At 40.7% G+C, this 144,179-nt stretch overlaps 2 long non-coding RNA genes across 3 annotated transcripts; one reads left to right on the top strand and one right to left on the bottom strand.

Moving 5' to 3' along the window:
* The first annotated feature begins 50,500 nt into the window (after window positions 1-50,500).
* Window positions 50,501-129,583, top strand: LOC138763325 (uncharacterized). Of its 2 annotated transcripts, none has more exons than XR_011357491.1 (4): window positions 50,501-50,550; window positions 94,436-94,554; window positions 107,007-107,976; window positions 128,448-129,583. It is a non-coding gene; the product is annotated as an uncharacterized lncRNA (long non-coding RNA). The 2 variants fall into 2 exon arrangements; XR_011357492.1 differs by lacking the exon at window positions 128,448-129,583 and adding an exon at window positions 111,446-111,544.
* LOC138763326 (uncharacterized) lies at window positions 94,457-106,780 on the bottom strand. The gene is made up of 2 exons (XR_011357493.1): window positions 106,611-106,780; window positions 94,457-94,608 (listed from the first exon to the last, which is right to left on the bottom strand). It is a non-coding gene; the product is annotated as an uncharacterized lncRNA (long non-coding RNA).
* Window positions 129,584-144,179: the final 14,596 nt, after the last annotated feature.

Genomic DNA, 144,179 nt, shown 5'->3' with positions numbered 1-144,179 from the left:
TTTCCTTTTCCATTGGACCCGTAACCGGTTAATTACCTGTTAAATCCTGGGACCACTTGTCAGTGGAAAAGGGGCTGTCGGTTGCAAAATTTGCACATAACACAGAATATAAATGTTACTCTCATATTTTCAATTTCTTTAATTGTAAATAAAAGATATCTTAAAATTATACTTGGTACATTGTTTGATTTAACTGTCTGCAACTCCAGCAAAAATAGAAGACCAAGGTATAAAAATTTGTGCACATTTATGAGGTAAACATGCAAAGTGCAAGCAAGATTTACATTAAATACTTTGAGAAGCAGAGTTCAACACTCTCATTACATACTAAATATTGACAGAAAAGATTACATTTGATCCATTCAATGTCATGTGGTTTAGTTTATTAGGATGAATTTGCATCCCCAGAGATACTCTGGTCTGAAAGTTATTTTGAGTATTTTCTGTCACAAGAGTGTAATTGCATTTTAATCAGTCACTCTGTCAGAGGCAGGGAAAAAATATGAACATATGTGAGAAACATACTTTCTGAAAAATGAGGTGAGGAAACTATCTAGTATTTAGCAATAAGGTTAACTATGCAAAACAAGCCCCATTCTGCACTCCATTTAATCACATAATGGGCCTGCATGCCTTTTTGATTTTTCTATTTGGCCAAAGCTTTTATTGTTTGGAGTTCAGCTTGGGAGAGTCTGCAAGGGAAAAGCATAACCAGCATGCATGCATTTTCCCATTGATTATTTTAGTATGAATGAATAGTTTAAACACAGTCATGGGATGGCAGCAGCAGGCTGCAGTGGCAGACTTGGACCAGGGCCCAGTTTCATTATATAGGAGTTAAATTAGTGGGAACATTCACAGGAAGTATGCTCTGGTAAAAGATGAGTTTTACAGGAACTGGGTCAAACTGGTTTTAACTGCAGGATTTCAATGCTCATGCAAGATGAAAAGTAGGAAGGAAGCTCAACTAATTCTTTCTCTAAATGAATAACTGCAGGACTCTTAAATATACGGGTAAAGGTATTTCCAAATACAATGCAAACTTAAGATACCAGAATGCTAATAATTACTTCAAACTTTAGATGCTATTCATACAAAAATAGAACCATGAAACATAATGGTGGCTATATGGGAATATTCTGGATGCTAACATGCTTAAAAAAAAAACTTTGCAAGATAAAAAGATGAAGAGAACATTGCAAGTTTATTTAGAGACCACGTGGTGCAGAATGGTGTATGTTACCACAGATTCGTTCTAAATTAGCAGCATTCACCAAAAGTCCTTGTTTGAACTTTTGATTTTTCATAATGAAATCATGGGAGAAAAGACACAAAAGAGGCAGATACATTTCAAATCTGAAATATTCTTTTGTGCCCAAGTCCAGTCGAGGCAGTAAGTAAGGATCTGGAAATAGTCCGATTAAGTCCAGGATTTCACCTGTTTTATTTTGGAGGACCATGCTAACACTGATTTGGACATAGGATCAAGATCTCATTATCTTTATTTAGGTACTTTATCTTTTCATAAACATCAGCACTGAACAATGGAATAGTTACAACATTTCATTCTGCATTGGCTGGCTGTTCAGTAAGAGCACTCTAGCTACTTCCCATTCTCATGTTCTTCATCTACATCCCTGCATTTTATTCCTTCCAGATACTCATACAACCCTCCTTTGAAACCCACCCTTGAGTCTACCTCCACTACTGACTCAGTAATATATTTCTGATACTAACCACTTTCTGTGGGAAAAACATTTTCCTCCTGTCACTTTTGATTCTTTTGTCAGTCTCCTTCATTTTGATTCTTGAACCCTTCAAAAAGGCATTTCTCACAACTCAGTCTCTATCTTTAAACACAGATCTAAGACTTTTTGCAACTCTGGCTCAATGGTTCTCAACCTTTTTTCTTTCCACTCACATACCACTTTAAGTAATCCCTATGCCAGAAATGCTCAGTGGATTAGTAAATGTGGATTAGTAAGGGATTGCTGAAGGTGGGATGCGAGTGGGAAGGGAAGGTTGAGAACCACTGCTCTAGAACTAATTGTGACTGAAATATTTTGCTTGAGAAAAATTGTCATTGGCCCATTTCCTTTTGGAGTGATGAAACCGTGCACATAACGAGTCCATTAGGGACGATTAAAACCGTGGTTTTCAAACTTTTTCTTTCCACCCACATACCACCTTAAGCAATCCCTTACTCAAAAGGTTGACAACCACTGGCTTTCCCCATATGTTTTACAGTCCTAGGAATTATTTTGATAAATCTGTTGGATCTGACATTCTTCAAACCCCCGGAGAACGTGGCCCTTTTCTCCTTCATCTTTCCTCATAGGACAAACCCAGAATTCCTCTAATCACTCTAGTGAATCTTCTTTGCATTTTGTCGAAAGCAAATGTAGTCTCTTATAGGTAAGGAGACAAAATTGTACACAATACTCTATATGCTGTCTCACCAAGGCTCTATATAATTTCAGTAAGACATCAATACTCCTGTATTCAAATCAACTTATAATAAAGTCCAGCAGGCTGTTGGCCTCCCTAGTTTCTTGCCACATCTGCATGCTGGCTTTTAATGATTTGTGTGCAAGGACATCAGTTTATGTTAATAATCAAAGGGACCCCAATCTTCCTCCATTTAAAAAAAAAACACTTTTCTGTTTAGCGCATGAAAGTGAATAACTTCCACATTTTTACACATTAAATTGCTCCTATCCAGTTCTAGCCCATTTACTCCAATTTTAACTGAGAAATATGGCATTTTCACCCCTCATCCTGATTATTGGGCTCCCAAACACTGACCCCAATTTACAGCCAGCAAACCTGAATAATATACAGGTGTGTGTCGCTTAATGACTGATTGGGCAACATCTGACCACATATACATCTGTTGTCTGATAGGGTTATAATGGAGTTCAGTCAGAAATCCCGATCGGAGAATGCGAGAACGGGGCACAGCGGATATAACCGGAAATGAAGAAGAGGCAAGGGGAAAGGAAACTGCAGAAAGAGGAGAAGAATACGTACAGAAGAGGTTCACTGTTAAGGGGTTAGCCAAATTCTTTGCAGACCTTAACAGCTTGGTGGAGAGATGGACCCAAGCACTGAATGCTGTTCACTGATAGAGAGGAAAGCTCATGCAGAGTTTTCTGCATATAAAGAAATTTATGAAGAAAAGAAAAAGAAAACTAGGCGAACAATATTCCTGAAGAACTCAACACCTCCCCAAGAAGAGCCTCAGCCAGGTCCTTCAGAGTGACAGTTCATCAATGGAGGTTCTTGGACCTGAAACTCTTCCAGTGGATCACTATGAGGAGGTTGAGAATAGAGATGTGGATGATTCTAATCCTCTTTATTAAATTGTGTGTGATTATAGACTAATAAAGTGTTTACATAAAAGTTTAAAAAGTGAAAAAAATTACACCATTTAATTTATCGTAAGTTTAGAATCCCATATATTTTTGCTAAGTGTATAAAGTAATATGGTGTTCACACATTGTCTACATCGCATAACGCCCAGTTTCACAGAATGTAATGTGGGCGTTAAGTGGAGCATACATAAACACACATACACCACTGTGAGAGTTTTAAATTTTTAAAATATTTTATTTAAGATTTAAGAAAATACAAAATATAGGACTCAATTAATAAAATAACAATAATATATTGAATAACATTCATAAGGTGCAAAAAAAAAGGAATGGAGAGTCCCTTTTCTCCCAGTGCTCCCTCCCCAGATCCAAAAGAAAAGGGGACAGACAGAAGGGGATAAAAAGAAATAAAATAGAAAAGAAAAAACAACATCTTAGAGTCACATCATTTAAAAAGTATTAAATTTCTAATAAAGAGTATACTAATTGACAAATATCAAAATAAATTATACAATCTGGGGATTTAAGTAATTAAGGTTGCCAAATTTCGACAAACATACTATATCTATTCCTAAGATCATAAGTAATCTTCTCAAAGGGAATATAACTTTGCTTTTCCATGTTCCAGTGATCAATGTGAAGTAGGGAAGTGGATTTCCATGTTACCACTATACATTTTCTGGCTATTGACAATGCAATTTTAATAAAGTTAGATTTACTTCTGGAGAAGTTAACTTCTATAGCTGCCAGATTCCCCAGAAGAAACAATTCTGGGTCTAGAGGGAAATTCACCCCCACAATTTTTGTCAACACTTCCCTCAATTCTATCTAAAAGGATCTTAACTTCATGCATAATCTGGTGGAATGTAAAAAGGTACCAACATCTATACCACATCTAAAACACCTTTCATAAAATTCTGGTACATTTTTAAGTCATATTTAATATTGTTGACCAGCCTTCTGAGTAAGACATTTTCAAAAGGCTCTGTGAAAATCAAGTCGTTTTTGTCATCTGACTAGCAATTTCAACCTGACGAAACAATATTCTCTGGTCCTTGCTGCAAAACATGCAGACACACAAAAGGACATAGCACACATATAGACAGTTAATACATATGCAGGGCAAGTATTTCATCTATACAAATAAGTATATAAGTATTACTTTGTACATATGAGAGTCGTGGATGGTTAGTGTGAACAGTTCCTTTGGTTGTTCAGCATTCTCACAGCCTGTGGGAAGAATCTGTTCCTCAGCCTGGTGGTGCTGGGTCTGATACTCTTTTCTCTTTTCCCAAAAAGGAGCAGCTGAAATATACTGTATGCAGGATGGAAGGGGTCCTCCATGATTTTGCACACCCTTTTCAGAAAACGATCCTGGTAGATCACATGGAAGGGGAAGAGAGAGACTTCAGTGATTCTATCTGCCACTCTTATGCTCCTATGAATTGACCTCCAATCCATTCTTCTGCAGCAACTGTACCATACTGCTATACCTCTTATAGAAAGTTAGCATAATGGTGGTTGGTAGCCTTGCTAGCTTTAGTTTCTCAGGAAATGCAGTTGTGGTTGCACCTTCCTGACAAGTGAGGAGATGACGTGTTCATGAAAGGTCATTAGTTAAGTGACTTGGTGCTCTCCACTCTCTCTATGACAGAGTTGTTGATTTTTAGTGGTGCATAATTGTTCCTAGTCCTCCTGAGGTCCACGATCATCTCCTCCATCTTGTTCATGTTGAGATTCAGATTGCTACTCCAGCACCAATTCACCAGATTTTCCACCTCTTCTCTGTAGTGCGACTCATCATTGTTGCTGATGAGACCAACTACTGTCATGCCATCTGCAAACTTGATGACTCTGTTGGAACTGGATCTGGTGATGCACACTTGGATCAGTAGCATGAACATCAGCAGGCTGAGTTCACAACCTTGAGAATCAGCGTGACGGTGCTCAATGTTCTGCTACCGACCTGGAGTGACTGGGCTTTCCATTAGGAAAATCCAAATACATGACATTTTTTCATTTATATACTTCATTGTCTACTCCAACATTTCCCCATAACTGATCTTAAGCCAATAGGTTGGCAATTCCTTGTTTTCTCTACTTCATTTTAAAATAGTGAGATCACATTCTCTTTCCTCTAATTCACAGAATTCTGGAACATAATAATCATAGCATTCACAATCTTTATACCCACCTCTTTCAAGACCCTAGGTTGCAGATCATTAATCCTTGAGATTTATCATCTTTTACTCTCATTGATCTTTCTGGTATTTTTTTTTCTGTTGCAGCTATATAATGCTTTGGTTGGGCTGCACTTGGAATATTATGTGCAATTCCGGTTGCCCCATTACGTGAAGGATGTCAAGGCTTTGGCAAGGGTACAGGAGAGGTTTACAAGGGTATCCATTATGGGGAGACAATAAACTTGGGTTGCTTTCCACGGAGCAAAGGAAGCTGAGGGGCTATATGATGGAGGTGTATCAAATCATGAAAGGGCACTGATAGGCTGGACAGTCAAAATCTTCTCAAAGCAAAAGCATAGAGGACAGATGTGCATGGAAGAGGGGGTCAGGAAGCTCCAGTGTGATTTGGATAAATTGAGGGACTGGGCAGATACATGGCAAATGCACTACAATGTGGATAAATGTGAGGTTATCCATTTTGGTAATACAAACCGGAGGGCAGATTACTATTTGAATGGCAATAGATTAAGAGATGGGGAAGTACAGAGAGACCTAGGGGTACATGTACACCAGTCTCTGAAGGCGAGCATGCAGGTACAGCAGGCGGTTAAAAAGGCAAATGGTATGTTGGCCTTCATATCAAGAGGGTTTGAGTATAGGAACAAGGATACCTTACTGCAGCTGTACAGGGCCTTGGTGAGACCCCACCTGGAGTATTGTGTGCAGTTTTGGTCACCTTATCTAAGGAAGGATATTCTTGCAATGGAGGGAGTGCAGAGGCGATTCACCAGGCTGATACCTGGAATGGCAGGAATGACTTATGAGGAAAGATTGCGCAAATTGGGATTGTACTCGCTGAAGTTTAGAAGATTGAGAGGGGATCTCATAGAGACATATAAAATTCTGGCAGGACTGGACAGAATAGATGCAGATGGGATGTTTCCAATGATGGGAAAATCCAGAACCCGAGGCCATGGTTTGAGGATAATAGGCAAACCATTTAGGACCGAGATGAGGAGGAATTTCTATACCCAAAGGGTGGTGAATCTGTGGAATTCATTGCCACAGAGGGCAGTAGAGGTAGGTTCATTAAATATATTTAAGAGGGAATTAGATATATTTCTTCAGTATAAGGGTATTAAAGGTTACGGAGAGAAGGCGGGGACGGGGTACTGAACTTTAAGATCAGCCATGATCTCGTTGAATGGCGGAGCAGGCTCGAAGGGTCGAATGACCTACTCCTGCTCCTATCTTCTATGTTTCTATGTTTCTATGTGAAGGAGAGGAAGTTTAAGGGAGATGTGCAGGATAAATATTTTACACAGAAAGTGGTAGGTGCCTGGAATGGGCTCCCAGGAGAATTTGGTGGAAGCTGATACAACAGTTATATTTAAGAGGCTTCTGAATAGACACAACATGAAGGGTAGAGCGATACCCCTCAGGTGCAAATAGGAGATTTTTAGTTTGAATTGGGCATCATGATTGGCACAGATATGTGGGCTGATACTTATCCTTTCCTATTCTTGCTGGACCTGTTAATATCCCTGAGGTCTATTATTATCTTCCTTACTATTCACTATATTTCCAAATTTTATATCATCTGTAAATTTGTGAATTCTGCCTTCCACTGCCAATTAGAAATGTCACCTCTTCAAATTTGTAAGACTTGGCCTGTCTTGCAGAAAACCATGCTCATTGTCCCAAACAAGCCCATAGTTTTCCAAATACATGCGGGGGTACAATGCTGGCAGAGCTCATCAGAACGCTGCTTCGGCACCTCATGAGGCGGCCACTCTGGGCCGGCAGGCAGGTGAGTAGGCTTTCCTCCCCCTCCCCCTGCTGAGCACTACTCTAGACATACTAGGAACCTATTTCTTCCATGATCGGTCGCCCTCCTTCCTCGTCCTACAGTCCGCTCGCAATTATACAATGCCAAATACAATATGGCGGCCACCAAGGCCAGTTCTCGCAAGACCTCCTTGTCGCCGTTTTTGGTGAGCTCTGGCACCTAAAAAATTAGCATGGTATCCTTGAATACAAGTCAATCCTATCCTGAAGAATAACTCTCCAATTGCTTCCCTACCACTGATATGAGACTCATTAAGACTCAAGGATTATCACTATTGCAAGCTAGAGAGGAAACCGATCTCCGTTAATGGCCCAAAATTCTCTTCTCTTGCCTCTCTCAATAACCTGGGGTGCCATTGAACTGTCCGTGGATTCATTGGTAATGCTTGTGATATGCCATTGGTTAATACAGTAGTATAGTAGGAACTATAGTATAGTATAGTATAGTAGTATAGTAGGAAGATAAGCGTATACAGAGCCGTTGTCATACCCACACTCCTGTTCGGCTCCGAATCATGGGTCCTCTACCGGCACCACCTACGGCTCCTAGAACGCTTCCACCAGCGTTGTCTCCGCTCCATCCTCAACATCCATTGGAGCGCTCACACCCCTAACGTCGAGGTACTCGAGATGGCAGAGGTCGACAGCATCGAGTCCACGCTGCTGAAGATCCAGCTGCGCTGGATGGGTCACGTCTCCAGAATGGAGGACCATCGCCTTCCCAAGATCGTATTATATGGCGAGCTCTCCACTGGCCACCGTGACAGAGGTGCACCAAAGAAAAGGTACAAGGACTGCCTAAAGAAATCTCTTGGTGCCTGCCACATTGACCACCGCCAGTGGGCTGATAACGCCTCAAACCGTGCATCTTGGCGCCTCACAGTTTGGCGGGCAGCAGCCTCCTTTGAAGAAGACCGCAGAGCCCACCTCACTGACAAAAGGCAAAGGAGGAAAAACCCAACACCCAACCCCAACCAACCAATTTTCCCTTGCAACCGCTGCAATCGTGTCTGCCTGTCCCGCATCGGACTGGTCAGCCACAAACGAGCCTGCAGCTGACGTGGACTTTTTACCCCCTCCATAAATCTTCGTCCGCGAAGCCAAGCCAAAGAAAAAAAAATAGTAGGAACTGAGAATAATTGGTTAGTTTAATGTTTACAGTAAACTCTACTTCTGTGTTCATTTTATAGGTGCACTTTTAACTTGGCTATTGTATGTTTGTTCTTGACGTAAATCTACTTTGTTTATATGAATACAATTCTGTTATTTTTACACACAAGATAAAATTCTCTTGTGTTGCATAAAGCCACTTTCTAACATGGATACATTCCAATAAAAACTACTTGGTCTCAAGGTTCAACTTTAAACAAATTATTTTCAAAATGCTAAAGATAAAATCTGTAGATTTTTATTATTTCTTGTTGATCCACGCAAAAAGTATCAGGAGATACAGTACGTATTGATAAAATTTAGATTGATAAACATGGTTTGCTAACGAACCCGAAAGAGAAAGCCACATTGTTGCTCTTAGCATTGCAATAAGGAAATCCGTTTATTTTAAACAAAACTTGTGTGGTTGGCATTTGTGGTTTTACAATGAATACAGGTTTTTCCTTTCACCTGCTATCTATGATGTTTATTTTACCATTAGCAGGTTGATCTCATCTCTCTTGCCACCTCTGTGGTTTGAGTGATCTTTTTAATCCGAAACAAGCAGTGTGCTTTACTTTTCAAGGAAGGGTGTCTGACAAAAGTAGGCTGGAGGCCTCAATGAGATTATAATCTATAGCCCTTTTTCCACTTGGCCGTGCAGTGTCCGGGGATAGGAAGCCATTTCCACTGCGCCACCTTTAACCAGGACACTGACTGCTTTTCCACTGAACACAACTCATTCCCTGGGATCAGAGAGTCTACCTTTGAATGGAATGGAATGGATAGAAGTTGTCCTTTCTCCATTGGTTTAATCAGCACGCCAGCATCAGCTGACACCAGGGATCTGAGTAAGGGTAGAGGCTGTCAATCCCCGGTGTGATTTGACGCCAGCATGCTGATTGTTTTCCTCTTCCACTGGACCCTTAATCGGTTAATTCTCTGTTAATTTCTGGGACAAGGTGTCAGTGGAAAAGAGGCTATTGTTGCACATGAACAGTGAACATAAAAGAGAGAAAATACTATGTCTCAGTGAGCATCACCAGTGGTTGCACAATTTGCCTTTTTCTGTTTTTGTGATGTTGAATTTCACTCTTGATGGATAATGATTAAGCTGCTATCAGTAAAAAAAATTTGAAATGGCTATGTAAAACTTTCAATGGACTACACCCTCAGATAAATTTCAGTTGCTTGGTCAGTAAACTTAGTTGGAGTTATTGGCCTAGATATTAATGCAAAGGAGAAAAATCATAATTAAAACATCACAGTCTGTTTAACATGCAATTTTGAAGGCACTTCGATGTTGGGTTTTTCCTCCTTTGTCTTTTGTCAGTGAGGTGGGCTCTGCGGTCTTCTTCAAAGGAGGTTGCTGCCCGCCGAACTGTGAGGCACCAAGATGCACGGTTTGAGGTGATATCAGCCCACTGGCGGTGGTCAATGTGGCAGGCACCGAGATTTCTTTAGGCAGTCCTTGTACCTCTTCTTGGGTACACCTCTGTCTTGGTGGCCAGTGGAGAGCTCGCCATATAACACGATCTTGGGAAGGCGATGGTCCTCCATTCTGGAGACGTGACCTACCCAGCGCAGTTGGATCTTCAGCAGCGTGGATTCGATGCTGTACCAATTTTCCCTTGCAACCGCTGCAACCGTGTCTGCCTGTCCCGCATCGGACTTGTCAGCCACAAACGAGCCTGCAGCTGACGTGGACATTACCCCTCCATAAATCTTCGTCCGCGAAGCCAGACCAAAGAAAAAAGAAGAAATGAAAGCACTGTTTCCAATGCAAAGTTCAATTGGTAGTAGTGTGTTTGAAATACAACCTAAAACTTTGCATTGCAAATAACATCATGAAACAGTATTACCAATCCATACCTCTAGGCTGCTGGACCAGGAGCCAAACAGAACGGGCTGCAGAACTTTAGAGTATCACTAAACAGATCCTGAAAAAAAATAGGTGGCTTGTTAATACAATGCCCTAAAGAAAGCCAAAATCAGGGAGCTTCTTGGAGAGAGATGTGGAAGACACAGTATAAACAATAGAAAAACAGAGGATTCAGTTTTTGTGTCAGGACAGAGCCCCCCAAACGTCCATGCATTCAGAAAATAAATAGTGACAGAAATGATTTGGAGGAGCCCGAAGGTTTTTTTTTGTATGCTTTGGGGTTTTCATCATAGAGAAGCCCTCTAACAATGATCTTGCTGGGAATAATGAATGACTGTGGCTAAAGTGACCAAAGAGCAAAACAAGATGTTCTAAGATCTATAAATTTTGAATTAAAATGGCTAAAAATTGAAAGTGATGGAGTCAAGCCTGCAGAAATTTCCAATAAATTAATCGATATAAGTGTCAAACTCAATGAGAACGTGCAGGAGGAGTAATGTTGTGGCTGATGTTTTGTCACCTGTTGGTCCATACTTGTTTGCTTCCTCCAAGACAATATTCCTCATGAACAGCATTTGATCACCAAACATTCCTTACAACAGTAAAAGCCCCATCAAGCAACCGGCAGCCTCGAGCAACCAGCAAAAAAAAAAAATCATGAAAAATAAATAGGTTAAAAAAAATGAAAGTTTAAAATTGGCTCCCCCAGCAGTTAGTCTGTCAATCCATGCAGCATGCAACCAGCAAATTCACTTATCCAGCAAGTTCCAATCCCCATAGATGCCAGATACTGGCAGTTTTACTGTATTGGTGTTTCATAATGTACTCTTATTATTAAAGTCCAATTAAATCAAGCACCATTCATTCATTCATGCAATTATGACTGAATTTTCAGTTTAAACTGATAAAAACAAATAGATCTCCCCTGAAGTTTAAGACAGTAATATGCTGGAGAAACTCAGCAGGTCATGCAGTGTCTTTATGTAGCCAGATACATACCCTTTGATCAAAGTATGAGCAAAAAGCAGCCATCTGAATAAAATGGTGGGGGAGTGGAAGGGGTGGAGCACAGGAAAGAGAAAAAAAGTGATAGGGCAGGAATTGTTACACTTTCATCCACACTTCCTCACTCACGACCATTGGGGGCCACATTCAATCCTTCCAAGTGATGCAACACTTCACTTATGAATGTACAGGTGCATCTACTGCAGCCAGTACTCCCATTGTGGCCTCCTCTACATCAGAGGGACTGGACACGTTGGGAGATCGATCATTGATCACCTTCGCTCTATCCTTTGCAATAGCAGGGGCCTCCCAGTAGCCAACCATTTTAATTCCTCACCTTACTTCCATGCCACCATGTCTGTCCATGGCCTCATGCACTGCCAAACCAATGCCACCTGTAAATTGGAGGAAAAACCCTGATATTCTGTCTGGGCACTCTCCAGCCAGATAACATTAACACTGAATTCTCCAGGTTTCCGTAAGGCACTTTCCCTATCTCTCTTTCTTTCCCTATCATTGTCTCCTTTCCTCTAGCTCCCCATTCTTCTCCATTCAGAGCCATCTCACCTCCCCCTATCACTTCTAAACTGCCCTCCCAATATATTCACCTTTAACCTCTTGCCTGTGTTCCTCCACCTGCCCCTTCCTTCCACCATTTTGTTCCAGTCTCTGCCTGCTTTTTTGCTCATACTTTGACAAAGTAGCATAGACCTAAAATGTTGGTCATGTAGCAAAGAATTCTATACTGAGCTACTATAGACGTCAGTGTACATATTGTGGAATCGCTGTACATGTTGTCAAGTTGATGTATACACAGGGAAGTAAATGTACACCCTGTGGAGTCTAGTGCAAATCTGATACCTCCAGGCTTGTATGCTGGGCTTATATAATGTGGTGATACAACCACTGGACTGTCTGCCTACTGCAGGGGGAAACCCTCTGTACCTGCAAGGAGGTAACCTGGGAGGCTGGCTCCACCTACTCCCTGCCAATCACCAGCCCTTGGGTAGGAATAGAGCATATGGAGCCAGAAGGGATATTGAACTTTTGTGCAAGTTTTAAGCTAATTAAAGTCTGTAGTACTGCCTTCTTAGTTTGAGCTTGTTTGTTCACATTGCAGCACATCACAATTTAATTAGCTTAAATTTTAAAAGAACCATGGAGAAGTTTCTCAGCATAGAAAAGCTGGATATCGACCCACATCGCCTGGAAACTCCAGACCACTTCAAGGTCTGGAAACATGCGATCGGGGCAATCATCCACACTCAGACCGAGGTCATCAATTCAGATCAAAAGAGATTCATGGTACTGCGCACAAAACTGGGCCCGTTCCCATTCCAGGTGATCTGTGACTGCATAGTGTACAAACTGGCAATGGCCATCCTGGGAAATATCTACCAGCCTCCAGAGAACTTACTCTACTCCAGGTAGATGCTTAGTACCAGGTTACAACAACCAGGTGAGACAGTAGAGGCTTACCTTGGGGAACTGCATGAACTTTCACGCCCATGCATAACAGAGACCAGGGTGACCACTGGGGAAGTGGAGCGACTCATCTGGAACGTGTGTGTGTGTGTGTGTGAGGGCAACCCGCCACTGCTGGAAGAAAGCAATGCTTCCCTCGCTAGGGTTGTTGATGTGGTCCCTTTTCTGGAAGCTGCAGCCCAGCCTGGCCAATGCAGACAACTGTTGCTGCTGAGGGGCCCTACTGTGGAGAAGCAATTGCCACCGCCATTGCATCCCACTACTGTAAGCACCGCAGGACCTGGTGTGGGTCTGACAGACACTCCCAAAAGAACTGCCCTGTGAGAAACTTGCATTGCTCCCGCTGAGGTAAGGAAGGCTATTTTGCCAAAGTGTGCTTCTCCAAACCCGCCAGAGCATTGCACGACCAGTTAGAAGTCCCCATCAACCCTTTGGGCAACTCCACGTGCAATTATTGGGCAGTGCCATTGCTCTGCCCGCCTCTTCCGCCTGCACTGGGGACGTCACTTGCAACTCAGTCCTTCGAGTGACTCAGCATTGACTTTAAGGGGCCATTGCCTTCCACAAACAAGAACATTTATTTCCTCTCGGTTATAGATGAATATTCCCATTTCCTGTTCACCATTTCTTGCCCCAATACCTCCATTATCAAGGCACTTGTGGAGATTTATACCATGTTCGGATACCTGGCATTCCTCCAGTGATCGGGGTCTAACTTCATTGAGGAGCTGCACCAGTACCTAGCGATACAGGGGATTCTGTGTAGTCGCATGCCTAGCTATAACCCCAGGGCAACAGGCAGGCAGAACAGGAGAATGGGGTAATCTGGAAGGCAGTCCTCTTGGCCTTTGGGTCAAAAGGATGGTCCACAAACTACTAGCAGGAGGCCCTTCCAAAGGCACTCCCAGGTGGTCACTCTTACATGCAGCTACCAACCAGACACCTCACAAATGCCTCTCTTTCCTTCCCCAGGATATTGCCAGTGGAAGTCTCACTACCAGCATGGCTGGTCTCTGGGACCAGTCCTCATCCGTAGGCATGAGAGGACTCTCAAATCCGACCCTCTGGTCGAGCAGGTGCGCCTCCTCCACACCAACCCACATTATCCTTACGTGGCATACCCCAATGGACACGAGGACAGAGTTTCGATTCAGGACCTGGCACCAGTGGGAGCCCATCTCAGGCACTCCTGGCATCTCCAGAGCCCTCCTGGAGCTGACATCCCCCCTCCCACCCACTAACAATCACAGAACCCTGCTGCCTGCAGACCCATCCCAGATCTACTCCCTTTCACTGCCATGTACCACCCCACCTGCACCTCTGACCCACCCAACCTCCAGGCAGCCCTGTATCCACTGACCAGTATTCTGTCCTACAACGGTCCCAAAGGCAATGGTGACCATCAGATTACCTGAATTTTTAAATCTGTAAATATGTTTTTCTCTACCAACTACTCTATATCTAGCAGACACTCAACATAAAGACAGTGGTGGACACTATTTTCCTCTCTCCCCACCCCCCCCCCCCAGACTTATTTTAAGGGGGTGAATGTAGTGATACAGCCACTGGACTGCTTATGCCTGTCTGCATTCCTGCCTGCCTACTGCAGGGAGGTTACCTGCAATCACTGGCCCAATACAAGAGGCCCTTGAGAGGGAGTAGAGCACATGGAGCCAGAAGGGATACTGAACATGTATGCATGTTTTAAACTAATTAAAGCCTTTAGTACAGCTTTCTTATTTTGAGCTTATTTGTTCTCACTGCAGCACATTACATATACATCATTGCTTCTGTCACATGGACAGGAAGTGACATCATCCATGTTGTTATCTGCCCAGATAATAAACCTGCTTTGGATGCAGGCCAATTTCCCACATTTTCCAGAGCATGTCTGCCATTTTGGGAGCTGGTTTGCTAGCTGGTAAGTGAGTCACTACAGTCATGCATCTTTGCTACTTAAAGATGCTGCATGACCCGAGTTTCTCCAGCACCTTTGAGTATTAAATTACAATCACTGCATCTGCAGACTTTCTTGTTGAACTCTTTTGAAGGTTGGAAAATGCTCTAAAGGCACAAAGATTTGTTGTCTTTGCCAATTGTTTATCCATTTTCCAGGGTGGCTGCAGCAAAAATGTTCATAAAATAAAGGATAGAGATAAATACAGTTTGTTTTGTCCATTTATTACATGAATGAAATTATAAAGAAATAAATGAACATGATGCCCAAATTAAATTAAAACTCTACTGCTTGCAAACCACACATGATTCTATCTGAACTGGTCTGTTCTTTATTATCATTCTCAATTTTGATTCAATTCCACTTCACAGAGACCAAAAATGATGGGTTTTGATAAATTATTGTTAAATAACTTCAAAGATTGAATTATGCCAAATTTTAATAAAAAACTAACAAATTCCCCAAAATGAAACAAAGAATTTAAAAAAAATCAAACTAATTGAAACAGGCATTTTTCACTCTCCAGAAAAATCTAAGCAACAAATTCAACAAAAGAGAACTGATTACAAAAATTAATCATGATCTTGTAGGAAATAAGAAAGCTTAGATTTCAAGTTCAAGTTTGTTGTCACCTGATTGCACAAGTACAACCCAACGAAACAGCATTCTCCAGTCCTCGGTGCAAAATATGCAAACAAATTTGACATAACTCACATACAAACAATACATATGCAGTACATTTATACATACATAAAATTGTTTAATAAATAGTAGAGTCTCGTAAGGTTTGTGCAAGCAGTTCATTCAGCTGTCTTACTGCCCATGGGAAGAAACTTTTTCTCTGCCTGGTGGTTCTGGCACTGATACTCCTGTGTCTCTTTCATGAGAGGAGTAGCTGAAAGAAACTGTGTGCAGGGTCCAAGGGGTCCTCAACATTTTTACGATCCCTCTTCAAGCAATGATCCCTCTTCAAGCAACGATCCCTCTTCAAGCAACGATCCCTCTTCAAGCAACGATCCCTCTTCAAGCAACGATCCCTCTTCAAGCAACGATCCCTCTTCAAGCAACGATCCCTCTTCAAGCAACGATCCCTCTTCAAGCAACGATCCCTCTTCAAGCAACGATCCCTCTTCAAGCAACGATCCCTCTTCAAGCAACGATCCCTCTTTAAGCAACGATCCCTCTTCAAGCAACGATCCCAGTAGATCACGTCAGTGGGGTAGAGGGAGATCCCACTGATCCTCTGTCGCTCTTAAGGTCCTGTGGATTGACCTGCGATCCATTGCTCTACTGCAACCGTAACACACTGCGATGCAGCTGGCTAGTGGAGGGTGGTCATCCCTGGTCTCCTGATGTCCACAATCATCTCCCTAGTCTTGCCTATGTTGAGGCTCAGGTTGTTTTTCATGCACATATCATGAGATATTTCACCTTTTCTAGGTCGTGTGACTCAATCGTGTTGCTGTGATGCCAACTACTGTTGTGCCATCTGCAAACTTGATGACACTGTTGGAGCTGGATCTTGTGTTGCAATCTTGGGTCAATAGAATGAACAGGAGCAGGCTGAGCACACATCCCTGAATTACACCAGTCTCAGCGTGATGGTGTTCGATATCCTGGAAGAGACATGAATATAATAATGTGCACACAAAGAGATTTAAATACACCCTACTGAATATGGGAATCAAAAAGAATGGCATGTAAGGCTCCAAATATTGAAGCTGTTGATAGCAAATACTTTTTTTGGCCTTTTTCTTCAGGAGGTTTGCAAGATAAAATATTTTAATCCATCATTCCAGGGGTAACTTGTATGCAAACAATCTGCTGTCAAAATTTCAGAACCCCAATGATCAAATTAAAAACCTTCGCTGTACAACCAGTGTGATTGATCACAATTCGGAGTATAGAGGGGATGAGTGACTTGGTGCCAGGACAACTACCTCTCCTTCAGAGGCAACAGGCCCAAGGAGCTGATTTTATATTACTAGAAGCACACTCCCTAGTCCACACTCATGGTGATGATGTAGAGATAGTAGACAGATTCAAGTTCCTAGGAGTAAACAGCTTCAGTGATTTTTCCTAGCCCAGCCATATTGATGTAACGACTAGAATGTACACCATTGCCTTGTCTTCACAGCACAATTCAATCCACCACTCATACCCCTCTTTCCCACCTCCATTGACTCCATCTGCATCTCGTATACATTTATACATACATTGTAAAAGACTCATCCCACCCAGGCAACAACTATCTGCACCCTCCTCCTTTTGGATCGCACATCACTGAGTCCAAGGAATATCTTTTCTGATGGCATCATATTTCTGAATGAACCTCACAACTCTAAATCTATGTTGCCTTTGCTCCATACCAACTAATATCCCTAACTCTGTACTGCATCTTACTTGCTGTACTATGTATGAGACAAGCCTGGCTGGTTTGTTTGCAGAACAAACTCTATCACTGCATTTTGGTACATGTGGCAATAAACTTAAACATTGAAGTTCTTGGCTGAAGTGGAACCAATGAGCCAGATTCTTTGTGCTTGATGTAGAACACTACTGTCCAGTTTCATGGCTTAGGCAGACCCTTGAGCAAAACAGTGAGGAAGTTCCATCCCTGCAATACCCCTGATGGGTTGAACTACCTCTTTTCACAGTGATCAACACCTCCAGCTAAAGTCAATGTGATCCAGGGGACTGCAGATACTGAATCTGGAGCCAAACAATTTTGATAAAAGTTCCTGGCCCGAAATATTGACCAATCTTTCTCTCCCACTGATGTTGGGTGACCTGCTGAGTTGCTCCAGCAGATTGTGTTTTGCTCGATGTGATTCTGCCTCATTTGGCACACTGCACCTCTGAAAGGCCATAAAAATATATCTTATTACTTTATCTCATTCTTATCACAACAGATATCCTCATTGATAATTTGTCATGCTGAGATTCAAGTATTTCAAAGACAGTGTCTGATCTAACAATGCCCTATAGATTTTCAATTATCTTGATAAACCAATAAGCTATAAAAAAATTATGTTCTATGTTAATTTGGAAGTTAAAATTTAAAGCCGATGTTAGAAGGTTAACTCCGACCTCCAAAAGAAGAATATAGTGATATATAGCTTATGACCCAGGATCAAATAACCCAAGAACACTGGGCTTGTAAGTCTCTAACCTATATTTACAGTGCTTAAGCATGTACATCATAGAATTGTGTTCTGTGGTCATTGCAATTTGTCAAGCTACATTGCACCATGTCAGGTGATGCAAGATTTTAGCTTACTGTTAAAGATGATGAATGAGGAAGGAAAGAGATTACATACACCTTAATTAAGTCATGCCACAGAAGGTGAAGTCAATACATTGCATAGAAAAACAAAGGCTCTTTAACATAGTGGTTGAACTGCTGCCTGGTCAATTAGTAAATTTTGTCCAAGACTCATAACGGAAGAGATCAAGTAGGACTAGTCACTTCCCCACAAACGGTAAAGGCTGTTTATTTTCCCAAGCACATACTGCAGCCTCGAAGCTATACATTGTTAATATTATGTTAACTTTAATTAAAGCTGTGATGTAATTCTGAATTGTGATATGCAAATGAAACACAATTAATGTCCATTGTAAAATAATTCTGAAGTTGTTCTGATTGTTGAGTAACTTTGCAATCATTTTATTTTCTAAGCAGATCTAAAATATTTGCTACAGAATTCACTCAGTCCTTGATATGTTTGGAAGTGACAACATTTGAACAAGTCCTTTCAATTGAACCAATGTAGGCCACAATTGTAGACCCTAATTTAAATCTTTATCCAATACATTTTAGTAATTTAATATCAATGAATGCATTCTCATATGCTTTTACATTGATGCCCAGATTCGACACAATACGACTAGCTGATAATTTTCTGAAGAAGTACACTTAAAAATAAGCTAACAGTGTTAAAATCTGTTTCATGTATTATTGAAGTTGGTTGGTAACTGACAAGTTAGACGTACGTTATTTCATTAATCTAGAGTATTTTGTGGGCTTTAAAACATGAACAGGAAATAATCCACATGCTTAAAATGTAATTTGACAAGTTTTTTTTAATGTTACAAATGTCTCCCATTCCAGCTGACTCCAGCTCTTTTGTGAAGCCCAGTCCTATTTCCTATTATTCGTGCTGTTTTCACAGCAGCACTCAGGTAAAGATGGTCTCAACTGCTTCCAGAAATTGGCTCAGATTTCCCCTTTTGGCCTATCTTACATAAGGTACAAGACATGAGGTAGAATGAAGAACAATGAGCTTCCACATCTCTCCCTCTTTCTCCACTGTTGGAGTCCTGTGAGCATTCAGAATTTGTATTCTTATGTTAAATCCTTTATTCCATGTGCCATTTTCTTCAGTGATCTGCAGACATTGTATTGCATTTACATATCTCAGTTACAGAATCCTTACATCAGTGGTGTCAACCATTTTCTTTCCACTCACATACCACTTTATATAGTCCCCATGCCATAGGTGCTGTCATTAGTAAGGGGTTGCTCAAGGTGGTGTGTGGGTGAAAACAAAAAGTTTGAAAACCACTGTTTTAATTGTACCTAATTGACTCATTATGTGCATGGTTTCATAACTCCAAAGGAGCAAAATATTTCAGTAACAGTTGGATCTAGAGCAGTGATTCTCAACCTTCCCTTCCTACTCGCATACCACCTTCAGCAATCCCTTATTAATCAGAGCACCAATGGCATAGGGAATTCTTCAGGTGGTATGTGAGTGGAAAGGAAAAGGTTGAGAACCACTGCCTTATATTGAACATTGCATAGAGCATGTGCTGATAGCCCCTTCTTATTCCTATGTTCATATCTGTTCTTGTATTTCACATTTGAATCTGCCATTTCTGGTCTTGGCCTTCAATTCGGAGAAAGATATTGAGCTAGAAATTAAATCACATGGCACCTATCTGTCAGCTCTGAAGTAGTAAAATAATTTCTGAAGTGGATCACCTATCAGATTAGAGATGGCTTTAAACAAGAAACTGCAGCTGCAAAACAAAGGAGCATGAATATGCTATTCAGCCCATCAAATCAATCCCACCATTCAATCATGCACTGATCCATTTTCCCCACTCAGCCCCACTGCCAAGCTTTTTCCCCATAACCTTTGATGGCCTGGCTAATCAAGAGCCTATCAGTCTCTGCCTGAAATACAGTCAACACCTTGAAAATGACAATGATAACACTCTGCTGGTGCACAGAGCACTCCCTTTCAGGTTATACTGATTACTCCAACTATCAACAGCTCCATTTAGGCTTTAAATGGCCTGTTGAAGGAGCCAATGGTGTTTTACTATAAATTCCTGCAACCATGGGGTCGGAGCTCAAGATGGTGGTGCCTGTGCTGACTGCTGCAGACTCCAGGGAAGCAGAGGACTAATGCAGGGCATCATAAAATGAGAACAACCTCTTTTAAGAGAGGGAAGCAAAGGAGATGACCCTATGGGTTGGTGACCACAGCAATGGACCTGAGAGGGGCTTTGCAGCTGAGGAACACACTGGTGGTGGGCTGCTGTTGACTGAAGGAGAAGAATTCACACAGGTTCCAGGCTGCTGGAGACTTGCCATCAAAAGTCTCAGAGCAAGTTACAGACTGCTGGAGACTGGCTCAAGGGGTACCAGATATTGGAACCAGAGTGCCGAGGGTGGGAGGGACCCCTGAGGGGCATCAGGCACTGAAGGCTTCATGATTGTGTTGGAGGTTTGGATCTGGACCTCACGCTGCTGATGGTTTGGAATGAAGACTGTGGCTGCAGAAACTATGGGATTGCTAGAAGCGAATCAGAGACTCAGTGATTCTTTCTGACTATAATTGCCAGGCAATTTCTGCTGATGGCAAATCCTTGTCTGCTTATGGCAGATTAAATACAATTTCATGTAATATTTTATCTTTTTTATTATCTTGACTTGGCTTCCACAATCACCTGTGGCAACAAATTCCACAGATTTACCACTGCTGGTTAAAGTAATTCATCCACATCTGTTATAAGTGGACACCCTTTATTCCTGAAGTTGTACCCACTTGTCCTAGAGGACCTAGACTCTCTCGCCAAGGGAAACAACCTTTCCAACATCCATGCCTTTCTACATTCAAAATATTTCAACTAGATTTCCCTTCATTTCACTAAATTCTAACAAGTACAGTCCAAGAGGTGTTAAACACTCCTCATATAACACTTTCATTCCTGGAATCGTCCTTGTGAATCTCCTCGGAACCCTCTCCAATGTCAGCATATCCTTTCTTAAGTGAAGAGCCCAAAACTGCTCATAATGCTCAATGAGGTCTCACCAGTGCTTTAAGGCCTCAACATCACATTCCTGGTCTTGTATTCTATCCCTCTTGAAATGAATGCCAGCATTGTATTTGCCATCTTCACCACTGACTTAATGTGCAAGTTTTACTTTCAGGCAGACTCCCAGGTCCCTTTGCATCTGGGTATTTTCAATTTTCTCCTCATTTAATAAAATTCTGCCCATTTATTTTTTTCTACCAAATTGAATGAAATTTTATTTGCCTCTTTTTTGTCTGTTTTCCTAATCTGTTTAAGTTCTTCTGCAGCTGCTCGGCTCAACACTACCTGCTCCTCCACCCATCTTGTATCATCTGCAAAATCATTAATGCACAACACAAAAAGAAATGACCCCAACACTGACTCCTGTGGAACACCACAAGCAACAGGCAGCCAACCAGAATTGATCCTTATAATCCAAATCTGCTTCCTGCTAATCAGCCAATGTTTGACCCCATGCTGATATATTTCCTGTTATACCATGGACTCTTATCTCATTAAGTGACCTCATGTGCAGTACAAATGTGCTGGAGAAACTCAGGTCAGGCAGCATCCATAATGAAGGAGAAGCAATGTTTCAGATCTGGACCCTTAGTCAAAGTATGGAGATGGTTTTTTTTGCTTTCTGTTCACGAGAGGGCCCTCTGATTGTTGTGACACTTTTGTGAACTTGTTTTGCTCCCCTATCTGACTCTACTAGGGGTAAAACTACCCAGCAAAATAATTGTACCAACAGACACTGGGCACTAGTAAAGAACCCAATGCTTGTAGCTCTTTGTTTGCTTGGTTACTTTTGAGTATCTTTGCATTTTACATCAAAACTCTCAGGCAATAAGACATCCTCCATGATGCTAGACTTGGATTATGGCCATAATTATTTTATTGATTTAATGGGACAGATATACTTGCTGGAGTCAATGGGAAGCTGAGAAACAGGCAGGTGAGAGCATGAGATGCTGGAAGAAAAAAAGCCCTGATAATACCCAACTACACATGTTGAGTTTTAATTAGATCAGGTATACTAGACATTGGACTGGATCAGGACTTTATGCTGGTCAGAATTATTTTCTTAGTATTATCTCACAGGAATAGAATATTTATTCCACATGTTATATTTATGCTGATAGCAAGGCCAGCTTGACATGGATCTGATTAGCCAAAAATCAGTTTGGGGTTAAACTTTACACTCAAGTAGACTCCTGCTTGCCTACCATTTCCCTCAATAGAAAAATACTCCATGTCTTTAATGATAAGATCAGAACATGCAGGAGATATTCAATACATCAGGCAGCATCAGTGGAAAGGGAAATTCAGAGATAATTCAGCTCTTTCATCTAGTCTTTCATATGTCCAGTTTGTGGATATTGCTGGAGGACCATATGGGTCTATTCTCGGATTCTTCTAAACAATAGTGATTCCTATAATAATCTGGCTAAACTTTTATTCTATCTTCAGTTCCTTCCTCACTCCCAAGCAGGGTGAGGAAGTCAGGATTGTCATCTCAATCCAGACTGAACATAATCCGGAGTGAAAATTTAGCAATTTACCCAATAGATAATGAGGCTGACTTTAGTAACCATCAGAAAGAAACTTTCAGCTTGGTACATCCCTGGTCCATCTATCTTTATCAACTGCATGAACAGGGTATGTTCAAGGTATCAATAAATTAGAATTCACAGGTTGGAAACCAGAAATGTAGAACAAAGTTTTACCATCCCAAATAGTAACTTTTTCTTACTTTTTATACAAACAACCTGGTTGTGCAGAAAAACACGTGGCTTTTGGAGATTTAGTTAACATTATGCATGTCTTTTTTTTGTAGTTTTCTTTTGGCACCATTGGATTTTCCTGACATGGACACTTACTGACTGATTAGCAGAACAGTTGTTTGGCCAGACCAAAACCAATCTTACTGGGTTGATTTAACTGGTTTCCTGAACAATCGTTCTGTACAGAGCTATTCAATAGCTGTAAAAAAATTCTGTTTTATGCAACATCCTGTCTCACATCCTCTGAGTCTCCTTGCAAACATCCTGTTGATGCTTTTATATTTGAATGTTGTAACCGAGCACAGTGGCCTGACAGACTAACACCAGAGTCATTGGAACTAGTTTCTGTTTGTTATCAATGTACAAAACTTCATATTTGTTACTCTTCAGGCACCACACTTCAAGAGGTCTCATTCTGTTACCAATGCAAAACGATCTGCGCAACAGAATCAAAACAGGAAAACACATCCCTTCCTCCTGGAGATTAGCCAGCAATTTACTTGCAGCAGAGTCTGCAGAAAGTGACCCCAGGCTATTTATGGCCCTTCAGCCTCTTGACTAGAGAGTAAATCCTGACCAGATGGGAAGATGACTGGGACAGACATTGAGAAGTGCTTCACACACATTGAAGGATATTTGAAGTACTCAGATTTATTGTCAGAGTACATACATGACATCACATACAACCCTGAGATTCTTTTGCAGGCAGGCGGAATTACCACTTATTAGGAGTGCAAAAAGAAAATTGTACTTAATGTACATATGTAAACAAGTAAAGAAATGTGAACAAATTGATTGTGCAATACAGAGTGAAAAAAAGTGTAAAAGTAGGAGTCCTTAAATGAGTCCCTGATAGAGTTTGTCGTTGAGGAGTCAGATGGTGGAGGGGTAGCAGCTGTTCCTGAACCTGGTGGTGCGAGGCTTATGGCACCTAGACCTTGTTACTGGTAGTAGCAGCGAGAAGAGCATGTGCTGGGTGGTGTGGATCCTTGATTGCTTCTACTTTCTGAGACCAGTGTTCCCTGTAGATGTTTTCGATGGTGAGGAGGGTAGGGTTTTGCCTATGATGTCCTGGGCTGTGTCCACTACCTTTTCCAGGGCTTTACTCTGAGGTTTTACCCCCTCCATAAATCTTCGTCCGCAAAGCCAAGCCAAAGAAAGAAAGACTCTGAGGTATTGGTGTCCCCATATCAGAATGTGTGCCAGACAGCACACTTTCCACCATTGGGAAATACGGAATGAACCAGGCCAAGCTGGCTTTGTGACCCTCATTGAATATATCCTTTGATCAAGTATCAGCAGACAATGCGAGGCAAGAAGTTGAATTGGGTGGGGAATAAAATATATCCACAACACATTCACCTTCCTCTACAAACAACCTCCTCTCTTATTGCTTTATACTTTAAAACTTCAATCAAGAACAATGTATCAAGCGAAACTATTTACAGTAGAAGTCCAAAAATTTGGATGCCAGAAATCTGAACCACATGAGAATCCGGACTTTGAAACTTTCAAAGTTTTTAAAATTTGGCAGACTTTTGTGTGTCCATGCATAAATGCCACAAATATAGTGGCATGATGCTTAACACTGGTAATCTTTCTTTTTATTAAGATTTCATTATATTCACAGAATAGAAACAACAGAATTAAAATGGTCTGTCCAAGTCTACATAGTACAAGTATAATATACAAATTCCAAAGAGTGAAAATGTGACATTAGAAATAATTCTCCTAAGAAAATAGAGATAAAGAAATATTTATATTATATAAAAAACCCAAACTATCTACTAAAAAAGTATATAGAATTGAAAAACAAAAAACAACCGAGTGCCCTATCCTGAGAATCTGTCTAATAGTGGTATCCTTATTACAAAAATTCATTTGTATGCTGTATTTTTTTTACAAAATGTTCATTAACATCAACTTTAGTTTCTATTAAACCCCCTCCCCGAGTCTCTTTCCCCATCCCTCTGTCTCATTTCCTCCAGCTCCCACCCCTTCTCTTCCCTCACCATTCAGCCAGCTATCTGTTGCCCATCACTTTGCAGCTTTTTCTCTCTCTTACATTTCCACTCATGTTCACCTATGACCTCTTATCTATTAGTCTATACTCCTCCCACCACCCCAGTCCCTTCCTTCCTCCTCTTCTCTTCTCCCCCCCCCCCACCTTTTTTCTTCAAGCACCTGCCTGGTTTTTGTTTATACCTTGACGAAGAGCTCAGGTCCAAAATATTGGTTACCTTTTACTTCCTATTGATCCTGCGTGACCTGCTGTATTTCTCAAGCACTTTTGTGTGTTTCTCAAATTATTAATGTAGATTAGTGTAGTCCTGCAGAAACTCAGATGCAAAATGATAAGAAACATTGATGATACAATGAAGAGGCATAGCTATCTCCATATTCATGGTTTACCACTGCTGAGTCCCTTGTTAACATCTTGGAGCACACCATGGACTAACCACATACATACCATTACTTTGTGATCTGGTCAGGAGCTGGGTGACCTGCCTCTTGGTTCCCTTGACACACCAATGCCTTTCTGCCTTTCCAAGCCAGAGATTGTGCATTGGAATACTCTCCACTTTGTTTAATGCAGCCACACTCATGAAGCTCCCCAACATTCACCACCTTAAAATGTTTGCTCCCTCCACTGCAGTCCCACTGGGGCTGCAACATGGACTCTCCAAAAAAAGGCCCTGCAATTGTGTGCTAGCCCTTGGTCAGTGTACCCTCCAAGCCTGCAGCTTCCACCTCCAAGAGGGATAAAGGCAGCAGATGAATGAAAAAACCTCCATGACATTCCCTCCTGACTTGGAAATCTTCCTTCATCATCATGTTAATATTTTCATCAGTAGAATGCATTAGTTTCAGAAGAGGACTCACCACCTTCTTTCAAGGACAATAGTGATGCTCATGACCCATAAAAAATAATTAGAAATTAACTGACCCTGTGAAGGTGGAATGATATTGTTTATAAGGCATTGATATTATGATTTATGGTTTATTCCAAGCATGAACTCTATCATTGGGCTTCGGCAAGCAAAGATGAATCTGCGCCACCTAGTAACCCAGTGGTCAGCAGCGCTGGCTTCCAGTTTACAAGGGAGAAGTGGCAAGTTCCACTTCATTGCTTCTCGGCTGCAGGAAAACACCAAGTTGAGAGGTTGATGGTGTAAAACAAGAGGTCAGCAAATTGTTCTCATCAAGCCTTCACGGTTAGTGTAGTGGTTTGCACAACACTTACAGCGGCCGCTACCCCAGCTGTCTGTAAGGAGTTTGTATGTTCTCCCTGTGTGTCTGCATGGGTTTCTTCTGGGTGCTACAGTTTCCTCCCACCCTCCAAAAACGTACATGGTTTGAAGGTGACCAGTAATTGCTGTATTTGGGAAGCAAGTGCTTGTGTATCTCTAAATTTAAATATTTAAAAAGTGAGGTTCTCAAATTCATACACACCAACATTTCAACAAGAAGCACATGTACAATTATAACTTGAGGATGAATTATTTAGATCAATTATGCTAGCACAGCATGCAATGAGTGATTATTTTCCACAGTTTACACAAGAGAGGCTGAAAAGTTAATGTCTCTGAAAATACTGCACTTTTAACTTTGTAGATTCATGCAGTTTGCTTCTTATGTAAGATTTCTAACATTTTCAGCTTTCTTTGATTCAGAATTAAAATATCTTAAGGTGGTTTCACACTGCCCCTGAAAGCAGTATTTAGATTTCAGATAGATTGTCAGGGTACATACATGACATCACATACAACCCTGAAAATAGAATTAGGTACAGTCAAGATTACTAGAGAGATAGTGCTTAGTAAGTTCAATGGACTAAAGATACACAAGTCTCCCAGACCAGATGAGGTGCACCCACAGGTTCTGAAGAAGGTTGCTTTGGAGATTGTGGAGACATTAGAAATGATTTTCCAGAAATCAATAAACTCTGGCATAGTTCTGGAGGATTGGAAGGTCACAAATGTAGTTCCACTGTTTAGAAAAGAAAGGAGGCAGAACAAAGGAAATTCTAGGCCTATTGGTCCGACGTCAGTAGTTGGAAAGTTGTTGGAGTCGATCCTCAAGGATGAGGTTATGAAATACCTCAAGATGCATGACACAACAGATCCAATCCAGCATGGTTTCATGAAGAGAAGATCAACCTAATGGAATTTTCTGAGGAAATCTCAAGTAGGATGGACAAGGGAGCAGCTGTAGATGTTATGTATTTGGATTTTCAAAAGGCCTTCGGCATGATGCCACTTAAGAGGCTGCTTAATGAGAGCCCATGGAATTACAGGAAATAGATTACTTTCTGCCCATCAGCCAATGCTACACCCAAAGGGTGCAAATAATGGTTGGTTGCCGGTTACCTGTGGTATTCCGTGGGGATTGGTGTTGGGGCCACATCTTTTTATAATGTATATTGATGATTCAGATCATGATTGAATGGTTTTGTGGCTACGTTTGCAGATGACAGGAAGATAGGTGGAGGAGCAGGAATGTTGAAGAAATCAAAAAGTTGGAGAGACTTGGACAGTTTAGGAGAGTGGGCAAAGAAATGGCAGATGAGATACAATGTTGAGAAATGTAGTTATACATTTTGGAAGAGGAAATAAACAGGCAGATTATTATTTGGATGGGAGAAAATTCAGAAGTGCAAAGGGACTTGGGGACCTCGTGCAGGATAACCTAAAGGTTAACCACCAGGTTGGTTCGGCAGTAAAGAAAGCAAATGCTATGTTGGCATTCATTTCAAGAGGAATAGCATAAGAGTAAAGAGGTGTCGATGAGGCTCTATGGGGCACTACTGAGATCTCATTTGGAATACTGTGTGCAGTTTTTTTATCCCTCATCTTAGAAGGCAGCACTGATGCTGGAGAGAGGTCAGAGAAGATTTACCAGGATGATTCCTGGAATGCAAGGGCTAACAAATAAGGAATATTTAGTGGCTCTTGGACTGTATTCATTGGAGTAAAGAAGAATGAGAGGGGATCTCAGAAACATTTTGAATCCTGAAAGGATTGGACAGAGCAGATGTGAATAAGAGGTTTCCCTTGGTGGGTGAATCCAGGACAAGAGGGCACATTCTTAGAATTAGAAGGCATCTATTTAAAAAGAGATGAAGATATTTCTTTAGCCAGAGGGTTGTGGATTTGTGAAATTCATTGCCACATATAACTGTGGAGGCCTGATCACTGGGGAAATTTAAGGAGGAAATTGATAGGTATCTAATTAGTCAGGATATCAAGGGATATGGGGAGAAGGCCAGAAATTGGAATGAGAAGTTAGAATGGTTTAGCTCAGGGTGGAGTTGTGGGAAACCCCAATAGGATGAATGGCCTACATCTCTTTTAACTTGTGATCTTTTGCCTGCAGAATTACCACTAATTGGTAATGAATGTAAACAAACTGATTGTGCAATACAGAGAGAACAAAGAAAATCAAGAAAGTGCACAAGTCAGAGTCCTTAAATGAGTCTTTGGTTGAGTTTGTTGTTGAGGAGTCTGATGGTGGAGGGGTAGCAGATGTTCCTGAACCTGGTGGTGTGAGTCTTATGGCAGCGAGACCTCAATAGACAATAGGAGCTGGAGTAGGCCCTTCGGCCCGTCAAGCCAGCACCGCCATTTTACAGATCATGGCTGATCACTACTATCAGTACCCCTTTCCAGCCTTATCCCCATAACCCTTAACTCCTTTGCCCACTAGAGTCTTATCTAATTCTCTTCTGAACATAATCAGCGAATCTGCCTCTACCACCCTCTGTGGCAGAGCATTCCACAGATTCACACTTCTCTGGGTAAAAAAATGTTTTCTCATCTCCGTCCTAAAGGGCCTACCCTGTATTCTTAAACTATGCCCTCTAGTCCTCGTCTCCCCCATCATTGGGAACAAGTAATCCGACTTCACCCTGTCTATCCCCCTGATAATTCTGTATACCTCAATCATGTCCCCCCCTCATCCTTCTAAACTCCATCGGATATAAGTCCAGTTTTTCTAGCCTTTCAGCATATGTCAACCCTGCCATCCCTGGAACTAACCTTGTAAATCTGCGCTGCACACCCTCTATAGCTAGTATGTCCTTCCTCAAGTTTGGAGACCAGAATTGGACGCAATACTCCAGGTGGGGTCTCACCAGGGCCCTGTACAACTGCAGAAGGGCGTCTCTGTTCCTATACTCCAATCCCCTCTTTATGAAAGCCAACATGCCATTTGCCTTCTTCACAGCTTTCTGAACCTGCATGTTAGCCTTCAGTGAACAAGTACACCCAGATCCATTTGCACCTCCCCACTCTATAGCTTGTCTCCATTTAAATAATACTCAGCTTTCCTATTATTGCCCCCAAAATGGATAACCTCACATTTGCTCACATTGAACGTCCTGATGGCAGCAGAGAACAGAGTGTGTGCTGGGTGGTGTGGGTCTTTGATGATTGCCACTGTCCTCCGATGGCAGTATTCCCTCTAGATGTGCTCAATAGTGGGCAGGGTTTTGCCGATGATGTCCTGGGCTGTATCTTTCGGAGGGGTCAGGGTTTCTGGTGTCATACCAAACCTCTGCAAACTCCTGAGGAAGTTGAGGTGCTGAGATGTTTTCTTCACAATGCGATTGCTGTGTTGGGTCCAGGAAAGATCCTGAGATAGTGACTCCAAGAACCTAAATATGCTCACCCTCTCCACCTCTGATCTCCCAATGATCACTGGATTGCATACCTCTGGTTTTGGTGACATTGAGTGCAAGGTTGTTGTTGATGTACCAATCAGCCAAGTTTTCAATCTCCATTCTGTATGCTGACTAATCATCTTTCATTATACAACCCACAACAGTGGTATCATCTGCAAATTTATAGATGTTGTTATTGTACTGAGCTACACATTCGTGGGTGTAAAATGAATAGAGCAGGGGACTAAGAACACAGCCCTGTGGTGCTCCAGTACGGATGGAGATTGTGGAGAAAAAGTTCTTACCAATCTTTAAATAACCTCTTTACCACTTCACTTTCCTGTGTGAACACAACCAAAACAGTATGGAGGGTCATTTTCATCCTGGTACTTACCCACCAAGGTAGGTAGTGTCAGGAGTCGATGAGTTTTGCATCGGCTCCAGTGTAAAGGCTATCTGCCTTCTCTGGATGCTAACATTGAAGTGCTGCAGGTCCCGCCTTCTTTTGCAGCGGGATGCCTGGTCCCTATGCAGAAGGTCGCACTGAACCAGCTTTAGAGTGTTGACTTATCCTGTTGGTATTGGGCCATGCTTAATGCAAAGTCACACTAAAAAAAATCAAGGTTCAGAAATGTATCTGAATGCAAGATTTAAGGCATAAAACAATTGAAGTAATCTTCTTCCCTTTGCTCAAGTCATGTGGAGACTAAGCTAAGATTCACCAGTATTGTACTTCAATACACAAAAGTACTGGAGAAACACAGCAAGTCACAGAGAGTTCCTTAAGTAGCAAAGATATGAAACCAATGTTTCAGGCCTGAGCTTTTTGTCAAGGTATGAGGAAAAAACAGACAAGAGTCACATGGATATGGGTGGGAGGACAAAATAAATGAAACTGGGAATTGAGGGATTGGGAGTTGGAGGAATAGGGAGACAAGGGGTGGGGGGGAAAGAAAAGCACCTAATGCAAATTGGATATGTCGATGTCAATTGAATTTGGTTGGAACGTGGCCAGATGGAATATTATGGGTTATTCCTCCAATTTGCAGGTGGCCTCAATTTGGCAGAGCCTGGACAGATATGTAGGTATGGGTCGTGGAATTGAAGGTAGAACAAGACTCAAACCAAAAAAAGCTGTGAAAGGATTTCAGCTCCTGATGAATCAACCATGTAAAACAGTGTCAAACATTTTCAAATAATGAGTGCTCAGAGTTAACAGTTCTTTAGTCTTTATTTAATATTTTATCCCAATGTCTCATACTGAACATGTTGGCTATGTGCACCAACAGGCTTAAAATGAGTGTAAATTGAATAAATTTTCAATTGTGTTCTGTTTCTGAAAATATCTGCATTATTGATGCTATAATTAGAGTCACTGTTGACACCAATTCAAACTGAGAGTGCAATCTGGTCTTCATCAGCAAGTGCAAATACATTTTAGCAATTTTGTTTATAGATCTAATTATTTAAAGACACCTTCTCTGTCAGTTCATATTACACAAGTCTCCTCAGGTACTGGTCTCATTCAGTTCTCACAGTGCATTATCACATTTCAGTCTTATATTGTGATATTCCAGCTTGCTGTCAAGTTCTTAATGTGGCTTTGAATTTCTGTTTAAAAAGAGCAAACTAAAAGCAGAAATAGACATTGCCATTCATAATGGTCTTACTTTACAGAAATTAAAACATGACATTTATTCCAATTCTGGTATAGGACAAGGTAGTATAAAATGCAAGGTTTATAATAATGGGTTATGTTGAAGAGAAAGAAAAGGCATATGATGGCTTGTGATCTTTGTTACCAAGGGATGAGTGTCTAAATTAAATTCTTCTAGTATGTCAACAAAATGGAAGAAGCATTTATTACAGAGGTTAATTTCTTCTTGGTAATGGGAGGAGAAAAAATGATTCTATATGAACATTCCATACTATTTGGTCTTAAATTTATACTCAAATATCTAACATAATACATGTTCTAGCATAAATTTAATGCCAACAAAATATATATTCTTTAAAAATACAAATTTTTCTTACCTATGATTTCATTTTTTTTCCCCCAATATGTATGCAAATAGAAGCATGAAAGACGGATGAAATTTTTGAGGAACAAACAAGGACTTCAGTCAATTGAATAATTTTTCACATCCTCCATCTACCCACACTTGGGCCACGTGTGGCTACAATTGGAACAGATTAGGATCTCAAGCTGAGCGGACATTAAGATTGCTTCAGTAATTTTTCAACCCTGAGCCATGTAGGGTTAACTTTGATTCACATGCAGGAGCATCTTAAAGGACTTGGTTTAACCTGTGGAAGGAACAGGGTATTAACTGCTCCTCTATTTGGAGTGTAGTACTTGTTACCCCAGTTCCCAGTCTGATCTCAATGCTGTGACTCACAGCTAACCATGGAAAACCAAGGCATTTGCATAACATTGACAAAAACTTTGTTTTGATATGCAAACTCAGCTCACATGATGCACTAACCGTTGATGGAAAATAGTCGTTGACTGCAGGAAACTAGCAAAGAAGTGGTTTGCTGAACAGCAAAATGACAAATGGATTTCATCCATGACAAGTGTGAGGTAATACTCTTGAGGAAGACAAAAGATTGAAAAAATGTTGTAGAATATTGAGAAGTGTAAATAAACAGAGAAATCTTGGAGGAGAGGTGGATAAGAAGGCATATCAGATAGTTGCCTTTACATAGAATATAATGCAGGGATAGGACAAAACAGTGATTGGGGCACAGATGGAAAAATGTTTATAATTCTAGTCATTGCATCACCAAAAGAATATATCACCAGAGAGGATCAATGAAGTTTCCAAGGATGTTGCATGGTCAAAGAATGTTAGGTGTAAAGGTTGACTAGGCAGAGGTTTTATTTTGCCACGAGGAACCCAAGAAATTGAACTGAAGTGCATAATAAACAGTGAGGTCTTATTTCCCTTGAAAGAGCTGAATATCTATGGAACACAAATTTATCTTTCCACTCTGAATGGTTGTGATCTAGGACAGCAATTGAGAGCAAGAGTAGGGTTAAGGTCCAAGACCACAGTGTCACAATATCATTAGTGACACCAAGCATGCAAAGCTCAATGAGGACATTCCATTCCCCAACAGTTATACCACCAGCCACACATAGGACTCCAGTCAATATCTATTTCTCACCTACGATCAATCCTACCCTACCCACATCACTACCGCCACCACTACCATTACTGCTTTCACTAATTTTATTTATTCATGTTTGGGACCCAAAGTTCAATGTCCTATCCCATCCTCATACACCTACCACAACTACAAGCCTTACACTCTTATCTCAGACTTTGCACACTTAAAGCTATTAGACCACTACTGGCACATTGCAAGACACTCACCATCAAATTTTGTTCTTTCTTACACATCAAGCTGACAGCAGCAAACCAAAAGGACAAATGTGGCTCTGATGGTTCACCCACTCTGGAAAACAAAGTGAAGGAGCTAGTGCAGAGTCTATGATTGACAGTGTAGAGAGATCATTGCAGATAATTGTATGCTCAAAGTTAATACCCTCTTTCTTCTTTTGCTATCCCCTCAATCCATATCCTCATTTTAAAAGCTGTGGCAATGGGATTAGCAGGCACATCTCCCCTTACCCCTTCACCACACCTCAACCTTGTGGATTCACTTTCCACCCATCAACCACTGCTCTAACTCACTATAATCGTATCCTTGTGGCTTTCCCCTTTGGATAGCCAATAGCCTTATTGAGCAAAGGGATATACCATAACTCCACCTGAGGTTCATTCATGTCCTTTCGCACACTACAGAAGGGAGGTTAGAGGCAGGACCTGCAATGCAGTGTGCTTTCTTGCGCAAGCAACTTGTAGCCAGCTTTGACTAATCATTTCAGCAAACTTGACTAGCCCAACACTAAAACATGGAGCACAGTGGATTTTTTGGATCAGGTTTTCAAGATAAAGGGAAAGAGTTTAGATGATATGAAGAGATGTTGACTGACACCACATTGAAGGATTAAGCTGCCAGGCTGCATGGATGAATGACAGTTTGAGAAAAGAAACTCAATGTGATTGGAAAGTAGACATCCTGTTGCAAGCTTCACAGTTGTCAATGCTTCTTATTTTGCCTGCCATGATCTGGCAGGTGAACAGGTCATCTCATCCTTTGGTCTTCACTCAGTTATGTAAGAATATCTCTGTTGAAACTCAAGCATACCAACCATTAATCTAAAGGCCAGACTAGTGATAATGGCAGGGAGTAGGAGTCATGGTAACCTTGACACTGCTGGACTGTCATAAAACCCATGTTCTTGCGGAAGACAATCACCTGTCATTATTCAGGCTGACTCTTGTGTGACTGTAGACCCCCAACAACTACAGGTTTAACTTGTATAACACTGTTTTGAACAGTGCAGATTTTGATATAACGCAGTCAGTCCCTGCCCCGAGTGGTCGATTACTGTCCCAGTGGTCCCATTCCGGGCAGTCACTGTCCCAGGCAGTCAACATCCCGAGTGGTCAGTTAATGTCCCCAGCTGTCGCAGTGATGTCATCTCGAAACTTCAGGCAAATGTCGATTCAAACAAAGCCAAAGGCAGGCGTCCGATGATCACCTGGCCCTGTGACTTTACAGCCTTGAGACCGCCTTCATCCCCACCCCCTCCTCACCTGACAGATCACACACGATGAGCATTGTGGGCTGAGGTTGTTTGAGATGGAGAGGGTGAGCTGGAACTGAAGAAGCACAAACTGCATTAGACAAATATTTTCTGAAATAAACAATGTTCACTTATTACCAATAAAGGTCTTTGTCATTTTTCAGTTTTATATATTTTAAATAATTTATGCACATGTTTGCACAAGAGTTCTAGATAAAAATAATTGTGGGCTTGGAATGTATTAAAGTACATTGTAATAGTACTTTGAACAGTGCAACTTTCCATAAAACTAAACTTTTTTGGAACACATTAAGTGTTATACAAGGTATTTCTGTATTTAACTCTTGTCTGAAATTTGCCGTACATTTATTTAGTTCAAGGACAGTTGGGGGATGGACACTCAATGTAGATTTTTATTAGTGAGAGCTGTGTCACAGAAGTGCTGCCTGGTTGTTGCAACATGCCTGCAGACAGAGATAATTGGTTAAAGCAAAGTAAATGGGGAGTGGGATTGGTCTTGGAGTTGGTGTAGACTTGATGAGCTGACTAAGCTCCTTCTATGTTGGAAGGATACACGAGAAAATATACATGGATAGATAGCTAATGAAAAATGTACATTGCAGATCTCATTACATGCTCAATTATTTAGCCTTGCACATTTTTTTTGTGAATTTTCAGAATGCAAGTGATTTGGTAAGGTTATGTCTTGTGTTGTGCGAAGAAGGAAACTCACTTCATGGAGTTTTGCAGGAAATTCAAGGATATTTGCTTCTTAATAAATAAAGTTATGTGTACACAAGTAGGAGTAAACCTAGTGTGGTAGTGCACAAGATGAACAGAAGGTAAGAAATAGAAGCAGGAGCAATGATCCATCATATCTGAAGTTTCAATAAGATCCTGGCTGATCTTGTGCCTGAGGACTACTTTCCCACTCATTCCCAAATCTCTGATAATGCATTTATTTTGCCTTTGAATATATTCAATGACTGAAGGTCTGCAATTTTTCAGTGTAGAGAATTTTTTAAAAAAATCAACATTTCCCATAAAGCTCTGCATTTAAAATTTAAATGGTTAGCACCTTATCCTGAGAGCATAACCCGAGATGGGGATGAAATTGTGCTGATAAACTTTGACATTAAACATACCCCTCGTCCAACATTTAGGATACATTTAACTGGAGGATTGTTACTTTAGATAAAGTTTAAGCTTGGATTATAATGGTTTTACTGGGATAACATTGAGAAAGTTAAGAGTTGCTGCTAGACCTGTTATATGATGCAGAGAAATGTTTAACAGTCATTGAATGAAAGTGAAAAAAGATATTGACTCACAACACTGTCATCCTCCTTTCCCTCCCACGGTTGCACACCCAGCTGAGTGTAGATACAAACCAAATCCTACACTTTTGTTGCCTCTTATACATCCTGTCAAAACGCAAGGAATCCTGCTTGTAAAATTGAATGGTGTTCTATAAACAAACTGAGGCATTTTTCATTAATAGCTTGATGACACACAAATGTTACATTTCTTCACAAGATTTCTGGTAGGCTGCAAAAATAGAAACTATTTTCATTTTTAACTTCACATTCCTGGCAACAATGATACGACCTGAATTAAGATCAGAATTGAAAATATTATCTATGGGATAGGACAATGCAAAACTAATTAATGGTGATGATTTCTCATAGTAGTTATTTATTTGAAAGAAAGCTGAAGAATCATATCAAAAGCATGATAAATGATTGCATTTTTCTTTTTTTTATCTGAAATGTCTATGTAAATTCAGCACCTCGACCCGAGTGGACCCAAGGCCATCAATATCATTGACAAAAAGATCTCCTTTCTCCACTTTGTTTCTGCCACACCCAATTCTTCTGACTTTTGGCTTCTTGCATTGTTCCCTTCTTGGGTACACTTTGCTTTTAAACTCCTTCAGTTCTCCTCAACCTTTCTCTCTCCTCCTGCTATCCCAGAGTTCTCTCCTTAAATATGTGCACAACTTTATTTTGTTGCCTCTGTCCATTTCCTCCGAAGGGCCCATCTAGACACTGAATTCACCTTGTGACCAGCCAGCCCAGATGTGCTATCCCACCACCTGCCTACTCCATGTACTCTGAATTTAAACCTGGAATTCTTTTCCTTCTAATACACCCTGACCTGAATGGTTTTGCCTGTGAAACAGTTATCACTGCTCCTTGTGCATCATCTTCCAGCATTTATTTTGGTTACTGCCCATAAATGAATGTATAGTCAACATGGGTTTGATAGAATCTGACCTCCCTGCCTTGCCTACATCTTCTACCATCCAGACCACCCCCATATCCCCCAGTACTGTCAACTACTTTGGATATTTCATCTCATTCTACTAGTCATTCTTTATTGATAAAATCTTAATTCCCTACCCTGCAAAGAGCCACAAAAATATTTCCCTGTTTCCTCTCTCAACCTCTCCATTTAACAAATTCTTATCTTCAGTGGTTTCAAACTCCCAACTCATCATGCTCTGTCTTCAGAGATTATCACTCTCTCTTTCCATTAAAGTCAGAGTCATAACATGTACAGAACTGAAACAGGCCCTTTGGGCAAACATCCAAACTAATCAAGATTCCAACTTGAACTTCTTGTCCCATTTGTCTGTATTGGCCCATGTGGTGCTACACCACCAGCCTACTGTACCTGCAGGAGTGTAAGGGGACAGGACAACACCTGGCCGGCTGCCAATCAGTCGGCCTGGATGAATCAAGCCCCACCTGGTCGGGTGTCAATCACCCTCCGGGATATAAGCCTATGCCGGCCTCCCGAGGCCTCACACTGAGTTGCTGCAGCCTCAGCCAGCCTGGCTCTGTGGAGGTTTTTGTGGATGAAAGCCTGTTGTTCAGTCTTTACCTTGTGTCTGTCTGATTCTGTCTAACAGTGCACCACAGCCCACATCCTTCGGAATCTGTCCAAGTATCTTTTAAACATTTTAATTGGAGCTGCTTCACCCTCTTTTTCTAGCAGCTCATTCCATATCCCCACCATCCTCTGAAAATGTTGCACCTCAGATCTCCTTTTTAATCTTTCCCCTCTCCAACCCTGGCAAAAGGACTATGACTCATTCACCTTATTTGCACCTTCATGATTTTATGTACCTCTTTTAAGTCACCCCTCAGCCTCCCACACTTCAGGGCAAGAAGTCCCAATCTATTGAGTCTACTGTGTAAAGAATCCCTCCAGTCTTGGTAACTTCCTTGTGAATCTCTTCCGCACCATTTCCTTGGCCATGACAATAACTAAATCCCTTTATCTCCCCACTTTCTTTATTTAAACCTCTATCTTCATCCAAACTTTTGGTCATCCTCTCTTGTATTTCTTTATATTGCTCAATGTTAAATTCTGATAAAATTCATGTGAGGCATACTGTTAAATAGAATGATGCAAGTACGATTTATTATGATTGATTTTAAAAATTGGAACAAAAACATTATTTGAATTGTGAGAATCTTGTTTCTATGCTTCAAAATGCAAGATAGTTTGCCAGATGTCATTCTCAGACATGGAAGCTTTAAATATATTTATTTATCTAATTGAACATTTGTAAGTTGCTAACCAATAAAAACCCTTTTTTTCTTTAAATGTTCTGATTTTTATTGTATTACTAGATAAGCAAATAAATACAGACCTTCACGCAGCATGTGTTACAGAAGAGTTTGGATCTGCCTTCTATAGTCAAGATCAATGGACTGTTTCTGGTCACAGATATAGGAGGATCAACACCTTAAGAGGTGGGCAGACTGGAATCTGGCAAAGAATGCCATCCACTTTTACACAGAACTCCATTTAATTGCAATATAATGTGCCCATTCTGTGGTCATCTTATGTTTCCAAATTGCACAAGATCTTCAAATTCATCCCCAATATTTGATGAATATTTGAGATTTAATGTTGTAGGATGGTTATGACATCTTGAATTGATGATTGCTTAATGTCATAATGTACAAAGGGGGAAGTCATGTGATGGAGTAGTAAGAAGATATCAGCCCTCTCCAGAAAAGTAAAAAAAAGTAAAGAAAAAGCAAAGCCACAAACACAGAAACCATAACAAATTAAAAATAGAAGTGTGGAGAAAATGGCAGCAAAGAAAGAAAAACAAAAAACAATGGGAAGAAAAGAAGGAAAGACATCAGAAGAGAAAGGTGAAGGCCTTACTTGTACAAGGAGGCCCACTGTGGAGAGAGAAGCCCGCTCCCTGAGGTCAGTGGAAACCCCAAGCACAGGACTACAAAGATGGCTCATGGAGCCAAACAAAAGTGCGCAACTGCGCATGCGCGAATCCTCGCACATGCGCGATGCACAAGACTAAAACAACACCGACGGGAGGGGGGACCAGCTGAGGAGTAAATCTCCACAGTTTAAACAGACAAGAATAACATGACAGCAAGACTCCCAACAGGAAAACATAGAAAATAATGGGAACAAGGAAGAGAATAAGAAAAATGAAATCAGAAAAACAGCAAATGACCAACCCAGAGGAAGAAGACCAACACCAAGACACCTTTAATAAAAATAATAAAAACAAAAATACCCAACAAAATAAAATAAACAACCCAACAAGAAAATCAGAAGAGACAGATGAAAAATTGGTACAACATAGGAATTCACCAGTATTGCACCATGTGCTCAACATTTGGAAGAAGATTCATGTAGAAAGGAATAAAATTAATTATCAACTACCAAAATTAATATTGATGCAAAATCAACTAATCGCTTTCACAATAGATAACCTGTCCTTCAGAGAATGGGAGAGAAAAAAGATCAAAAGAATAGAAAATTGTTTTTCAGGAAATAAATTATTATCTTTTGAACAAATGAAGGACAAATATAATATAACTCACGATACAATGTTTGCATACCACCAACTGAAAACCTACTTGAAGGACAAATTGGGAAACAGTCTGAGGTTACCAGAAGGAAGCAATTTTGAATATGTGATTACAGACACAATGATAATTAAAAAGTTTATAACAAACATGTACATCAAACTGCAAGAAAAGGAGAACGAGGAAACAAACTGTAAACCTAAACAAAAATGGGAACAAGATCTAAACATAAAGATAAAGAATGAAACACGAGGTTACCCATGATACAATATAATTGGTTTCACAGGCTATACATCACAGCCCAAAAGTTAAATAAATGGGTCCCAACAGTATCAGACAGATGTTTTCGCTGTAAAAAGGAAACGGGGACAACAATACATGCAATTTGGGCATGTGAGAAAGTGAAAAAATTTTGGGAAGATCTAAACCAGATATTAAATAAAAATCACAAAAAGCAACATACCAAAAAAACCAGAGATCTTCCTCCTAAGTAATACAAGAAATAAAGAATTTGGACGATTTGGATGGAGCACAAAAGAGATTTATTATGATAGCCCTAGCTGTAGCAAAAAAATGTATTATGTCAACCTGGAAATTAAAAGACAACTTGAGAATACAACAATGGTACATAGAAATAAATAAATGTATTCCATTAGAAAAAATAACATATAATTTAAGAAATAACATCACAATATTCGAACAAATATGGGAACCATACATGAAACACAATAGAGAAATCCTACCACACACCTCCACCACCTAAAATGACAGAAGGAGAAGACAACGTAATGAACTGACCCAGTATGTAAAAGTAAATGACAAAAATTTCTTGTTTATTTTTTATTAAGTGATGACATTGTTCAACGGGTTTAATGTATCATATAGATTGAACTTTGAATAAATGGGGAGGGGGGTGAGGGAGGGAGGGAAGGGAGGGGGAAAAAGGGGAGAAAATGACACTGTATATATTCAAGAGAAAAATGTCTGTATATATTTTGGTCAGTATGGTTCATAGTGTGAAAAAAAAAATTGCAATGTACAAATCCCAGGCTGGTGTGCAAGCTGTGCAGACATCTGCCACTGTGGCTTCTGTTGGCCACATGTTCCAATGATTGCCCATTAACAAGTCTCACCATTTTTATTGTTTCACAACTCCAATGAGCTTAGTGCAATAAGGACAGTGAGGACTGATTGCTCCTCAGCCAGTGTTTTACTTCTTCCCCATACCTTCCATTTCCTCATAACTCTTGGTGATTAGTTAAAATGCCAGTGCAAAAGGGTGGAAGCTATACCCTGTTGGAAGTAAAAAGAGACCAGAGAGCCGATCTAATTGGGCATACGAATAACTGTTTTTATTTAAATTCATGTTCTAAGTCTCCATTATTCTGCCAAAAATGGCCAGTTAATAGTTAGACACAATCCAAGATGCCTTTTTACATATTAGTGCAGATGTGAAATAAGCAGTGTGCTCATTTCAACTCTGATACTGTAAGCTGTGTTCTTTTGGCTCAAAGACTCATTATATGACCCATCCAATGCTCATTTAAGTTGGTCAGGGGAAAGGGGGGAAATGATCGAGGAAAATCTCAGAATTTTGATATTTGCTCCAGTGTAAAGTAATGGTAACCAGGAGCAGTGAGAAAGAATACACATATAGATGGTCAACTGATACCATTGTAGCTAGGATGTGGCACTCTGCTTCGTGCCCAGTAACTAGGTCGACACAATGAATCTCCTTATTGTTTTGTTGAATGTAGTACTTCAGATTAAGTACTGCTTTCTCAGTTGTCAAGATAGAAAAAGACTCAGATTGTCCTCTCAAGGATAATGACATACTCAAGGCTTGAATTTTTCAATGCTTATTTATGGATCAATTTGGAATTTTTTCCCACATTCTTCTAACTATTCAACAAATGTAGATAATTTTAAAATTTGGGCATATATCCGGCCCACGAGCCCATGCTACTCAAATAAACCAATTAACCTCCAACTCCTGTAAGTTTTGAATGGTGGGAGGAAACTGCAGCCCAGAGGAAACCCATATCTGACAACATTTAAACTCCTTACAGACAACATTGAATTAGAACCCAGGCTGCCAATGTTGTATTAACTGCTCTTCTAAATAAATGGATTAATACTGATAATTTAAATCGGTACTGTTTCTTGTATATATTAATGACTTGGATGTGAATGTAGAAAATTTGATTAGTGAGTTTGCAGGTGACATGAAAATTGATGGTATTATTGATAGTAAGGGAGGGTGGCTTGGGCTACAGAATGATATTGATCAACTGCTAAATTAGGAAGATACATGGTTGATCTAAATTAATCCAAATTAGTGAAAAGGGATATGGCTTTGCAGGTCTAATAAAAGGTAAAACCTACATGATTCTTGGGAGCATTGAGGAACAGAAGTACTTTGGTCCAATGATTCCCGAAAGGCAGAAGCCCTGGTAAATAAGGTGCTGAAAGAAAGTATACAGGATGCTTGCCTTCATTCATTGGGGCACTGGAAATAAGGAAATGGAAGTCATGCACAATTATATAAATATTTGATTGGGTCACAGCTGGAGTATTGTGTACATTTCTGGTTGCTGCCCTCAAGGAAGGATATGATTGCGCTGGAGATGGTGCAGTTGAGATTTACCAGAAAGTTGTCTGGGAAGGAATTTGCCATTTGTGAGGTGAGACAGATAGGCTATCGTCATTGGAATGGAGTAGATTTGGGGGTGAAACATAGAGGATTAAATAAAATTATGAGGGACACAGAAAGGATAGATAAATAGGACACTTTTTCCTATAAAGGAAATGTCTAAAACCGGAGGGCATATATTTAAAATGAGGAGTAGGAGGGGAAGAGGAAGCCTGAGGAAAGCTTTTTTTTCTACCCAGATGGTGTTTAATCTGGAACAGAGCCTGAAAAGGTAGTGAAGAAAGGTGCTCTCAAAACTCTCACCTACCGGCACTGTTCCCCCGTACATAAACATTTTTCAACCAGTGCACAAAGGTATACAAAATTATGAGGTGTAGAGACAGATTGATTAAGTGCAAGTAGGCTTTCTCTCACCCCCCCCCCCTCCCCGAGATTGGGTGAGAGAAGAACTGGCGGACATAGGTTAAGGGTGAAAAGGGAAATCTTTAAAATGGAATATTGGGGGAATTTCAAGCAGTGAGTGGTAAGCACACAGAATGTTGCCAGCTGAAGTGGTGAATGAGGATCCAATATTGACAGTTAAAAATTTTTTGGGTTTTGACATGGATGGGAAGGGTGCAAGTAAATTTAACAACGTAGAATAATAGTCAGACAGAGTAGATAGGCTAAAGAGCGTGTTTCTGTGCTGCAGTGTTTGATGTGCACTTGATAGTTAGCAATGGTGAGCCAAAGAACCCATTTGCCAGTTGTATATCTCTAAATTACCAAGCTGTCATTGTCCATCCTCCATTCAAGTTTCAAATGTATTTGTCATTTTATACTTGGTGTGTTGAGCAGATCAACTCTAACATTCATATAACCATACAAAGATACAAAAACAAGAGCACAATTGCATAGAGATACAATGAAAGGACAGCAAGAGAACATTGTTGTGGGGTTCATTCAGGAGCTTGCTGGCTGCAAGAAGAAACCAAGTGTAATCCATTGATTTTAACTGAAGGCTAATATTCACCCTTAGGGCATGGGCGCTGCTTGGGAAGCTGGGACTCATTGTTCATTCTGAGTCATTTTTGGGAAGTTGACAATGGAAAGTGTTATAATTATCATATGAGCAAAAGATGATCAACCTATCAGAGCAGAGCTAAAAAAAAACAATTAAGTACTGTTTCAAAGACCATGACGTGGAGATGACTGCAGCAGGAGGGTCCACACCTCTTCCCTAACCACTATTCAGAGCCCCAAACAAAACAATCCTCTCAAGTGAAGCAACAATTCACTTGTGTATCTGCAGAAGAGATCTATTGCATCCAGTGCTCCTGTTGTGTCCTCTATATCAGAGGCTGGACGCAGTCTGGGCGATCACTTCATTGAGCACCTTGGCTCTGTCTGCAACAATAGTGGGGATCTCCCAGTGGCCATCCATTTCAATTCCCCATTTTATTACCTTGCCAACATATCTGTCCATGGTCTCATGCACTGCCAGGCTGAGTCCACCCACAGATTGGAGGAATAACACCAGATGTCATTAACGTTGACTTCTCTGGTTTCAGTTAGAAATCAATCCCCTCCCCCTCTTCCCCCTCTTCCCCCCTCCCCCTCTTCCCCCCTCTTCCCCCCTCCCCCTCTTCCCCCCTCTTCCCCCCTCCCCCTCTTCCCCCCTCTTCCCCCCTCCCCCTCTTCCCCCCTCTTCCCCCCTCCCCCTCTTCCCCCCTCCCCCTCTTCCCCCCCTCCCCCTCTTCCCCCCCTCCCCCTCTTCCCCCCTCCCCTCCCCCCCTCCCCTTCCCCCCCTCCCCCTCTTCCCCCCTCCCCCTCTTCTCCCCTCCCCCTCCCCCTCTTCCCCCCTCCCCCTCTTCCCCCCTCCCCCTCTTCCCCCCTCCCCCTCTTCCCCCCTCCCCCTCTTCCCCCCCTCTTCCCCCCCTCCCCCTCTTCCCCCTTCCCCTCTTCCCCCTTCCCCTCTTCCCCCCCTCCCCCTCTTCCCCCCCTCCCCCTCTTCCCCCCTCCCCTCCCCCCCTCCCCTTCCCCCCCTCCCCCTCTTCCCCCCTCCCCCTCTTCTCCCCTCCCCCTCCCCCTCTTCCCCCCTCCCCCTCTTCCCCCCTCCCCCTCTTCCCCCCTCCCCCTCTTCCCCCCTCCCCCTCTTCCCCCCCTCTTCCCCCCCTCCCCCTCTTCCCCCTTCCCCTCTTCCCCCTTCCCCTCTTCCCCCCTCCCCCTCTTCCCCCCTCCCCCTCTTCCCCCTTCCCCTCTTCCCCCTCCCCCTCTTCCCCCTCCCCCTCTTCCCCCTCCCCCTCTTCCCCCTCCCCCTCTTCCCCCTCCCCCTCTTCCCCCTCCCCCTCTTCCCCCTCCCCCTCTTCCCCCTCCCCTCTTCCCCCTCCCCCCTCCCCCTCTTCCCCCTCCCCCTCTTCCCCCTCCCCCTCTTCCCCCCCTCCCCCTCTTCCCCCCCTCCCCCTCTTCCCCCCTCCCCCTCTTCCCCCCCTCCCCCTCTTCCCCCCCTCCCCCTCTTCCCCCCCTCCCCCTCTTCCCCCCCTCCCCCTCTTCCCCCTCCCCCTCTTCCCCCTCCCCCTCTTCCCCCTCCCCCTCTTCCCCTCTTCCCCCCCTCCCCCTCTCCCCCCCTCCCCCTTCCCCTCTTCCCCCCCTCCCCCTCTTCCCCCTCCCCTCTTCCCCCCTCCCCCTCTTCCCCCCTCCCCCTCTTCCCCCCTCCCCCGCTTCCCCCTCCCCCTTCCCCTCCTCCCCCTCTTCCCCCCCTCCCCCTCTTCCCCCCCTCCCCCTCTTCCCCCCCTCCCCCTCTTCCCCCCCTCCCCCTCTTCCCCCCCTCCCCCTCTTCCCCCCCTCCCCCTCTTCCCCCCCTCCCCCTCTTCCCCCCCTCCCCCTCTTCCCCTGTGTCTCCTTTACCCTGGCCCTGCAATCACATTGCTGTCTCCCCCTGCCAAATTTTTGATTCAGGGACTGCTTGCTTTTTCGTCATACCTTGAAGGACTCAGGGCTAAAATGTCATTAAGCATCTTTACTTTCTATGGACACTGCATGACCTGTTAAGTTCCTCCAGCATTTCTGCATTTTTACTACAATCATAGCATCTGCAGATTTTCATGTTTGCTTTCTTTCAGATGACCCCACAATGAGAACATGGCACATTTGATCAGCACTTGTAATCATGCAAGGCCAAGACCTTTTAACTCTGTTAACATACAGTGATGCCACAATAGTGACTGCTGAGACCTGCTAGTTATAGATAGAAACTCTGCAGAGAGCTGACAGCTTATTCAATAATTTCCGATATAGCAAGGCAATATAGCTGATAGAGTAAGAAGTGAAACACAAAAGTCTGCAGACAATGTGATTATAGTAAAATCTCAAAAATGCTGGAGGTACTCAGCAGGTCTTGTAGGTATGAACAAAAAGCAGGCACGCTTGAAGGATTCAGGCTCAAAAAGTTGATGGACCATTTTACTTCCTTTAGAGGTTGCAAGACCTGCTGAGATCCTCCAGCATGAGTTTTTTTTACTAGCTGATATAGTAATGTCTGATATAGCAAGTGTTGTAGCAATGTCTAATATAGCAAGTCTCATTATCCGTTATGTAATATCAGATATTGTGATGTCTGATTTAGTAATATCTAATATGGGAAGTGTTGGATCCAGGGTCAAATATCAATCCGCCTCGACATCATTAATTAATTTGCAAAATGTGACCACTATTTTTAAATACACAATTTGCTATTCACATTTACCTTTGTGGTTAAAGGACTGTATTGCATCTCACAAAGGAAAACAAAAAAGATGAAAATAGGAGTCTCGTGTGCGTGCACTTAATGATGCAGTTTACTTCTAATCGCTAATTGAATCAGGGAGAGCTCTCTCAGGTACAGAATTACAAATGCCATTAAGGTTAAAACGCGAATGCCAGGTTGCATTGGATTTACGTCACTAAGTGTGAGAAAAGAGTAAAGCAATGAATGCAGTGACCTGGGAAAGGTATTTCATACGATTAGTGAACTATTAAATCTCCAGCTAGGAGACCTTTTACCAGAAATAATGCCATAAAGCTGTCTAGACTTAGTTTCTGCACTTGCTAACGATTGTTAAAAGTTTAATGCGGATTTCCGCTTCTTGCAAGCTGTGATTAATTAGCAGACCCGCTTATCTCCCTGGGAAAGTCTAAAGCTCACCCAAGCCAGTGGCATAGGAGCATGGGAATTCTGAAGCACCTCAGTGCAAAGCAGCATCGGTGATTTAGTGGAAGCAGCTCTTGGTAGAATTATCTCGTGGCTCGTTCCGATTTCCTCATTGCAGCCAAAGCTGTGAAAAGTGTTGGTAGTTAAAACAGAACAAAGGCCATGTCATTTGCACCAAACTGGTTCTGATACCAGGCTATTCCTCCCTGTCAACGGGGCTATGCCACTTATTCATTGTAGTTGATTGTGTCCATAGCAAGCCCGACATCGTGAGGGTCCCTTCAGCTCTCAACTGTGTTGAGCTTCAAGGTGGGATTTACTACTAGCATTGGGCAGCAGGGAGGGAGGAGGATGGGGAAAACAGGTGGGATTACTACTAATGATGGGGACAGTTGGGATTATTACTAATCCTTTGGGTAGCATATTTTATCAATTAAAAAAGGAAAGAAAATTCATGGCATGAAGCTGTGAATCCAATACTTACAGTCCCTCCAACCTCCTCTCCCATTTAAAGAGGATGAATGCCAAATTTGCCTGATAAAACTATCTGTTTTCACAAGACAGTTTTAAACTACATCTTCCAACTCCTGGCCAGGAAGTTGACACTTATCCATTGTCAGTATGGGTGTTGATTTAATCAGATGGTATACAACACTGGAAAATATTTTTGCTGCCCCAAAAAGGTTTTCTTCCTGAGACAGCTTCAAGATGAACACAAGGATCATTTCAGATTTGCTGCATCACGTAGAAAATTGGAGAAACATCAAATTTAACTTTTATTTTATTTAGCATGTTTAATTGCATAATGATGCTGACACATTGCATTAGTTTAACGGATCCAAAAATGTTTTGCCGCTGATTTTTCATTTGTACTCACCAACTGGTGCCTCGCGTGTCAGTGCCCAACAATAGTCGGCCAGCAATGATGGATTCCAATTGCCCTGATACCACTTTTCCATGGTGGCAATGTCTTGGTGAACCCTTTCACCGTGTTCGTCACTGACTGCACCAAGATCAGCAGGGAGGAAATCCAAGTGTGAATGCTGAACATGAATTTTCAATGACATGTTGCTCTTCATGGTTTAGTCCTGCTTGAAATACTTAAAATAGATTATATCTAAAAAAATCAGAACATGGTAGGAAATTTTTAAGGTGATTTTTGTGATCAACAGCCAAAAATTCTTAAAATACACACGTGTTCAGAAAGCAAAATCTTTGTTGTCCAGTGTAATGTCTCACATAAAGAAATGAAATAAAATAAAATTCATCTACACTGTACTAATTATGGGTTTGTTTCAATAGTTCACATTAGGACTCATGTGGCCTGCACTCTCATATACAAAGGCATGTTCATTTCTGGTTAAACGTCCTCTGCTCATCAAAATACAATAAATAAATTGATAAACAACTAATTATTTCTTGGGAAGATTTAATTAATTTCACAAAACTTGCTTATAAACAGAGTTATGGAGTCTTAGGGCACAAGCACCCATCTCTACTAATCCCATTTACCAGCACCAGCCTGCTATGCCTTGGTGATTCAAGTGCTCATTCAGATACTTCAACATTCAAGATATTGTGAGAGTGGCTACCACCAACACATTCTCAAGCAGTATGTTCCAGATCACAATCACCCTTTCAGTAATAACAAATCTTCTTCAAATCCCCAAAGCTCTTGCTGTTCATCTTAAACCCTGTGTACACTGGTTTCTGATAAATGGGGGAAATTTCCATTTGAGTTCATTAGATTCAGGATTCTGCCTCTTCTGCTCTCTCAATGTGATTACCAAAAGTTCAGAAGTTCTCCAATATCACTTTTTTTCTTATGACACTTCACTGCAACAGTTGTGGCCAATCTAATTGAGACTACCAGCTGATGCAAAATTCTGAAAATTAGTATTTTTGGGAGTATGTGACCATGAACTTGCCTGGGAGAATCCAAAGCCATTTCAGAAGGCAAGAAAGATCATTTCCTTACTTTGGTCTCAGTCATATTGCTAAACATGACCGCTCCAAAATAGTTCTTTAATAGGGATAACCTTTCTATAATAGTTTTCGATTTACTTCCATAAATTCATGGAAGCTCAGCAAAACTAAAAAGTGACTGGAAATGAGAAATGACTAATGAATAGCCAGAGTCCAATAGAAACCTCAGCTGACAGCTCTTTGGTCATCTGGCGCCTGCATATTTGTCAATTGGTATTTCTGTTGCGTCAAGTCAAGTTTATTGTCATCTGATTGCACAAGTACAGCCTGATAAAAAAGCATCCTCTGCTCCTTGGTGCAAAACATGCAGACACGTAATCAGACATCAGACAAACAATACACATATAGGACAACAACTCATATGTATAGAAGGGCAGCATGGTTAGCGCAATGTTGTTACAGCACCAGCGATCTAGACCAGGGTTTGAATCCTGTGATGTCTGTAAGGAGTTTGTACATTCTCCCCATGTCTGCATGGGCTTTCATTGGGGGGGCTTTGGTTTCCTCCTACCGTTCAAAACATCCTAGTGGTTGTAGGTTAATTGGGTGTATAGGGTGGCACAGGATCATGGGAGGAAATGGCCTGTTACAGTGCTGTATGTCTAAATTTAAATTTAAATGCAAACTTTTATTAAAAATTGAAATGTTGTTTCATGAATATGAGAGTCTCGATGTGTAAATACATGGGGGAGTTATGTGGGGAAAGTAGTCAAACTTTCATGTTGGAAACCTGAAAACCTGGGTTCACCACATGTGGAGCTTTAACTCCATGACTGAGTCTGCTGATTTAGACTGATTAATAGGCTTGATTCCCTGTTGGATGGGAACACACTGGAACAGGCAGCATGCCTGAATAGATCGGATTGTTGACTTTAGAGTGGTGGGAGAAGGATTTCAGTATGAGTATCTTGGGAAACCATTGACACAACACTTTGCACTGCTTGCCTATGACCCCAGTGATACAGGTTGTATGCTGTCCTGTGGTGCTCTATATGTGGAGTTTGCATGTTCTCTTTATTCCCCACATAGGCTTCACTCAGTGGACAATTTTGCTTAAAAATCTCAAATGCATGCTGTTTGGAAGGTTCATTGGTTAATACAAATAATTCCTTATGTAGGAGTGTGTGTAGGGGGCTGATCAGCATGTGGGAGAGAAAAGATGACAAGGAAATAACTGGGGATTAGGATGCTGAAGTGACTTGCAGCATCCACAGGTGGTAGATTACATACACAACCAACATTTCAAGCCTGAGCCTTTCAAGGTATGAACAAAAATCAGCCAGGTGCCTGAATAAAAAGGCTGGGGAGGAACACAGGTGAGCAGACAAAAGGTGATAATTGGACTGGGATGGCAGTCTCACTGCTGGATGGAGAATGCAATACTGATTTCTAGGTAAGGACAGACAGTCATCACTCTTTGAAGACATTGAACTGGTCAGGGCTTCCCATATGTTATCTCATTCCCCAGATTAAACTCTTGATGCCTTAATGAAGTGCTCAAGCTCGAAACATTGGTTATGGATCTTTTTCTTTGCTCCATAAAAGACACTGTTTGACCTGCTGAGTTTCTCCAGCATGGTGTTTTTACTTCAACTACAGTGTCTGCAGACTTTTATACTCTTCTCTTACTCTATCCATTTAATTTTTTATTCATTTATAACATGGGCAAAGTCAATTCCAGCCTTTGAAGCTGTGGCACCCAATTAACCTACAACCCTAAATCTCCAAGGGTGGGACAAAACCAAAGTACCCAGGGAAAGCCCACACAGATCATGGTGAGAGCATTTAAACTCTTAAGGCAGTGCAGGATTTGGCATTGTAATAATGTTGTGTTAACTGTATTGCCCAAAACTACTTCTCAAAAAGCAGCATTTTATTTTACATTTGGTTGCTTCTTTTAAATTCTTTCCTAATTACATTCAAATAATTTCAATGCAGAGAGAAAAATAAACAACAGAAAATGCTGGAAATGTACCAATGTGTCAAAATTGAAAAGACAGTTCATGACATGATTTGGATTGAAATACAAAAAATTACAGATTCCCAGTTGGGTTGCCCTGGTATAATCGGATGACAAATAAACTTGAACTTGCAGATGCTGGGATTCTTGTGCCAAACACCAAAAGTGCCGGAGAAACTCAGCAGGTCACACAGCATCGACAGAGAATGACTTGCTGTGCTTCTCCACCACTTGTGTGTACTGCAACAAACCCCAGTAATTGGGATTAGTCTAAATAGGTACAACATCTTGGGCCAAAGTGCATGTTTCTGTGCTGTTTGACTCTTCTCTTGCTAGGTGCTCTCTGTCCTAATGTCCTATGCCAAGGTTTATTCATTTTGGGTTTTTTCCCCCATTTAAATAATATTCAAGGCTCAGTAGTTCTGCTGCATTATATATTTTTTTAAAGTACAAATCTCTATGATTCTGGAAGCAAAGAAAGCATTCCTAAACCCATGAGTAATTTGTGAGTCAACGCTGTTATTTGGGGAATGAACAACATTTAGAAGCATTCTTTCAGAATAATTCATTCGCTGAGTGGAAAGACAAGAACAACATCTCATTCGCTGGATGGTTATTAACAGAATAGTAAGTTACGCATTTCCACATAGATTGCACAATTTTCTTGTATGAAAAATAAACTAAAATTCTGAGGAATGATCTAGTTTTCTGTCAGTCTTAGTTAGATTTTGTGTTTAATTTTACTGCTATGTTACCTTAGTTATAAATTTCCAATGGACAGATCAGACCTCACAATGATCACACTAGCCATTTATCACTTCATTCTCTAAATGGATACTTTGTCCATTCATGGTCTGATTTTAAATATATTGATTGTCCAGAAAAAAAAAGCAATAACTGTTGTACAAAATATTCAGTATTTGAGTATTGAATCTTTGGAATTCTTTATCCAAGAAGGCTGTAAAGATTTGGTCACATAATATATTCAAGGCTAAAATTGATGGATTTTTGGATAGAATTGAAATCAAAGGAAGTGGAGTTAACTGCAGTAAATTACCTCAGAGTCAAAGTATCTGTCAAGATCTCCGGAATTTGTAGCCACAGGCAGTTTTGGAGGCCAAGTCATTGCATGCATTTAAGGCAGAGATTGATTGGTTCTTGATTAACCAGGGCATCAAAGGTTATGAGGAAAAGGCCAGGGAGTTGGACTGAGTTAGAAAATGGATCAGCTCATGATTGAATGGGCTGAATAGCCTGTTATGGTATTATGAATGAGGGCAGGTGCAAGTCTGAGTGAATACATAAATATCTAATCCAGACCTAATCAATTGAACTAGTTCAAATGCTGATGGAGATTGAAGTATATAATAAATGGAGTTTCCATGAAATTTAACATTTGCTGAAATATTTTGCCCTAGGTTATCCCTCTTCAAACTGGTCATCCTAATCCCCCAATAATATGAAAAACTCAGCCATTTCAGTTTCTTTAGAAATATTCAATGTTCAACCATTGGATTGAATTCACATGCAGAAAGTTCAATTCCTGACAAAGTGGAAATTGTTTATCTGTGAATAGCATTTCCAGTTTGTGTGCAATCAGAAATTTAGCAAACATTGCACATGAAATCAAATTGCTTTGATTACACTAGACAACAATGCCTCCTGAACACTTTGGGATATTTTATAGATTTTGATCTGCTGATTTAAAAAAAAATGTTTTTTTCTGATCACACTTTTAAAAAAAAAAATGACCTATTTTGTCATTTCCTGTCATACAGTATTTTAAGTTGACTTCAAGCACATAAAATTATGAAGTGCAACATATCGTTGAAAATTCACTTTCTGCATTAGCATTTGGACTTATTCCATGTTGATTTTGGTGCAGTCAGTGATGAACATGTCGAAAGGTTTCACCGGAACATTGCGACCATGGAAAAGCAGTATCAGGGTCGCTAGAATCCATCAATGCTGGCCAACTATTGTTGGGCACTGACAAGAGGCATCAGAAGTGGAGTACAAATGAAAAATTAGTGGCAAAACATTTTTGGATCAGTTGAACTAACACAATGCGTCAGCCTCATTTTGCTATTAAATTAACTTTTATTGAATTTAATATGTTTAATGTTTCTCCAACTTCCTACATGATACAGCAAATCTGAAATGTTCTTTATGTTCAGCTTGAAGTTGTCTATCATAATACCCTTTTTTTCAGGAAGCAAACTTTAAAAATGCTATACAATGATTTATTAATCAATATTAATTTGGAAGGTCAAATGCAAAATTAATACAATTTGTCACTTAAAAGCTAAGTTTTTGCATTAAAACATCAGATGTATTTAGGAGTGGTATTCCAATAGTATTATATTAATGCAGCTTGAAAATAAGTTATCATGAAGAATGAAATTTTAATACTAACAATTAGTCCAGCGCTCAATTAAAAATAATTTAAATCTCTTAAAAACATTGCTTAATTGGCTTATACCAAGTCAATCTTATGAAAGATTAAATATAGCCTAGTATTTAAAATCTTCAAAAAAAACCAACTAGTGCCTGGTGTCAGATTAAGCAAGTTGAATTTGGAGGATTTCTTCAAATGGCATAATGGTCCTTCATTGGGTCTCAGCACCCCTCTCTGTAAATGGATCCTGGACTTCCTAATGGAAAGACTAGTTTGCCCAGGTTAGTAGCAAAATATTGAGCACTGTAACATTGAGTACTGGCACACTTTAGGGCTATGTTCAGCCCACTCCTATTCACAATACTGACCCATGACTGTTTCACAAGATCCAGCAACATTGTCATTAAGTTTGCAGAAGACAACTGTAGCTGGCCTCATCAGCAACAACAATGAGTTGCACTATAGTGATGAGGTGAAAGATTTCATCATGTAGATTGTGAGAATATCCTGAGACTGAACATGGACAAGGAGATGATCATGGACTTGAGGAGGACCAGAAATAGCCACTCTCCACTGCACATCAACAGCTCTGCAGTAGAGAGTGGAGAGCACCAAGTTCCTTGGAGTTCAATTAACTCGTGACCTATCATGGACACTCAAAATCTCCTCACTTGTTAGGAAGGCACACAGCAACTGTACTTCCTGAGAAGACTGATGTGGGCAAGGCTACTGGCAACCATTATGTCAACCTTCTATAGGAGCGCAATTGAGAGCATCCTGGTCTGCTGCTTCACAGTGGTACAGTTGCTGCAGAGAAATGAATCTGAGGTCAATCCTTAAGTCCATAAGGATAGCAGAGAGGATCACTGGAGTCTCATTCCTGCCTATTGCTGTGATCTACCAGGATTGTTGTCTGAAGAGGGAGCTCAAAATCATTGAGGATCCCTTCCACCCTGCGCATATCTTTCAGCTACTCTCAACAGGAGGAGCTACAAGAGGGTCAGAGCCAGCACCACCAGGCTGAGGAACAGCTTCTTCCCAAGGGCAATGAGAAGGCTGAATGACAAAAGGAACCACTCACATTAACCATCCAAGATGCTCATTTCTACAAAGAAATATTTATTTTTATAGATTTGCTATGGAATAATTTAATAAAGTGATAAAAATACATCTAAAAAGGGTAAGATTTTGAGGTTTAATTATCAGGTCCCATTTCACAAACATTTGCTATGCAGGAGTAGACTTTGTGTCTACAATTGGCTTTGCAGAGACAATGGAAGGACTTGAGAAATTCACAAATCAAGAAATTAAGGTCAGAGAATAGACCCAAACTTAAGAGATGTTTACAGATAGGCAACTATCAAGATCGTTACTAGGAACCGTGGGCTCAGTACACAGATGGTCATTCAGCAAAGGTAAACAAATCAACAGGGCAAGGCAGAGTCAAAAACAGTTCAAAGATTAAAAGGAAAAGCACTCACATGTAGGCTAACACTAGGGAAGACTGCTGGAACACTTACAACAAAGAGATAGGATGTACTCACAAAGAGGGAAGAGATCACACAGCTTATATACACAAGGGGAGGGGAGGATAACAAGACACAGGTGGGTAATCAGACATAGGTGAAACACATTAGGGCAGAGTAGGAGGGAGACACAGGAGGGAATAAACAAAAATATAACCTGAATAGATGAGGCATGACAGGTGTTAATGGACCAGCATGTTTGAACAGTGTCCAGGCTCAATAACTGAGAATTCTTTTGTTTTTAAACTGGTGCCAGAGATTTAAATGTCTGGTTGAAATTTGTTGTCCTAAAAGGGGCCATGTGGTTTTGCAAACAGAGAGAAAACATCCATTGTTTGTGGTGAAGGCTGCAAGATCCTATTTCAAGATGGGTTTTGAGTTCTAAATTTCTATAGTCAGTTGTGGCTGGTTATTGTGTTTCTCCTGAAGTAGGAGAAAAAGAAGAACTCTATATGGTAACCTGGAAGTGGTTATCTTTTGGAAAAACCCAAGAGTGGGCAAGTTTCTTCTGATTGTAAGAGATTAGTTTGTGTGTCCAATGAACAACAAATATCTGAAACCAACAAAGACCTTCCTGAGCAGTAACAACTTAAGTTAAAACACCAGAACCTGATGAATATAATATCTATTCAATTCTGTGCACAGTATGGAAGATTGCCTGATACCAATGAACTCGGAGAAGTGAAAAGTGAATGATTGGACAGTGAAAAAGTACTTTCCTGAATACATAAACATTACATATGCGTGCGCTTAGAATTAGAAGGGAGTTAAGCTAATAGTAATAAATGAAATTTGTGTGCCCGATGGAGATGTGGGGGGGCTGGTAGTCATGGTGGGGAGCTGGCTGATGGAGGACCTCAGTTTTCTTCAGGCTGACTTCCAGGCCAAACATTTTGGCAGTTTCCGCAAAGCAGGACGTCAAGCGCTGAAGAGCTGGCTCTGAATGGGCAACTAAAGCGGCATCATCTGCAAAGAGTAGTTCACGGACAAGTTTCTCTTGTGTCTTGGTGTGAGCTTGCAGGCGCCTCAGATTGAAGAGACTGCCATCCGTGCGGTACCGGATGTAAACAGCGTCTTCATTGTTGGGGTCTTTCATGGCTTGGTTCAGCATCATGCTGAAGAAGATTGAAAAGAGGGTTGGTGCGAGAACACAGCCTTGCTTCACGCCATTGTTAATGGAGAAGGGTTCAGAGAGCTCATTGCTGTATCTGACCCGACCTTGTTGGTTTTCGTGCAGTTGGATAATCATGTTGAGGAACTTTGGGGGACATCCGATGCGCTCTAGTATTTGCCAAAGCCCTTTCCTGCTCACGGTGTCGAAGGCTTTGGTGAGGTCAACAAAGGTGATGTAGAGTCCTTTGTTTTGTTCTCTACACTTTTCTTGGAGCTGTCTGAGGGCAAAGACCATGTCAGTGGTTCCTCTGTTAGCGCGAAAGCCGCACTGTGATTCTGGGAGAATATTCTCAGCGACACTAGGTATTATTCTATTTAGTAGAATCCTAGCGAAGATTTTGCCTGCAATGGAGAGCAACGTGATTCCCCTGTAGTTTGAGCAGTCTGATTTCTCGCCTTTGTTTTTGTACAGGGTGATGATGGTGGCATCACGAAGATCCTGAGGCAGTTTACCTTGGTCCCAACAAAGCTTGAAAAACTCATGCAGTTTGGCATCTCCATCGGGCACACAAAACTCAAAACGGTCAACCAGTTTACCTATCTCGGCTGCACCATTTCATCAGATGCAAGGATCGACAATGAGATAGACAACAGACTCGCCAAGGCAAATAGCGCCTTTGGAAGACTACACAAAAGAGTCTGGAAAAACAACCAACTGAAAAACCTCACAAAGATAAGCGTATACAGAGCCGTTGTCATACCCACACTCCTGTTCGGCTCCGAATCATGGGTCCTCTACCGGCACCACCTACGGCTCCTAGAACGCTTCCACCAGCGTTGTCTCCGCTCCATCCTCAACATCCATTGGAGCGCTCACACCCCTAACGTCGAGGTACTCGAGATGGCAGAGGTCGACAGCATCGAGTCCACGCTGCTGAAGATCCAGCTGCGCTGGATGGGTCACGTCTCCAGAATGGAGGACCATCGCCTTCCCAAGATCGTATTATATGGCGAGCTCTCCACTGGCCACCGTGACAGAGGTGCACCAAAGAAAAGGTACAAGGACTGCCTAAAGAAATCTCTTGGTGCCTGCCACATTGACCACCGCCAGTGGGCTGATAACGCCTCAAACCGTGCATCTTGGCGCCTCACAGTTTGGCGGGCAGCAGCCTCCTTTGAAGAAGACCGCAGAGCCCACCTCACTGACAAAAGGCAAAGGAGGAAAAACCCAACACCCAACCCCAACCAACCAATTTTCCCTTGCAACCGCTGCAATCGTGTCTGCCTGTCCCGCATCGGACTGGTCAGCCACAAACGAGCCTGCAGCTGACGTGGACTTTTTACCCCCTCCATAAATCTTCGTCCGCGAAGCCAAGCCAAAGAAAGAATAAATGAAATGTTGATTGTATTATGTATTAAGAAAATAAAACCAGTTTTGTTTAAGTTACCATTGTCTTGGTGCATTTCTGATGCTGCTAGTTTTTGAGTCCTTTAGGTTCATAGCAATATAATACTTGTCCTGCATATGTGTTGTTTGTCTGGGTGTGTTACGTCTGGTTGTGCATCTGCATGTTTTTCACTGAGGACCAGAGAGCGCTTTTTTTGTTGGGTTGTATTTGTACAATCAGATGACAATAAACTTGACTTGATAATAAGTAAAAACTTACAGGGCTTTTTCTTTTGATGGGGGAAATAAGGGTAATGACTATTTTGTACAAGGTCTAACTTGGGATAAAATTGGGCGGCATGGTTGGAGTAGCAGTAGGTGCAATATTGTTACAGTGCCAGCCAATGGGACTGGGGATCTAATCCATGTTGTCTGTAAGGAGTTGCTACGTTCTTCCAGTGCCTGCGTGAGTTTTCCCTGGGGGCTCCAGTTTCCTCCCACCATTTGAAATGTACCAGAGTTGTAGTTGGCTTGTGGGCTGAAATGGCCTGTTACTGTACTATAGATCTATATTTTAAATTTAAATTGTTTGGAGATGTATGTTCTTACACCAGGGTGATTGGTGTGAGTATCTTTGCTAGCATGGAGCTAAATGTTAATGCAGTTTGGGCTATTATCTGTTGAATGATCTACACTTTAAATATAGGGAAGCAAAATCTTGACACCATTGAAATTCCTGACAAATATTCTGTTTCCCAAGCTAGAATAACCTGCCACCTTGGACCTCCCTGCTTACCAGGTGTTCATATTGCTAACGTCAGTTCTAGCAACATTAGCAATTTACTCTGCAGGAAATGTTGCTGATCATGAACTGAGCTGATTTTGGGTGTGGATCCCTACTGTAGAAATTAAATAGCAGATGGGTTTACTTTGATATGAGATGTCAATCTCCTGCAAAGCCACCAATAGTAACTTGGTAACACTTGCTGATTGCTCAGAAGAAGGGGGCCTTCAAAATGCTGATCTCAAGATGTCACATTGACCCTGTTAAAGCAATAGTGTTTGTGAAGCAGGAATTTTTAAATTACTTTTTCCGTTGCGGAGCATCCACTCCAAGAACTCTCCAAGTCACTTTTTCATTCAGTCCATAATGAAGTACTATATTAATAGGAAAGATGCTTTGAAATTCAGTTAAGACTGTTTCTTTTGCCATCCACAATAGTTTGCTTTTCTATTAATACCAAAAGTACTTGGAGCAATTTTGTTCATTAAAACTAAATGAACTATTTCCTCATGCTTCACGGGCCAGATGAAATCAGATGAATATCCACATTGTTTAGCCAGATTAAATTTGGCTCTGGGCAAATTACTATAATTTATATCTTGCATCCTCAAAAAATGAGAGCTTTTGTCTTGTTTAAAAATTGCCTCCTTAAATCAGTCCAGTTTAATAATGATTTCCTAGCTTCAGGCCTGCGATAAGACTCAGCATTGAGTCGGTTCTTCCTGTTTATACTGAACTCAGAAGCAATGAAGCCATTTTCCATTACCTTCCACCTGAGTTTATTTGTGTTCTTAAGTATTTTTCCTCTCTGAACTTGCATAAATGATTTTAGAGACACAAAGGATTTTTTGTTAACCTGTAGACACACAGGGATCCAGGAGCACATGAGGAGGGATTTTCTGAGGATACACTCCCTCTCCAGTAAATAACTACTGATAAATCACAAGTTTCTCCACATGCAGGCTTGGGTTGCATTTTATGATTTCAAAAACTATTTTATGAAAGTTCACATCTTCACAAAGTCTGAAACTAAGTCTACATCACAACCAGACCATAAAAATTATTCCATATGAATATTGAAGTAAAACACGTATTGACCACTGGACTGGATTATTGAATTATTTCCAAGGAACCTGCCAGTGTTGCACTTGGGTACAGTTACATCTCCCAAGTACTCACTGAGCTTGAAGGTTTTGCGTTTCCAATAGTTTTTGGTGTTTAAATGGCATAATCCAAATATGGCCAGTTTAATGAACTCAAGAGCTGAAGGAGATGGAAGAGTACATTATATCAAAAATAAATTGAATTTTCATGAAACATAACAGTTGCTGAAATTTTTTAAAATTTAAAATGATTTTTAAAAAAATTAGACATATAGCACATTGACAGGCTATTTTGGCCCATGAGACCATGCTGCCCAATTACACCCAATTGGACTGTGAGAGGAAACCAGAACCCCCCGGAGAAAACCCACACCGACACTGGGAGAACGTATACTCCTTACATATAGTGCAGGATTCAAAACCCAGTCCCATTTGCTTCCACCGTAACGATGTTGCGGAAACCGCTACAGTAACCATGCCGCCACTGGAATGAGATTAAATTCCAAACCATTTATCAGGGGCCTAAATGACCACATTCTCACAGTGATATAATTTAATTTGTTGAAGATCATTTTGATGGGAGAGATAAAGGAGGGAGTTCGATAAACAATGAGAAACTGAGATATCATAATCTGGAATTCATCACCTGAAATGATGGAGGAGTCAGGTTTAATCGTGATAGTTAAGATGAGATTTCATGCATTGGAAACAAGAAAACAGCAATGATAAGTGAAAGAAGGTGAACAGTTTAGTGCAGAGGTTCCCAACCTGGGGTACATGTATCCCCAGTGGTACATTTGCACTTTTCAGGGGGTACATTGGGTCTGAGAGAATAACCACTACTGTCCAATACATGGTGTAATCTGCAGTCAGATTGCACAATGTCGTGTTTTTTTTATCTTTAATTTTTAGGGGTACACGGGAACCTATAAAAATGCCCAAGGGGTACAGAGGAACAAAAAGGTTGGGAACCCCTGGTTTAGTGGGATCTTTCAAAAACCTGATGCAGTCAGGATGAAAAACAGCCTTTTATCTGCAATTCTATGATTATATAACAGTCTACGTTCGAAATAGACTTGATGGGTTAACTGGTCTCCTTTTGTGCAGAAAGAGCTAATATGACAAAAGATCAATATCAAATGTGCACAACAAATAGAACTTGCTGAAAGGTATCTTGGAAAACTGAAGTGATCAGAATTAAAATCTGATGTGAATATGATTTCTATTTGGATGTCTTTGGCTTGGCTTCGCGGACGAAGATTTATGGAGGGGTTAAAAAGTCCACGTCAGCTGCAGGCTCGTTTGTGGCTGACAAGTCCGATGCGGGACAGGCAGACACGGATGTATTTTCAATATAAACACATGATCTAAACAGTAACAAAATGTGTTCTAAGTAATAAGTATAATTACTTATGCATTGCTGTGATTCATATATTCCAAGCCTTTATCAAATATTTAACAAACCTTTTATCTGACTATATTTTTCCCATTGTGCGCTGGATATTAGAATTCATTGTAACATTTCCCTTTGTGCAATTTTAGCTCAAATTTAGTAAGTAAAGCATTTTGTGCATAGATCCACAATAAATCACCGCTGATCAGTGAGGGAAATTTCAGTTGTAAGTGTACAAATGAAATGTACAGACAATGCAATAATAATATCCAATCAGCAACAAGTTTACAAGCATTATTAATAGGAACCTATCAACTCGGCCCAAACTAGTTTCAAACTTATTTATTTAGCCACCATCCTCAATTCACAATAGTTAGTTTTGGAAAATAAGAGGAAAGAGAGGAAAAAGAGAAAGAAAGTAATATACCTCATAACAAGAAGCAGCATTTAGCATTCAAGATTATGTTTGATGTTATTTGCTGTTACTGTGCAAGGCAGCTAATTCTTTGACACCCAGGTCTAATCGAACGAATGATCCTTTCTGGTAACAGTAATGCAGAAAGGAATATTGAGAAGGACACCAGGAAACCTCCCCATTTCCGTGTATAGTACAATTGTATCATTTACATCCCACAATGGAGACAGGATATCCCATCTAAAAGACAAGTCTGTCTATACTAACAACAATATTGGTCACCTCCACAACTTTGGATCACAGAACATGGACACTGCTGACAACACAAGCATTTATTTCCATTTTCAGATTTATTTTTTCTTCTTTGGCTTGGCTTCACAGACGAAGATTTATGGAGGGGTAAAGTCCACGTCAACTGAAGGCTTGTTTGTGGCTGACAAGTCCGATGCGGGACAGGCAGACACGGTTGCAGCGGGTGCAAGGGAAAATTGGTTGGTTGGGGTTGGGTGTTGGGTTTTTCCTCTTTTGTCTTTTGACAGTGAGGTGGGCTCTGTGGTCTTCTTCAAAGGAGGTTGCTGCCCGCCGAACTGTGAGGCGCCAAGATGCACGGTTTGAGGTGATATCAGCCCACTGGCGGTGGTCAATGTGGCAGGCACCAAGAGCTTTCTTTAGGCAGTCCTTGTACCTCTTCTTTGGTGCACCTCTGTCTCGGTGGCCAGTGGAGAGCTCGCCATGTAACACGATCTTGGGAAGGTGATGGTCCTCCATTCTGGAGACGTGACCTACCCAGCACAGTTTGATCTTCAGCAGCGTGGATTTGATACTGTCGGCCTCTGCCATCTCGAGTACTTCGATGTTGGAGATGAAGTCGCTCCAATGAATGTTGAGCATGGAGCGGAGTCAACGCTGGTGGAAGCGTTCTAGGAGCCGTAGGTGATGCCGGTAAAGGACCCATGATTCGGAGCCGAACAGGAGTGTGGGTATGACAACGGCTCTGTATGCGCTAATCTTTGTGAGGTTTTTCAGTTGGTTGTTTTTCCAGACTCTTTTGTGTAGTCTTCCAAAGGCGCTATTTGCCTTGGCGAGTCTGTTGTCTATCTCGTTGTCGATCCTTGCATCCGATGAAATGATGCAGCCGAGATAGGTAAACTGGTTGACCGTTTTGAGTTTTGTGTGCCCGATGGAGATGTGGGGGGGCTGGTAGTCATGGTGGGGAGCTGGCTGATGGAGGACCTCAGTTTTCTTCAGGCTGACTTCCAGGCCAAACATTTTGGCAGTTTCCGCAAAACAGGACGTCAAGCGCTGAAGAGCTGGCTCTGAACGGGCAACTAAAGCGGCATTGTCTGCAAAGAGTAGTTCACGGACAAGTTGCTCTTGTGTCTTGGTGTGAGCTTGCAGGCGCCTCAGATTGAAGAGACTGCCATCCGTGCGGTACCGGATGTAAACAGCGTCTTCATTGTTGAGGTCTTTCATGGCTTGTTTCAGCATCATGCTGAAGAAGATTGAAAAGAGGGTTGGTGCGAGAACGCAGCCTTGCTTCATGCCATTGTTAATGGAGAAGGGTTCAGAGAGCTCATTGCTGTATCTGACCCGACCTTGTTGGTTTTTGTGCAGTTGGATAACCATGTTGAGGAACTTTGGGGGGCATCCGAGGCGCTCTAGTATTTGCCAAAGCCCTTTCCTGCTCACGGTGTCGAAGGCTTTGGTGAGGTCAACAAAGGTGACGTGGAGTCCTTTGTTTTGTTCTCTGCACTTTTCTTGGAGCTGTCTGAGGGCAAAGACCATGTCAGTGGTTCCTCTGTTTGCGCGAAAGCCGCACTGTGATTCTGGGAGAACATTTTCGGCGACACTAGGTATTATTCAAGATACTTGCGAACAAAATGGCATGAAAGGCCATTTCAAATTCAACCATGATGTGGGTCTGTCATCTCAAATAGACCATACCAGATAAGAATGCCAGGCTTCTTTCTCTGAAGAACAAAAATTCATTAATTTCACAATTACCATTACTGATAAAGATGTTTTGTTCCAGATTAATTTAATTTAACTTCTCTAACTGCAGTTGAAATTCACTTAGGTATAAAATTAAAACCCAACCAAACTCAGTCTTAGCCAGAGTATGAGTATTTTTTTAATTGTTAATAATTTTAAACATGCAATACAAAAATGCTATGAATACTCAGAAGATTAGGCTGTGTCAGTAGAAAGATCCACTGAGTTTTAGAATGAAGACCATTTGTCTGGGAAACTAGAGGCTCCAAAGAGAGTGAGGCAGGAGTTGCCATTGGAGACTAGCTATGTTATGTATTGGTTCCAGGGTTAATGGGGGTAGTTGAAGTCAGCTTATTTTGTCTCAGCAACACCTATTCCATTGATAGGCACCATTGTTTCCTCCGTTTAGAGAATATCTTTCATTCATGTCAGTTCCTGCTCTAGTTAGCTGCTTCTTGTGCTCCCACTTGCCTGACATGAGAAGTATTTGTGTGAGGTGTTACCCAATATGTTTGTATGATGGCCTGTACATCACCTACAAATTCAAGGAAGTGGGTGGGAAAATAACAGGCCCACTCAGTGTATGAGAATGAGGTTAACATATAAATGTTAGGTATGTGCCTCAACTGACCCAAGTTGTTGCTAAGTAAATTATGTGGGTGTGATGCATTGGATAATTTAATGGTCCAGTTAGTGAGAGATGGCAGAAGGTCCTTTTATAGTGAAAATTAGCAATTTGTAAAGACGTTTCCTTTGCCTTTAAGACATTCCATTTACCTGCATAAAAGGTACAAAGGTGGATTGGCAGGTCCAACTAGCTCCAGGTTCCTTCTGCTGAAAGAGGCTCCAAACAGAAAGGTAAGATGATTGATGTTGCACTGACAACCCTGTCACTCTCCTGCACTGTCACAGAGCGCAGGTGGAGCTGTCAGGTTGCACTCGCTCACACCGCCCGCTCCCTCATGCCGCACCCTGTTCCCTCATGCTTCCCGCTCCCTCATGTTACTCCCCTGCCCCGCTCCCTCACACCTCTCCCCCACCAGTGAGATGGTGGGATCAGTGTGGGACTGATGGGGGGAGGGGTGATGGGATAAGAGAAATGGGGAATAGAAGAGAGAGGGAGGGGGTGAGAAGGCAGGGGAATGGAGAGGGAGGGAAATGGAGGAAGGGAGCGGGGTGGTGGGGCTGTCAGACAGCAGGGCGGCAGAGCTGTCAGGCAGTGGGACGACAGGGCTGTTGGGATGGAGTGAGGTGGTGGAATCGGTGTAGGGCTGATAGGGAGAGATGGGGCAAGAGGAAGGGGGAATAAAGGAAAGAGGGGTGGGGAGGGAGGGGAGTGGAGATGGAAGGGAGCAGAGTTGTGGAGCTGTCAGGCAGCGGAGCAGCAGGGCTGTCGGACAGCACAGTGGTGGGTCTGTCGCATGGCGGCCGCTGCTGTGCTACACATCCTTTTGCCCTGGGAAGTCGATGCACTGCTCTGGACTACATAAAAGGACTGTGCTATCTGCCTTTTCAATTCTCAGCAGAAACCGTAAATCTGCCTTTTTTTTTAAAAAACATGAGCAGGTTTGTGCATAAAAACCCATAAAGAATGTTGGCTTGAAATCCTGGAATTTCCTAATTTATAGTAATGAGGAATGATGACAAACATTTGGCTCTCTACCATTCAAGGCAATTAGGGATGGGTATTTAATGCTTGTATTTGCCCAAATTCATCCATTAATTTGTTTTTCAATGAGATATTCGGTGTCAAGATTACTTTGATAAGGCTATTGAATGTCTGTGGGATTTGTATCCAAAGTGTTTTCAATCCATGTTTGTCTCATTTGGAACTATTTAGAACTAGTTCTATGAACTGAATGCTTTTTTGCATAATAAGAAACAAAAACACATTTGCTTTCTTTATTGAAAAGATAATGGTGGATGAGCAAAATTAAAAGAATAAATAACAGTATAATGTGAAAGTAAACACGTTACTTAAGCTTGAATGTGAATATTAAATTAGAGGAGGTAGCAATCTTAAAGTGGGAGACAAATTAAACCTGAAACAGATTTTCACAAATAAGTTATGCTGCTGTTTGATTAACTAATTTAAAAAAAGAATTTGATACAGTACATGACTGTTTATGGGTGATTAACATCTCCATCGGGCACACAAAACTCAAAACGGTCAACCAGTTTACCTATCTTGGCTGCACCATTTCATCAGATGCAAGGATCGACAATGAGATAGACAACAGACTCGCCAAGGCAAATAGCGCCTTTGGAAGACTACACAAAAGAGTCTGGAAAAACAACCAACTGAAAAACCTCACAAAGATAAGCGTATACAGAGCCGTTGTCATACCCACACTCCTGTTCGGCTCCGAATCATGGGTCCTCTACCGGCACCACCTACGGCTCCTAGAACGCTTCCACCAGCGTTGTCTCCGCTCCATCCTCAACATCCATTGGAGCGCTCACACCCCTAACGTCGAGGTACTCGAGATGGCAGAGGTCGACAGCATCGAGTCCACGCTGCTGAAGATCCAGCTGCGCTGGATGGGTCACGTCTCCAGAATGGAGGACCATCGCCTTCCCAAGATCGTATTATATGGCGAGCTCTCCACTGGCCACCGTGACAGAGGTGCACCAAAGAAAAGGTACAAGGACTGCCTAAAGAAATCTCTTGGTGCCTGCCACATTGACCACCGCCAGTGGGCTGATAACGCCTCAAACCGTGCATCTTGGCGCCTCACAGTTTGGCGGGCAGCAGCCTCCTTTGAAGAAGACCGCAGAGCCCACCTCACTGACAAAAGGCAAAGGAGGAAAAACCCAACACCCAACCCCAACCAACCAATTTTCCCTTGCAACCGCTGCAATCGTGTCTGCCTGTCCCGCATCGGACTGGTCAGCCACAAACGAGCCTGCAGCTGACGTGGACTTTTTACCCCCTCCATAAATCTTCGTCCGCGAAGCCAAGCCAAAGAAGAAAAGAAGAAAGAACTCATATAATGGTTCAGTGGAGAAAAGACATTATTGGTGGCAAAAAGCCATTCAACATTATCCTCTGGGATAATTACCTCTCACTGGATGCCTTCTCCCTTGGGACACTAACTGGGTTGCAGCCATTCTTGGACATTGGAAAACTTTTAATAAGCCGCAAGCATTTTTTTTTACATTTGTTCTAGAGGTTTGTTTTATGTGTCAATTCTGCTTTCATATCTATCAATAATTTGTGCACAAAATAGTCTTGGGTGTTTACAAAGTTGTTTCTCAGCTGGAGAAGGAACCAAAACTGGAAGGTTGTCAAGAGGAAATTAGAAGTGTTCTTCTGGTTGACATACTGTGACAGCTATCGCCTCCACATTCAACAGCAAGAAGGATGTGGTTTTCTGGTTGTGAATAGGTAGTTCAGCGGAGGTACGCACACAAGCCAACTGTGGAGAAGATGAGTCAGCCAAGAGCTGACTGCGTCTGACTTCAGTTGAAGTAGCAAGTTACTAATAACACTTTGATTATTGCCAGTCAAGTTTGAAGGGATGAGCAAAGGTTATGGTCCATTAAACTATATTTCTAACATGGACTGGGTGAAGGTTAGGGGAACTAGTGGAATGATATTTTGGCCCAATCTAGAAGGGCCAAATGGCCTGTTTGCTGTAGTGTTCTATGGTTCTAACCATTTTAATTTAAAATCACCCCACATAAAGCCATCCTGCTAAGAGCCAAGCATGTCCCATGTTGTAACATGAGCCATAAAACCAAGTAGAAAATTTTAGAACAATTAACATAGCGGTTAGCACAATGCTGTCACAGCGCCAGCAACTAGGGTTTGAATCCAGTGCTGTCTGTAAGGAGTTTGTACTTTCTCCCCATGTCTGCTTGGTTTTCCTCCGGGTGCTCCAGCTTCCTCCCCCCGCCCTTCTGGGGCTGTGGTCAGTTGCGTGTAATTGGGTGGCACAGGCTTGTGAGTCGAAAGGGCCTGATACCATGCTGATGTCTAAATTTTAATTTTAAAAATACTGCACAGTACAGACCTTTTGCCCTTCAATAATCTAAACCTTCCCCACCTCACATCCATAACCCTCTATTTTTGTTGCATCCATGTACCTGTCCAAGAGTCTTTTGAATGTCCCTATTTTACCAGACTCCCTGGAAATGCATTTCAGGTACCCACTGCTCTATGTAAATACTTAACTCCGACACCTCCTCTAAACTTTCCTCCCCCCAAATGAATAAAAAAAAGGATGTCGTATTGAACGTTGGAGAGAGAACTGACTGATGCTGTGTTGCTATAAGCTTACAAATCCTTTTTCAAGGCCTTCCTTTGATTCTCAAGTTGTGTTTTTTAAAACCTTCATTAACTTATGAGGTAGGTGCCTTTTACACAGCTCTCCAGTTGGTCTCTGCTGCTCCAGCTGCTGTTCCAACTGTCATTCCAATGTCCCGTTCTCTCTGTCTGCACAGCTCGACCCAGCTACACCACAAGTCACACAGAGTTCCCAGCAGGATTCCATCCTTTATGATGACAGTCCACAGTCCAAAAGGTCAGTCCATGGTCCATAACACAGCAATAAAACAAATTTTTTGCAGCTAAATAATATTTTTTTAAATCTGGTATTTTGTAACCCTCCCAAATTACAATTGCAGCTCAATTTATCCATGGAAACTCTAGAAACTTTACCTGACCAAAGAAATGAATGAATGTGTCCATTAAGAATTTTTTTTAAATTAGGTAGTGGGATAGGTAAGGATTTTAAAAAAAGTATTGAAGTCTTGGCATTATCTTCATTTTTGCACAATTTACTCTGCCCAATAATGTGATGGGCAGGTTTACCCACCAATAAAAGTCCTCTAGATGTAGTCGGGGGCCATAACAGCACTGCAAGACTGCTTGGAGACCACAGACTGGAGCTGTTTCAGGGTGACAACCATCTACAAAGGTCATGTAAACATAGACTGCATTGAGGACGTCACCAAGATCAAATGCCTCACAACCAGGTTGGAAGGTCTGGGCCCTTCTCCGAGCTTGTGATACTGCCTTCAGGACAGGGGAGATAGGATGGCACTAAGATTAGCCAGGGCTGAACTCTCCCATGCAATCCAGAAGGCAAAGTGAGGATGTGCACAGAAGATCCACAGACAGCTGTGAATTACCGGCAACACGAGGTGCATGAGGCAAGGGATCAAGATTATTATGGATAATCAACCTTGCGAGTTAAGGACAATGACGCCTCCCTTCCTGACAGACTGAACACCTTCTATGCACAGTTTGATGAGAAGAACAGGATGACGCCAAAGAAAGCTCTGTGTTCCCCTGATGAACACTTCCCCCGCATAGCCATGGCTGAGGTGAGGAGAACCCTATCCAAGGTGAACCCACACCAGGCGGTGGGACCAGTCAACATACCTGGTCATGTACTTAATGACTGCACAAACCAAGTGATGGAGGTCTTCACAGACATCTTCAATATCTCATTGCAGCAGTCCATCATTCCTGCAAGATTCAAGAGAGCTATCATCATCCTGGTACCCAAGAAGGTGACAATAGCAGGCCTCAATGACTACTGTCCTGTGGCACTGATCTCCACCATGATGAAATGTTTTGAGCATTTGGTGATGGAATGCACCAAAGCACACCTCTTAGGGATGCTGGATCCATTTCAGTTTGCCTATAGAATAACCTTTGCACAGACAATGTCACTTCACTCCATCCTGGCTTACCTGAAAAATGATGTTTCATACGCCAGGCTGTTGTTCACTGACTTTAGCTTGGCATTTAATACGATCATTTTGCAGAAGCTGGTGGAGAAGCTGTCCTCGCTGGGACTCAAACACCCCTCTCTGTATCTGATTCCTGGACTTTCTCATGGAAAGACCACAGTCTATCTGGGTCAATAGCAAAATATTGAGCACCCTCATGCTGAGTACTGGCACACCTCAGAGCTGTGTGCTCAACCAGCTCCTGTTCATGCTACTGACCCATGAATGCATCCAAATCCAGCTCTAACAGGGTCATCAAGTTTGCAGATGACCCAACAGTATTTGGCCTCAGCAGCAACAACGATGAGTTACACCACAGAGAAGAGGTGGAAAATCTGGTGAAATGGTGTGAGAATAACAACCTGATTCTCAATGTGGACAAGACAAAGGAGATGATTGTGAACTTCAGGAGGACCAGGAACGACCACCTTCCACTGCACATCAACAACTCTGCAGTAGAAAGTGCCAGGTGCCTTGGAGTTCATTTAACTGGTGACCTTTTGTGGACACTTAACATCTCCTCACTTGTCAGGAAGGCACAACAGCGACTGCACTTCCTGAAAAGACTGAAGCGGGCAAGGCTACTGGCCACCATTATGTTAACCTTCTTGTAGGAGCTCTATTAAGAACATTCTGGCCAGTTGCATCACAGTGTGGTATGAAATGGATCAAATATCAATCTGCAGGGCCATAAGAGTGGCAGAGAAAATCACTGGATTCTCCCTCCTCCCCATCGATGTGATCCACTGGGATCATTGTCTGAAGAAGGCACACAAAATCATTGAGGACCCCTTCCACCCTGCATTCAGCATCTTTCAGCTGCTCCCATCAGGAGAGAGATACAGGAGCATTAGACCCAGCACCACCAGGCTGAGGAACAGCTACTTCCCATGGGCAGTGAGAATGCTGAACGACCAAAGGAACTGCTCATACTAATTTGTACAAAACAATATCAATTAATTTATTTATTTTTATAGATATAATCAGAGGCGTAGCCAGGTTTTAATGTTAGGGAGAGCGAGAGCACATAAAAAGGCACCATGACCACATAACACAGTTGTGTGCATGTAGGCGGGCACATGTTTTGCAACCAGCACACGGGCATGCACACGCACGTGCGCACACACACACGCACGCACGCGCGCACACACACACACACACACACACACACACACACACACACACACACACACACACACACACACACACACACACACACACACACACACACACACACACACTCTCTCTCTCTCTCTCTCTCTTAGTGAAAATTCAAATGACATAAGATAATGAATGCTGTTTATTCTGTTTACAAGCTGGATCCATGATTAGGCATTAAACAAGGAGAAAAGCTGCGTCCAAATCATCAAAAGGTACAACAAATAGTATTGCAATTTCACTGCTGCCAACTCGAAAACAGTTATACACAAATGTTCTAGCTTCAGAATTAATTGGTCCAGTTTAGAAACACTACTACTTAAAATAAAACTATTTATTCTCACTTCCAATGAAAGGTTTCTAAGATACTGAAGGGAAAAGATCAAGAAGTCCTGGTCCAAGTGTAGAGATTAGCAGACATAATCCAACATCTATTGACAGGGTTTTCAGGAGTGAAGTCGAGGAATACTTCCTCAGACAGAGAACAGTGGGCATTTGAGACTCCCTTCCATCCTATCTTAAACAGAAAAACCCAACTCCAAATACAATATTAAAATTAAGTTTACAAAACAGAGATAGGAATGAAGATTTTTTTTTTGAAAGATGCGCTTTTATTTTATGTGATTTAAAAAAAAAACAGGAATTTCCCAGTGAAAAGTCACCAATGATAGATGAAGAGTAGATTGCTGGTCCACAACTAACTGCAGATTGAAAATCTCCTGCAAGGGAAATTTGTAAGTACTGGCTAGGGAAGTGAGGAAGGAGGGGATGAAAATAACCCGACAACGTGAAGCCACAAGTCTTGGCTCTGTCAGCTTCTTAAACTGAAGTCAAAATAATAAAATGAAACAGGTTTTGCAAGGAATTCCCTTTGTGCCTGTACCTCTCATTATTCATTTATTTTGCAAATTTGCTGTGCCCTATAATACTTCTGAAGGCCTGACCACATTGATAGAACTAATAAAAATGTTACTTTGATTCAAAACAAAATATAGGTTTGCATTTTTCATCATAAAAATGAAAAATGGCACTATAACCTCTTAGGAAATGTCATGCGGCTTAGCGATGGACCACGGGGAAAGAGGCAAGCTATGAAAAAATATCTGACACTTTTCCAACACAATATCTGAGAAAACCTCAGGTCTCAATGTTCAAAAGGGAGTTAAATCCACCATTGTGCAGTTAATAAATCAACTTACAATCATAATCAAATCCACCTCATTCAAGATTGGACTTTTATGAAATATACTATCAATTCTGATTTTCTAAATTCAAATGGAAAAAAATCCAAGGCCACGTTTAATTATTGGATATAGAAAATAAAAACTTCAACCATCCCAGTGCATGGGCGCATACAAAAGACTAGCAAAATGATCATTTACAAATGAACTCTGCTACCCACCTGTCAGTTTGTTGCCTTTTTTTGGGAGGGGGTTGAGTAGAACAGTTGTATATTCCTCTCAGTGATTGTTGCCTGTGCTTTGAATCGCTTCCCTCAAGTCTCCTCCTCACTGTGTGGCTGCTGCAGTGGCACAGGGGGTCCACATTTTTCCATCGCGTTAGAGTAAAGTAGTGTGTGGGGGGAGGTGTGTAAGGTACCACTTTTGAAAAATGTAATTGGCGGAGCTGTCGCTCCCCCTGCTCCCCCCTAGTTACATCCTGCATATGTTATGTCTGGTTGTGTGTCTGCATGTTTTGCACCGAGGACCAGAGAATTCTGTTTCGTCAGGTTGTACTTGTACAATCAGATGACAATCAATTTGACGACTTGATTCACAGAGTTATATAGAACAGAAACACGCCTTTTGGCCCAACTCATCCATGCATATCTATGCTAATCTCAATTGATACACTTCCTCCTTATCCTTTCCTACCTATATACTTGCCCAAATGTCATTTAAAAATTATAATTTTACCTGCCTCCACCACCTCCCTTGGCTGCTCTTCCATATACCCATCAATGTCTGTGTGAAAAATTCAGATCCTCTTTGAATCTTTCCTCTCTTTCTTAAACCCATGGCCTCTGGTTTTGGGATGATAATCAGGATGCTGTGGTACAAGGTCCTCTTGGGTCCACAGGACCATTGCTATAACACTGGACAACACTTTTTTTCAAAACGTTTGTTTCCTGAAAAAAACCTTCAAGCTGAACACAAAGATAATTTCAGATTTGCTCTATCATGAAGGAAGTTGGAGAAACATTAAATTATTTTTTATTGAATTATGAATAATTCATGTTAAATTGCATAATGATGCTGACACATTGAGTTAATTCAACTGATTAAATTGTTTTGCCACTGATTGTCATTTGTACTCAGCATCTGATGCCTCTCGTGTCAGTGTCCAACAGTAGTCGGCCAACACTGATAGATTCCAGTTGCCCTGATACCGGTTTTCTATGTCATGGTGAAATCTTTCATCATGTTCATTACTGACTGCACCAAGTTCAGCAGGGAACAAGTCTAAGTATGAATACAGAAAATGAATTTTCAATGTCGTTGCATTTGATGGTTTTATATGCTTGAATTAGACTTAAAATATAACAGGAAATCACAAAAATAGGTAATAACTAAAAAACAGTGTGCAATAGGAAAGTTTTAAAGTGATTTTCGTGATCAGCAGCCCAAATTCCATAAAATATACCCAAAAGTGTTCAGGAAGCCAAATCCTCATTGTTCAGAGTACCAAGAAATGGATAGTTTTGTAAGTGTGGAAGATCCTCAATCTAGGTTCTGGGGTGAGATCTTGATCAGTAATTGACTCTCCTTGAGGAATGAAGGACTCAGACCTTGCTCTTGCCAATTATTTTATTCCATTCATAGGGCTGTGGGAATTCCATCACTTCTGTAGAGGAGGGAGGAGAAGCTTCCCAAAAATAGAAATGTAAGGGTTTGTAAACCTGCTTCAATCTGACATACTTTACTTACTTTGGCTTGGCTTCGCGGACGAAGATTTATGGAGGGGGTAAAAAGTCCACGTCAGCTGCAGGCTCGTTTGTGGCTGACCAGTCCGATGCGGGACAGGCAGACACGATTGCAGCGGTTGCAAGGGAAAATTGGTTGGTTGGGGTTGGGTGTTGGGTTTTTCCTCCTTTGCCTTTTGTCAGTGAGGTGGGCTCTGCGGTCTTCTTCAAAGGAGGCTGCTGCCCGCCAAACTGTGAGGCGCCAAGATGCACGGTTTGAGGCGTTATCAGCCCACTGGCGGTGGTCAATGTGGCAGGCACCAAGAGATTTCTTTAGGCAGTCCTTGTACCTTTTCTTTGGTGCACCTCTGTCACGGTGGCCAGTGGAGAGCTCGCCATATAATACGATCTTGGGAAGGCGATGGTCCTCCATTCTGGAGACGTGACCCATCCAGCGCAGCTGGATCTTCAGCAGCGTGGACTCGATGCTGTCGACCTCTGCCATCTCGAGTACCTCGACGTTAGGGGTGTGAGCGCTCCAATGGATGTTCTCGAGATTCAATCTGACATAATCAATCATAAAATTGTCTTGTCCCATGTGACAAGAATTACCCTATCAGTATTAAGCTACAAACTCTATGTCGACATCAGCAGTGGTATAACTGGATTGATTGGCTAGGCTCGTTAGCCTTGTTTGGCAGCAAGCTTAAGTAAATGAAAATTCTGATTTCAAACCCAGGCAGATGGTGCTTGTTAGCCTCATCAGGCCATCCATCTAGGAGAAGGACACTCTGACATAACACCTATGACCCAAGGACCTGGGCTGTCACCATCCCAGTTAGCAAACCCGGTGTAAAAGGTGAGGCCAGTATAGCACACAGTGCACTCCACCTAAAAAAAATCCATTGAGCAGGCTCGAAGGACATGCCCATGTCTACGATCCTTCCTAGATCTTTATTCACAAAGCCAAGTCATAAGTAAGTAATTCATCTACAAATTGCATCATTTTGTGAACCAATCATGTAAACGGATTCCCCCTTTCCTCAGGCATTATTCTTGCAAGGCACATGATCTGGGGAAATCCAGGCTAATAGATATTAACTAGCTCAACTGGGGTTGCCCGGCAACACACTTCATGGGGCCCCTCACTTCTCTTAAAGTGTTCACATCCCTTCTTTTACAAAGCAGCAAGGTACATATAGGCATTAATTAACATTGACCAATCTACATTAATCCACACGAGATAGACCCTTACTTCCACATTTAGTGGCAGTTGTTTCTTAGGTCAATGAGCTTTCCTTGGGCTTCTGCAGCACAGCCAACTGCCTTATTTTAATGTTTTAATTTTAAATTTAGACATACAGCACGATAACAGACCCTTCTGGCCCACAAGCCCATGCTGTTCAATTACACTTCAAAAACAACCTCAGTATGTTTTGGAGGGTGGGAGGAAACCTACGCAGTCACAGAGAAAATTTACTAAAAGTCTGTTTTGTCAGCTATTGAATTGAGGGGTGGGGTGGTGGGGAAGGGTGCAAGGCAAATTCAGTTTATTTCAGAAGTCAATCTATAGAGAGATTTTACAGGGATTTATCGGAAGGGCATTTCACGTAAGGTTTCGTTATATGCAGATGATCTTTTGCATTTTATAACTAATCCAGATGCTTCTTTATCAAACATTTCATATTTATCTAAATTTAGCCAATTTTCAGGATACAAATTGAATCTGCTCAAGAGTGAACTTTTACCTCTAGTCTAAATTGTCCTTCAGCATGGTATTTTAATTTTCCTTTTAAGATTATGAAGGATCAATTTACCTATCTTGGTATTACAATTACTTGGAGTTATAAATATCCTAGTTAAGGAAATTTTTTCTATTTAATCGTGTTCAATTACTTTTATCGAGATGGTCACCTTCATCTATTTCCATGGTTTGCCATATCAATTCTATTAAAATTAGCATTTTACCTAAATTGTTGTATCTTTTCCAATCTATACAAATTTTAATTCCTAAATCTTGTTTTGATTCACTTGATTTGCTTATATCTTCTTATTTATGGCAAGGAAAGCACCCCCGTTTAAATAAGGTTCACCTTCAAAAAGCTAAAAGGAATGGTGGTTTGGCATTTCCTAGTTTTAAGTTTTATTATTGGATGGTCAATATATGTAAGTAATATATGTAATATTTGCCACAATTTGATAAACGAGTTGACTGCCACACTTGAGTAGAAATTGATCTAATTTTGTTAAGAATACTTCCATAACTATGATTGAATCTGACAAATTATGGGGCCCATTCATGGATTATGATCATATTTTGATTATATAGGCTTGAGTGCTCTGGGTGCTATTCACTTGATGTGCGGAGGCTGAAACTTGATCCCTGTCTTATTTTCCCTGTATTTCTTTGCTGTTGACCGTGTTTAGTGGAAGGGGTAGGATTAAAACAGGAGGGGTCTTTTTCTTTCTTTTTTTAATTCTTGTTTTTTCCCTTCTTTTTGCTTTCTTTTTCTTAATACATAGAATATGAACTAGTTCCTATAATTAGTTTTTTTATTATTAACATGATGAATGTATAATTACACTATATAATTAGTTTATGATTCACATTCTGTACGTCAATGCATTAAGGTTGATGACTATTTTCTGTTCGATATATAACATGTGATATTACTCTCTTTCAAATTAATAAAAATATATTAAAAAGAAGAATAGAATACTGCCATGTTGGAAATTCTAGGGTCTTCTTTATTCTCTCTTTATATAAACTAACTGATAACCTGATAATTAAACACAGCCTGAGAATATGCGCACAATTTAAATTTTTGGGGGGATTTCAGAGTTTTTTTTCTCTTGCCAACCCAATGACATCTAATCTCTATTTTCCACCTTCTTTACAAGACTCCGCCTGCAATGACAGGCATAGATTGGGTATTAAATCTTTCAAAGACCTTTGCATTGGCAACAATTTTCATCTTTCAAACAGTTGGTGGTAAAATTTAGTTTACCTAAAACATTTTTTTGCACATTTACAAATTAGACACTTCGTTCAATCTCAGAGCCCTGATTTTCCTGGAATTCCCAAGGAGACTATCCTTGACACCTTTTTTTAAAAATCTACAATCTTCCCATAAAGGCTTAATATCTCTTAATATCTCTGATCTAAGACTTGCCCCATTAGTTAAAATCGAGAACGTCTGGGAGCAGGATTTGAATCTTTCATTGTCTGATAAGGTTTAGGACTCCATTTTTAATTTGATTAACTTTTTTAATTGATTAAAACAACTACTTGTTTTAGTGCACAGCATTGGTTACTACAATTTAAATGGATTCATAGAGCACATATGTCTAAATTTAAATTGTCTCGTTTCCATTCAGACATAAATCTATGTGACAAATGTAAAACAGGTGATGCTTCTTTAGTTCATATGTTCTCCACCTTCCCTAGTCCAAAAGAATTTTGGAAAGAAGGTTTATCAAACATTATCGGTAATTCCTAAGTTAAAATTGGAACCTTGCCTTTTAATTGCTCTTTTGGGGATTACCTCAAGATGTTGATGTATTACTGACGTCAATTCAAAGCTGAATTTTTTCCTTGACTTCGTTGATAGCCAGACGTACAATTTTCATTAAATTGAAAGATAACACTCCACCTACGCATGCCCAATGGCTAAGGGATATTATGTCTTGTTTAACTCTAGAAAAATTAGATATGCTACCAAGGATTCAAATATTAAGTTTCAAAAGACCATTTATGGGCTATTATTATAACCTTAAGAAGAATTAGTTTTGTTCTGGAATGTTGTCCCTCCCCAAGTTGGCGTTATTTGATTTATATATATCAACTTTCAACCTTGCTTAGAGGAAGGGAGTTTTGAATTTTTTTTCTCTTTTTTTTGTTGTTAATTTTTATTTTAATATCATGATTGTGCTCTGGATTTCCTCATGAGAATTATTTCTAAATTTTTTCTGAATCTTGTATAATTGCACTTTTTTTGGGGTTATACTGTAAAATATCAATACAACTATTTTAAAAAGAAAATAAATATTTTAAAATGAGTGCCTGGAACAAATTATATGACAGAAACTACTACAACTCCAGCCAGTAAAAGTGCATTCTTTCAGTCAATAGAATTGTCATAGCATGGAAGCAGGCAATTGGGCCCACCGAGTCCACACCAATCATCAAACACTCATTTACACTAATCCTACATGAATCCCATTTTATTGACATAATTTTCCAAGGAACTTCCCCCAGATCCTCCCACTCACTTGCATGCTAGAGACAGTTCCAAATCTTCACAACGTGGGAAGAAATTGAAGCATTCAGAGGAAAACTATGCCATCACTGGTAGAAAATATAAACTCTGAGCACACATCTACAGAGGTCAGGATTGAACCGGGGGACCGAGAGTTGTGGAACAATAGCTCAAACCAGTGTGTCTCCATGTTGCTACATCCTGCCTGTACACAGCCTGTTACAGAATAGAAGTCTTTAGGTATTGTTTAAGAAACAACATAGATTTCTCAGTGAACCTGGGTCGAAAAACATTTACTCAAGGCAGAATTGCTTCTAGGATGCAGCTGGAAAGAACGGTTGCATCTTAAGTCTTCTGCATAAAATATAGCCACTGCATCTCAAAGGTAACTGAATGTATGAGTTACTTCGAGATGCATCAAAATGATGAAGAGTTATATCCATGATGTAACAATTTAACACTTGATATAAATTAGATAGCCCAGACATTCTTAAAAGCATGAATATAAATTTTACAAAAGCCAGCACATAAATTAATGATTAATCTATTAGAATTCTTACTGATAAGAACAAGCAAGGAATATTTAATTCTACATTAGCAGCCTTTTATTATATTGACCACAAGCTTCTCCAGAAAATCAATGGTCAAAATCTGAAGTTAGTCACTTAAAGGCACTTCAGGAGACAAACAACAAAGAGGGCAGAGTTAAGTGGAGTAAGTTGTGTAAATAAGAATTTGACTTTTCATCAAACTGTTGAGATCTCATTTCAACTACAACTACCTGCATGGAAAGAAATAGATCTATCAGGGTCATCCTTCCAAATAGACTGTATGGCAGCTAAATACATTCCAACAGAATCAGAATTACTAATACTATTTTTTCCAATTTTATAGATGTTCATAAAATTGTTTTTTGATCAGTACTGAAAAGTTGGTGCTTTATATTAACATTTTAAGGGAGTTTAGAATAAAGTAAGTAGGGATCTTTTTTTCTGATCGTGCCTCCATTGTAGTCTGTAAGGGATATTATAAGAAAGGAAATTCTTGTTTGGATGGTATGGCGTTTCAGATCATAATTCTCTGCCCACAGTGCTAGGGCTCATTATACCAAATCATGGCAGCAGACTCACTCATTCACCCTTTTCTGGGTCCCACCCCCACTACATTCAGCCTGCAGCTGAGAGAGCGAGTCCGGGGTTACGGACAAGGTGGAGGACACAGCACTGGAGAGCTGAAGCAGACATTTTGGAAAACAATGAAGAAGAGGGATGGTGGGAAGGGAAACTACTGCTGGCAATCAACCTTCAATGCCTCCTCAGTAAGAGCAAAGCCATGAAAGCTATTACAAAACAGGGTAGTATCTGAGCATCAGGCCTCAAATCCTTTAAGAAACAGAAGCAGAAGGAGGGTCCCATGACCTGTCAACTTGGCCAACTCCTAATAGTCAACTTTGTGCCTTGTCTGTTTTCTTGACATAGGGAGTTTGTGGTCTGAACAGAGCCATAGAAGAATGAAATGTGATTTCATTGAAACATATGATGAAGATGGGTGGATATATCCTCTGGCTGAAACCAGCATCTCAAATTAACAGGTTTACCATTTAGGATGAGAATAAGAAGAAATATCTTCACCATGAGGGCAGAGAATCATTGGAAATCTCAGACCAGAGGGCCATGGCTGTTCAGTCACTGACCTCATTCAAGAAAGACTGATGGATTTTTAGATGTCAAAGGAATCAAGGAATCTGGGGTTACTGCTGGAAAGTCATGCTGAGGTTGTGGATGCTTATTGAATAATAGAGAATGGCCTCCTCCAGCTGCTATTTCTACATTAAAATTTATGTTCCTGTCTGATTCCCACACCCATTGATTCACTAGGGATCCAAAAATCTCTTGATCTCAGCCTTGATGAATGAGGACCCGTGAGGCTCGAATGTTGGCACACAGCCTTCTCCTTACCCTGAGATAATGCCATCTTAGTTCAAGCCATCTTAGTTTGAGCTACAGAAAGCAGTTGCTGAATAGCTGGCCTGTCAGTCCCTCGTGGAAGCTTACACATCTCAATGGGATTATCTTTCAGTTTTCCCAAACGTAAGTGAGTATATTCTAGCCTGAATCAACATCTTATGCATTGGATACCTGCCTTGTACCAGGAAGAAATCCTGTGAATGTATGTGACAAAGACTGCAAATGCAAAGCAAGTATAACCTTCTTTAAGGACTGAGACCAACAGCACACAGAACTCCAAACAAGATCTCACTAACCTCATACAACCTCAGCAAGTTTTCTTTCTTTTTGCATTGAACCAATTTGAGATAAAGACCACCATACGATTTGCCTTGTTAACTGCTTGTTATACCTGCATGTTTATTTTTTTCCCTCTTGAACCAGTACACCAAGGATCCCCTGAACACAAACATTTACTGGTTTCTCACCATTTAAAATAAATACTCTGGGTTTTTTTAAATCCATCTTGCCAAAATTACATTACTTCACATTTTCCCACACTGTACTTCATCTGCCAACTTTCTCACTTAACCCGCTGATATCTTTGACCTTTGTGTCTTTCTCACAGCTTCCTTTCCACCGAGGTTTGTATCATCAGCCATGTACATGATGGCTTGTGAGAAGAAATCTACCACTACATAAACGCAGCTTTGGTTCACTCACATAGTGAAGTGTAACAGCTTTTGGGATATTTGCATTGAAACCCCATCCAGAGCTCTAGCCTATTTTCAGAGAGAATCTCTGTGAAGAATGGATTCCATTTGCTCCTTCACTGGGTATGCTAATAAATTAGAGAAAAAGAGGCTTTGATGATATTATTTGTGCCATTTGATCTGATGTTATGCCAATGGGAAGGTCAATATCAATAGTATTGCTGGAATAGACTTGGTTCATAATGTATCTCATTCAGACTCTTCAATTAAATCCAACAATCTCAGGGCTGTCCAAACAAATGCAGAAATGCTACAACCTTCAGTTGGTCCACCTCCATCGACCTGAAGTCCTTTTGGGTACACTCCAACTAGCTGGCACTCAAAGTTTTTGATGTCAATATGTAACAGTGTCGTTGATGCCATGAGATTGAGTTAGGCTGAGACAAAAGCTGAGTGAGATTCTCACATATCTACAGGATGCATCCACCTCCTTTGGCCAGAAAACTGCATGCTGTGACCAACTAGGCTGATGTTAGAATACTGGAAGACCATGATGTGGTGATTTCAAGGTTTTTTTGGAAGAGGTCCAGGGGTTTGGGGCTGAGCTGTGAACTTTGGCAGTACAACCACTGGCACCTAGGATTGTGGGAGAGTTGAGCAGTTGGGGGAGAGTTGGGGACCAAGCCTAAGAGGATGGTCTACCTTTGGAGAAAGTGAACAGCTGACAACAAGAGTGTAAGAGCTTCCAGGGTGGAGCAGGCAGTAGAAAGGGTCAAAATCAAGGGAGAAAGGGCTAAGAGGTAAGGAGATGGGGCATGAAAAAAAGGGGGAAGGGATAGCAAAGAGGGGAGATTGAGGGAGTAAGTTAGGGTAAAGGACACAAGAAATAGGGAGACTGGGGGTGATGGAGCTGAATCAGGAAATGGATCAGGGTGGGAAGTGTGAGAGACAGGGGCTGAGCACTAGGGCATGAGCAAGATTGTGTGTGTGTGTGTGTGTGTGTGTGTGTGTGTGTGTGTGTGTGTTCATATACATGTATGTATTAAATCTGTGCAGCATAACCTGGTCTCCAATTATTTTCAACCTGTTTATCATTTGATCAATGCCCTGTTTTTTGTCATGAGCATATGATAGTTGGTATGATCTGATCACCTTTCTTAAGAGTTCATGCACAGATATCTTCCATTTTTCAGCCCTGGATTCAAGGCAAGTCCTCCTCCCGTCTGAAGGGCTACCTAAGAAGAAGGCTGTATATGCTTGATATCTCTGGGATAAAATCAACAGCGTTAGGTATTACAAAGTATATATACCATTTGGCGTTGCATAAAATCAGTGTGGGATTCTTAACATTTCAAATCAGGTCAAACTCAACACAAGTATTCATTTATTAATGAATAGTCTGTAAGATTTTATCACTCACAAAATAAAACCTCCAGTGAAATGGGCACATGAATATGTCGCCAGTTAGTGAAATGCCACAAACATCCTGGCGCCATATCTGTTGCATGTGACTGCAAGCAATGCCTTACAAGGAGCCTCACAAACATAGCCCATTGGATTTGGACAAAGAGCCTGAAGCAAGCATCCTTCCTCTCACTTCACAGGGGCCTGACAAACCTGCTGTGCAGTTCCAGCATTTTCTTCCATTCATTTTACTATTTTGATGAACTCTCATATCACAAATAGGTAGTTTTCACTGCCCCACAGAGGCTATTTTTTTTTTAAAGAACAACTTTTACCTCTAAGTGAAAACTTGCAGCTACTATGCGCAAGAACAAGCTGCTCCTCGAAGCAACGAGATTGCAGATGCAGAGGTGGTGGTGAAGAGGCATTCAAACCATGTTAATTGTGCATAATTTTCAAATACAAGTTTCCTAAAACATAGGTCTGCTCTCTTAAGATTAGCAGTTATATTATACATCTTTCAAACCCATGTAGTGAGTGCAGGATTAAGCAAGTTGCATTTTGTCACTTTCAGCTGGGGAAGTCATTAATCATAAAAGAAAAAGGGGAACTGAATCCAAACAAGATCCCATCATATTTATTTGTATTTTTTTAGCTTGCTGGTATTAATACTACATGAGGGTTATCACCCAGACAGCAAGGCAACTAAATCTGTATGATCTTATTAAGACCAAAAATACTTGCTGTGCACTTTCAAAGCAGTAATCGTCTTTCAAGTAGTTTCTAATCAAATCTTAGAAAAAAAGTTGTTTCAAATTGTGTTCTTAGATAAATGAACTTCTCTAATGTGCCCAACCAAAGCTTTAATTAATAAATTACACTATTCATTTATATGTAGTAGAGTACAAAATTAAGGTACAAAGTTTGCTTTACCTAAAGAAATTGGAACAGATGGTGAACATCGAAAGTAGAAGCAACATTTTCAATTTGCGTTCAATAGCTGTGGCAATAGGGTTGCTTTTCTTGGTAAAGGTTCCATTATTGTCTCGTAATACTACATTTAGAATGTAGCATCCATGAAATTCTTTAACTTTGTCTACTCTCAATGACTTTTCATTGGAACTAGAAAAATCGAGAGATTTAACAAGTTTTCAGGCAAAGTAGAGAGGGAAAAGGGTGGAGCAAATGGGAAAGTCTGCAAGTCATTAGGAGTGGGAGGGATTACAATAATAAGAAATAAAGTTGTTGACCTTGTACAACTAACCTTTGGTAGACATTATGTGGCCATCACAGAGTCATGGCTAAAGAATGGATGTCATATAGAACATCCTTAATGTTCAAGGATATACAGAGTAGCAAAAGGATAGGCAGGTAAGGTGTGTGCGTGCATTGTGTTGCTTGTGTTTATCTATGTGAGTAGCAAATATGTAAGTGTACATGAGTGTATGATATTGTGTGAGTAAGGAAGGCTGAGTGCATTACTATAATATTGTACATATGAGACAGTCTGCATGGTCATGAGTGCATGCATTTCCAGGTATTTGTTTTCCTTGCATCTGACAATGGAAAAAGAGCTTTTGTCAGGCAGCCCCGCCAAGTCCTTGGAACTAGTGCTTTCCCAATACAGCACTGGGTGAAACATTGTCCTTCTGCTAACCCTCTCTGATGACTTCTCCAAGTTTTGTCATAGCCAGGTGTTGTAAATCACTGCTTTGATATAATTGTCTGGTCAGGCACACCCATTGGCCAACTATACCTATGGCCCCTCCCACAGGTTCCTGGATAAAGGTGACTGTTCCATAATCCCCCTCCTCAGTACAGGCCAGTTGAGCAATATGGATGTGCTTTTGTTCTTCAGTGAATAAAAGCCTATTGGTTTTTCAACAACAGTTGTTCAAGTAATTGATGGCACATCACCAGGCAGGTCTATTGAGTTAATATTTGCTAGTAAATGTAAGGTTTTTGTAAATGATGCTGACAAATAATCAACTTGTTTTATTTTCCCTCAATCTATTATTCCATCAACCACCACAACTCTTTTCTAAAACTAAGTGAAGCCAAAAACAATCAAAGAAATCCACACAACGTGGTGGTACCAAATTTGCAAAGGGCCAGCAGCCTGATATTACTGGCACACAGCTATATAACTGGCAGGAAAATCAGTGTTGTGTTTGCTTTTTATATTTGCTGGATTTGGTTAATTTAACCAGAAACATTATTTAATGTTCTGAGTGTGTGTGAACTGCAGCAGAATGGTACAAGCTACTGCTCATCTATTCACACTCGATGGCTTTAATATCCTTATTGTACCCAGAGGGCACCTTGGCCTGAAACCACCAGCTCCCATTAGCAGTGGGAAGATCATGGTTGGGAACTAAATTGATTACTGTAAATTATTCTGAGGGCAAGTAGGTGATAGGAGAATCAAGGAAAGTTGATGGGCATGTGAGAACAAGATGCAGGGAAAGAAATGGGGGAAAAAGCAGTGGTGGCAATGGTTGAGAGCTGGTACAAATTTTAAGTCCTACATTGTCTCTTTTTAAGTAAGAAGAAAAATGAAACTTTACCCTTCATATTCCACATTATGAATCATAAAATATTCCCTTCTGAGTAAACATTCTTGACTATCCAATTGTTCCAACAGGCTAAAGCTGCGCCTCCCCCACCCTGATTTAAAATATGACACATAATCAGCCTTGAGACCACAGGGTGGTGTGGCTAACTTAACTTCCTGTTGGGACTGAAAGTGATCTAGGATTAGCTAGAGCAGTGAAATGCAACAACACTTGCCTGTGCTAAATATTGCACAGCTATATTTGTTTGCTTCATTTTAATAGAAGTGTAAAGGTGGATCAACCTAACTGATTGATTATATGACACTGCTTGCAATATTGGTCTCTACAAAGCACACAGAATCTGGACAATTCACAAAGTGATAAAAGGATCAATCTTGAAACAGGCTTTCAAGCCAAAGCTTTGACTCTCTTTTGTTGTGTCCTCCATTCAGCACCTACCTCCTCACCATCCCACAGTAGGGTGGTCATGCTATTGCAAGAACAACAAATGTAAATACACTATATATCTTCTTTCTTCTTTGGCTTGGCTTCGCGGACGAAGATTTATGGAGGGGTAATGTCCAAGTCCGATGCGGGACAGGCAGACACGGTTGCAGCGGTTGCAAGGGAAAATTGGTTGGTTGGGGTTGGGTGTTGGGTTTTTCCTCCTTTATCTTTTGACAGTGAGGTGGGCTCTGCGGTCTTCTTCAAAGGAGGTTGCTGCCCGCCGAACTGTGAGGCGCCAAGATGCACGGTTTGAGGCATCAAACTATCTATATATAGATAGATAGAAAATAACCATATCCTCCTTTGGAATGGCCACCCTAATACCCAGTCCTTCACCTTCACGGCAGCCTATCTGTGTCTGATAATGTTACCCAAGGAGAAAAATTCTGCCTGTCTATACTATCTCACATACAGGTTTCCCCTGAGCCGCTCACGCTTCAGAGAAAACCATCCAAGTTTACCCAATCTCTCCTTGTAGCTCACATCCTCACACAGGCTGCATTCTGGTAAATCTCTTCTGTATAATTTCCATTGCTTCCACCCCCTTCCTATAATGGAGTGATCAGATTTGCACACAATACTCCAAGAACAGCCTGATAATTTTATGTTACTGCATCCTGACTTTCTTATTTTTATGCTTAATTCCCCAGCCAATCAAGGCAAATATGCCATGTGCTTTCTTACCATGTAACCACAGGGATCATTGGTCAAAGGGCTGTTCCTACGTTCTATGAATCAGTAAAAACTTTTTAAAATCTGTATCTTTTAACATTAAAAGTATTAATTTATCATGAAAGTGGAGTAAAAATTCAGGAAGGCTGATGGATTGTTGGCCTAATATTTCCAGGAGTTGGAGAAAAGGAGTGAAGAAACCTTGCTGAAATTGTACAGGGTGTAGGTGAGACCTTGAGTGCCATGCCTATCTTTGAGATTTGTGTCCAAATAAAGAAAAAAAGCATACAGGTTTACCATATGACATCTAGAGAAATGAAGTTGTCCAATGGTGTGTGTTGGGGGGTGGGGGGGGATTAGATGATGAGGTGTTTAGAAGAGTGAAATGCCATCTCATTGAATTATAGAAGTAGATGATGAGATGATGTCTATTTCCACCAAATGGAGAACATCAGATGAGTACAAAGGCTCAAGATGGGGTGGTCAACCTTTTGGGATCTTCTGACGGAGATTTGGAATTCTTCACACAAAAGGCTGTGGATGGTTTGTGAAATGATTTTCAGGATGAGCCTTTGGAATAAAATCAAAGTTGAAGTCAAGGACCAACTATAATCTTATTAAGAAGTGGATCAGGCTTGAAGGGCCACAGAAATTCTTCCGCTTCTACTGTTAATCTTTGTAGTTTAAGAAGCAAGCATGCCCCTTCCTGTGTAACAGGCTAGCTAAAAGTACTTTGTATTTGAACACAATGTGTACAAACATGCCACAGATATAAAATCTGGACAAATGAATCAAAGTAAATTGTCTATCCTCATCCGTATTTATCTGTTATCATAATTACAGTAGAAATCCTCTACTGTGAGGGGCTGTGGAGGCTATTTTAATTTAAAACTGAAATTGATATATTTCTTCACATGAAAGGAATAGAGAGATAGCAGGAGATTAAAGATAATTCATGAATTTTAGAGCCTCCTCTGACACCAATTTATGTTCTTATAATATCAATATATGGGTTACTTTAGCATTTGTTTCACCTTCTTATACTTCCACTGCATCTTTACCAACCACACAAGTACCAAAGTGATTGGAAAAGGTATTGATGTAAGTAAGGATTTTGTGATGTTCAATTTAATGTGTAGTTGTAGGAAAACAATCAAGATGCACCATATTCCATAAGTTCTACATTAAATTGTAACTGGTATGTTAGCTACTCTAAATTATTACATGGAAAACTACAGAGGTAAACGTTAATATTGAACCACAGTATCTCAGCACCATTGTTTACTCAACCCGAATAAAACATTCAGTGCAATAATGCATAAGGCAGTGGCAGCAGGAAGTAGTTCTTGGTGTTGACCCAGAATCATTCCTCACATCGGGTGTTTTCTGTGCATACTTGGCTTGTTCTCCTTCGAGTAGTTTCCTCCCACATTCCAAAAGTGTGGATCATTTTATTGGCTTCTCAAAGTGGCAGTAGAATCAGAGAAAGTTGATGGTAATAATAGTGAGAATTGGGGGCTGAATTAAATGCTCTGGATGCTAGCATAGGCTCAGTGAGTCAAATGGCCTTCTTCTGTCCCAAGAAAATATGAGAGAAGTATTGGCAATGAAGAATAATGCAATGCACTGTGTGAAACACATTTTACCACTTCCTGTTTTGCCATGATTCACATCTTTTGCAATTTTGCAGTTATCAAACTTTTGATCTTTCCGATTGAATACATGATTTAATAACTCCATCAGTACCACAATTTGTGAGCTTTATCTTGCCCAAGATTCGACTGTACAAAATTGCTTGCTTCAAATATATATTCATCCACCAATTTGTTAACAGCTCATAAAATAGCTGTTATGAACTTTTATTTTAAATGAATATATAGCTCTGCATGATCATATTATAGCACAATTGAGTTAAATTCCATATGTTTGCATTTTTTAACCTTTCTCATTATGGGAAAATCTGTTAATAATAGAATTTTTATATGGCTTACTTAAACCTGTCTATACTACAGTACAATTTTTTTTTACCATACATTTGCAGGAAAGAAGTTCAAAACTATTTGAGCTTTATTACAGATGATGCATTGACTTTAGACTGAAATTCCTTGGGGTCCAGTTAGATTTGTCAATCAACTCAATATTGAAAGCATAGTCAAGCACCTGTCCTTAATTACTTTATAAAGCACCTGGTTTAACGCTCCTGAAATCACACTCCAAAAGTCTGTGCGAGCACAAAATAAAATTAAGGTTTCCATAGTTACAGATTTTCCCTGTAGGGAGTATGTTATATTGGTAAAATGGGAGATTAACCTAATACTGTGGTATGAATAAGACATATCCCATTTATATTTAAACTCTTCATTTTGAAAATGCATGTAGGTTTCATAAAGCATCGTTGAAATGAACAAAGTAAAAAGATCTCTGATTTAAAATGAGAAATTGTTATTTTGTTCTTTTTTTTAACAAGGAGAAGGTAAATTATTTCCTTTAAAGGATCAATTAATCTTTCAGCTTTTGGTTTAAGGCAGATGTGAGCCTTAAATTACTAACATCACACTGAAAATGAACATAAGCATGTCTATGCAAGCTTTCTGCTTTCAACCTAAGATTGTTTCACAATACAGAGAAAAAAAACACCTGGACTAAAGCTGGTTGCACAATGTTGTTGCTTGGTTACAGAATGGTGCATTTCTCTGAAATACACACACAATGTAAAGATACATTTAAGTGCTCCTGGCATCTGGTAACTGGAGAACAAAGTCATAATTCCACAGTTGCCATTGACAACAAGGAGCTCATTGGTTTTATTCCTCCAGCAGTCTGTCCAATAATTGAAAGTAACACATCTTTCTTCTATTTGTGTACTCTTTGATAATTGTGAGTGTCCTAGCAGATTGGCATGATGCAGGAGCTAATAAGTGAATTACAAACAATTCTCATTAGCTCTGTGACCCTCTAATGAGCCAAAAAGTCTCTCTCAGTTCAATGTTGTCTCCTTCAGAATAATGGAAGTCCTTTCTAGACCAGATAACAGAGAATACTAGAATTTCAGTAAGCAAAATAATTAACAAGTTCAGGTTAGGTGGGCCAAAGTAATTTTTGCTTTGTTCCTAATGACTACTTAACCAGTGACAAAGAGGAAGGAAATGCAAGATGAGTTTGACCTATTTAGGTTAAGTGGGAATCTGTCAAGAATGGGAGCATTGAAACTTTGCAGTCAGCAAATTAGTTCAGCATTGAAACAAATCTAGTGTCATCACTGAGCCCTAAGCTTCCAAATCTGACAGTACACTGGGCTACATTTGTGTTACACTTGAGTACTTACTTGACCCAATTCCCCTCTATTGATTCAACCACATCTCCAGTGGAATGTGGTGCCTGTGCAACTAACAGGCTCTGTTAAAAAAGTCTTGGGGCTCTTGGTGGATTGAATGAGGCAGCGGGAAACAAAAATAGAGAGAAGGCTGCATGTTTAAAACCAATCAGCGAACTTTGTTCAGATGTTTGCATTGAAGGGCCTCAACCTACCTCGTATGGGCCTCACTTTAATTCTTTGCACAAAGATCGCCTCTATGACCTTTGAACCTTGCATTCATTGGTTTTTCCCATCACCCCATTTTTGAAAAAGTTCACCTTTGTTCAGATCCTCTCTCATATCATCTATACCATCTAATTTTAGTCCCTAGGAAAAAGATTGTGGCCATCCATCTTACCCACCCCTTTCATGATTTTGTAAACCTCTAGTGAGTCATGACTCAGTTGCCTTCCCTCCAGGAAAACCAATCACAGTCTATCTAGTCTCTTCTCATAACTCAAACATTCCAGTCTCAGCAATATCCTTGTGAATCTTTTCTAAATCTTCTCTGGCTTAATCACCTCTTTCTGAAAGCAGGGTGATCAGAATTGTATGCAATATTCCACGTGCAGCCTTAACAGGACGCTGTGTGGAGTATTGGCTATTCATAATTTGTGGTGGGAAATCAAGGTCTTGTTTATAAAATACATCCATGTAAGGGTTAAAAAGCAAGTTATAAACAAATTCTGCATGTGATCGATGGAGAAGTTTGCATTCTTTGTGTTTCCATAGAAGTGTCTTTTTAGCTCTCTCTCTCTCTCTCTCTCTCTCTCTCTCTCTCTCTCTCTCTCTGCATGTTTAAGATAAATGGTCAGTTTTTAATTTTGCCAAGATTGAGGAATTTGAAATGGTCTAAAAACTTTTATTGATAATCTTAAGCAATGTTTTAAGCATTGTTTAATTGTTTTATCATAGTTTCAGTACCGTATCCGGTACCGCACGGATGGCAGTCTCTTCAATCTGAGGCGCCTGCAAGCTCACACCAAGACACAAGAGAAACTTGTCCGTGAACTACTCTTTGCAGATGATGCCGCTTTAGTTGCCCATTCAGAGCCAGCTCTTCAGCGCTTGACGTCCTGCTTTGCGGAAACTGCCAAAATGTTTGGCCTGGAAGTCAGCCTGAAGAAAACTGAGGTCCTCCATCAGCCAGCTCCCCACCATGACTACCAGCCCCCCCACATCTCCATCGGGCACACAAAACTCAAAACGGTCAACCAGTTTACCTATCTCGGCTGCACCATTTCATCAGATGCAAGGATCGACAATGAGATAGACAACAGACTCGCCAAGGCAAATAGCGCCTTTGGAAGACTACACAAAAGAGTCTGGAAAAACAACCAACTGAAAAACCTCACAAAGATAAGCGTATACAGAGCCGTTGTCATACCCACACTCCTGTTCGGCTCCGAATCATGGGTCCTCTACCGGCACCACCTACGGCTCCTAGAACGCTTCCACCAGCGTTGTCTCCGCTCCATCCTCAACATCCATTGGAGCGCTCACACCCCTAACGTCGAGGTACTCGAGATGGCAGAGGTCGACAGCATCGAGTCCACGCTGCTGAAGATCCAGCTGCGCTGGATGGGTCACGTCTCCAGAATGGAGGACCATCGCCTTCCCAAGATCGTATTATATGGCGAGCTCTCCACTGGCCACCGTGACAGAGGTGCACCAAAGAAAAGGTACAAGGACTGCCTAAAGAAATCTCTTGGTGCCTGCCACATTGACCACCGCCAGTGGGCTGATAACGCCTCAAACCGTGCATCTTGGCGCCTCACAGTTTGGCGGGCAGCAGCCTCCTTTGAAGAAGACCGCAGAGCCCACCTCACTGACAAAAGGCAAAGGAGGAAAAACCCAACACCCAACCCCAAACCAACCAATTTTCCCTTGCAACCGCTGCAATCGTGTCTGCCTGTCCCGCATCGGACTGGTCAGCCACAAACGAGCCTGCAGCTGACGTGGACTTTTTACCCCCTCCATAAATCTTCGTCCGCGAAGCCAAGCCAAAGAAAGAAAAAAAGTACCGTATAACAAAGTTGTAATAATGTAGTAATTTATATGAAGTTTAATAAACCATGGAAAACTCAACTCAACTTTTGTATGGATCTTTTTTGAATGAGTCACAAATAACAATGACATTCTAGTCTCTCCAGGCAATTATAAAGGAAGATACAGTATCCATCTGGTGACTTCTGAGGTGGCTTGAAATCATTTATGTTGGAACTAAGTATCTGCTGGGCTTTCGTTAAAAACAAAAACCAAGGCAACCGCAGGGAAGGGAGAGGATTGATATAAAAATGACTGATGATTGGAAACAGCATCCAATGTGGCAGAAAATAAGGGAACAGCTGGCAAGTGTTTGTGGGTGGGTGGAACTCGCAATTCTGTTAATCCTGGCAGCTGAGATGTTTCAAAATTCATTCACTTGAAATTAACTCCAACAATCCGTTAGAGATCTTGATTGGACAATGTTCTGGTCTGTGCCAGTGGATGCTCACTGCTGGTAATGAGTTTGCTTCCAGTGGGAGCCCTCTCAAACCTTTGAGCAGACTAGGCCACAGTGACAACGGGCAGGAAGATGGCAGGCTTGCCTTCTATTTAGAACTTTAGTCCTGTTCTTACCCTACTTGTACCAGGCAACAGAGAAATCAAAATCAACATCCCTGATATGAACCTCTGGAGAGGACAAAGTATGACATAAAGAGGTTAACAGTAAAGAGCAATTAAATACAAGAACAACTGAACTGTTGTGACGTTGCTAACATGTGAGAAGAGCTCTCTGTAAGTTTATCAGATGCATTAGAGTAACCTGTAGGATTTAAATGAGGCACAATCATTCACTGGAGCGAGATCTCCGGGTAATGAGAAATCAGCCTTCCCATAGGAAATCTACTGGTTGTTAAAATCCAGGCCACGATTGAGCTGAACATTGAGTTGATTTAAATGACAAATGATACCGTTTTCTACCAGACTACACTGAGAGTAGGCAGAATGGATCACAAAAGCCATAACTAGGATGACATACCATATATGCACATGTAATAGTTGAAATTTGTGGACCAATTTTTAGGGTAAAATTTAGGGGGTCAACTATTCACGCATACTACTTTTGACCGTGGTGAGTGCCTCAGTTGTTCAGGGCATCGGGATTTCAGATGGGCAGGTGGATGGCTGGGAGCAGGTTGTGTCTGTGTTTGGGGCATTGGGAGCTTGGGTGGGTGGGTGGGTGGCCGGCGACTAGGTGAGAGTCTGTGTTCGGGCAGCCGGGGCCAAAAACAGGAGGGGTCGACTTTTACATGCCATATAGGGAAAATACCAAAAATCAGGGTACACTTTTTCACGGTATCGATTATTACACTCAAAAGTGTTGTCCAGTGAGGAAAAAGGCAATAATCAAAGATGAGATAAATGACTGAATGATCTATTTTGGTGGCCTTTTTCGAGGAATAAATATTGGGAAGGATAACTGGCTCCTCAGGGAGTGTCCTTCAGCTTTTGATGGAGTGATGGGTGATATGGGAGTGGGAGAGAAGTAGAGAGATGGCTGCTTGTTATAACCCTGCCTGCTAGTTTGAGCGCCAAACTGCTTTGATTGATCAAGTGGAGACCCTGGTTCAGACTTTTGCTTCAATGTCAATTCTAATGACTCTGAATTCAGATCAAACAAGAAAATCTGAAGATGCTGAGGTCAAGCGCAATATAAAACAGTGCAGGAGAAACTCAGCAGGTCACACAATACCCAGAGGAAATAAAAGGTGACAAACATTTTGGGCCTGACCCCTTTGTCAACAATCAGGAAAAACAGGTGAGTGGAGGGGAGAGGAGGGAGGAAAAGGAAAGGGAAGAAGATTAGGAGCAACAGGGAAAGCAGAAACCCCTTTGAAGATGGGAGAACCTATTCATGGTGGGCATCCCTCGAAGAGATTTCTCAGTGGAGCAACCAAATTGAGTTAAACAAAATGACTGCAGATGCTGGAGTCAAGTGCTGCAGAAACTCAGCATCCATAGGAAATAAAATATAAACATTGTTTTGGACATAAGGAATCAGGAAAAACAGGTAGATATAAAGGTGGCTTCCTCTTCCTCCCTCCTCCCTCACTTTTTTTTAACAGAGATGTCTACCTGATTTTGATAATTGCTGTCAGGCCTGAAATGTTGGTTATGCTGAACCTGGGTTGCCTGCATTCAACAGGCCCTGGCTCTTTCATCCAGCATTCCAGAAATCCAACCAAGGAACTCATTAATAGAATGCATTATCTGCCTGAATTAGTTAATAGGGGCTCATCTTAACATTTTATTCCAAAAGATGATAACTCCAACAATGCAGTATTCCCTCACCAACACATTGAAAGGTTAGCTCAGATGGAATACTGAAAGTTCTTATCATTTCTGATGGCTTAAATCCCTGAGATGTGTGTGCTGCTGCTGAGCAAGTTAGGGAATGTAGTTTTTGGTATTTTAGTCTGTTACGTACTAATAAAATTTTATTAGTGCTAACAAAGGAACAGCAATAGGAAGTTCAGCAGACATCATAGAACTATTCAAAATAATAGTTTTTATTACAATTAATAACATAACATTTCTTAACTCTAAATTTAATTCTATTTTAACGTGTGTGTGTGTTGTTGTTTGTGTGTGTGTTGTATGTGTGTGTGTGTGTTGTATGTGTGTGTCTGTGTTGTATGTGTATGTCTGTGTGTGTGTGTGTGTGTCTGCATCAAACATCTTATGTTAAACTTGAAGATTTTTATATCACAGTTCAGAAGTAATTATGAAGCATTTTGAAACATCATGTCTTCAGACCTCTTTAAAACTCGCAACTTTCTTTTGTAGAGCTGTTTCCAGAATAATGTTTCTTCATATGAGTGATTTCACAAACTCCCTCTTATCTTGCCTAAGAGTCATGGAGTCTGTTTTCCATGATGATTTCTTTCTTAATCAAGAATGAACTTTTTTCATGGAGAGGAGGCTGTCCTCTTTTCATAGAGGGAGTCAGAGTTGTGATTTAAAATATCACTTTTAATGTTCCTCCTTTTATTAAGGAGAACACAAGCAACCTTCCTTCTTTTTAAATGAATTGGTGGATGCTTTTTTAATCCTGTCAATACAGGATGGCCTTCTCTTCAACTGACCTCCTTAGTCTCTGATTTCAATAATATATTCCTTGCAAATCTCTCATGTCACATGGTATGACATCATAACATTCATTGAAGTTTTTCTTAACTTTTTTAACATCTTCATGCTTAAAAAAACATAATTTAACTTTGTCTTCCCAAACTTAATATCAAAGTAATATCTGTTTGATGTTTCTCTCCTGTTTCTGAGTTGTCTAGAATTGATCAGGCAAATGCTTCTTGAGTAAACAGTCCGTTGTTCTCAGTATCTCAAGAACCATCATAAAATCTTTCATCTCTCTATTTCAACTGTAGTCACAACGGACTTCTATTTGAGATGATGTCAGCTGCCATCTTGAAAGAATCTCACTCTTTTTAAAATGCAAATGTGTTGTCTTTGTGCCTGTGAAACCAATTCCACAAAATAACTTTACTCAGTCTTATAAATATGAAATACAGTTTAACATTAAACTAAAGATTAATCGTAGAACATTTGTCACAACTCACTATGTTATTACCTGAAGAACATGTGGATCAACATGCATTCCATCAGTTGATGGTTCACAATAATAAATTAAATGAAACATTTATATTTTAAAGTTTACAACAGTTTGCTGTGACATCAGGATATATAGCCCCCTTTATGCATCTATAAATAATTTCCCTCTTTGCCCACAGGAATACAGCACACACAAATATCCATGATAATTTTCACCCTGCCTTACAATTTACAACATTTGACTAAATTGAACCATTTTAAGGTACTCCTTTCTTTTGTAACAACATCCCTTTACTTCCACAATTGCTGCTTGAACTGTTCTTCATGTGGTTCTTTTGCTCCAGATGCCAGCATCTACATTTGTCTCAAATACCTGTATTTAACTTTTCCTCATTCATAAAATAATCTCTTTAGGATTTTCAGCGTGGTCAGGCTAAATAAAACAACATTGGAATATTTGCAGAGTGGATTAACCCTTCTGCAGATATTTACACTCAAATGCAATAATTCCTATTGTTTTTCATCTAACTAATAATGATGCCTGCCCCATTTACTAACTCACAGCGGCATTTACTGGGAGGTCCATGAGATTTTTTCCTCATGCTCTCCCAATGGCACACTAAGTGCATGTTACTCCATAAGGAAATACATTTTAAAAATAGTGGAAGCTATTAATAAAATGCCAATTTGATATAAACTTTGCAGATGAATCAAAGAGTCTTTAACAATTGAAATAAAAATTATCGAAAAGAATCAAGTTCAGAGCTACTGTACAGTACACAGGAACTTTGGCCTACTACCATCTGGAAGGGGAGAAAGGAGCATCAAAATTAGGACAGCTGGGCTTGGAAATAGTTTCTTTCTGCAGACTCTGAGAATTGATGAATGACATCCTGTAACCTTAGGTTCCTGATAAATCAAATGAGTAAATTATTCTGAAATGTTTATGCATATTTAATTTATATTATTTTTATATATAATACATACTTTTATATTATATTTTTATGGATTTTATTGTGGGATGGTTAATGTAGCAGTTAGCACAGCGTAATAATGTTGTAATCCAGTGCAGTCTATAAGGAGTTTGTACGTTCTCCCTGTGTTTACTTGGGCTTCCTCTGGATGCTCCAGTTTCCTCGCACCCTTCAAAATGTATGTGGAGAATGAGCTCATGAAATGGAAGTGCCTGTTACCATGCTGAATGTCTACATTTAATTTTTAAAAATTATTATTATGCACCGTGGTCAGGAAAAGCACCATTTCGCCTGGTTGTATAACCACACTCAGATAATTACAAACTTGAAGTAAAAGTAAAGTTAAAACCTTGATGATGGGCTCAAGCCCGAAACGTCGGTTATGTATTTTTACCTTTGCTATACAAAGGACACTGTTTGACCTGCTGAGTTTCTCCAGAATTGTGTGTTTTTACTAATAACAAACTTGAAAAATGCAGAGTGGTATCTTTGTTCCCACCCATTAAACCCATCGTACGGTTGGAAAAATTCCTTGCTTTCATCAATGGTAGCTTGTTAAAACCTGACTTATTCTAATAAAGTTCCTTGTTTCCTCTCACAGGAACTCTTCATCTCCTTGGGGTTTACTTTGGCTAAAACTACAGCGCCGTCTAGACGATGGATTCCCTGCAGTTGATGCCACTCCTGTCATAAGGTCGGCTTGCTGTTGCAGAGCTTGAGGTAAGGTGAGCCATGCCATTTGGTGTTCCCATCTCCAGCCAGCCCGTTCCATCTCTAGTTGATGTATAATAATGGAAATAGAGAGTTATATTCAAATTCATGTGCAGTTTTACAAATAAGTAGCTAAAATTTCAATGAATTATATCTAATATATTTAAAAAATCTATTTTAAATGTTGTATCCCTTTAATGTTGTTGAAAATATGAATTATTTGCCCTTCATTATTCAACCTCTTGAGATTAGGGAGCATAGTGCTGCCACGAATGGAGTTTTACTTCACACTTGATCTATCCTGTGGGTCAATCTACTTCAATTTTAAAACATTTAGGTCATGATAGAAATTAGGTGCTTCTAACCCAATAAAAATTTTTCATTGATTAGGGCACTCAGTTGACATAGTGCAGTGGTTCCCAACCTTTTTCTTTTCACTCACATACCATTTTAAGTATTCTCTATGCCATAGGTGTTCTGTGATTAGTAAGGGATTGCTTAAGGTGGGATGTGGGTGGAAAGAAAAAGGTTGAAAACCACCGTTTTAATTGTACCTAATTGACTCGTTATGTGCACGGTTTCATAACTCCAAAGGAAATGGGCCAATGACAATTATTCTTAAGCAAAATATTTCAGTTACAATTGGGTCTAGAACAGTGATTCTTAACCTTCCCTTCCCCCTCTCATCCCACCTTAAACAATCCCTTACTAATTACAGAGCACCGATGGCATAAGGATTATTAAAGTGGTATGTGAGTGGAAGGAAAAAGGTTGGAAACCACTGACATAGTGGTTAGTACAATGCCTTAAAGTGCCAGTAATCAGGACCTGGGTTCAAATGCCAAGCTGTCTATATGTTCTCCCTGTGTTTGTGTGGGTTTTTCCTGGATGCTCCGGTTTCCTCTCACTGTTCCAAACATACCAGGGGTGTAGGTTAATTGGGCAGCTTGAACTCATGTGCCGAAATGGCCTGTTACCATCTAAAAAAATTTTTTTAAATTACAAAGTTTAATTTAAATTTTAAAATTTAAATAAAAATTTAAAATGTTAGGTAGTCATTACAATCAGAATCAGAATGAGGTTTATTGTCATGAACATTTATCATGAAATCTGTTGTTTTGTGGCAGCAGTATTGTGCATTACATGTGCAAACATTGCTATAAATTACATTTCCGTAAGTACGCTATTTAAAAATAAATAAATTAGAGCAAAAAGAAGAGAAAAAAGTGAGGGAATGTCTGTGGTTCTTTGGTCTATTCAGAAATCTGTTGGTGGATGGGAAGAAGCTGATATTGTACTGTTGGGTAATCATTTTCAGGCTCCTGTACCTCCTTCCCAATGGTTGCAGTGAGAAGAGGGCATGGCCTGGGTGATGACGGACCTTGATGAAGGAGGCTGCTTTCTTGAGGCACCTGCTCTTATAGATGTCCTTAATGGAGTGAAAACTAATGCCCTTGAGGCTCTGGGCAAGTTCACAACTCTCTGTAGCCTATTCCTGTCCTGTGCATTGGCACCTCCATACCCGACAATGATGCAACCAGTCAGAAAGCTCTCCATGGTACACCTGTAGAAATTTGCAAGAGTCTTTGGTGAAATATCATATCTCCTCAAACTCCTCACTAAGTATATCCCCTGATGAGCCTTCCTCATGATTGCATCAACCTGATAGATTCAGGATAGATCTTGGGAGAATCCATGAATTTGAAGTTCTTTACCCTCTCCACTGCTGACCCCTCAATGTGTTCTCTTGGTTTCCCCTTCCTGAAGTCCACAACCAGTTCCTTAGTTTTGCAAAAGATGAGTGCAATGTTATTGTTGTGACACCACTCTACCAGCTGCTCTATCTCACTCTTGTCCGACATAGAAGAATTTCTACTAATCCATGAAGCCCCTTGATTTCAACAATATCTCAGTTATTAATTTAAAACAACATTATCAATCACTGGCTTCCCATTAATGGCATGAAAAATCACACAAACAAAACAAAATCTTTTGGCATTACAAGTACTCCCCGACTTACAACTGTAATTGGGACCAAAGGATCGGTCATATCTCAAAATGGACACAAATCAGAATTTTGCCAGTGTCTGTGGAGTACTGAAGTCTTAAAGCAAACTTCTTAAACAAATCTTTTTTCATTGTAGATTTAACAATAACAACTTAAAGCTTCCTGAATTTGTTATTCAACTTTGATGAATCTTTCCACATTCTGATCCATGCTTACTGTGGTGATATGTATATACTGTTCTATGCTGTTTTGTGTATAAGAGGTTGGCCTGCCCCTCCCCCATGACCTGGCAATAAAGGTCAACCTCCCTACCTCCTTCCATTCATTCGAGTACATCGAATCGGGACAGCTGAATTCTAGTGTATATTAAAGCCTATTGTTCCTCACTCAGCCTTTGGAGTCATTGATAGTGTGTATCAATTTAATACACATTAATTTTACACATGGGATGGACAAGCTGCTAAGACCTGACAGACTCATAATCGATCCATAGACATCCTGAGCTGCTGAATACTACGAGTAGTAGATCACCTGCTTCACAAACTTCGCAGTGGGCCTGGTGAGAAGAAACTCAAGGTCCTGCAAGCTAGAGTGGGCCACCGAACGTGTCTGGCGATCCAGAACTGCACAACCTACCCAGAGGCCATGGCTGAACTCCACAATCTCTACCGATCCCGGGTGAACAAGTGTACTCACGATATCAACTGGCCTCGAGGAGACAGCAACCTGGTGAGTCTATGGTTGAGTTTCTCCAAGCACTGTACGACCTGGGGAGAGACTGCTGGGGCACTGCGACAGCCCCTGTGCCCACAACCCAGGGTGTGGAGGAGCTCGACCAAGATGCCGGAGTGGCTGGAATGAGGTCTAACTACATTCGTCCGTGATTGCTCGAGGAGGACAAGCTACCCCTGAAGAGAGCCTTCCAGCTTGCCAGGACCTTTGACTCGTCCCAACATAACAGCAATGGGATCGCTGATAAGAACGGGGCCTCCACGTGCAGACCACAGACACTGCCATGTTGGGACCCAGCATCACAGACTGCCTCCAAAATAGCAAGCCATGACCCCGCCGCTGCCACGAACGGAAACTTGAGGTGCCACTTCTGTGGCCCTGATGACTCTGCCCGGCTAAGGAGGAGATCTGTTTGGGGTGCGGGAAGAAAGGACATTACTAGTGTGTCTAAGTCCAAACCCTCCTGAGCGAGCAGTGCGGCACTGACATCACGTCTGGCTCCAAATGGCTTGATGACGTGCGCTACACGGGAGTTGCCATCTTACCTAGTCTTTCCTCCACCCTCCTGGATGATGTCACCTCTGCCTTCCATCACCTGGATTATGCCACTTCCTCTTCCTTCCACTGATGCGACAGCATGGTCAACATGGAGGCTGCTATCTTACCGATTGAGCCTCCCTTCCAACAGCAACAATGATGACCCCCATCCTGGCCTCTGTGAGTCTAAACCAGGGCAGCCCTCATCCGATCGCCCAGTCAATGATGGAGATCAAGATAAATGGGAAAAGAATGAACTCCCTGTTTTACAGTGGGAACACAGAGAGCTTTATCCACCCAGACATTGCCCAGAAATTCTCTCTCTCGCTCTGTCAGACCCACGAGCGGCACCATCTCTATGGCCGCAAAGGACCAATTCACTGAGATCTGGGGGTACCGTGTAGCATCATTAATGGTGGGGGGGCGAATGTTACAATAACTTTCATTTGCTTGTGAGGCCACAGCTCTGTGCATCGATACTCCTGGGCTTTCCAGAGCCAGTTTAGGACTGTGATTATGACATTTGGAGGACCACAACCACCCATAATGGTACACAACCCCTGACTCACAACCCATTCCCCCCGGCAGCCGGCCCCCGCCTGTGGCCTCTCCACCCTTTGTCATTATTTTACAATGGACTGCAGTCCCATCATGATGAAAAGCAGGCTCTATAGCACCTAAGACAGGGCATTTATAAAGTCCGAGGTGCAGCGACTCCTGGCGAGGGGATAATAGCTCCCAGTTTGAGCCTGTGTTGAGCCCAAGACGTGGTGGTCAAGGGCAGAAGCAAACCCAGTATGGTGATCGATTTCAGACAGATGGTCAACTGTTTCACCCATCTAGATGCTTACCCCTTCCCCAGATAACTGATATGGTTAATAAAATAGCCCCATACAAAGTGTACTCCACGATTGACCTGAAATTGGCATACCACAAACTCCCCCTTCACCCAGAGGACCGGAAATACGCTGCCTTCGAAACAGATGGCAGAATTTATCACTTCCTCAGGGTGCCCTACGGAGTCACCGATGGGGTTTCAGTGTTCCAAAGGGAGATGGATCGGATGGTGGACAGGCATAAACTGACAGCAATGTTCCCCTACTTTGACAATGTTACCATCTGCGGCCATGATCAGCAGGACCATGAAGCAAACCTGGCGAAATTTCTCCGCACAGCCAAGTCCCTTAAATCAAGGAGAAGTGTGTGTTTTGTACCACTTGCCTGGCCTTCCTTGATGTGTCGTGGCACATGGTGTCATTGCCCCCAACCCCGACCGCATGCATCCCCTTATGGAGCTCCCAATACCACACAACCTCAAAGCGCTGAAACAGAGCTTGGGGTTTTTTCTTACTGTGCCCAATGAGTGCCCAATTATGCCAATAAGGCCTACCCCTTAGTTAGGCCCACAAGCTTCCCCTTATCGGCAGAAGCCCAGGCGGCATTCTATCAAATCAAAGGAAACATCGCTAAAGCCACGATGCATGCCATGGACAAATCCATCCCATTCCAAGTGGAGAGCGATGCCTCCAACTTCACTCTGGCCACCACTCTCAACCAGGCTGGCAGGCCAGTAGCTTTTTTTTCCCGCACCCTTCTCGGCCCTGAAACATGGCCTCCTCAGTCGAGACGGAGGCACAGTTGATCGTTGAGGCCAAGTACCACTGGCTTCACTACCTTGCGGGGAAAAGATTTACCCTGCTGACAGACCAAAGAGCTGTCACTTTCATGTTCAACACAAAACTGCGGGGTAAAATTAAGAACGATAAAATCCTGACATGGACAATTGAGCTCTCCACCTATATCTACGATATCCTGTACTGGCCGGGAAAACTCAATAACTCCCCAGATGCTCTATCCCATGGGACGTATGCCAGCACACATCTCGACCGCCTCTAGTCCCTCCATGATGACCTCTGCAACCCTGGGGTCATGAGACTTTTCCACTTCATAAAAGCTCGGAACCTCCCGTACTCCATTGAGGATGTCAGGTCTCTGACCAAACACTGTCGGGTCTGCGTGGAACGTAAACCGCAGTTCTTCAGGCCCGACAAGGCACATCTCATCAAGGCTATGCGCCCCTTCAAACGACTGAGTGTCGATTTCAAGGGACTCCTGTCCTCGACCAATAGGAATGTCTATTTCCTTAACGTCATAGACAAGTTCTCCAGATTCCCTTTTGCCATCCCTTGTCCTGACATGACCTTTGCCATAGTTATCAGGGCATTCCGCAGCATGTTCACCCTGTTTGAGTACCCCAATTATATCCATTATGATCAGAGGTCCTCTTTCATGAGTGATGACCTGCGGCAGTACCTGTTGACTAGAGGCAAAGCCACTAGTAGGACTAGGAGCTATAACCCCGGGGGAATGGCCAGGTGGAGTGAGAAAATGCCAGAGTTTGGAAGGAGGTCCTCCTCACCCTTGTCAAAAGGCCTAGTGGGGTCTTACTGGCAGGAAGTCCTTCCAGAGGCACTCCACACTATCTGATCCCTCCTATGCACTGCTACAAATATGACCCCTCATGAACACATGTTTTCCTTCCCCAGGAGGTCAGCAACCAGAACCATTCTGTCGCCCTGGCTCTCACCTCCGGGACCCGTCCTGCTGAGGAATCACGTGATGGGCTATAAGACCGGCACATTGGTGGAAGAGATGCAGCTCCTGCATACTAACCCACAATACGCTTACGTGCAGTACCCCGATGGCCATGAGGTCACAGACCCTGTTCGGGACTTGGCTCATCCCAGAGACACCCACCTACCCCCAACCACCACATGCACACACATCGTCGCCTACAGGGACGGTGCAGGCTAACGATTTCCCCTACCCCACCCTAGGCGCCCACACCACATGCCCGGGACCCTTGCCCATCCTGACTACCCCCACAGACAACCAAACCCCACACCTTATGGCAACAACCTTTCCCCACCCCCACCCCCGCCTCAAGACACCCAATTAGCAACGGAATCGACCAGTACACCCCCGGTGGAGCTGCAGAGGTCACAGAGGCAGAGAAGCCACCTGACCGGCTGAACCTTTAGGACTTGTTCTGTGTACATGATCCGCCCACTGATGACACAATCCCCTGTAACCCCTCCCCCTGTGACCTGGCCGTAAAGGTCGACCTCCGTATCCCCTTCCATTGATTCGAGCACATGGCGTTGGGCCAGCTGAAATCAAATGTGTGTTAAAGCCTATCATTCCTCACTCAGCCTTTGGAGTAATTGATAGTGCGTATCACTTACCTCGTTAGTCGGAGTCCTGGGGTCTGTAGGCTGGGTGCGGACATCTTGATTCTACATGTGCACAGGAATCAAGATGGCTGTGCCCTGCCTATGGATCCTGCCTGACTACCAAGGAAAGTACGCTCATTTTGCTTCTTATATGCCCTGTATCCTTGTTATAAGTTTGTGAAATAGAACATAATCTGTGTAAATTTTTATTTTTTCTTTAGTTTTTTTAAATTTTCGGTCGTATGTGTGGATGCATGCAAGTCACATAGGTCACAGATCAGGAAGTAACTGTTCATATGTAGACTCAGGATGGCAACAAAATGAATAGGCATTCCTGGAAATGTAATACAACACACACATAGATCGGCAAATATTGCCCACTGTGTAAGCAGTTTGGGAAGTACACAGCAATGGATACAGACTGAACATCATAATACAATCAAGCATGGATTGACAAATACAACACAATATATCATGAGGGCAAAGGCAAATCAAGGCATACAGTATGCAAAATTTTTAAACCAATTTATTTTGACACAAACTGCGGAGCAATGTAGCATGTGAGCAATGCTCGTAAATTTCAGTAAGGGGGTATTAGATAGTTTAGAATTTACATTTGGGCATTCTAATATCTGACTTATTTAGATGGGGATTAAACAAAAAAATAATTCCCTCGAGAGCCAGCAGAAGGGCTCAAGCTGGAAATGTTGGTTATGTATCTTTATCTTTGCTACATAAAGTATACTGTTTGAGTTTCTCCAGCATTGTGTTTTTACTTCCACTTCCATCCCCAATTCTGGGACTTCGAATCTTGGTATGTGAGTGGAGACAAAAATTTTTATCCAAAATTATTATGCTGATCCACTGCTTTTAAAGCTGGAATAAGCACTTGAAATGTCAGAAATAAGATGCAGTTTTAACAGCAGAGAATAATTTATTCCCCAGTAACAGGAAGGTAACATGATATGCTGTCAACTATTAGTGCAGAAGGACAATAGATAATTGATTCTCTACAAAAATGAAACCATCTTGAATTGTTTGAAAGTTGATCTCCAGCAGTCAGTGTACGATAACCATCATAAAGCCCCATAGTTACAGTATTTTGCGGGTGGATTATGAAATGTGATATGGTAGCTTTGATAAATCTGCTTGTACAATAATTTTTAAAAAGGCTTTCAAAATTCTTCTTGATAAACCTTTTGATTATGTTTGATCCAATCAAGGGTGCGGTTCAATGACTATTTCCATGGAAAACTACAATTCGTATTTACACTGTTTTCACATTGAGATTTTTATCAACATGGGAAATCCTGTTTTTCCAAACAAACATTTGTCTACATGAAAGTATTCAACATGTTATGCAATTTTGAGCAAGAGGTATTATATTGTGGGATCATTTCAACAAAAGGAAATGGGATGTGATTTCTCCCTGTAACTCTTGGATCGAACTCATTTCTTGCAATTGTAATCTATTAGGGTGATGCCAACTTTATTATTTTTTAATTTTTTTTATTTTTCACACTATGAACCATACTAACCAAAATACACACAAACATTTCCCTCTTGAATATACACAGTGTCATTTTCTCCCCTTTTTCCCACCTCCCTTCCCTCCCTCCTTCACCCCCCCCCCACCCACTCAACATTAAACTCATTAAACAATGTCATCACACAATGAAAATAAACAAGAAATTTGTGTCTTCTACTTTTACATACTGGGTCAGTTCATTTCGTCTTCTTCTCCTTCTGTCATTTTAGGCGGTGGAGGTCTAACATTATAGTGTGCTTTATTTCTTGGGGAAATTCGAGAACTACAGATGGAGGAACAATGAAAAATGGGGGATTCAGTGGACCAGGCAGCATTCACAGGCTCGATGAAATGGACCTGACCTGAAATGCTGATTGACCATTTCACTCCATGGATGTAGCCTGATTCTCCAGCTTCTCTTGGTTTACTTCACTTCTTCGGTGATGGCTTGGTTAAAAAAAAAGCTCTATACTCAAGCATAAAAATCAAGCATAAAACTCCTATCAAAATGTAGCAAAGACGCTAGTTTTCCATGTGTTTTCCCAAGTGTCATATTATCAGATTACATCAAATTTGTAAGTGCATAAATTGACAAAAGTGCAAGATTTATTGCTCAGCTCAAGCCCCATCTTAAGAGGGAAAAGTGTAGATTGTCATGTAAATTATATTAAAAAATGCACACAAGCGTTTGAAAGTAGTATCAAACCAGAGAGAGTTTAGCTAACATAATCCAATGATTGCTTCTTACTCTCTTCAAGAGAACTTGGGACTTTGGCTTCTCATTAAGATGCCACTTCCATAAAAAATTGCTTTGATTTCATATTAGGAAGAAAGGCACATGGACACCTCCTTTTATGAGCACTGCTTTTAAATGTTTTTGCTCTCTCTACCTGGTCAGGATAATTTAGTGTTGTGAAGATTTCTGGACCAAAGAACAGAAATTCAAAGGTTAAATCTCAATGAGAATGAGTTTGCCTACAAACTGTTTTTGTATTGTAAGCTGTACTTAATCCAAAAAAAATTGAATGAATTTCAACTGCAGTGGGTTTCAAATCATGTCACATCCTACGGGACCATAAGGAATGCACTGCTTAAGTTAGCTTGTTCTGAAATTTACATGCTAAATGCCAGCAGATTTGTTCATGTTATATCAGATCTGTTTATTCTGAGTGTGCTCAGAGACTTTTCCTTTTGCGGTTCGGTGATTGTGTTTCCTTCTAGTTTTTACAGTGGCTGGCTTTCATACTCGTGCTGCCCAGTCTGAACATAATCTGTACAAGTTAAAAAGACCTTTGTCTCAAAATGCAGCTGGGCAGAGCTAAGCATCTTTCTGTGGGTGGATTTGCTAACGGATCTGTCACAGTCTGATGTGGTTACAGTTGGTCTGGAGGATATAAGCTATAACTCATTGCAGTTCAAAAAAAAGTGCCTTGTACATTAAACACTCTAGCACAACAGCTGATTTGTGGTTTTCATTGATTTAATTGTCAAGCCGTTAGTTATCAAACCAACTTATCATTCAGCTCCTGAAGTCAGCTGTATTCATCATTGACATTAATGTATAGAAACCAAAGTCTAATCATTTGTGCCTATACATTTATCAAACTCTATGAAGTTCCTAATAATTACCATTCCTTCCATTTTGAATCCCCAAAGAATTACATATATAGTGATATTGTGCATTCCTATTCAACTATTTGGATTCTTCAGTGGGAACATCTGGAAGTCTGTGTGGGAATTCCCTGTCTATTACCAATGAGGAAATAAGGATGTCTTTTTTAAATCCTGCAAAGTATCTAAACACATTTTCAGATGCTGAAAAGAATAATATATCAATTAATAAGCAGCTATAAATTAATTTTTATTTTAACAGGCAGAGATGGACGTCCTCATGTATGCTAAGTTATATTGCTACCAAACTGAGGCTATAGCTGTTGGTAATGTTGCTACACACATTCATCTGAAATCCCTCTGACTCAGACTAATTCACTTTTTAGAAAAGTTATGTACCCATTTAAAATGGCATTCAGAGGAACAAGCCAAGTTTTCATTTATCTCTGGCATTTTCTTTGTTAAATATATTCTTTCAATTCTTTTTCCCACCAATGATCACAAAGGTGGCTTTTTTCAGAAATTATTTTCTCTCCAGTTATTTCGTAATCTCTTCCTTCCCAGTTCAACAAAACTATTGCAAAATGATATTCAATACTGGTGGTCCCTGAGCACAGATATCCCCTTTCCTGTCCTTTCCCTATGACCCTGCACCATATCTTTCTCTCGAGTGTTGAGCAAAATAGAAAAATATATTCTACTCCCTGTAAGATAGCTAAAAAATGTACGCTAAGTGCAAATGAGTGGCATGGTTAGTGTAGCAGTGCGCAATGTTAATACAGTGCCAGCGGCCTGGGTTCAAATCCAGTGCTGTCTGTAAGGAGTTTGTAGGTGCTCCGTGTGTCTGCTTGAGTTTTCTCTGAGCACTCTGGTTTCCTCACACCCTACAAAAACATATGGGAGTTGTAGGTTAATTGGGGTATTTAGGTGACACAGGCTTGTAAGCCGGAAGGGCCTGTTACCGTGTTGTATGTCTAAATTTAAGTAAGTTATCATTCAGCAACAAAACGTTAATACTAATTAGAATATTCCTCCCTTTTCTGGGAATTCAACATGAAGGTTCAGCAGCACATGTTAAATATTGCCACCAATCTGCAGCTCTTTCATTTGATGGTGGCTGCAAATGGCATTTTCTGAAATGGAGTCATGCAATCAAAGGGGTTGATGATTCCTGGGGCTCCTAACCCAATGGGATAAAGGTTAGGGGCTGGTATGAAGTATTCACACAAGGCAATCTGGCGATGAGTGCAGTCATGATGCCAATGTTCCTCAACTACATGCTCAAGAGCCTTGTCCCACCTCCAATAGTCCTTGGATTGGCTGCCGCCTTCTTCCTCAGATACTGTCACCTTGGGCCCATACACATGGTTAACAGGAGGACATGCAAAGCACAAGGAAACTGGGGACCAGTTATGCTCTCAACAGGGAACGAAGTCAAAGGTTCTGGCTTCAGAGTTGTGGGACCCTAAATGATGGATAGGTGCCAGGAATGACAGATGCACAAGCAACTTTGTGTCAAGGTGCAAACTCACCAAGGTCAATCTCTGAGATCATTCTCTGCAGATGTGTAAAGAAACTGGACAGTCCGAACCATCAAGCCTCAGACACTTATTTGGTAATCACAATGAATTTTTTGTCATACACATAAGTACAATGTATATATGCATTGAAATTCTTACCTGCTAAAGCAAAACATAAGAACATAAGATATAGGAGCAGGAGTAGACCATCGAGCCTGCTCCGCTATTCAATGAGATCATGGCAGATCTGATGATAGGCTCACCTCCACCTACCTGCCTTTTCCCCATATCTCTTAATTCCCTCACTATCTAATCTATCCATATTTGTCTTAAATATATCTATCTATATATATATATATATATATATATATATATATACTTAGACATACAGCATAGTAACAGGCCATTTCAGCCCATGAGTCTGTGCCATCCAATTTACACCCAATAACCTCCACCCCCCGGTATGTTTTGAACGGGGGAGGTAACCGAAGCCCCTGGGGAAAACCCATGCAAACACGGGAGAAGTACAAACTCTTTACAGACAGCGTGGGATACGAACCTCAGTCCCAATTGCTGGCGCTGTAAAAGCATTGCGCTAACCGCTTCGCCAACCATGTTACTTTACCAAGGTAGCCTCCACTGCTTCAATGGGAAGTGAATTCCATGGATTCACTGCCCTCTTGGAAAAGCAGTTTCTCCTCATCTCTGTCCTAAATCTACTACCCTGAATCCCATAATTCTATCTCACCCACCAAATGAAACAACTTGCCTACATCTACCTTATCTATGCCCTTCGTAATTTTATGTGTGTATTTAGCAAAATAAAAACAGCATTATAGAAATTACCATAGAGAAAGAGGTAATAAATACAAAAGATTGATAATAAATATTCATACTTAGGATAAAGCAAGAAAAATAGTAATCTTTCAATCGTGTGGAAAGGACTTTCTGTGGTACTAGAGTAGCAATATTGGGATAGTAAGGGGAGGTACACGAGCCTGATTGCCATTGGAAAATAACTATTCTTGAACTTAGATGTGCTGGTCTTGAGGCTTTTGCACCTTCTACCCAGAGAGGGAGTGAGAAGAGATTGTGAGCAGGGTGATGGGGGGTCCTTTATGATGTCACTGGACATCATAAAGAAGATTTTGCTTCCTGAACACATTTTGGGTGTATTTTATGGATTTTGAGATGCTGATCATGAAAAACAACTTAAAATTTTCCTATCTCGTATTGTTTATTTAGATATAACCTAATTTAGTGATTTCCTGTCATATTTTGTCTTCTTCAAGCATACAACACCATGAAGTGCAACATGTCATTTCTGCATTTGCACTTGGACGTCTTCCCTGTTGATCTTGGTGAAGTCAGTGACGAACATGGACATTGCGACCTTGGGAAAGTGGCATCAGGTCAACTGGAATCCATCAATGCTATCCGACTATTGTTGGACACTGACAAGAGAGGCATCAAATGCTGAGTACAAATGAAAATCACCAGCAGAACGTTTTTAGGTCAATTAAACTGATGCAACATGTCAGCATCATTATGTGATTAAACATGCTAAATTCAATAAAAGTTGATTTAATGTTTCTCCAACTTCCTACATGATACATCAAATCTGAAATTATCTCTGTGTTCATCTTGAAGTTGTCCATCTTTTTTCAGGAAGCAAACCTTTTGAAAAATGTTATGTTCCAGTGTGTTGGTTGCCTTTTTGATGCGGCACCTCTTTTTGGTGGATTGGCTACATTTGAAGGAATATCAGGAAAGGCTCTTCCACGTTGTGAGTGGTGACTTTGTAAGATGTCACAAAGACAAGTAACCAGTGGTGAGCAATCGGCATTCATCTGCGAGGAAATCCAGTTGTGGTGGCAACTAAGGGGAGGTTAGAAACAAATCTGCCTGACAACAAACACCTAGAACATAGAAACGGTCAGGATGGTGCTGACATTCTGCCCTTTGGGAGAATGAGTGCCTGATCATTCCATGAGAGGTCCTGAGAAGCAGCTCCTGATGTCTTTAAGCAGAATTGCAGAATTTAAAAAAATTCCCAGCTTCAGAGTCTTCTTGCTCAAACACCCCTCACTTTTGCCAGTCTTTAAAGGGCTCATGCAAAAGTTTCAATGTGCAAGTATAACAGTAGGAAATTTTGAACAGCAGTACCACTGCCATTTATAATATATTTAAATGAGCCCCTTTGGGATTCAGCAGGTAGACTGTGGATGGAGCCAAAGAGCACAAGGAGACGAAAGGAAGCAGGTCAGTAGTGTATTGTGGGCAATTCTACCCCTTTCTTCTTTTCTTTTTCTTTGGCTTGGCTTCGCGGACGAAGATTTGTGGAGGGGTAATGTCCACGTCAGCTGCAGACTCGTTTGGCTGACAAGTCCGATGCGGGACAGGCAGACATGGTTGCATGGGAAAATTGGTTGGTTGGGGTTGGGTGTTGGGTTTTTCCTCTTTTGTCTTTTGACAGTGAGGTGGGCTCTGCGGTCTTCTTCAAAGGAGGTTGCTGCCCGCCAAACTGTGAGGCGCCAAGATGCACGGTTGGAGGTGATATCAGCCCACTGGCGGTGGTCAATGTGGCAGGCACCAAGAGATTTCTTTAGGCAGTCCTTGTACCTCTTCTTTCTTCTTTGGCTTGGCTTCGCGGACGAAGATTTATGGAGGGGTAATGTCCACGTCAGCTGCAGGCTCGTTTGTGGCTGACAAGTCCGATGCGGGACAGGCAGACATGGTTGCAGCGGTTGCAAGGGAAAATTGGTTGGTTGGGGTTGGGTGTTGGGTTTTTCCTCCTTTGTCTTTTGTCGGTGAGGTGGGCTAGAATAGTGTAAACACCCTGAATATTCATTGGAAGTGGATAGAAATCAGCAGGTCAGTTTATTCTATGTTGAAGCCAATGTTTGGGGAAACACTGTGGATATTTTCATCAGCTTTTCAAATTTTGCCCATAATTTATGTACTTTATTGTAATATTACAAATCTATGAACAACACAAGTCATTTTTACCATTAATTGTTGTTGCATCTGATTTGCTTTAAAGTAATATCATCTTCAGGTACAAAACAGATTAGCAAAAATGGATTCTAAAATTACATGTAATAAGAAAACATCTTGAAGAATGATGAAATCAAGAGAATAGGAGAATAATGAATAGTAAAGATGGTGGCGCAGACTAGGTCTGCTGCGGCTTTTCTCAGCTACAGTAGCTGCAAATGAAACATAGATGCTAGAGCAGTATTCACCTTTTAGTTCAATGAAGCTGGACTTGGGTTGCACTGAGTCACGCAATGCAGGGGTGAGCACTGAACAGGAACCGATTCATGCGGATTCATGAAGATTTGATCGCTGTAGAAAATGGAGGTTCTGTTGCGGCTTTGTGGTGGGGTTGAGCCGCTTGTGTTGTGGTGGTTGGCGATTTCCAGACTTCAGGCTATCGCTGGGGTTCTTGATATCAAAGTATCGAGAACCGAAGGTGGTGCAGCAAAGCCAGTAAGGTGCCTGGGTGCAACCAGGAACTGCGGAGTCGTACCGAAATTGAAATACTCATAGACCCTTTACATGGGTTTTATGATGACTATAGAGGTCTGGAGGTTGCTTTGTTCTGGGCCTCATGGCGGGTGATGCTGGAGTTCGAGTAGCTCCATGAACTGTGACTGCGCAGTGTAAACTCTCCCTAACACTGGGGAGCCGCTAAACCTGACTTGGGATGGCAACGTATGTAATCCACAGTGGCCTCAGAAGTTAGGGGAAGAGTTCTTATCCATCTTAATGGCAGACATTTTAATATTTTGTTGCAACCTAATTTACTGTACCATGTCTAAATTCTAGTAACTAATCATGTAGTACTGTATTGTTAGGCAGCTTTTGTAACAGTATGTTGAGATTTCTGAGTGTTTCATTGTTATTTTTAACTAAACAATGGCAATAAAAGTGAATCTGAATCTTAATGTAGCCCTCTGACCTTGGTAAAGTTGTATCTTCCTTCATTTATAAATGCTGTGGTTTAAACTTAAGGTAATGTAGTCATGAAACTGATTATGGAAAATGGGGCCATTCTATAAAGACTATTGAAATTTTTTAGTATATTTCAAAGCTCACATTCAGTTGTAGCAGAATAATGGCCTACTCCAAAAGATACATCATAGTCATAGATGCTTGGAACAAAGAAGGAGTCGTTCAGCCCCTTGAAAGATCTATCCAATTTAATCCCATATCTCCTTTCTAATACCTGTGTTTTTGTTATTCATTGGATGTGGTCATCAGTGCAGTGCCAGCAATTGTCCATCCCTAATTATCCAAGTTGGATCTGAAGCCCATGTTGACCAGACTGGGTAAGGATGTAACTTTCAACTACGATGGACAATAACGACCCAGAGGAGTCTGTATAACTATCTGATGATTTCCATGCTCACTAAAACTAGCTTCCAAATTCCCTATTTATTTAGAACATCAATCAGGGCCTCTAGATGTTCGTCAAACCATTGAATTACTCACACTGGCACCGAACTACAAGTCTACACTAACTCTTAGATTCACTGTAGCTGAAGACTCAATACCCCTGGATGTTAGCTGCCAGAGTTCACACAATGAAATATCAAGAAGAACCTTGGCCAGGCCACCAGTGTTCCCTCAGATTAGTTTAAAAATATGATAGAAAAAGAAAAAGGAGAGATGGACAGATAGCGATTTTGTCCCCCTACTTTTGTGGCATTGAAATAGTACACAAACAATTGGCATCAGGAGACAAGCTTCTATCTCCATTAGCTATCAGCTTTCTTCCTTCTTCCAAATGTAATCTGTACCTTAAACTTGTCCAAAATTGTCAACATTCCTTGCTGAAACAGACTTGCTGGAACTTGATGTCACCTTTAGGGAATCTTCAACTTGTATCTTATTACAATCCTTTTCAGGTTTTTTTGCATTCTTAGGAACGGCCTAGATTAAATTTGTGATATATCTGTCTTGCAATAAATATCCAAAAGTAGGCCCTATCACTGAAAATAACCATATGACATCCTTCACCTATATAATGATGGTAAATCTTTGCAGTTTTAAGAAGAATTTTGACACAAACTAATACCTTGGATATTAACATAAAATTCTCAATCATTGTTATGCACTTTGTGCACTTTGAGACATGGTTAGACTTGAATAAGTTCATCCACTGTTACCTTGTCAAAGAGTGATAACAAAAGAACTCTGGGAAAAGAGAAGTGGTGATAAAAGTAAATTCCTTGATCATGTTTTCATGATCTTCTTGTTATTGTTCTTTTCTTATGCTGTCTTTAGGTGATGACGGAACTTCCTCTTTCTTAACCTAAAACATGTGAAAAGCCCCACTTTGAAATGGCAACTTTGGGTGTAGACAAGGTTATACAAAATGAGCTAGAAACACGGCCTGGATTGAAACATATTTGTGATTTGGAGTTGAATATTAAAAACTTACTGTAGCGACTACTATCCATAAAAAAGCCGCTCTGAGACTCAGTGAGCTCTTTGACACGTTCGAGGAATTCATGATGAACTCCAGATGAGTTTTAAATGGTTTATTAATTAATACAAAAAGACTTGTAACATCCATGGCAACGTTTTTGAACTTGGTAATAGTATCGTCTAATGTCTAACGACCATGAATCCATATTAACAATCTTGTAATGATAATGGTCAATAGAAAATATCGGAGCCCTACTCATCCACCATCTCTATCCCACCATTGCAATCAACACAGGCTAACTAATCTTGAACCGTGTGAAACCTCTGCGAATAGCACATGCACCCTGGAATAAACCGACACCCATAAGTACTATGAAGAGCAAAAAAACAATGTGATCAGGTAAGTTCTTGCTCCTACACTTTCCTTAGCCAATAGTGGAAACAATGAGCATAAAGTGGGATGGGTTTTGTCAAGTACCATTTAGGCCCATCTCATGTTCATGTAGAATGTGCTCAGGTAGATTGTGTTGTGGTGAAGCAAATGATTGCCATCTTGCCAGAGAGGTTAGTCAGAGTGCAACAGCACATTCAAAGGCCTGCTTCTGTCAAAACCTTGGCAAGAAAATCTATGTTTTTATTTTAGCTATTTTATTAGACAGAATTATAAGCTTTATTACAGATTTTCTGGTTATTTATTGGTGTTACTCATTCTGAGAAACACTTTATCATATATATAATTGTTTTACCAAACTGCAAAGTGCTTGGCTATAGACGAGTGATATGAAGGGGATTGGGGGGGGGGGGGGAGGAAAATGGAGGCAGAAATTTTTTGACTCAAAGTGTAGTGAATTTTGGAACTTTCCTCACACATCACTGCAGATGCTCAATAATTGACATTCAAAACTGAGGTCAAAATTACTTTCACACAAAAAGAGATTGAGTGGGAAAGTGAAGTTCAATCAAAATTCAATAAACATAGACATTGCTGTTCTAGTCATGTAATGTTATCTTTCAAAATAGCATAGCCATTGGATGTGATACCTTTACTTCAGTCTTGATGAAGGCTTCTGGCCCAAAACATCAGCCATTCTTTTTCTCCCACGGATGTTGCTCGACCCACTGAGGCCCTCTAGCAGATTATTGTTACTCCTGATTCCAGCGTCCGTATCCACTTGTGTCTCACTTTACTGAAGACTGGTAATCGCCTCCAGTGCAAAGTTAGGGATTGATTTATGCCAAAGTCTCAGTCATATAACCATATCACCATTTACGGAGCGCAAACAGGCCATGTTGGCCTTTCGAGTCTAGCTTCAATGCTTAACCACTTCAGGCAATACAATTCCCCAACTCCCTCCACCCTTCAAGGCCAACAGGAAAGGTATTCCTGGTATTTCTCGTCGAGAAGTGTGAAAGTGGTTCTTGGAGTGAGAAGAGGATAATTTAAAAAGCACCGGGAATAGTATGTGCTTGTTTAAATTGCTCCATTGGCTAATTAGCTGTAGCCAATAAAGGAAGGGGAGTTTAAGTGGAGCGACCAGTGAAAGAGTGGGATTTTGAGGCTTTGATTCAAGAGTCAGAGACAAGAACAACCCTATCGAGGAACAAGAAGATTCAGCAAGGAGGCACAAGTAAGGACAGAGTTTTTTTTCTATTTCACAGACAGTGGAATGGCAGCCGGGGCAGGGACATGCTCCTCTTGCAGAATGTGGGTAGTCAGGGAAGCTAACAATATCCCTTATGGTTTCATCTGTGAGAAATATACCCCCAACTGGAACTCCTTTTAAACTGTGTAAGGGAATTGGAGCTGAAGTTTGATGAACACTGGATCATTCGGAAGGGTGGGGCGGGGGGGTGGGGGTGGTGATAGACGGGAATTACCAGGATGCCATCACACCTAGGAGGCAGGAAAAGGGTAGCTGGGTGACAGTCAGGAGATGGAAAAGGAAAAGGCTGAAATGCAGGGTACTCCTGTGATTGTTCCGCTCAATTACAAGTATAGCATTTTGGATACTGTTGAGGGGGATGACCTACTATGGACAAGCCATGGCGATCGGGTCTTTGGCACAGAGTCTTTCTTAAAGGGAGGGAGGAGAAAAGGCGAGCTGTAGTGATGGGGATTGTAGTGAGGGGAACATATAAGAGATCAAGAATCCTGGATAGTATGTTGCCTCTGTCATGCCAGGATGCGAGATATCTCAGACTGAGTTCATGAGTTCAAGAGGGAGGGTGAGATGCTAGATGCTGTGGTCCATGCAGGGACCAATGACATGGGTAGGAAGTGTGATGAGGACCTGCAAAAAGAGTTCACAGAATTAGGTATGCATTTGAAGGACAGGACATCCAGGTTTGTGTTCTCAGGTTTGCTACCCATGCCATGTGCTAGTGGGGTTAAAAATAGGAGGATAATGCAGTTTAACACATAGCTAAAGAAATGGTTCAGGAGGGAAAGCATTAGGTTTCTGGTTCATTGGGCTCCGCTCCAGGGAAGGTGGGACCTGTACCAATGGGACAGTTTGCATCTGAACTGGAGGGAGACAAGTATCCTGGCAGGAAGTTTGCTTGTGCAAGGTTTAAACTAGATTTGCTTGAGGATGGCAACCAGAGGGCAAGAGGCGACAGTGGAGTGGAGAAGGAAATACAGAATTTAAAGGGATGTTCGAGGTGGAAATAACCTTCATCTATTTCAATGCAAGGAGTATTGCAGGAAAGACAGATGAGCTTCGAACATATGAAATTATGAATAGTGGCCATTAATGAAACTTGGTGGCAGGAAAGACAGGACTGGCAGTTCAATGTTCTGGGGTTCTGATGTTTCAGATGCAAGAGAGTGAATAGGACAAAAAGAGAGACGAGTAGCAGTTTTTTTTGTCAGGCAAAATATCGTGGCTGTGCTCAGGCAGGATAGACCAGAGGGTTCGTCTAATGAGGCTATATGAGTGGAGCTGGGGAATGGGAAAGGTATGACCACGTTAATGGGATTTTATGATAGATTACTCTTTAGACAGTGAGAGTTGGAAGAGAAATCTTCAGGGAGATAGCAGACCACTGCAGGAAACATAAGGGTGGAATAATAGGTGATTTAAATTTTCCATATATAAAAACCCAACACCCAACCCCAACCAACCAATTTTCCCCTGCAACCGCTGCAACCGTGTCTGCCTGTCCCGCATCGGACTTGTCAGCCACAATCGAGCCTGCAGCTGACGTGGACTTTTACCCCCTCCATAAATCTTCGTCCGCGAAGCCAAGCCAAAGAAGAAAAATATCGACTGGGGCTCCCATAATTTAAAAGAGCTGGATGGCTTGGAGTTTGTCAAATGTGTTCAGGAAAATTTTCTAAATCAATATATCAAGTACCAACTAGAGCGAGTGCAATATTGGATCTCCTATTAGGGAACAGGACAGGTGACAGAAGTAGGGGAACACTTTGAGTCCAGTGATCATAATGCCATTAGTTTCAAGATAATTATGGAGAAGGATAGGTCTAGTGCTCAGATTGAGATTCTCAAATGGAGAAAGGCCAATTTTGAGGAAATGAGAAAGGATCTAGAAAGTGTGGTTGTTTTCTGGAAAGGATGTACTCAGTAAGTGGAAGGCCTTTGAAGGTGAAATTTTGAGAGTATATAATTTGTATGTTCCTGTAATGATTAATGACAAAGTTAACAGGCATAGGGAACCTTGGTTTTCAAGGGATATTGGGGATTTAGTTGAGAAGGTGTATAGCAGGTATAGGTAACAAGGAGCAAATGAGGGTCTTGAGGAGTATAAAACATGTAATTAAAAAATTTGGAAAGAAAGAAGGAGATCTATAAAAAGACACAATGTTGCTTTGGCAGACAAGTTAAAGGAAAATCCTCAGAGCTTTTATTGTATATTGAGCAAATTGATAATAAGGGACAAAATTGGCCCTCTTGAAGATCTGAGTGGTCGGCTATGTATGGAGTCAGAAAAAATGGAGGAGCTCTTAAGTGGGTTTTTGCATTATTGTTTACTTAAAAAAATAGCACATAGTGGTGAATGCAGGCTCAGTTTTAAAATTTAAGAAAAATGTGGACAGTTAAATGGATGGAAGGGGTGTGCAGGGATTATAGACTGGATGCAGGACAGTGGACAAAGCAGAATAATAGTTCTGCATGGACTAAAAGGGCCAAAGGGGTTGTTTTCTGTGCTGCAATGTTCTATGGTTCAACTGCAATTTAAAATTATTTTCTGCCTGTGGTGAATTAGAAGGGAAATGTGGCCTGAGGCCCAATCAGAAGTGGACCTTGAGGTTATATTTTGAACACTGTGCTTTTCCCACTCCCACCACTCTCAGTCCTCTGGTTTGCACTTCCCTTACCCTCAGTATAAAAAGCCTACTAACATTTACTCTATCTATACCCATCATAATTTTGTATATCTCTATCAAATCATCCCTCATTCTTCTACGCTTCAGGGAATAAAATTTCAACATGTTTAACCTTTCCCTGATCCAATTTACCATATTATCATCCAGATCATTGATATGGGTGACAAACAACAATGGACCCAGCACCAACCTTTAAGCTATACCACTAGTCACAGGCCTTCAGTCAGAGAGGTAATCAACAACTACCATGCTTTGAATTCTCCCATGAAGCCAATGGCGAAGCTGGTTTACTACCTCACCATGAATACCAAGCGCCTGAATCTTTCTGACTAACTTCCCATGTGATACCTGGTCAAAGGCCATTCTAAAGTCCATGTAGATACATCCTCAGCCTTTCCTTCATCAACTTTCCTGGTAACCTCTTCAAAAGACTTTATAAGATGTGTTAAACATGATCTAACACACATAAAGCCATGTTAACTAACCCTAATCAGTCCCTGCTGTTCCAAAAACTTGTATATCCAATTTCTACCCTCATGTCTTCAAAATTGTTCCATTTGTCCTTATAGATCAGACGTGGCCAATTTATTTCCTTACACCAAGCTGTTGTGTTGTCCATTATTACTTCTGAACCCCAGTTCAGATCAAATCTGATCTATCTGTAGTCACTGTGCGACATGCGCTGATCACTTAACATTACCAAATCAGGATGTCCATTTTTCTTGTGTCTTCCTATATGGGTCTCTCAACTGACAAATATTATAACTTATCATTTTACAAGAGTTCATTCGATCTGGATGACCAAATGTTGGGTGGCATTAGAAAATACTTCAACTTTTGTGCCCTAAATGCTTTTCCCAACTTTGGGAAAGATATTATGAAGCAGGACAAGGTGCACGAAAGATCGCAAATGTTACTGGGACTGGTGGGCTTGAGTTATAGGGAGAGACTAGATAGGTAGGGACTCTTCTCAGAAAATGGGAAGCTGAGGGAGGAAATTATGAGGGGTCAAGATAAGGTTTCATATTCAGAGTAGGGGATAGTCAAGTTTATTGCCATCTGATTGCGTAGGTGCAACCTGATGAAACCCCGTTCTCCAGTTCTGCAAAACAGGCAGACACACAACCAGACATAACATACATACAGACAAATAATACATATGCAGGATAAGGAATCGTATATCAAATAAATAAATAAATATTGCTTTGTGAATATGAGAGTCTCAGATGGTTAGTGTGAATCGTTCCTTTGTTTGTTCAGCATTCTTACTGCCCACAGTTTCTTAGCCTGGTGGTGCTGGCTCTAATAATCCTGTATCTCTTTCCTAATGGGAGCAGTTGAAAGATGCTTGTGCAGGGTGGAAGGATAAGATAGAAAAGCACTGAATTAAGTTGAGAGGGGAAAAGTTGAAAAAAAGCACCTTTGCCATACAGATAGTGGTACACATGTAGAACATAGCTACCAGATCCTATTTTGAACATGTTCACTCATCTTTGTGGTGGGCATTCATTAATTCCATTTAAGGTAGTCCACTGAGCACACTCTTCTAAATTTAGCTAAAATTTATCCTAATATTTCCTCTAATGTGATAAATGCATAATTGAGGAAGGTATGTTATATCATATGTTTTGGCTATGTCCTTCTTTAATTTCTGGCAAGGGGTATTTTGCACCTTATCATTAGTTCTTAATATTAATTTGACTCTTTGTCCTTTCATTGCTGTTTTGGGAGGGAGTGGGCCAATGGGTTTATTACTGACCGTTTCACCATCCCATGTCGTGGCTTTTGCTTCCCTCATTGCTGGATGGGCCATTTTGCTGAAATGGAAAGATGCTGTCTCTCCCACTCATACTCCAAGGTTCTGATGAGATGTCTCTCTCTAGACAAAAATGAATCTTAACTTTCTTTTTGGGATCCTTTTCTTCATTACTTTCAAAATTTGTAGATCAATTATCTCTGCTTTTTTATTCCTCCCAAAATTATTATCAGTAGTGGATTCCTTAACTTGGCCAGCAACCTGTGATAGTACAGATTCTATCACCAATGTGTATAAGTACAGATTGTAGTGTAGGATGACTGTGATTGGCTGAGAATGTAGCCACACCTACTGGCAGGTCTTAAAGGATTGCTCCTAGCCAGACCAGGTCATTCTGAACTGGTTGACCTACTTGTGATATGCTCCAGTCTTTTAGTTAATAAAAGCCTTGGTTTGGATCAACAAGTCTTTGGTTCTTTCGACGTGCATCACACAACCCTCATAGGGTGGGGTTTAATTCATAGTTTAGGAATATGGTTTTTTTCTTTTACTTTTTTCCATCATTATTTGATATGTGTAACTTGATAGTAATTTTATTATTATTATCATATGTTTTTGCATATGTTAAAACCAATAAAAAGATTGAAAAAGAAAGACAAGTTGGGTTGAAGAGCCTGTCTGATATTGAGTAAAACTTTATTAAAATTAAATGTAAATTTAGATATACAGCACAGCAACAGGCCATTTCAGCCCAGGAGCCTGTGCCACCCAATTGACCTACAACTCTTGGCACATTTTTGAATGATGGGACGAAACTTGGGGCCCTGGGGAAAATCCATGCAGACACGAAGAGAACATACAAATTCCTGACAGAAAGTGCGGGATTCAAACCCCGGTCCTGATCTCTGATGCTGTAACAGCATTGCACTAACCGCTACGCTAACTCCATGCCACCCCACGACTCCCTGAAATGCCCCTCAATTACAATTCTTAGTCTCTCTTATTTTGGAATTATTACTCATTTTCAAATTTTTAAAGCAACCAAATCCTCGCTTTCACAGATCCCAAATGCTGCAACCATTCTTCATGGTCTACAATTGTTAATAATTATTTCCCCATTTAAAATTTGCAGCTTATCTGTTGAAGAGGTGTCAACATCTAAAAATCTGTTTCCAAAGAACCGCCTGCACACTGCTAACACCTCTTTAGTGATTCAATTTTTTTCCCCATTATTTCATCATGGTCCCACCTTCAAAGTTAAAATAATCCCTATTATACTTGACTATCAAGATCAGATTAGATATTAATTTGACCCCTTTGAAATAACACTAGGAAATCCTAGAATTATTTGAAGGCTGGCAAGATCACCAGACCAAAAAGAGCAGATCACCAGACCAAATCATTGGGTGTTTTTAAGGCAAATGTTGATAGGTTCTTGATCAGTCAGGGCATTGAAGATTATGGGGTGAAGCCAGGAGAATGGCATGGTAGACTCGATGGACTGAATTCCATGTTTCTGCTCCTAAGTCTTGTGGTCTTTTCAGCATCAACTCTTTTCACTTTGCACTGCCAACATCTGTAGTAGATTAACTTTGACTACACTCCATCATGTTTGATTTTTGATCAAACAGGGATCGTTCACAGGGAGAGCAACATCAAGGATCCCCACCACCCACCACATGCTCTGTTCTCACTGCTGCCATCAGGAAAGAGTTATAGGTGCCACAAGACTCGCACCACCAGGTACAGGAACAGTTGCTACCCCTCCGCCATCAGACTCCTCAACAACAAACTCAATCGCATTCCTTTCCACATTGCTTCAAAAAGCCATTTTTGCCATTCATACTGGACCAATATTAACTGGTTCTCTGCTCCGTTTCACACTCACCACCAGTGACATCCTGAGTGGCGCATCAAGCGATGGTGGACCTGCCCTTCCAGAACTCTGTGAGCCAGAGAAACCCCTCCATGAGTGCTCCATGCATATAGTGCTTTCATTATGCCAAGGCACATTGGGACACTGGGGCTTTTAAGGAAAAGGTGGTTAGTTCCTTGGCTATCCACAGACTGTCTCTGTCTCTTACAGACATATCTATCTACCTATCTATCTATCCTTGATTGTTGAATGTACCCACCTTGTTGTGTATTTCATCCCTGCTTTCCCACGCTCGCTATAAATTGTGCACGTTTTATTGCCATTACCACTTTCCCATGGTCCTTTATAAATTATGCATGTATGTTTTATTAAATTGTGTACATATTTTCCCACGTTCTTATTCATGTGTGTTTTATTCCCGCTATGATTTTCTGATACAGGAGTAGGATTATATAGGTCAGCTGAAGGGTTCATACTGTGCTGTACATAATGTTTAATTAAGCATGAATAATTTTGTTCAAATACAAGATCATAATTCATCATGATTTAGTTAATTAATAAAAAGTTTTTACCTTTTTAATCTTTTGTTTCTTTCACTCGAGTGCATCATCAATGTGCCACTAATTTGTACCAGGATACCAATGTCCCTTTCACACTGGGCTAACCAGCATGCAGGTGCCGGATCACCCCGACGATGATACAGCCTCCCTAGGCGGTCCATCCCTGGGGTGATCAGAAGCCTGCATGTCGAATCGCAAGCATTCACACTGGCATGTTAACTGGTAGATTGGCAGTTAATTACTGGGATTAAAGTGCCAGTGTGAAGGGGCGAGAGACTCATTTAAGGTCTTTTACTTGTGCACTTAATTTATTTTTTACTTTCTCTGTATTACACAGTCAGTTTGTTTACATATGTTATCTGTTTACAGTTCATTATATGTTTATATGTGTGCACTGTCTACAGTTTGTTTTTGTGCTATCATTAAGTGGTAATTCTGTCTCGCTTGCAGATAAAAAGAATCTCAGGGTTGTATGTGATGTCATGTATGTACTTTGACAATAAATTTGAAATTGGAAGCCGATTGAGAAAAACAGAGATGTGTTCAAAGGTAGCAGGTCCTCCATCAACTACCTGACACAATATCTTCTATTAGAAAGCAACAAAGAAGAAGAATTTATATATTCTGTCCTCTACTGCATCTTTGAAGTTGGTCTCTTATATTTTCTTACAATGAAGATGGAAGCTGTGCCATTTCCATCAATCCCAATATTTCCCTCTAATTTATTCTCTCTCATGTGCCCATTTATCCCCCAAGATTCTCCTACCACCCACCTGAAGTAACTAATTAACATTCCAAATAACATACTTTTGAGATGTGGGAGGAAACCAGTGCATCCGGAAACCCTTGCAGTCACAGAGGGAACCTGCATTCGCACCTACTTTGCTAGTACTAACTGCACCACTGTCCCATCCCATAGGATGACCCATATTCCTTTATTGCCTATCTGAACTGTTGACCTATTTTCATTTTTTCCCCTTGTGCTGGTGTATTCCCAGCAATTTTCACTTTCCCTCCAGACTTTATAATTTGTGGTTTCCTTTTCTTTATCTCTTACAGAAAAAAAATTACGACAACCTTTCAAAGTACCTAATTTAAACCTTGAAATAGGTCAACATGCTGTCCTCATTAACAAGCCCTTTGAGTATCTAAGTGTGTTTCTGTACTACTTTAAATGAACCACATCATTTCATGATAAATACAGAGAGAGAACAATTTATTTCTTTTTCTCCTGCTGAATGCGTGCAAGTGCCTTGCCTACCTCTTGTACATGTTCATTTTCCCTGAAGCCAAAGGAAATGATTGTGTGGAGTTGTGCAAAACCAACAACATGAAACGAGGCTAACCAAATTTTGGTGCTAACCTTGAAACTGGATAATATCTAGTCATACATTGTGCAAATCGTTCCGTTTCAGTAAAATCAATTGAAAAGGTAAATGAATATCCTACAAGTTTTACAAAGTGGTAAATGTTAATACACATTGAGCAGAGGTCTCCTAATGATGTACTTCAACTTCTTTTTAATTTCAACAATACAGCACAGTAGAAGGAAGGTCCATGAGATCCATGCTGCCCAATTACACCTAATTAACCTACCAACCCCAAACCATTTTGCAACATGGCAAGAAACTGGAGCATGTAGGGAAAACCCATGCAGGTCATGGGGAAAAACATACAAATTCCTTACCAACAGTGCCAGATTCAAACTCAGGTCGCTTGTGTTGTAACAGCATTGCACTAACTAGTATACAATAACCCCTCACTTCAGTCATCTACTTCTTGATCCCATCAGCCTGGGCACATGAAATATGTTGGAAACTCCAACTTGCCTTTGGTCCCTCACCCTGTCCTTTTTGCTAAATTTTCTGGAGCACTACTTTGAACTTGCAACTTTCTGAGTCTTGAATATTGCCACTTGAGTCTCAACTAGTTATCTGTGTTATGTAACTCACTAAAATATATTGGAAAATGCATACATATTTAATCAGAATCACTTGTTGAGATATTCCTTATGAAGGTATCATTATCACCAAGGTTTGGAGGAATAGATATTTCACCCTTCCTATTTTCACCTCTCCTCCTGTTCTTGAATCTGATTAGTTTCTCAGCCAAGGCATGATTGTCTATGACTCTACACAGCATGTTTTGACAAGCTACATGCCTCTGCTTGGGGTGGAATGAGAAGTATTGGAATTGATTGTGTCATATCTAAGGATTGGAGCAAGAAGTGAGTCAGTAACAGGAAGAGGAATTATTGCCCAACACCCCCCCCCCCCCACCTCTAAATGAAGTCAAGTCATCAAATACCAAGAAGAAAATCCAAGGCTTTCTCATCCATAAGAGAAACCTTGGTCATTTACAATGTAAACCATTTGACTATATTTGTCTGTCCACTTACCCTCAGCATGCCTTTTTCTGATTAACAGCATTTGGGTCCATCACTCCAAGTTTTTGTGGACTAATGAAATGCACAATTTAAAAATACCAAAGATGTATAGCTTTCTCAATAAATCTTTCAGAGAGAATAAAATATGGGAAGTTTTTTTAAAAATTGAAGCTGTTGGTTGTTTCAGTATTATAACCTAATGTTATAAATTATAGTAACTTGCCACTCATTAAGGCAGTCCTTAGCATTAAGGTTTGGGTCACAGAACACAGAGGTTTACAGTACACCACAGGAACTGGCCCTTCAGCTCACATGTCTGTGATGATCATGATGTCCAAATCAAGCTAAAAACCTATTGCTTTCACCTAACAGATATCTCTCCACCACACCCCCCCCCCTTATGTTATTACGTCTATCTAGAAGCCTCTTAATTGCTACCATGTTATCTGCTTCCACCATTTCTCCAAGCAGACCATTCCAGGCACCAACCACTTTCTGTGTAAAGTATTTTGCCCCACACACCACCCTTAAACTTCCTCTGGTTCTCCTTAAACACATGGCTTCTGGAGTGTGACCCTTTTGCAATGGGGAAAAGATTCCAACTGTCCATCCTATCAATCCATCTCATGATATTATAACCTTTATTTGGATGCCCCTCTGCCTCCTACATCCCAGGGCAAACCATCCGACTTTGTCCAACCTTGCCCCATAATTCATATCCCTCATGCCCTCTAAATGAGGTAACACCCTGGTTAACTTCTACAGTACCCTGTCAAAATTCTCCACATCCTTCCTCCAATGGGTGACAGGAATTACACACCAAAAAAGAGAAAGACGCACAAAGGTGAAAGGAACTTTTCAGCAAAATTTTGTTTCCCTTTAACCAATTATTTTCTTCACACCAACCAGGGGACTAAATAACACTCAAGAAGAACTCATGTTGATCTGGTGACCACTATTGTATTCTGAATGTGTAATTCTCTACCTCAGCTGAGTGCACTATCAGTGCAGGTCTGAGGGGAGATGGTATCCTGCCAACAAACTAATCCAAAAATAGGTCTGTATTAGGACAAATTGTACTTCATGCCACATTCATATGGTTAAAATTTCCATTCAATGTGGTTGAGAAAGAAAACAAATTAATTTTAACAAATAGAATGGAACCATAAAGAAACGCTGCAGAGGGAGAGGCAATTCAAACCAGAGAACCTGTAGCAACCCTCTGGAAAAGCAATCCAGGCTTCTATTCAATCTGTATCTGATACCATTGTGGGCCATGCATTACAAATCCAATTTGTTGCTCTTCACAATTTTTAATTTTGAGATAGAGAATGGAAACAGGCCCTTCTGCCACCCAAATGTATGAATTAACTGACAACCCCCACCCCCCCCCCCCCCCGCCACCTCACTATGTTCTCCCTGCGTCTGTGTGGATTTCCTCTGGGTGCTCCAGTTTCCTCCCACCGTTCACAACATACTAGGGGTTGTAGGTTAATTGGGTGGCATAGGCTAATGGACCGGAAGGACCTGTCTCTGTGCTGCATGTCTAAATTTTTTTTAAACCTTGTGTGATTGGGAGAGAGATCTGCAGATTCTTTTGTTTCCATATAATTTCTTCTCTTTTCCTTCTAAAAGGTACAAATTATGTGTTCGTGCCCTTGACTGCTCACTGCCAACAAAGTTCACTGCTGGTGGCTGGAGAGAAGCAATTGCCTGGTGGGTGGATTCCCCATTAAATTCACTGATAATTGATAGAGAATAGCCACATTTCTTTTTTTTAATATTTTTGACTTTTTTTCAAAAATATACATAATAAAATCTTCAATATCACAATATATTAAACTTTTTCTTACAAACAACAACAAAAACAGAACATTCCCTCCTTTCCTCCCCCCTTCCACACATACAGATACGCACACTGTCAGACCTTGCATATCTTTTAAATATATAGAATACCTGAGTGTCAGTGAAGCTGCACTCATCCAAGCAAATGGAAAATATTTTATCAGTCCTACAACTTGTGTTTTGAAGGTAACAGATGTGTGCACAAGGGTTTAAATGTAAGAACACAATCCTGGAGAAACTCAGCCGGTCAAACAGTCTACAACAGTGGTTCTCAACCTTTTTACTTTCCACTCACATCCACTTTAAGTATTCCCTAAGCCATCGGTGCTCTGTGAGTAGTAAGGGATTGCTTAAGGTGGTATATGACTGGGAAAGGAAGGTTAGGAACCACTGGTCTACTTTATGTAGCAAAGACACATAATCAACATTTCAGGCCTTTATTCAGGTACGGGCAAAGTGTCAGCAGGCTCCTGAATAAAATGGTGTGGGGGAAAGGGGGAGGGGGAGCACAGGCAGGAGGTAATAGATGGATAAAGGATGGAGGGCACCCAGCAAACAAGAGTGGGGGTGGGGGGGAAGCTCCGTGAATGGAGAGGGAATGGGATGGAGAGCTGGAGGAAAGAAGGCAGAGGAATGGAGAAGAGATGGAGGATGGGGAGTAGGCTAGCAGAAACCGGAGAAATCAAGGTTAATGCCATCCGATTGGAGAGTGCCCGGTCAGAAAATATGATGTTGCTCCTCCACCTTCCCCCCACCACCACCATTTTGTTTGGGTGATTGCCTACATTTTTCTCATAACTTGGTGAAGGACTCAAGCCCAAAATGTTGGTGATGTATTCTTATCTTTCCTATTATAAAGTACACTGTTGGACCTGTTGAGTTTCTCCAGCATTGTGTTTTTACTTCAATCCTATTTTACTGCTTTAAATATATTGGTCTACAGAGGAGCATGCACATGCCCCTGAAATGTTGTGGGGTGAATGCATGCCTAGATAGGCCTGACTTCATGTTTCACGTATTTTGTTCAGATAATAACTAGGGCAGAGCTCACCTCTGCTTGCACACCCACCTCAAATCCTGTCTATTTCCAACCTTGAAGATCCTCTTTAGTGGATGGTGGAAAGACTTTGGCTAATGAATATCATGTGATGAATTACCCAGTCTCTGACTGCACTCAAGATGTTTGTGCTGGCAATCCAGTGATCATTGTTCATATTTAACGTGTTGCGAGTAGAGGTAGTGAGCACTGACTTTGGTGTTTAGCTGGAGACTGTAATTGCCCAACACTAGTGCTTTGTACATGCTTCGTGCCACTTCAAGTCTGAATGTTGACCATGTCTTGCTACATATGAGCACAGTCTGCACCATGACCCATACGGTTGTGAATTAAATGAATATTATGCCATGATCAGCAAAAATTCCAACTTGAATTTTCCCCTTTGAAACGATCTGGCACTAAATGCAAGTTTGGGACCTCCTGCTCAGCATATGCTTTTCTTTTCAGCTTCCTGCAGGCTGCTTCTCATTTCTTGGTTGGATAGGACACGACTTTACCTTTTGACCTTCCTGCCATTCCCTTCACTCCAGGGATTTGCCTTTTGCACTGCCAAATAGATCTCTATGGCCTTCTGAGGACTGTATTCCTCACAGCTGACTTCCACAACACACATGAATGAGACCATTCTAACACATTATTTCTGAATCTACTGAAATGTGTTAACAGGCCTCCATTGTCTTAAAGGGTAGAACTACTGCGGATAGATAATTCAAGCAAATCATCTCTGCACTCCTGGTTGAAATGAATTGTGGATTTAATTCCTCATGAGTTAAAGTTAACTATGTCATCTTTTATTGTAAATTCTTCCAAAATTCTTGATCAAAGAAATAGTCACAATATCTAAAATGCGTCAGTATCCAAAAAAGGATACTTAAATCCCCTTTCCCATGATCAGTTTTATTTGGTGTGCACAAAGAAATAAAATTAAATATTCTTAACCCATGCTTAACACTAAGTTTAATTTTACTAAAGTTTACAGCAGGAGGGTGGTATATTAGCAGAATGCCATTACAGCACCAGCGACCCAGGTTTGAATCCAGAGCTGTCTGTAAGGAGTTTGAAAGTTCTCCCTGCGCCTGCGTGGATTTCCCCTGGGGACTCCGGTTTCCTCCCACCATTCAAAATGTACTGGAGGTTGCAGGTTAATTTAGATGGCATAGGTTTCATGAGCTGGAAGGGCCTTCTACTGTGCTATATTGTAAAGATTTAAATGAAATTTTTTTAAAAAACATGCGATGTTGAATATGTCCTATGGTAACATGCTTACAATTGACAGCTGTCAGTACCAACAGCATATTGAAATCACTCGAACTTCTTGTTTCATTTCAATTCCACTTTAAAATTATAGTCTGTATTTCACTGTCATACAGGTGCTGATCCCTTTATCTTTCTGGGTAAATTGTATTCCACATATGGGGATTGCTCCTAGCTTGTTCGAGGCCACACGTTTCCCCAAGTTATTTTAAATATGAGTATTCCAAAAATTTTATCATTAGGATATTTGTTAAGCTAAGAAATCAATAATTCATTATAATGCAGTAAAAGCCCTAGTATCTGATTGGGGGTTGGTAGATGCTGGATAAGAGTATTTTCCAGATGCTTGAGACTTACTCTAAGGCCTAACTAATACAACTGCATTAAGAATAAACAATTTAAAAGACAAAAATACTCTACTTATATTAATATGTAAATCTTGAAGCATTTTACTTTACTTTCAGTCACATTATTTGAAAACATTTAACCTTTGCTGCATCTGCAGGTTCCTTCCCCTCCATGGAGCCACCTGAAAGGTAAAAATAACATTAGAGATTAATAATCCCCCCCGGCCCCCAAAGTTTACAAATAAAGCCTTACTAATATACTTAGTAAGGCTTATTAAGTATAAGTAATATACAATAATATACTAATAAAGTAAAGGCTTATTAAGCAGAGATAAGGAGACACTTAGAGTAATCCAAATGGCGAGTGGCATCAAGCAGCTCTTTAGACTGGCTGACACCATTTTATTCAAACACAACTTTATTCAAATGGCTACTACGAACAAAGCACGACCAAGGCATTCTGCCTGCTGAATATTTGCTCCCATCTTCACCAAAGATTTATGTGTTACTTCAGAGAACATTTACTTCTATAATTTTAAACTTGCATATTTTTACCTATTGTTTTATTCTTACTCATTTTAATATTTGAAAATTTTTTCCTCTTTTTTTTTGCCAGTTGTTTGAGGCTGCTGGTTGCTTGAATTCTGGATACCAGGGGTTTTACTACAAATTTAAATGATTGGCATCATTTCTTTAGAGAATGCTCCATTTTCACCTCTGAAAGTTAAAAATTGGCTTTCAATCAAATTGTCAATTTATTGTAAATTTGTTAAGAAATATTTAATAAGATTTGTTCATATATTTATTTGGATAGGTATCAAACTTAGTAATATCCCCAACTTCAGTTGGACAAACTGATAAGCAGTTCAAATTTGGCAACTCGCAATTCTTGAGTTAATCCCTCATGTACTGGGGAAATGGATACATGCTGCAGGAAGTTTAACGGGCCATTTCCTTTCTGTTTGCTGGGAACACAAAAAAAATGTTCAAAATGGTTCCAAGACCAATTGGAACATTGCCCTTTGTGGTCAAGTCCAGCAAGCAAATAGGAATGCTTGCACTGGAACAGAGTTGAGATGCTTTGTTTAAGGAAGGAATTACTTTGTTATAAAAATTCTGTTGATGTTTGAGGGAAAATGTGAATAATGACACAGGAACGAGGGGAAACACTTATGTGGGCACAAATGGGAATTTAATTCCAGTGATATTTCAGGGCATTGGTTTATAATGGTGTGCTAGTTTTACTGTTCTTATATATTAACAAGTAGCCCACAGGCTTGGGAAACACATCTGGAGCTTGAATGCAAGCCAATACTTGGAGCATTTTATCTGATGCAATTGCCTGGTAGAAGATCTGTGCCACGAAATCCAATGCACCTGGCAGCAACTGTTAATTTTCTCATGTGGCATCAATGAAGTGCAATGGGCCTCTGGTATTATTTAATTATATGTTTGCAGTTAAAAAGAAATCTATTTGAGTTTTCTTTTTTGCTCCATGTTAAATTGAAAACATATGACACGTTGGTGGCTCATGGTTCTGTGTGGGTTGGAGCTTTCATCCCACTTGTGAGTAAGACCCACGTAACTCATTGGTGACGACTAAGTGCATTACACATGTTGATTTCTTTTTGATCTAAAATTTTATTCATAGCTATTGTGGGGGTAGAATCTAACATGTTCAAGGCCTAATGTTACTGCCACAGCTGTTTAAAATATTTGTACTGCAGAGATTTAATCATTAGGATACTTGCTGAGCTAAGGAATTAATAATTTACTGAAAGTTATAACCAAACCCTGATTTGACTGGGTATTGTCCTATTATTATTTGAGAGTGATTCTTAGACACGTTCTGTGGTTTTGTCCTACAGTTGGAAGACAGCTGCTGCTCCATCATCATCCAGTTTGAAATACTCTTGACGAAGGATATAATGCTGTGACATGTAGAAGCTACCAAGTGCCAGTGGATTCGCAGGTGTGTGTGAGGAAGTCTTTGACACTCCTTTTACAGTCAATGAACACAATTACACCAATCTGTGAACACAAAGAAGAGTCAGTGCACAAAGTATACTTGATGCCTGTCCAACTATGACATTTGTTCTTGACAGCCAGGAGATGCTCAACAATTTTGAATATTGTTGTACTGAATTTTCCATTAGTTAACCTTCAGAGTCTGTGAAGGAAGATAATAAATAAATAAAGACCATGAGAGTGACATGAAAAATACATTTACAGAATCTGGAATCTTGAGCAGATGGAGTTTAATCCAGACACGTGTGTGTGATGTTGCACATTGGAAAGTCAAATGTAAGGGGAATATATACAGTTCAGATTTCAGATTTATTGTCAGAGTACATACATGACATCACATACAACACTGGGATTCTTTTTCTGCGGTGAGGCAGAATTACCACTTATTGGTAGCACAAAAAAAACTGTACACAGCTTATACTATACATATAAACAAAAAAAAGAACTGTAAACAGATAACAAATGTAAACAAACTGACTGTGCAATACAGAGAGAATAAAAAAATTAATAAATTGCACAAGAAAGAGTCCTTAAATGAGTCTCTGATTGAGTTTGTCATTGAGGAGTCTGGTGGTAGTGGGGTAGCAGCTGGTACGAGTCTCATGGCACCTATACTTCTTTCCTGATGGCAGCAGCAAGAATAGAGTGTGTCATGGGTGTCACATTTGTGGCCCGAAATGTGAAGTTAATAAAACATTAAACACAAGTTTATCAGTAAACTTCTTAGTGTCTCTTTATTCTCCGGTTTCCTTTGTTCTTCTGCTTGTGTTCTTATCTCTCTCTCATACCACGTGACTTCCGGTATATCTCATACATATTCATTATCATGACATCCCTCCTTTAATCAGAAATAAACTTTACCTTCACTTATCAATATCCCTCGGAAACTTACAAACATCGTAACTAATGGTAATACTATAACTCAACTACATAAAATTTACTTCCTACAGCACTCATACATGCACTTTATGATATAAGATTAAAATACTGTCCCAAAGTTCTTATCAAAACTATGGCACAAAGTCTTCGTACCGTTTGGGCACTTTCCGGTTTCGTTTCGGCCTGCCTGCGATATTGTCGTCGCTTCTCGGTTGTTCACTCTCAGCGTCGGACATACTGCTCACCACGGCTTCGGGTGTTTCTGGCGCTCTAGTCACTTCATCAGGAGTGCTGGTAACTGCCTCTGGAACATCATCAGGTCTCTCAGTTTCAGCATCTCGTATTGGCCTTTCAATCTCTTCACTCGATGTATCTCTGGACTGGTACCTTTTTACACTTGATACATTTCTCTTATACAGGACTCCAGTCGGAGACTTGACTGTCACCATACTGCCACTTCTGGATACGACAGTATAGGGTTGATGGTGATAAGGTGTGTCTACCTTACCACCAGTTTCATGCCTCACTAGAACATTTTCTCCTGGCATGATGTCTGAGTACTTGGCTCAACGTTTCGAATCTGTGTACAGCTTTGCTGCACCTTTCTTTTCAGCATCGTGGTCCCTCATCTCCTGGTCGTCTCGGATTTCCTTTATTTCTGGCATTTTTGTGCGGATTTTTCTCCCAAAAAATGCTTCTGCAGGACAGATGCATGAGGCTTTGCTCGATAGACAGCCACATAAGATAGCAATGCTTCTCGCCAATTTTGTCCTTCAGCGTGTGCAATCCTCAATCGTTTCTCAATGGATTGATTTTGTCTCTCTACTTCTCCATTGGCTTGCGGCCATTTCGGAGTTACTTTATGATGGTGGATACCTGTGGTCCTCATGTATTCTGCAAATGTCTCTGAAATGAATTGTGGACCATTGTCAGAGTATAATGTAACAGGTAATCCATATCTTGCGAATATCTCTGCTAACGCTTGTATTGTTTTTTCAGTGGTTGTGGACTTCAACACCACGTACTCATAGTATCTGCTGTAGTAATCTATCACTACCATAATTGATTCACCCGTCGGTAAAGGTCCAAGAAAATCAACAGCTACGTCGATCCATGATCCTGTCGGAAGTTGCGTACTCCGGATCGGTTCTGGCGGATTACTCCTACTTGTGATTTGACATCCATGACAAGTTTTAACGAATTTCTCTGCGTCTTTATCACAACCTGGCCACCATACCTTGGTCCTGAGGTTTTGCTTGGTACCAACAATACCTAGGTGTCCTTCATGCACTAAGGATATGATCTTCGGTCTCAATCTTTGCGGAATCACCAATCTGCAACCTCTTAATACACACTGTCCGATGCAACAAAGTTCGTCTCTAATGGGAATGTAAGCCTTGTGAGTACACTTGTCCCATTGTCCACTCTGTATGCATTCTCTTACTTCCCTGAGTTCTGGATCACGTTCGGATTCTCTCTCGACTTCCTTCGTAGTCACAGCTTTCGGTGTTGCCTGAATAGCTACGAAGCGTACAAAACTCTCTGTTTCTGTCCCCAATTCTGACTTGGATTGTGGACCTCCATCCTTCACCAATCTGGACAGCGGATCTGCAATGTTTGCTTTCCCTGCTATGTGGATTACTTTATATTTGTAGGGTTGTAGTCTGAGTACCCATCTCTCTATTCTGGCACATGGTTTGGATCTAGGTGCATAGATCACCTCTAATGGCTTATGATCTGTGATGAGTTCAAATTCAATGCCGTATAAATATGCATGGAACCTCTCACAGGCCCATACAAGTCCGAGTGCTTCTTTCTCTGTCTGAGAGTATCTTCTTTCCACATCTGATAATGATCTGCTGGCATAGGCAATGATTCTTGTTCCTCCATCATGCATCTGGACCAACACGGCTCCTAAACCAACCGGGCTGGCATCCGCTATGACTTTGGTTGATGCCGCCGGATCGTAATATCCAAGAGTTTTTGCATCTGTCAGGCTTTGCTTTAGCACTGTGAACGCTTTCTTCTGCTCAGATCCAAAATGAAATGGTACACCTTTCCTGGTTAGTTTCCTTAGTGGTTCTGCCACTGTAGCGAAATTAGGAATGAACTTTGCACAAAAATTGACCAATCCCAGGAAACTCCTCACCTCTGTTGCGTTCTGAGGTGCACGTGCATCTGTAATAGCTTTCACCTTGGCCTCTGCAGGGTTTAGTCCTTTCCGTGTAAGTCTGTGTCCCATGAAGTCCATTTCTGACACACCGAACTGGCACTTGTTTCCATTCACGGTAAGGCCTGCCTCCTGTAGTCTAGATAGTACACGCCTCAACCGTTTGTCATGCTCTTCCTTCGTTGGTGCATGGACTATGATGTCGTCAGAAATGTTGGCAACTCCAGGAATGCCTTGAATCACTCGATGGATTTCATACTGGTAGATCTCCGAAGCTGCATTAATTCCAAATGATAGTCTCTTGTAACGATACAATCCACAGTGAGTCACAAATGTAGTTACATCTCGGGAACCTGGATCCAGCTCTAATTGATGATAGCCCCATTTCAGATCACTTTTTGAGTATACCTTGCTGGTAGTTAGTTCTTGAAGTATTTCCTCCACTGTTGGTATAGGATGTCGTTCTCTAATTATAGCTTCATTGGCCATTCTCATGTCAACACATAGTCTTATGTCACCCTTTGGTTTGGGCACAATCACTACTGGACTGACCCATTGTGTCGAATGTTCCACCGGTTCAATAATGTCTTGTTCGATCAATTCTTTAATTTTGGCTTCGACTTTCCCACGAAGTCCAAACGGAGTTCGGCGCATTGGTTGTGCCTTGGGTTTGACCGTTTCATCTACTGCTAGCTTCAATTGTCGACCTTTCAGCTTTCCTACTCCTTGGAAGACTGCGGGGAATTCTTGCTTCATATCCTCGTATGACTGAATTGAATTGACACAAGCTCCAATATGAAGTATTGCCAGGTCTTGCGCTGTGCTTCTACTCAGCAATGGTTCTCCCCTCTCTTCTATGACCATAAACTCTGCTTCGGTGTACTTATCTCCAGCTTCAACAGTTGCAGTAAAACATCCAATGGTCTGCAATGGCTTGGTTGGTGTGTATGGATACAGTTTCTTGGAACACTTCTTTGAGGTACAGATGATCTTTATCTTTTTCAACTTCTCCCATAAATGTCGATCAATCACATTACTGTCACTGCCTGAGTCTACAATGACCTGAACTGTCACTCCACCAATGATCACTGGGACCTTCTCATGACGTACTTCATTCAACGTAAATTGGTAACAACTCTGTTCCTCCTGGGTATCATCATCGTCACCATCTATCTGGCGAATGGTATCTTTCTTTCCAGGATACTTTCCTTTCCCCCAGGCTTTGCCTTTGGAAGTTGTACTCTTCCTCTTCTGGTCTGCATTGGACTTGCTTTTGCACTTCTTTGCAAAGTGGTCCTTACCTCCACACTTTCCGCAAACTTTGCCTTTGGCCGGGCAATATGGGTCTTTTCCAAAATGACCTCGGTTTCCACATCGATAACACTCCACGTCCTGTATCGACGTATATCTTGGCTGGTTATGGCGATGTGAGAGCCTCTTAATTTGCTGGCTTGAGTTGTCTTTCAGGGTCATGGTATGAAATTGCCCTTCAACAGCCTCTAATGCAGCAGCAATGAATAAAGCATCGGTGAGTTCCAACTCACTCCCTCTTTCCAGTAGACGTCTTCTGAGTTTATCTGATCTGCAGTGCTGTAGAACTTGATCCAATAATTGGTTGTCCAAATCAGCTGGCATGTAATTGCATCCAACAGCTAGCTGGCGTAGTCTCGTCACGTACTGAGCAATTGTCTGGCCATCTTCTTGTCTCGTTCCCCGAAACAAATGGCGTTGAAATGTAGCATTCGGTGTCACTACATAGTGTGCATTTAATGCATCTACCGCTTTCCGGTACTCATCCTTTCTTCCAGTATTCAAAAGTGTCTTAAATGTTTCCCGAACTGCGGATCCTGCGGTGAAAAGAAGTAACGCCCTTCTCTGCGCTTTTTGTTCAACTGTACCGGTATGTAGAAATAGGCCACGACTGTCGGCGTAGGATTCAAATTCTTCCAGCCATGCCTTCCACTTCACACTTACAGTACTTGCATCATCCGTTGGGTCAAAATGAGCAATTCCACTATGTGTTAGAAAGTCACCGTCTGCACCAGCCATGAGGAAATATTCCAGCCCCAAAAGTACTGAGTGAAAGAGAAAATTCTTATCACCTTGAAGTTGTCTGTAAACCTCTGTAATCTTGTTTAGTCTTTAATTTTCTTCAAGCTTCTTTCATCCTCGTCACCAATGTCACATTTGTGGCCCGAAATGTGAAGTTAATAAAACATTAAACACAAGTTTATCAGGTAAACTTCTTAGTGTCTTTTTATTCTCCGGTTTCCTTTGTTCTCCTGCTTGTGTTCTTATCTCTCTCTCATACCACGTGACTTCCAGTATATCTCATACATATTCATTATCATGACAATGGGAGGTGTGGATCCTTGATGATTGCCACTGCTCTCCAACAGCAGCATTCCCTGTAGATGTTCTCGATGGTGGGGAAGGTTTTGCCTTTGATATCCTGGGGTGTGTCCACTACCTTTATGCTCAGAGATATTGGTGTCCCCATACCAGACCGTAATGGAGCTGGTCAGCACACTTTCCACCTCACCTCTGTAGTTAACAGTTAATAGAAGGGCTCTTAATAAACATTGATAAGCAATGAGGTCTGCAGTGCCCTCTATAATATTTGGGACAAAGATAAACTTTTTTCATTTATTTTACCCCTGTGCTCCACAGTTTTAAATTTGTAATCTAATAATTTTCATGTGATTAAAATGCATGTTCCAGATTTTATTCAAGGTTATTTGTATATACTTTGGTTTGACCATGTAGAAATTACAGTACTTTTTAATACATAGTCCCCTCATTTCAGGGCACCATAATATTTGGGACATAGCAGTGGTATGTATATTAAAGTACCATGTTCTTGAAGTGTGATTCACAGACATCACCAGGTGCTGAGTATCTTCTCTGGTGATGCTCTGTTAGACCTCTACTGCAGCCATCTTCAGCTCCTGCTTGTTTTGGGGGATTGTCCTCTTAAGTTTTCTTTTCAGGATATGGAAAGCACCCTCAGATAGATTTAGATCAGGTGACTGATTTGGCCATTCAAGAATTTTCCAGTTTTGGACATAAAATAGCTGAAGAAGCTTGGATGGAAATTTGTCAGAATAGTATTTGGAAATTAATTAATGCTAGACTAGCGATGATTAATTATAATTTTATTCATCACCTATATTTAACGCCAGAGAATTAAAAAAAATTTGGTCTTAGTAAGTTGGATTCTTGTTTTCGATGTGATCAGACGGCCAATACTTTTTTGCATACTGTTTGGCTTTGTGATCGATTGCAACAGGTTTGGAAAGGTATTCAATCTGTTTTTAACAATTTATATAATATCCATCTTGTATTAGATCCCGATATATTTTTATTAGGGAACATGCAATCATTAATTGATTTAGGTTTAGAGGATTATCAGATTTCATTTATCTATTTAGCTTTAGTTGTGGCTAAGAAATGTATAGCACTTACTTGAAAAGATAGAAATATACTAATTTTAGATAAGTGGTATTTGGAAATGAAATTTTGTTTGACTATGGAAAGGGTATCTTTTTCAATTCAGGATAAGATGTCTTTTTATAAGTTAAAGTGGACTCCGTTTGCTAATTATATGCATTTAAGTTTGATTTAAATATATGTTTAAGTGTGATATTTTAGTATTGACAATTTTTTTTTGTTGTTAGAATTTTTTTTTAGGTTAAGTTTTATCTCTTTTTTTTGTAAGTGGGTACTTTTTTCCATATATAATATTGTCAATTTTATTAACTCTTCACTCTTTATTTTGAGGGGGAGGGTTGGACTAATTTTAAGTTAGACTATTAATATTGTGTTACAATTAACGGGGGGGGGGGTTATTTTGTGTAGTTTTCTGATGTAATATTGTAATCACAATATTCCACAAACGAGTCTGCAGCTGACGTGGACTTTTTACCCCCTCCATAAATCTTCGTCCGCGAAGCCAAGCCAAAGATTGTAATCATACCTTTTTTAATTTTTTTTTCTATTTTTCTTTAAATGTAATTCTCTATTGTATTCATGTTATAAAATTTTAAATAAAGTCTTTAAAAAAAAAGAATTTTCCAGTTTTCCAGATAAGAAGTTTCTATACAAATCCGAATTCATTTTGCTACAGCCATCAGCAGTTACATCATCAATGAAGATCTGTGCACCAGTACCTGTGGCAGCCGTACATGCCCAGGCTGTAACACCCCCACCACCATGTTTCATAGATGAGGTGATATGATTTGGATCTTGGGCCGTTTCTTTACTCCTCCACACTTTGCTCTTGCCATCACTCTGAGACAGGTTAATCTTGGCCTCATCTGTTCTCAAGACCTTTTTCCAGAATTCTGCAGGTACTTTTAAATACTTCTTGGCAAACTATAATCTGGCCATCATGTTTTTTGGCTAACTAATGATTTGCATCTTGCAGTATAGCCTCTGCATTTTTGTGCATGAAGTCTTCTGTGGACAGTAGTCATTGACACATCCACACCTGCCTCCTAAAGACCATTTTTGATCAGTCGGACAGGTGTTAGGGGAATTATGATGAGAATTCTTCTGTTATCAGCAGTGAAGATCTTCCTTGGAAAACCAGTCCCTTTGCTATTACTGAACTCACCCCTACGCTTTCTTCTTAATGTTGTTCCAAAAAGTTGATTTTGGTAATCCTAAGGTTTGGGGGATGTCTTCCTTTTTTTTTTCTTGTTTTTAAGCCTCATAACGGCTTATTTGACTTTCATTGGCAAAACTCTTACTCTCATATTGGAAAAATGGCAACTACAGAGTCCAAAGGTGATCAAAAGGCGCTAGGTTGGCATAGTTGTTAGTCCCACCCTGTCTGTAAGGAGTTTGTACATTTTCCCAATGTCTGCATGAGTTTTCCCTGGGGGCTCCGATTTTCTCCCACTGTTCAATATGTACTGGAGGTTGTAGGTTAATTGGGTGTAATTGGGCTCGTGGGCCGAAATGGCTTGTTACCGTGCTCTATGTCTAAATTTTAAAAAAATTAAAAGCTTAGAAGCAAGCTTAGCTCTCTTATACCTGCACCAATGAAGCAATTAAATATACCTGAGTGCTCACAAATTCCTGTGAACCCAAATGCCCCAAACATTATGGTGCCCTAAAATGAGGGGATGATATATAAAAAGAGTTGTAATTTCTACATGTTCAATCCAAGATATACACAAATAACCCAGAATAAAATCTGGAATGTCCACTTTGATCACATGTGAATTGTTAGATTACAAATTTAAAACTGTGGAGCACAAGGACATGTAAAGCAAAAAAAGTGTTTTTGTCCCAAACATTATGGAGGGGATTGTAGGACCAGAGCTCATAGTGAGTGGCCAATCAAGTTAATAGGGTGGTTGAAGAATAGTATTGAGTGTAAAGGTAAGGAAATCATGTCGCAACTCTATAAAACTTTGGTTAAGACACTTTTGGAATACTGAGTGCCATTCTTTTCTATATTCTATGTTCAAAGGATGAGATGTTGGAGGAATTTAGCAGGTCAGGAAGCATCCATCGACAGAAATGTTCAGCCAGTGATTTGGGTCAGAACCTTTCAATGAGACTAAAGTAATATTAAGTATATGAAGAGGGAAAGAAACTAAGAAAAGGCTAAGAAATAATTGGGAATTGGGCAGATGGTGGGAGAAGTGGAGATAGAAACAGGAGGAAGGAGAGACTGCTGGGAAAAGAGTGGGTGGGGGGAGTTAGAGAGAGAGGAATAAGACCAGTAATAGGTAAAAAGAGATGGAAACAGTGGAATCAGATAGAGTTGGGGTTACCTAAAATTAGAAAAAAATATGATCTTGCTGTTGGGTTTAAGTATGTCCTGGAGTAAAATTATGTTTCTCAAATTTATGTTTGGTCTCCCAGACCGTGGATGAGTCCAAGGACAGCATGTCTGTATGGGAGTAGTATGAGGAATTAAAACGGTTCAAGCTTGGATCTGCAAACAGAGCGTCAGAACATAGTCCAGAATTATTAGAACTGGAAAAATTATTACTCTTGTGAAATAAATGCTCCTCTTTAATATTGGTAAATAGAGAACTTGTTGAGAAAAGATTAAGGTGGAAGTATATAACCCGAGACAATGTTAAATGTTCAAATTTTCACAATTTTCCCCATACCTTTTCCAGGGAGTATATAGATTAGGAGGCATTGTAGCTGAGCTGATATAAAGATGGCAACTATAATAACGCTTCCACCACCGTTGTCTCCGCTCCATCCTCAACATTCATTGGAGCGCCTTCATCCCTAACATCGAAGTACTCGAGATGGCAGAGGCCGACAGCATCGAGTCCACGCTGCTGAAGATCCAGCTGCACTGGGTGGGTCACGTCTCCAGAATGGAGGACCATTGCCTTCCCAAGATCATGTTATATGGCGAGCTCTCCACTGGCCACCGTGACAGAGGTGCACCAAAGAAGAGGTACAAGGACTGCCTAAAGAAATCTCTTGGTGCCTGCCACATTGACCACCGCCAGTGGGCTGATATCGCCTCAAAGCGTGCATCTTGGCGCCTCACAGTTCGGCGGGCAGCAACCTCCTTTGAAGAAGACCGCAGAGCCCACCTCGCTGACAAAAGACAAAGGAGGAAAAACCCAACACCCTACCCCAACCAACCAATTTTCCCCTGCAACCGCTGCAACCGTGTCTGCCTGTCCCGCATCGGACTTGTCAGCCACAAACGAGCCTGCAGCTGACGTGGACATTTACCCCCTCCATAAATCTTCATCCGCGAAGCCAAACCAAAGAAGATTGTAAAATACTCAAGGATGTTGGTCAGAGATGATAATTAGATCTCTTATGTTTGTAAAAATAGTCAAACTCAATGCAATCTTTCAGTTCTTCAGACAGGTAATATGCCTACAAGCCTGAATTTAGCCACAACTGAAACTGCAAGTCATTAGGTGTTTCATTAGATACCAAGAGTGCTGCCTGAGACAATGAACAAAAGCTTCAAGAATCAAGAGAAGTTTTTCCTGCCGTGCTGTCTGCCTAATGGGGTACAGGTACTAAGCTTCGGGCATTTCTTGCTTACTGTCAAATGGTCCACTGAACAGTTAATTATCAAAACTAATGGCTTTTGTTCAAACAAATGTACAGGAAATTGCCACCCAGAATTTAAAAACCATATAAAAGGTCCTATAAGGCAGAAATAAAAAAGAGATTAAGAAGAATTTTACAATTGTCAACAACAGAAAGAGACAGAACAACATTTAGTTTAATCTTCATCAAACATGTCTAAATCTATAAATTTATCAGCAAATGATCACAACATTGGTGTTTTTACATGTCCAGTCCAATTACTTCACCACAAAAATTAGACATGTTTCAAGTAAACTCAGCCCAGAGGAATGATACATGCACAAAAATACCCTGAATCAGCTCCGTATGAGTGCATGCACCTGGCAGGAGACACAGGACTTGTGCTGTTCATGCAATAATCACAAATCATGGAATTTTCTGCTCTCAACACTTAACGTGTGGGCATGGATATGGCAGTTGACCAAAAAAACAAATGGAGAATTGCAGTTTTTAAAAAAAATTTAGCCATACAGCATGGTAACAGGCCATTTAGGCCCACAAGTCCATTCTGCCCAATTTTTTCAACGAGCCACAATATTTTACTGAAGCAATTCCAATGTGGTTAAAATAAATGCTGGCACAGAACCCAATTGGTTAAGGGAGAGTGAAATTGTTGGGGAATGAGATTGTTGTCATAGTTCATTCCATTCCCCAGTTATATTAAGAGCAACATCTTAACCTGTATTTATATTGCTTCAGAAGTTTTCATTAGACCTAGTTGAACAGTATTCTAATTCTATCAGAAGAGTTAACCAATATTTATTCTGCTATGTCTACTACTGTGTACAGGGTGAAAACAGACAGTAAAATGAAAGGTAATGGGCCAGATCACATTCACTTGGGTCCACTGCGTACACACAGCCTTCCCAAATGCTACACTAGCCCCTGCTTGATCCTTGAGGTTATGCAGGTCCCAATGCTCTGTGGCCATGGTTCTCTCACTGACCCACAAACAAATTAAGCCATTATTAATGACAAGACTTCAAGAAAACATATTATTTTATTCATTTAGTTGAAATAACGAAAGAAGTATATGTAAAAATTATTTTTTTTAAAAGCTAAAGTAAATCAATTAAAAACGTAACTATAAACTGACTTAATAGTCAACATGAAAGAACCATTCCTGGAAGTGCCAGTTATTACTCACAGAAGGTTAAGGGGCCAGAGGTGAATTGTGTCCACCACCTCAGCTCAGCCAGTTATGAAATGTCCCATATTCAACTAATCACAGAATCTGCATTCAAGATGGGAATCCTTTAAATTCTTTGTTTTTTTTTTCACTTGTTACTACATACTCTATCATACATTGCTTTTCACATACTCCTTCTAATCATTTCCATGTTGCTGCTGTTAACTTCAGTCAGGTAATCCGTGTGATCATTGATCATTTGATAAAAATGGGCTGATGGTATAAAAGCCAAATGAAATCCGGAGCCGATTAATAGATTTTTCTGAGTTTTACAGCAGGAATCCTCTGTCTTTTCAGTTCATCCTAGCTACCCTGAATGATAATATTATAATTGGATCACAGTAATAATTGTAATACTTAATTCATTATGGTACTCAATGGAATTGCTGGCTCCAATCAATCACATACAAGTTATTGCTGTTCAAACTTTAATGGTACAGCAAGGGAAGAAAATGAATTTTGCCACGTACAAAATAGAGAAAACTGACAGATTGTTCAGCAAAGGTAAACGTTTTTAAAGCAGAAAATAATCCAAATTTTACACTGGTTGAAGGTGTTTAGATAGAACAAGGATTTGAAATCCTGTCAGCAAATAATCTTTTCATGTTTGTCAAGTTCTGCAGTGAAGCAAAAAATGCCATTAGCTCAAGTACTGTTACATACTTCCATTAATTTACCATCCAAGTGTTGTCTATAGGACAACAACCACTTGAAAAAATGAAGAAAGAGGGGGGCATGGCAAGATGGTGTAGAGTCTAGATGTGCAATCTTGACCTCTCTGGCCAGACTTTTAAATGCCGTTTTTTAACCCTTTGTTTTCAAGTTTAAACTTTTTGAATTTTAGTTTAAAGTATTAAGGAATCATTATGGCCACTAATGATAAAAAGACTAGACCTCAAGTTCAAAAGAGGTTACATTTTTGAAGTGTTGAAGATTTGGGGCCTAGACGACTTGAAACGGTCCCAGGCTCAATTTCTTCATTGCCTAAATCCCAAAGATCGTCTGTGGGGGTTGAAAAAAAACCTATTGCTCACCAAATGAATGATGACACTGGAATTACCCGTTCTCTGGAAGAAGGTGCGTGTTCCCAAGAAGTGGACCTCGATTTGGAAAGCCTTTCAATTTCAATGGAGGGAGCACGCAGGAAGACGACTCCAATGTTGGAAAAGCATCAGGTAGCATCTCAATCTGAAGAAATTGTTTTTCTTTGTGAATTGATGAGAAAACAGCAAGATGCGGGGGGAGACGAGCGGCGACCCCCTGAGGAAGTCGGGGTGCCGTCGCTGGGAGTCCAGACCCACAGTAAAACTTTTAAAATGCCTTCTGTTGAATTGCAGCAGGAGCTGCAGTTACCTTGTTCTGCCACTATGTCAGAGAGAGCAGAGCTGAGATTTACGGATTCACAGTGTATGCAATTAAATGTAGTTATTCAAGCTGTTATAAAACCTTTGTTGACATCTCAAATGAATGAAATGGTTCAAATGAATGCTGGTATAATTTCAGAATTAAATATGGTTAAGACATGTGTGGATGCATCTTATGAAGAATTTAAAAAATTTCAGACTGCTTTTTTGGAGTGTAAACAAGTGATTTCTAACACAGAAAAAGTGTTGAAGGTGGAAAAATCAGTCATAGAATTAGGAGATTGTGAGAAAGAGCTAGAAAGAAAAATAGATTATTTGGAAAATCAAAGAAGAAGGAATAATGTGAAAATTGTTGGTTTGCCAGAAGGTAGAGAAGGATAAGATTCTCTTCATTTTTTTAAAGACTGGATTCCACAAATATTAGGGCAAGAATTTTTCTCTGGGGGATTGGCTCTGGAAAGAGCCCATAGAGCTTTAAGAAGAATACCCTCAGCTGGTCAACCACCAAGACCGGTAATAATTCGATGTCTGAGTTATTTGGAGAGAGAAGCAATACTTCGACTTGCAGTACAAAATGCGAGACAACGACAAACCCCATTATTGATTCAGAATAGCAGTCTTTTTTTATCCTGATCTGAGTCAAGATGTCATTCAACGTTGACGTTGATTCAATCCAGTTAAAGAAGTTTTGTGGCGAAATGGTTAAAAGTCTACTTTTTGTTACCCTGCAGCGTTGGAGGTGTTTTACGGAGACTATCAATTTTGGTTTTTTGAAACTGATTGTGAAGCAATGATTTTTGCTGACTCATTGCCAGATATAAGAGGACAAAGACGTAGTCCACTATTATCTCCTGAAGAAAAATTTGGTAGCTCTGGAAACGGAAGAAATGGCAGAAATGGGAAAAACGGGTATGGAAAGAGTATACCTCCTTCCGAAATGGGATCTTCGAGATTGGAGTCTTTTGGATGAAAATAAGACTTTTTTTATTCTATTTTTCTTTTGTTATTATGATATTTTGATGTTACTGATTGTTTGGCTGAGGAGGGAGAGATCTGCACTAAGTTCTTTACTAGTCATCAGCCACTAGTGGGTGACCCACACCCAATTTTTGTTTAGGGGATTACTACCTTTTGGTAGATTTTTTTGGGGGCTGGGGGGATTTTTTTTTTCCTTTTTCTTTATTTTTTTTTAAACTTTTTTTAGTTTTTCATTTGTGATTTTTTTTATTGGAGGGCCTATATATGTTGATCTGAGTTTTCATATAAAGATATTATTGGTATTTAGTAATAATAGTAGATATGTCAAAGGTTTGCTACTTTTAATGTTCGAGGATTAAATAGTACAATTAAACATAAGCGAGTCTTGGCGTATATGAAGAAAATGAAAATTGATATTGCCTTTTTACAAGAAACACATTTGAATGTGAATGAAAGTGTGAAATTAAAAAGGGATTGTGTTGGGCATGTATATTCTTCTTCATTTAATTCTAGAGCTAAAGGTGTAGCAATTTAGAAACATAAAAATTTATCTTTTGAATTACAATCAATGGAGGAAAAGGCAGGATGTATTCTTAAATTGAATTGTAAGATTTTTAGTGAATTTTGGACTTTATTTAATATTTATGCTCCAAATGCAGATGATGAAGTATTTCTTTCGGATGCATTTTTATGTTTGGATCAAACTAATGATAATATTTTAGTTGGTGGTGATTGTAATTGTGTTTTGGAGATTAGATAAATCTCCAAAGAAAATTAAAAAATCTAAGATGGCAATCCAGGTCCAAGCGTTGATGAAAGATCTTAATTTAGTAGATATTTGGAGATGTCTTAATCCGACAGAGAAAGATTTTTCCTTTTATTCATCTAGACAAGAATCGTTTTCAAGGATTGACTTCTTTTTAGTATCGGCACATTTACAAGGGAAAATACAACAAGCGGAATATAAAAGTAGGGTGATTTCAGATCATTATTATATTTTACATATGAAACTTCTGAGAAAATTCAAGTGGCCTATCGTTGGAGATTTAATACAATGTTGTTAAAAAATACGGAATTTATTGATTTTTTGAAAAAACAAATTCTTTTTTTGAAAGAAAATTCTAATTCTGTTCAAAATAACTTTGTATTATGGGATGCTATGAAAGTCTATTCGAGAGGAAAAATAATTAGTTATACTTCTAAAATAAAAAAGAATCGATTAAATCAGAGTCTTGAATTAGAGAAATAGATTGATGAGTTAGAAAAGGAATTTCAGGAAGATGCTACAGAAGATCAGAAAATAGAATTATCTAGGCTGAAATTGAAATATAATACTTTGCAATCTTATCAATTTGAATGTGTGATTAATAGGACTAAATAACGGTATTACGAATGGGGAGAGAAAGCACATAAGGTATTGGCGTGGCAATTAAAGAAAGAACAGATATCGAGGACTATTAATGCTGTTAGATGGAATTCTCTTATTACTTATAAAATGAATTTTATTCATTTTATAAAAAGTTATATACATCTGAAGGAATACAGGAAACTGGATCGATTGATTTTTTAAAATCACAGTTGAATTTACTGATATTAGAGGATGGAGATATACAGGAGTTAGAAGAACCATTTACTGATTTGGAAATTAAAATGGCTATGCTGGAAATGCTGAACGGTAAATCGCCTGGTGATGATGGATTTTCGGTTGAATTTTATAAAACTTTTTATGATGATTTATCTACAGTGTTTGGGGATGTATTACATCAAGTTGGAGAACATTATGATTTACCTGAGTCTTGTTCTAGTGCTTTAATTACAGTAATTTGTAAAAAAGATCAAATTTGATCTTTAGTAAAATGTATGTTTGGTAGAGATATGATTTTACCTAAAATGACTAAAT

The sequence above is a fragment of the Narcine bancroftii genome, chromosome 5 (assembly GCF_036971445.1).
Source record: "Narcine bancroftii isolate sNarBan1 chromosome 5, sNarBan1.hap1, whole genome shotgun sequence".
Lineage (NCBI taxonomy): Eukaryota > Metazoa > Chordata > Chondrichthyes > Torpediniformes > Narcinidae > Narcine > Narcine bancroftii.
Note: the sequence above shows the minus strand (reverse complement) of the source record. Positions and strands in the feature narration are given on the sequence as shown.